Raw genomic sequence first — 144179 nt, forward strand, 5'->3', positions numbered from 1 at the left:
CAGTGACAATCCTCATATTTGGTGACGTTTCGGGAACACAAACGCCAGAGGAAAGGACATTTGTGGTGCCAAAATAAGAGGATTGTCACTGATGACTGACGCCCAGTTTATGTATGTATATATATATATATATATATATATATATATATATATATATATATATATATATATATATATATATAAACTACTCCCTTTCCTAGACTACAATGCAGATCTCAGGTTTAAGTTCTACTATTAGCAATTGACTAAAAGTAAAGTTCGGGCAAAAAAAAAAAATCAGCTCTGTTAAGCAAAACAAAACAAATAAAAAACTAATGAAAAGTACTAACTCATCTTGTAATTGGCAGTTAACAACTGTTATTTTGCACCTTGAAACGAGTTAGTCTGATGTTTGGGACTGTGAGTTATAAACTCAGTAACAGGCTGTCACTAGCACATACAATATCTCTGCTCATTACAATTTTCTAAAGAAACAACTCTTATTTCCGTTATTGCCAAAGAAATGATCTAAACACACCACTACTAGTTGGAAGCTGAGTCACAGCACGTAACGTTAAGAACGCCCAACCTCTTCCTTCAGACAAATCATGACTCGGCTGAACGTAGATTGATTTCCGGGAAACTTTGACATCATCACTCGGGTGTGACCTTGATTAGCTCATTTTGTATCAGTACAATTGGGGACACTGTCGGGTGACCGGGTCACTTCAAAACATAGAGCAAGTTAAAAAAATAAAAGTGTTGCCATTCAAAGTATCCAAATAATTTATTATTCAAAAAAATGAACATGAGAAACACCCATTTATAAAACTTACAGGGTGGGATTATTTTTTTTACAAAAGTATTTCCATGCTCTATTTGCGTGTATGGTTCTGCTATGTTGTAGCAATATTTTTTTCCCGTAGATGTTATAAAACGCTTTTTAACTCCGCCTGTTAAACAACCTCATTGAAAAATACGAACAGTGAGACAAGTATCCACCATGACTAAACTATGACTGTGTCCAGTTACAGAAATAAAAAAAAAGTGTTGCGTGAGGGCCTGCGCCCCAAGGCACAACAGTAAACCACCAGTCGCTGTTCCTGGTTGGCTACGTGGCATCACGTGTTGCACACTCAGACACGGCCTTCTGGGGGTTTCGCCTTCGTCAGCACAGTCCCGATCCCGCCTTCTGTGGCTGTAAAGGCTGAGCGGTTAAGATAGACACACAGCGTCGAGAGACGAGCAGCAGGGCGCCCGAGGAGTGTGGGGTTAAAGAGATCGAAGCAACATCGGCTGCGGATCCTAATCACCGATAACATTCTGTTGTTGTTTCGTTGATTGAACTTTGACTCTCATTACTGTTTCGCCAAAGGGATTATATAGGGCGACTTGTGATTTTTTACTTCGCGGACAAAGGGAGGACACTTCTAACACCGTCAGATTCTTGTTATTTGGTTTCCAACCGGTTCGCATACTGTTTTGAGTACAAAACATGTAAGTGTTATTGTCCATTAGCTTTATGTTTACGTATTTGGATATGTTATTCGTGACTCATATCGACAGTTGTTTTCAAAACAAGGTGTCAAAACATGGGGGTGCGTGCTAAAGCTTTGTTGTGTGAGCCAGGGCTGTTGTCTCCATGTACCGCATCTCTAGTGCTTTGCCAGTCTGCCTTGAAGCAGTCAGTTGGATGTGTTTTACACGGGACAGCCTTATATGGCAAAAGCCTCGGTCGAGGGAGGAGGAAGACCGTGCAGGTGGCGGGGGTGGGAAATAATAACATAAAAGCTAGAATTCGCTAAATGGTTGTCTCAGAAATCTGGAAGTAGTTCTGCCATGTTGTTCGCTATAACACCTCTAATAAAGAAGTATAGGGGATAAAGACTTACATAGGTATCTTCAAGGTTTATTCTAGGCCTTTAAGTATAAGGCTATAGGACAGTTAGTTGGTAGCTTACTACAATGACTCAGTGCTTTTTTAAAGGCCCAACTCATATATAATAAGACCTTAAAGAGAAACGGCGGAACTGTGGTAAATGTCATAAACCATATATGTAACACATTGGGCTTATGTAACTTGCTTATCTTTGTATTGTTTTCAGAAAGTATTATTTCTAAATTGCTTGTAGTTGTCCTCCTTTGCACTGGGCTTCCTGTCTCCATGGAGGAACAAGGTCTGCCTCCTTTGTCTCCAGCACACCACGTCCAGGCTCCTCCTCTTCTTTGTGTTGGAGGACAAATAATATTACTACAGGATACGTCCTGGTGATCAGGACATCGCTTCATACTTCAGTATAACTGTATTCCATTATTTAAATTACAAGGAAGATTTGTGATATGTGGCAATTGTTTGGAATTATTCACATCAGTGCTGAGGTTGTACGTCGGACTAATGGCAGCCTAAGAAATGAAACTGAGTGCTGATTGACCTATTAATAACCATATCGTTTAATGTTAAATGTCTCATGCTGGAAAAGTTGTAAAACAGTTGTCTATGGGTGTTGTAAAACATCTGGTTATTCTAAAAGCTACCATTTATGTGTTTTTGATTATATAAAAAAAACCCCAAAAAACTTACTACTGTGGATAGCTATCCAAGATGAACTAGCTACTTAAAAAAAAATATATTTTTAAATAAACTTGGCCTTTATTTTTGATTATGAGAGAATGTTTTTACAATATGGGGACCTCCTGTTGGTAGCGTATGCTGTGGCATCCTATGCTATGTAGGAGGTGTCATGCTCTGTGCTATAAATAGAAGCTGATTTCAGAAGCCCCTGTTGACTAGGTTTTGTATGTCTAAGCCTACAGATCAGCCTGTCACATTGCAGCATTGTGACAAGTGGAAGTTGATGTAACCAATCAGGTGATCTAAGCTGAGAAATACTAAAGCAAACCCGTTAATAGAAGCTATTTTTTCACCTAGGGACATGAAATTGACCAAATGTATGGAGAGTCTCTATAGCAGGGCTTGACAAACCCAGGGAGCCACTGGCTCCTAGAATTTTACCCCTGGCTCCTAACTTTTTGGGTTATTCTCCATATATCCATATACAAATCCAACTGTCTGGCTCCTAATTTTTGAAAATATTCGTCAAGCACTGCTCTATAGTCATTTTTATTAACTTTTCAAGTATTATAAGCGTGGCGATCGATTACGTTAATATAAAAAATACATGTATTTTATTGTTGAATAAAAGACAAGCATTACAAACTATTCTACCTTAATAACACTGACTTGTGAAGTTGTGAAAGATACTTGTTCACTGGTTTGCGACTGCATCATGTCTGCATGACTGGACCAATGGGCATTACAACGATCTACAGGAAATATTGAATCGTCATGAATTGATGTCCTAATTCCTCCAGTGTTATCTGGGCTTGATATATCAAGGAATTATGTTAATCAGTTTAGGAATATATATGCCAGTCCAATTTCTGCTGGACATTTAGAATTACTTTACATAACTTTATGACATATGGTTAGAAATTGGTATCTTGATGTTACTTATTAATGAGGTATGTAAAAACAGATCATTGTATTTTAAAAGGTGCGTTTTTTGTTGTTGGAATATGAGTTTATTGACAGCAAGCTCATATTCATATAATTCTATTGATTATTTTTTTTGTTTTTTTCTTCAGTGTTGGCACACAAGGATTATACTTTATAAAAGTGTCTTGTTTAAAAGGGCATTACAATTGAAAAATTACATGCTGTAATTTTGAAAACTAGTGACCCTACACCTCTGTTTAATTCCCTCAAAAGTGGTACAGGGACATTACTGTAAACTTGGTTTCACTTCAATGTATTTCTAATGACTAGTTATACTAGCAGCGGAGTGTGTAATTGTTTGTGTATAATCAACTTTTTTTTTTTTGGGCACCACAACCCATTAAAAATGGACTGAGCTTGCAGGGAAACCTAAACCTCCTTATGGTCGATAAACACATGCTTTCATATTTATTATTATTATTATTATTATTATTATTTATTAATTTATTTATTTTTGTATATCAAAGCCCAATACTTTAAGATAGAATAATTGAAAAGTAACATTTTATTATCTCCTCCCCACTCCCTTGCTGGTTATGTTTGCATAGCTTTTCTATAGCCAATACAGGGTGGGTTTGGTTTAAAGGACCAGTTCACTCAGGATAGCCAAATATGCAGCCTGAATAATAGTTACTGTAAAGAAAAAACTGGTTGCAAAAACTAACATAAAAATGAGAATATATATTTTTATTATCCTAAATGGCTGTACACAACGTTCCTGGGATGCCCTCATGTAAGGCCTTGGTAAAGAATACCATATAGCATCACACAGACGTATGCAAAATAATAATTAAGGCTTGTGATGTGCAACTCTATCTCTAAAATGCATGCACTGGAACAAAACGAATACAATCAATCGTTCCTAACTGCAGGTTTTGTAGCACTGCCAGAATCCCAACCTCTATGGCTCTTATGGCGCCCCCTTTGGGCCTTCACTGCTCACATGTATGCATTCTCACCCACACTGCAGCCATTGGTAATCTAGCAATCACAGACCAGCAGGCTCACTATCCGCGGATCACAACATCAAAGTTAAAAATTCTTGTGAGCACACTCCATTTTACACATACTATCTTAGACGTGCTTGCAACCTGCCTTGAAGGTTTTTTTTTACATGGAATGTTTTTAATACGTTAGAAATAAATTGTTAGCAATTTTAGTAGCTTGGTGAGCCTTCATATATTTTAATATGCATAGATAGTTCACCTCCCAAAAACTCAATTTAAATGATCTAGCTCCTGTTTTAATAGTTTAAAGGACCACCACTCAAGGCAGTAGAATTACACAATTAACAAGTGCATAATAAAAAGACAATTTAACACTTACTCTGAATTTCAAATAAATAGATTTTATTCTCCCATTTTCCTGCCCCTTGTTTCATGCGACAGGCATCAGCCATTCAGACTAGTATAGTGCTTGACGAATATGTTCAAAAATTAGGAGCCAATAAGAATATTTAGGAGCCAGGCATATTTTTTAGGAGCCAGACAGTTGGATTTGTATATAGATATATGGAGAATAACCCAAAAAGTTTGTAGCCAGGGGTAAAATTCTAGGAGCCGGTGGCTCCTGGGATTGTCGAGCCCTGGACTAGTATATTTATATCCTGTGAGCTTGTGCACATACTCAGTAGGATTTTGTTCCCAAAGAAGTGTGTATATAAAAAGACTGCGAAATCTGATAATGGAAATACATTGGAAAGTGTCTTAAAACTGCATGCTCTGTCTGAATCATAAAAAGTTCATTTTGACACGTGTTCTTTTAAGCATTTATATTTGATCAACTTTTCAGCTGTATTTTATTGGAAGGAGAACAAGAATTACCTTAACAATTAGTTTTATTAAACTAAAGAATAATATTGGCTTAATTTAACTAGTTTTAGTTAACTAAACAATAACAAATCATTTTTAATGCTTGCCCCTCCCTTCTCACCCTGTTCCACTCCAAACTATTTTGTATTCATTCAGCTTCTTGAAATTTAGTATGAGTTAATTCTGTGTACATAGTTTTGCAGGGGAGCAATGGCATTAAAGGACCAGTAAAGTAAAAATTAAACTTCCGTTTTTCAGAAAGAAGAATGTGTAATTTTTAACAATTTTTCAATTTACTTATCTAATTTGCTTCAATCTCTGGGTTCAGCTAGGCCCCCAGTAGAGCATTGCTCTCCTTCAACAAAGGATACCAACCGAAGAAAACAAATTGATCATACAATTTTCAGATTTACTTCTATCTGAGACCCAAAAGCTTTTTTCTTTCATGATTATTTCCCTTTAAGGTCTATTTGTCAACTCTGCATCTTTATGTTATAACATTTTTGCTGTGAAGAAGGGACATGTTATTTCTACAGACTCAAATCCACAGTTTTGAGAACTACAAAACCAATAATATGTGATATCTTTAAGATTGAAAAAATTGCTAAAAATTATATGACCTAAACCTCTGGGAGAGCATGACATTGTGAATGGAATTCATTTACCAAAAAATTAAAAATGTTAAAATTTAGGTGATGGAGCTTTTTATAAACAATTTAAAACACTCCAATAGGTAAAATGGATAATTCGGGACCTTCAGAGACCTAATCAGCATTGTTGTGAGACAAGTACCGCTGATTGGGGCAGCAGCAGTTTCAGCCGGTGACCCACAATTTTTTGTTCAGCACCTGGGCAGCAATTGCTTGATTGGTGTCTATCGCTTAAGTCATGGTAATGTTCACATGATGTGAACTTACCATTCTATCATGAGTGTAGCAACCAATCCCTGCAATACCTTAAAAGCTGCTGGAAGCAATCTGGATCGCTTCCAGAGCTTCAAACCCCAGAGGACGTGCCAGGCACGTCGTTAAGTGGTTAATACTCCTTGTTTTTATGCCACCCTTTGCCTTCTCTTTCTAATTAGAATATAAAACTCTTTGAAAGAGTGAGGCCCACTAATTCCATTTAGGCTTTTCATGATATTTCTATGGGAGGGGGGTAATAAAGGCCTCTTAAATTGTCAGAACCCTTAAAAATAGAACCAGATTAATTGTTACAAGCATTTGGCTAATAAAGTTTTAATAGTATATACACTGGCACCCCCATGGATTAAAGGGCCCTAAAGTCAAAATAAAGTTTCATGATTCTGATAATGCAGGCAATTTAAAAAAACTTTACAATATAATTACCAAAATGTGCACACTTTCATAGGTTCCAGCTCCTACTGAGCATGTGCAAAAGTGCACTGTATATACTTATATGCATTTTGTGATTGGCTATGACTGTCACATGAGACAGGGGGAGGAAAAACTGCATTAAAGGGACAGTATACACCAATTTTCATTTAAAGGGACAGTAAACCTCAAATGTTATATAATTCTGCACATAGTGCAGCATTATATAACATTATATTAGCCAAACTTTGTAAAACCTAATATTCCCTTTTAATTTTTAAAACATTTTTTTTTTTTTTTTTTTTTTTCTTTTGTGTTTCAGAGCATGCAATTTTCTAATTTACTCCTATTAGCAAATGTTAAATCTTTTGGTATCTTTATTTGAAAAGCAAGAATGTAAGTTTAGATGCCGGCCCATTTTTGGTGAACAGCCTGGGTTCTTGCTGATTGGTGGATAGATTTATCCACCAATAAGTGTTGTCCAGGGTACTGCACTTTCGTTTTCCAATAAAGATAGCAAAAGAACAACGAAAAATTGATAATAGGAGTAAATTTAGAAAGTTGCTTAAAATTGCATGCTCTATCTGAATAACGAAAAAGAAAATGTGTCAGAGTCCCTTTAACTGAAACACACACAGAAAGTGGTTTTGTAGCAAAAAACAGCAGGACCCCCCCTTCCTCTGCATATGGAAAGACTTTACACAAACAGGGGCAAGCTGGAGTAGGTATTAGGGCTGAGTAAGACTAGTCGACTAATCGATTAGCCGATCGGTCTCTCATTAGACTAGTACGGCATTAGTCGATTACTGATATATTAAATTTTGCTATACTTTGATACTCAAAAACTGCCGTAGCTTAAGCCTACTAACGATTGCGAATTTTCTCACTTGGCGGCAGTTATGACGACGTGTTATTACTAGGTTTTAAAAATAAATTTTTAAAAAAGAACAATTTTACAATTACATTAAAAATATTTCGCATTTAGTACCTATTTTCTTGCAAAAGGGGGTAATTTTGACTAGTCGATTTGTAAAAATATTAGTCATGTACACCCCTAGTAGGTATACATCAGTATTCTCCTACATCTTTGGGGCTTGGTTAGTAGTCTCAAGTCAGGGAAATGTTATTTAAAGGGACAGTCTACACTAAAATTGTTGTTTAAAAAGAGAGAGAATGCCTTTACTAAACATTCCACAGCTTTGCACAATCAACATTGATATATTAATATACTTTATTATATTTAAACCTCTAAATGTCTGCCTGTTTCTAAGCCACTATAAGACGGCCTCTTATTGCATGCTTTGTGTTTGCTTTTCATAACAGGAGACTGCTAGTTCATGTTGGCCATATCGATAACTGCGTTCTTGCACAAGGAGTTATTTAAGACTTAGCACAACACTATACTAAAGTCTATAGATAATTCATGTCATCAGGGGGCTGTCAGAAGATGCTTAGATATAAGGTAATCACAAAGGTAAAAAGTATATTAATGTAACCGTGCTGGTTATGCAAAACTGGGGATTGGGATAATAAAGGGATTATCTATCTTTTAAAATCGTAACAATTCTATTGTAGACTGTCCCTTTTTAAAAATAAGCAAAACTAAATTAAAAAATAAATAATAATAAAAAAAGCTGTATAAGCTATATAAATGAATCTACAAAACATTTAAGCAAAGAAAAATCTAGTGTATGTCCTTTTAACTTTGAAAGGTATACCTCGCTCATACAGCCGGTTAGGGATCGGAGCCCTGTTGTAAAGTGAAACAAGGCAGTTTTTGCTTTCTTTTCAATTGCCAGTGTGTTTAACAACGTTTAAACCAACATATATTAGGTGTACGATAGCTCTAAGTTTAGTTTAACACTAGCACGGTACAGTATTCAATAAAAACTGTACCTGTACATTGAGACACTGATTGCACTGCTGTAAACAGACCAAACTGGGCACAACAAAAGGGTGCCAGTTGCCAACCTCACAATGATTACAGTAACGTTTCAAAATTCTTGAAGGTTGAACTTCAGCTCTAAATTAGCGCTGTGCAGCAAGGTATACCTGTAAATGCGTTTGCATTGGCTTTTTATTGTGCCATGTGTCGGTTATTCAATTCCACTGTATTTAGTGTACTGAACAAATTAGTTATCCATCAGGAAAATAATCTTACAGCTAAATGGTAAATGACATTATTTTTTTTTATATTACAGGTAGCCCTCTGTTTACGCCTGGGTTAGGTTCCAGAAGGAATGATTGTAAATCGAAACTGTTGTAAATTGAAACCCAGTTTATAATGTAAGTCAATGGGAAGTGAGGGAGTTAGGTTCCAGGCCCCTCTCAAAATTGACATAACACCTACTACATTATTTTTAAAGCTTTGAAATGAAGACTTTAAATGCTAAACAGCATTATAAACCTAATAAAATAATCGCAACACAGAATATATAATTAAATTAAGTTAAATGAATAAAAACATTTGCTGAACAGCATTATAAACCTAATAAAATAATTGCACAACACAGGAAGATCTTGTTCCTTTAAAATCTGCTCGATAGTTCTGGTCTGGGTAAACTGATTAATTTCAGCTTGCTTGGATTGCATATCTTTGCTGCAACACAAGTGGACAGCTCCACCTACTGGCTATTTTAATCAATGCACTGCTTCTCAATGCTTTTCAATAGCAGTCACATGACTGAAAAAAGGTTGTTCTGAAATGGGCCACGTGTGTGTGTAATATAAAAAATATATATATATATATATATATATATATATTTTTTTTTTTTTTAAAACCTCTATGTATTCAGTACTATTTGTGCACCTATCTTCTTTACAATAACACCTTGCATGTTCAACATATTGGGTTACTAGCTAGCTGCTGTCAGCTAAAATATGGTTCTATGAAAAGAATTCATGACTTTTTTTTTTTTTTTTTGCCCATAAATTTTAAACAGATTTGTCGACCACCCCTGCTTTAGTTATGGTGGTGCTGCACACTGTTGTGTACTATTTTTAGCTGACTGTTTCTGTAAAAATGTGAAACCTGAGCATCCGATCTGTTGTGAGTGTGGATCCCAACATACAGCTAACACTGAAGCAATTTAAACTTCCTGCATTCTTGCTCCTCGGGCCGCAGCATGATGGAGACTGTTGTTCAGACATGGCCTAGCGGAGATGTATAGACTGCCCAGTGTGTCACTATGAAAATGAACATGGCAGTAAAAGGCTGCTGAACCTCATACAACTACTTCGTAGTGCGATTCCTCACCATCCCCTTGAGGCGGACACACAGCGAGCAGGGGAGATTGACCCAATTGTGCATGCACCAGTGAAAACCCCTGCCCAAGCCTCTGTTTTCTGCAAAGGGATTACAGTGTTAAAGGGACATTCCAGCCAAAATTGGAATCCACATGGATGTATTTTTGTAATATACATGAATTAGCCAGAAAAATGCCTCTTATAAAAGCTTTAGCTATTTAAAACGCTGGTGCATGGAGCATACTTAAATACTTTTGAAACACAGCACTTGCTCAGAGAGTACCACCTGGTAATGACTCAATTGCTTACATGATACAAGCCCCACTAGTGCTCTGAGCAGCTGCACTATTTAAAAAGCTGGTGCACTGAGAATATCTAGTTATGCTGCATATGCGGAGAAAAATGTTCACACTAAAACAGTGAGCACTTTTACTAGAAGCATTTCTATTCAAAGATTTTTTTGAAAGTTATCTGTGCATTTAAATTGACTGGAATGTCCCTTTTAATGTCTTAGCCCATGCTTGCATAGCATCTACAGTTACCAGCATGCCACAGATTTACAAATGGAGCTGCAGTGCTACATTAAAAAAATACATTGGTTGCTGGGCAGTATGGTGGTATAGAAATAAATGGTAATGCCAGGACCTACATTTTTGTCTTGTGCTCATAAGTTTATATACCCTGGCAGAATTTATGATTTCTTGGCCATTTTTCAGAGAATAGGAATAACACAAAAACTTTTCTTTCACTCATGGATAGTGTTTGGCTGAAGCCATTTATTATCGGTCAACTGTGTTTACTCTTTTTTTTAAATCATAATAACAGAAACTACCCAAATGACCCTGGTGATTTTGGCCTGATAACATGCACACAAGTTGACACAAAGGTGTTTGAATGGCTATTAAAGGTAACCATCCTCTGTAACTAGTGTGTGTGTATATATAAAAGGACAATGAGTTTCTGGACTTTTGACAGACCCTTGCATCTTTCATCCAGTGCTGCACTGACGATTCTGGATTCTGAGTCATGGGGAAAGCAAAAGAATTGTCAAAGGATCTCATGGAAAAGGTAGTTGAACTGTATAAAACAGGAAAGGGATATAAAAAGATAAGAATGCAAAACAGCATTGTTCAAACTCAAAGAAGTGGAAAATGAGCGGTTCTGTTGAAACCAAACCACGGTCAGGTAGACCAACTAAAATTTTAGCCACAACTGCCAGGAAAATTGTTCAGGTGAAATACAGGACATGTGGTGTGACTTTCAAGATGGTCTGCATGGTTGAGTCACGAGAAGAAAGCCATTACTACGCAAATGCCGCAAAGTATCCCGCTTACAATACGCCAAACAGCACAGAGACTAGCCACAACCATAAACGCTACATTTGGAGAGGAGTCGTCAAGGTCTATGATGAAAGGTACAGCATTCCTACTGTGAAACACGGAGGTGGATCGCTGATGTTTTGGGGATGTGTGAGCTACAAAGGCACAGGAAATTTGGTCAGAATTGATGGCAAGATGAATGCAGTACGTTATCAAACAGAATGCCTCTTTTTCTACTTTATTAGAGTTTGAACACTGCTGATTTGCATTTTCAATTCGTTGGATATCTTTTTGTATCCCTTTCCTGTTTTATGCAGTTCAACTACCTTTTTCCCCACAGATCCTTTGACAATTCTTTTTCTTTCCCCATAACTCATAATCCAGAAATGTCAGTGCAGCACTGGATGCAAGGGTCTGTCAGGAGTCCAGAAACTCTGTGTATGTGTGTGTGTGTATGTGTATGTGTGTGTGTATATATATATATATATATGTATATATATATATATATACCATTCAAACCCCTTTGTGTCAACTTGTGTGCATGTTATTATATTCAATCTACCGATGGTTCTGTCACTCGGTCAGCTAATAGTCATGTGAACCTTGTTTTACAGTTAAGTTGCCCCATTGTAGTGCTAATTTTTGGATGCTAGGCTCCTTTTTAAAGATGCTGCTTCTATGGCAATCACATGTCACCTAAAGGCGTGGAAGACACCTTGATTTCAAATGGTTAATCCTCTTTCATGTAAGAGGCATTGTGTGTTGTACGGCATTAGCCTACATATAACAGGCCCCCTTATTGGAAAGATTTAACTTCCTTCTCTTTCCAAACCGGGGCCTCATCTGTTTTATTGGCTGTTAGTGCTGACGCTTAAAGGGACAGTATACACTAATTTTCATATAACTGCATGTAATAGACACTACTATAAAGAATAAGATGCACAGATACTGATATAAAAATCCAGTATAAAACTGTTTAAAAACTTACTTAGAAGCTGTCAGTTTAGCTTTGTTGAAAAGGTAGCTGGAAAGCCCACTGCAAGTGGGAAATAAGACACTTTTCTGCCCTCCCCCTTCTTTTGCATATGAAAAGACCCCTTACACAAACAGGAGCAAGCTGGAGAAGGTATACATCAGTACTCACATAAAACTTTGGGGCTTGGTTAGGAGTCTGAAAATCTGAGCAATGTTATTTAAAAATAAGCAAAACTAAACATTTAAAAAAAAAAAAAAAAAACTTCATGGGCTATATAAATAGGTCATCTACAAAACATTTATGCAAAGAAAAAATGAGTGTATAATGTCCCTTTAACTGTGCTCACCCCAGTAGTTATTTATCTATATGGAACCCATGAACAAACGTTACATATTGTTGGCTATTCACAGCCAGACTGCAAGATAAGAGGTGGACTGCAGAGTCTTAAAAATCAACCTATATGCTTACCTAGGTTTAGCCTTTAACCTGCCACACTCGCTAGAAATTAGGTAATTTCGCTGCATCATATGTGAACAGGTGATCTCAGTAGAAAGTGTAGTACCCTGCGCTTTCAAATAACTGGTCCCTTGTTTCATGCACAAATGGGGGGGGAGACTTTATTATTGCACCACTGCAAACAACTAGCTGAACACATTTTGTTAAGATTGTCGAGAGACATGTAACTATCAATCAGCAGCTAGCTCCCAGTATACATTGCTGCTGTGGAGCTGTCTTTGACCTCTATTCTGTCCTTTTAATTGCTACTGCAGGTAATTGCTATAAGTGGCAAATTGGCATAAGACCCCTCGTTTGAATAGGCAGACTTTCTTGTTTCTGGTGCTATAAAGTGGAAGACTATAGTCTCCTTTCCTGGCTACAGTGTGGAGGGGTTGGGTGGTGACAAGATCCACATTGGTCAGCTGATCCCTGAGGGCACAATGTCACCCTCACCATTGAAGCAGTCAATGTTAATGTCCATTTAAAAAAAAAAGTCAAAGCTTCCTTGAAAAGGACTATGATGTTACTACTACCGATTTTTAATGTAAATTTAAAAGGACAGTCTAGTCAAAATTAAACTTGCATGATTAAGATAGGACATGCCATTTTAAACATTACAATTCACACATCAAATTTGCTTTGTTTTCTTCGTATTCTTAGTTGAAAGCTAAACCTAGGTAAACTCATATGCTAATTTGTAAGCCCTTGAGGGCTGCCTCTAATCTCAGTGCATTTGATCGTTTTTCCACAGCTAGAGGCGTTAGTTCATGTGTGCCATATAGATAACACTGTGCTCACTCCTGTGGAGTTGCTTATGAGGGGGCACTGATTAGCTAAAATGCAAGTCTGTCAAAAGAACTTAAGGGGGTTGATCTTGATAAAGCCCAAGGGAGGGCGAAACGCGTCGCTTGCATTTGTGACACTGTGACTTTGAAACAGCAAGGGATATTTCAGTACAGCCTGTACTGCAACTTTAAACCCGGGTTACCAGCATTTTTGAATATCCCAAGGTGAGGGATAACTTGTGCCCCACTATTGTATTGGATCATTAAACATACCTACAGCAGCCAAGTCTGCCTTCACAGAAAGTTCCCACCAGGACACAGCAATCAGCTGCTTTTCCTTTACGCTGCTGGAGCAGCGAGTAACACCCTGAGAGGAGCCGATGAGAAGCCTGTGACGTCAGACGCCGACTCACATGTGCAGAGGTTTGCACACTTCTATCTCCAGGAACGGCAGTTACTGCAGCCGCGGTCCAAGCCTTGACCGAAGGATTTCTTCCCCTCGGTAACACCCTCTGAACACTCTCTTGACTTACGGTACAGTAAACTGTATCTATTTGTGGTGCAAGCCGTTATTTTCTTTCCACTGTTCCAATATCGATATTCATTTGCATACGGCCACCTGCACTGTGTTGATACATATGAACTTGGTGCTTGTCTTTTAAGTTTTATTTTATGATATCACTGTTATGCCATATCTTTTAATTATCATTTTTATGCTATATCTTTTTTATGTCATAGATTATCAATTAGTATCTGCATTATTCATCATTTATAGGTTTTAACCTGTTTTTTCATCAGGATTTTTTCCCAGTTGTATTTACATTACAGGGAGACGTCCCTATTTTTAGTGTATATATTTGTGTATCTTATTCTATATGTTTATTAAATTTTCACTTCAATTCCTTATATGGTGTGTATACTTTCAGCTTGTTAGCGCACTTTCTCTATCTTGAAGCTTTGGCTTCGCTATTTGGTTATTAACTTGTATTTGATACATACAGAGATTGTATCTTTAGAGTAGTGTTTAGCAATACCTTCCTTTAGCGCGCACTAATCCACCCAATTTGATTTGTTTCTAATCTCAGTGCATTTGATAGTTTTTCCACAGCTAGAGGCGTTAGTTCATGTGTGCCATATAGATAACACTGTGCTCACTCCTGTGGAGTTGCTTATGAGGGGGCGATGATTAGCTAAAATGCAAGTCTGTCAAAAGAACTTAAGGGGGTTGTCTGCAGAGGCTTGGATACAAGGTAATTACAGAGTTAAAAAAGTATATTATGTGTGTGTTGGTTATGCAAACTGGGGAATGAGTAATAAAGGGATTCTATATTAAAATGCATAAATTGGCTTAAAGATTAATAAGTTTTAACCATATTGTATGTGTATATGTATATGTGTGTGTATATATATATATATATATATATATATATATATATATATATATATATATATATATATATATATATATATATATAGTGTGTGTGTGTGTATGTATATTATACACAAATGCACAGCTCAACTAGATAATGTGCTTACCATAATTTCCTTTTTAACTATGCATACCTTCTCTCCTCCCCCTTTTTTTTTTTTTGTGTGTATTTTTATATCTACAACTTATTTGGCTATGTTCCAGCTTCTAATTTTTTTCTTCTGGTCTCATTTACAGCATTAAGAAATGGCTCAGGAGACTAATCAGACTCCAGGACCTATGCTGTGCAGTACAGGATGTGGCTTTTATGGCAACCCTAGAACCAGTGGCATGTGCTCAGTGTGCTACAAAGAGCATCTTCAGCGGCAAAACAGTGGCAGAATCAGCCCAATGGGTAAGACAGTTTTATTTATCCATCCCCTAAAGCAGAGCTTTCCAAACTTTTCATGTTGGTGACACACTTTTTAGACCTACATCATTTTACGACACAGTAATTCAGTTGTACCGGCAAACAGGAGGTTAGCTAACTTGTTTTAAGAGATACAGGCACATACATAAATGATATAATAACAACATGTATTTACAAGTAACAGTATGTATGTGCAAGAATTAAAAAAAAGTTTAATAACACCAAAAGCTACTTACTATTTTAAGGGGGTGTATAAGGTTGATGGGATGAACAGTTTCTGAATATTTGGTGGAATATTAGATAAAGACACTCGCATTTGTAAGCTTCCACTTCCTATCCATATATCAAGAGCAGGAGCAGCAATGCACTACTGGGAGCTATCTGCAAAAAAAACCCCACTGACTTCAGCTCGGCATTTAAGCTGCTTCCCTGTTCCCTCAGAGCTCTGCAAGTCCGACTGACTACTGCTTGCGCTGCAAACACACTGCTGTCCCACTTACTGACTACACGTGCAGTCACAAGCCGATTGAGGAGTCCAAACGTGCAGTCAGGAACCAATGTGCCACCAATGGGAATAGTTTCAGTTCCCACTGAGCTGCACCAATAGGTTAAGATGATCTGCGACCCACTAGGTATCAATCGCATGTCAACCACGTAATATGCGTAGCAGGCAGGTGGAAAGTCGGAAACCAAAAAAAGAAATTAAAAAGAATTTTAAATTAAAAAAAAAATTGTGCTGAAGCAGAGATACACCTACACACTGCCGCCGACGCACTGTGTCCCGACACAGTTTGGAAAGCACTGCCCTAAAGTATACAATTCTGTCTTGTGAATAATTAATTGAAAATTTGTTTCATGTAACTGTCTGGAACCTTAGCATTAAAGGCCAAACTAGAAATGACGAAAGACCTACTTAGCTCTACTTTTGCATGCATCTTTTATTTATCCCACTAGATGCCTGTGTTTTGTAGAGGTGTGTGGTTTTTTTTTTTTAACATGGTACAAAAAAATTAAAATGTGTATATAAATATGCTCTTCAAATAATAAACTCCTGCAAGTAATCTAAACTACACTCAATATACATTGCAACTCAAGGGCCGCATGTGGCTCTGAGTACTCGTGTGTGTTTTTGTTTTCCTTAGGAAAAAGGTGAACTAAATATGGATGCTATTGGGACTTTTGGTGGGTGGGCAAACAAGGTGGGCACAACTCAAAAGAACATTGGGAAGAGAACAGCAGCCATAAACCAGGCCCTTTTCTAGTGTATGTTTTTAGAAAATATATAATTGTGTGCTTTAAGCCATACATTTTTATTCAGTCCTTCAGTTTTAGGGGGGGAAAAAAGTGCTTGAGTGCTGTAAACTAGTGTGGTTATCAACTGTATGTTGGGGCTTGTCAGATTTGTTTAAAAACTCTAATTTGACTCAAGTTGTAGATTTCATAGTGTATGTGGACAATAACTTGCAGAGCCAGACCTATGGCCTCTATAGCCCTTAATGTATGTCCTGCCTTGTGCCTGTGCAGCACCGCTTGTTGGGATTGCATCTGGGAAAAGAGAGATGATGAAAGTGCTGGTCCTGGCTGCCAAACAGACTGAAGGCAGACACGTATATGACAACTTGCAGTGCTCTCCATAAAAGCAAGGGAAAGTGGAGCAGCACCCTAGGAGGCCCAGACCTCCCTCTTAACCATCACTGCCTCCAGTGTGAGTTTGGCTGAAGCCTTATTTAAAATGTTTATATGAAATGTACAAACACCTTTATACCTTAAGCAGTTGGTCAGTCTGTGACGTGACCTGTCTCTGACTGCTGTGTGTAAGGACAAGGAGCAGCAGGTGGAGAGTGAGATTGGTGACATCTGAGGTAATGTGTAGGTACTACAGACAGATTACAGCTACAGAGTTATAACGTGAATGCATGTCACGGGAACATGCACTTACTAGAGACAGTGCAATGCGCACTAAGAATTCTATTCTATTAGGCAATACTAGTCTGGAACTTGTTGAAATTCTGCCTCCTAGATTTTGAACAAATCTGTCAAGCCCTGAGCTAGTTTTGTGTGCCTAAATCTATAGGTCCCGCTACTAGTTATTAAAGTGATGGTAAATACTAGCGTTTTTCAAACACTTGGATTTACTAGTGCTACAAATGAAGAGGGATTTCAGTAATAAAGTATAAAAAAAATAAAATTATAATGCTAAAAATTCCTTTATTTGCAGCAAATGTATACCGAGCTGAGCACCTCCAGTTGTCCACAGCAAAAAAGGTTTCTCCTCAATGAGGTGGTATTTCCACCTTCTTAGCAAATAGTGAGTTTAGCCAGTCAGCATAATGCCGATTGGCCAGCAAGGCTATTGGCTAAATGGTGGAAACATCATTGGAAAAGAATAGCATTTTGTCGTGGGTGGCTAGAACTTGGCATAAACTTGCTGCAAATAAAGGTACTTTGAAAATAAAGGTTTTTTTTTTTTTTTACACTTAATGACAAAGTCCACTTTATTTGTAGCACTGGTAAATCCTAGCGTTTTTTAAAACGCTGGGATTTACCCTTGTTTAAAAAAATTCTACTTTTTAGAAAGTTTCCAATTGAATATATCACTTTAGATTAGTGGATGAATGATTTTGGCAATTGTTTTAAATTTGTTTAATTACTTGATATGGATAAGTGGTACACCAACTAATACAGGCATATGATTCTTTGGATGCAAGAGTTCAAATCAACTTGCTGGTCTGTCACAGACCAAGAAAGTAATATTTTACCACCACGCATTTATGTACCACCTTGCCACCAACACCAGGAACCTTAATCGACGTAAAACCCAAAATGTATTTAATGATTCAGATAGAGCATACATTTTTAAACAACTTTACAATTGACATAAATTTTGCTTTATTCTCTTGGTATTTTTTGTTGAGAGGCAATGCATTATTGGAACACATCAGTAAACCAGACATGTGCAACAATCAGCAGCTTGCTCCCAGCTACTAAGTCTACCTAAGTATACTTTTTCACCAAGGATACCAAGAGAGCCAAACAAATTTAGATAATAGAAGAAAATTGGAAAGATGTTTAAAATATTGTATGATGTATCTAAATCATAATGGAAATATTTTGCAGTGCATGTCCCTTTTTTAATGGGGAGTCATTGGTTATCCCTAGCTGATATATTTGTAATCTAGCTTTGCCATCATCTATATAAAAACATCTTTATAAACCTAAATTGCTACTGTTTACAACGGGTCTCAACAAACCATGTAGCCAGTGGCTCCTAACCTTTTTATGTTATTCTCCACACGCAAACGCACGGACTCTTAATTTTTAAACCTATTGGTCAAGCACTAGTTTAGAATATCTGTAGCCCATAATGAAGTTAAATGTTAGGCAAAATATAATTTGTATGAACAGTGGGTTGACAAACACAAGTAAACATTTCAAAGCCTATAGTCTAGACTCTTCAGTCAGCTTGCACCCTAAATACATTTTTGGTTTATCTCAACATTCCCTGTTGCCTCTCTGAGAGGGGGCAGGGTTGAAAATCGCCCTCTTTATAATGAGAATAAACCTGTCCCTAAAACATGACTGAGATTATAAGACCTACAGGATCCTCTTGAATTGTGCTCTCGCTTATAGTTTAACTGCCAGGGTGCTTGTGACGTTTAGTATAAGAAGGTACAAATGCTAGCACTTGCTGGTCTTCCAAATGTGCAATTTTAGTCTTGTCACGTTTCAGGAACAAAACATCTGAGGAAGGGGAATTATCTCAAGAGGTCACAAGTATAAAACTACATTTGTTTGGAAGACTACTATAAATCTGGATATTAGAATAATGGGCTTATATCTGTATGTATTGTAAATTTCTAAAGGCCTGAACAACTTAGGAAGTGTAGCTGGCTTCTGTTGACCATGCTCATAATTGCAGTTTTTTAAAAAAACTTTTGACTGCAATATATGATCTTATAACTGGTTTCATGTCTGTAATGTGTTTTACTCTAGTAAAGCTTGTATGTAAATGGCCAAGAGTATTGTTCTTACAAAAATGATTTTCACTTTAAAATACCGTTTGCAGATGGATATATTCAACAGGTTGTACTCTCTCTCTAGATTTGAAGGGAAAGTAAACATAAAAATTTACATAATTCTGTAGAATTATGTAACATCCTAACAACCCCTTCAAAAACAAAAGGAGATTTTGTGATGATGAGCCATACTTACCTTCCGTTCCTTGCCAGCCTCTTATGATTCTTCCCCCCCCCCCCCCCCCCCCCCCAAAAGCACGTCACGGCCACACTGTCTAATCATGACCATTAGGAAATTATTTCATATAACTTTTATACATTTTAGTACCATCATAAAGAGATTATAGTTATTTAAAACAACAAATATTGCAGTACTGTACTATTTGCATTTTAGAACACAAATCCTACCAAAGACACTGGAAGATTGTGACTTTGACAGGGTGATTTTTTTTTTTTTTTTTTTTTGATTTTTTTTTTTATTATTATTTTTCCCCTCACAGTGATGCAGCATAACTGTTAAAAGCTAACATGAAAAGATCAACTGAACATCTCTATGTAAAAAGGAAAGTTATTTTACCTCTTTTTTTGTGAACGGTTATACTTCAGCTGCTGTACAAGTTTGGGGGGGGGGGGGTCATGCATTGGTTTGCTATGATCTCATGAGATTTTACTGAAGTTGTGTGAGATTTCATATTAAACTTCCTTAAACTGAATAGGAAATAACATGACTGTGCCTGCACATGCCAGATGCACACTCCCTTGCAAGTCCTGGGACTAGCATCCTGATTGACTGCTTAAAGTCTCTTTTAAAGTGGGTTATGTAATTTTGAGTTAAAATATCTTCATTTTTACATAGAAATGTTCAGGTTATATATTTTACATTAATTTTTTTTTTTTTTTTTTTTTCATGATTCAGAGCATACACTTTTAAACAACTTTTCAATGTTTCTGGTTATCCTTTGTTGTAGGGCAGGAATATAAGTTCAGGAGTATGCATGTTTGTAGTACTATATAGCAGCACTTTCTTCCAATGTACAAGAACACTAGATGGCAGCGCTATTTCCTGTCAAGCATTGCTCCAGGCATGTGCACGCTACCTATATAATATCTCTTCAACAAAGAATAACTCTAACAAAAAGCAGATTTGACAATGGAAGTAAAAATTGTATTCGCTATCTGAATCATGAGGGAAACATTTTGGTTTTCATGTCGTTTTTAAGGAACTATGTAATAGAGTTTACAATATTTAGGTTGATTAACAACTTTTGTCGTACAATGCCTCTTTGCATGGAGCTATACACATACTTCTAACAACTAGCTGAAAGACATTTTGTTCTTTATTTTCTCTTGTACAGGGGTTAAAAACCTAGTTTAACTCTCCCAGCAGGCTTGTTCTCATCAGTCCTGAACAGGTCTTGGGTGGTGATTAAGTAGGCCTTTAACCGCTTCGGGGTTGCTGTATGTTAGAATGCTCCTCAGTTGGAGTGTATGGTGAAACCAGTCATTTTAAAGGGATTAAACTTGATGCAAATAACGCATGTAATTTTTAAAAAAAAAAAAAATTATTTTTTTTTATTCTATTTTCAAATGTACTTTTTGTTCTCTTGGTATCAGTTGTTGAAAATATGTACATATCCCTCACTACTGGGATCTAACTGGTGATTGTTGCCTGTACACATTTGTCTCTTGTGATGTACTCGCTAGATTTGTACAGCTATTTCTCCCTGTAGTGCATTGCTGTTCCTTCAGCGGGTGTTAACAGAAGTAAATTGGAAAGTTGTTTTTAAAAATGTGTTCTGTATCATGAAAGAAAAAAAAAATTGGGTTTCATGTCCCTTTTTAAAATCATGATTGCTGGCAAAATGTATCTGATTTTAAAATTCACTATTGTGCATTTCTGTTTCCATTGGTTTTGAAATGCAGGCCTTTTGTGATCTAGTTCTTTATTGACCTTATTAAAATGTATGTATACAAACTATTGGTCTGGCTTTCAGGTTATGACCTTTTTGATTTGTGATAAAGTAACTATTTTATGACCTTTTTGATAAGAGCACTTGTTTTCAAACCTGTCCTTAGGCCACATTTTGAGGATATCTGAACTAGAGCACAGGTGAAATAATTGGCTGATTAGTAAACATGGTTATTTCACCTGCTCTCATCCAAGGTTATCCAGAAAACCTGGACTGTTGGGAGGCCTGAGGAAAGGTTTGAAAACCAGTGGATTAGAGTATTTCATGGAGTACTCTTGTTGTTTGAGAGCATAACTTGCAAATATTACCTCCCCCCCATAGTGTGATGTCTATTACGAATGTGGATGATATCACTAGAGTATTGCTCTTTATTTGATTTATAGTGGTTAATGCTTGTAATTTCTTCTTCCCTAGGCACAACTAGTGGTTCAAATAGTCCTTCAGCTGAATCTGCATCTGTACAGAGAGTAGAAACTGCTTTGAACATCTGTGACGCTGCTAGCTGCCCATCAGACAAATCAAGGTAAAAGTAAAACTGATCTGTATGAGAATGATTGTATGATTTCAAATATTCATGTGTGTCTACATGTTAAATATTTTAAAGGGGCATTCTAGTATAAAAAATGTTTTTGTGGTGTCGTGGTTTGTTGGTTTTTTTGTTTGGGGTTTGTGTGAGTTTGTTTTTAGCCCTTGCAAAGGGGTTAAAATAGTCAGCTGTAATCCAGTGACACTCCAGATGAGGAATTGGAGTACAACTGGCACGCTAATTTATTATAAGGAGACGCACTGGCTGCATCGACATCTGGAGCAGAATAGGGTGTTCTAGAAGTGCAACTATGACTGTTGTACATAAAATAAGGAAATTTGTTTAAATATGCAGTGCAGTAACAAAGTTGAGCATTTTATTTTACACTAGAATGCCCTTTTCTTTCATGTAATTGGCAAGAGTCCATGAGCTAGTGAGGTATGGGATATACAATCCTACCAGGAGGGGCAAAGTTTCCCAAACCTCAAAATGCCTATAAATACACCCCTGACCACACCCACAATTCAGTTTTACAAACTTTGCCTCCTATGGAGGTGGTGAAGTAAGTTTGTGCTAGATTTCTACATTGATATGCGCTTCTCAGCATTTATTTGAAGCCCGGAGTACAGTGAACGTCAGAGGGATGTGAAGGGAGTATCACCTATTGAATACAATGGTCATCCTAACGGGGATCTATTTCATAGGTTCTCTGTTATCGGTTGTAGAGATTCATCTCCTACCTCCCTTTTCAGATCGACGATATACTCTTACCATTACCTCTACTGATTCTCGTTTCAGTACTGGTGTGGCTATCTGCTATATGTGGATGAGTGTCTTTTGGTAAGTATGTTTCATTTATTTAAGACACTCAGCTATGGTTTGGCACTTTGTATATAAAGTTCTAAATATATGTTTATACTTATATTTGCCATGATTCAGGTTTATCAGTATATTTCCTTTTTTGCAGACCGTCAGTTTCATAATTTGGAAATGCAATAAAAAATTTACCTGAGGTTTTCAAATTGATTCTTTTTTCTAAATTGCGGGCTGTATTAGGCTCGCGTGAGCGAAAAAATGCTATAATTTGTTGCGTCATTCTTGGCGCGAGACTTTTTGGTGCTAGTATTAAGTTTGTTTAGGCAAATTCGTCATTTACGGCGTCTTATTTGGCGCCGAGTCTTTTCACAAGGTTGCGTCATCTATGGCGCTCATGTTTGTTGCAGACGTTTTTGTCGCAAAAAAATGTTTTCAGTTGTGGGCGTCATACTTGGCGCCAAACTGTGTCACTATTTAAGTTGTAAAAATATGAAAAAAGGTATCGGTGCGCAAGTCTTACCCCTGCATAAACACTACTCTGTTCCCAAAATACAGTGTAGAAAAGATATGATAGAAAAATGTGTTAATGCGCATAAACAGCACGGGGATGATTACAAATATTAATGGCATACTATGTATGAATATAAACTAAACCTTTCTAAATGGCTATGGATAATATCTTAAAGATAATGAGTAGCATACTATGTATGAATACAATGATTTTAACAAACCTTAAATGGGTATTAGAAACAACAAAGTGCTGCGTATCTATAATATAAATACAAGCTAGATGCAAATTAGTGATACGTTATATCAAAAGATAAAAAATGGCATACTATGTATGAATAATGTTCACTACGTTGAATAGGAAGCAGAGTTCCGCTATATCAATCGATAAAGACTTGGCATACTATGTATGAATATAATTGCACTATCCTTATTTTAAAACTGAAAATAAACTGAAACAATGTGCTAAAAAATATATGTAAATGGAGTTTCCAATAAAACACATATATAAAGACTAAAAATGGACGCGATGTAGCAGCTATATTGATACCATTTATTATTAGACATATACGGAGATAATATATATATATATATATATATATATATATATATATATATATATATATATATATATATATATATATATATATATATATCTATATATATATATATATATATATATCTATATCTATATATATATCTATATATATATATATATCTATATATATCTATATATATCTCTCTATCTTTGAAAAATTCTTCTTAGACCTATGCGTCTGAATTCAATAAACGTTTCCAATAAGAAAAGTGTTTGAGTTTGCGCGAAACAAACTTTCATTCCTGTTAAATGAAGTTAATGTAGGACTTTTGTGAGACTTTTTTTCTTTTTGGGCCCAGTTCTTTAAATATCGTGGTGAGCGTTATAATTCTTGGAATAACATGAAGGTCTGAATAATAGTGTTAAGTCTAACCACACTGCCGGGCTGATGCACTCTGGAGTGCTTACCTGTTCTCTGATCGTCACTTACTCTGGTAGCACTAATGTCTCTACAGCTTGCGGCTAGTTGGTGACATCACACGCTACGTCCGAAGTTTTGAATAAAGTAGATCCGTCCGATATCCTTGCTCCTTAACTCTGCGCAGAGTATTCAGCTTGTGGAAGTAGTCCCACTTGTATCCTTTGTAATCCTCCGTACCCGTTGGTATTGAAAACTTGAAATATCTTTTTTATTCTGTCTTTTGTTTCACCATCAACGCGTTTCGCCACTCTTGGTGGCTTTATCAAGATGGTTTGATTTTGATAAATTACTTCCTTTATAAATGCATTAGTAGATTTTCATTGGTTAGTGAAAGCCTCATTTTCAACTTCTCTTTATTTAAGGTGGAATTTGTATGTAACTCTTAAGGTGGAGTTCTCATTGTTACACATCTTCCTCATTGTCTATGTATACAAATGAATCAAAAATGGTACATATCTTTAAGGATGGAATAAATATTTATACATCTCTCTTACAACTTAAAAAACTTAAGTATTTAAAATATCAATTTTGGTTAATAAAAAAAAAAAAAAAATTATATATATATATATATATATATATATATATATATATATATATATATATATATTGTGTGTGTCTAAAATACAACGGTCCATATTTGGCATCTAACATTATTGGTATTGTATACTCAAAATTAGCCTAAAGCAATCGCTGGTCCTTTTTTCTATGCCAGGGGCCTATTTTGTTTGCATTTCTTTCCCATTCCTTAAACTGTCATATGTAGCACTTTGCTATTTCCAAACCACTTTTTTTTCAAAATTAGCGCTAGTTACATTGGAACAATATCTTTCAGGAATCCCTGAATATCCCTTGACATGTATATATATATTTTTTTTTTTTTTTAGAAGACATCCCAAAGTATTGATCTAGGCCCATTTTGGTATATTTCATGCCACCATTTCACTGTCAAATACAAAAAATCGTTCACTTTTTCACAATTTTTTTCACAAACTTTCGGTTTCTCACTGAAATTATTTACAATTGGCTTGTGCAATTATGTCCCAAATGGTTGTAAATGCTTCTCTGGGATCCCCTTTGTTCAGAAATAGCAGGATTATATGGTTTTGGCGTTGCTTTTTGATAATTAGAAGGCCTCTAAATGCCGCTGCGCATCACACGTTTATTATGGCTAGCAGTAAAGGGGTTAATTAGGTAGCTTGTAGGGAGTTTGCAGGGTTAATGTTAGCTTTAGTGTAGAGATCAGCTTCCCTCCCCCACCCCACAATAGTTCCCGCCATCTTAAGTACTGGCAGAAAGTCTGCCAGTACTAAAATAAAAGGTATATTTGTTTGTTTTTTTTGTTGTTGTTGTGTTTTAGCATATTTACAAATGCTGCTGTGTAGAATCCCCCCCTTAACCCCCAATCTCAGGGATCCCCCATCAAACAGTTCTCTAACCCTCCCCCTCTAGCCTAATGGGCACCATCTTGGGTACTGGCAGCTGTCTGCCAGTACCCAGTTTAGTAAAAAAAAAAAAAATATGCTTTCATTTTTTGCCCTTTTCTGTAGTGTAGCTATCCCCCTTCTAATTTTTTTTATTAAATTTTTCTGTAGTGCAGCGGTTCCCACCAAAAGATCCCCAAAGTTGATGAGGCCATCTCTACTCTTGCTAAGCGTACTACTATTCCTACGGAAGACAGTACTTCTTTTAAAGATCCTTTAGATAGGAAACTTGAATCTTACCTAAGGAAGGCTTATTTATGTTCAGGTCATCTTCTTAGGCCTGCTATTTCTTTGGCTGATGTTGCAGCTACGTCAACTTTTTGGTTGGAAACTTTAGCGCAACAAGTATCAGACTAGGGTTATACCGATACTAGTATCGGTGCCGATACCAAGTATTTGCATGAGTACTTGTACTCGTGCAAATGCACCGATACCTCCAATTCCTACCCATATGCCATCTTGTGGCGTTTTTCAAACTGTATGTTCCCATTCCATGTTAAGCTGGAGTGAAGACTTAACTAAAAATTGTTCACTTCTGTTCTGCCAATAAAAATTGCTTTTATTTGTATTATTTTACGTCAGAGCAGTGCTTTTAAAAGCTGCTATTTTACAGCTGGAAGCCTCTCATCTTGCACAATTATGCTCAAAATATACTGTACTCTGAGGAACACCCTTAGCCAGGGCTGGACTGGGAATAAAAAGCAGCCCTGGAAAAATATGAAGACCAGCCCTATTTTCTGTTTAGTCAGTAGAATACAAATGCCCCATTTTTCTCAAAGGGGATTACTGGGATACTCCTTCCCCAATATTTTCAGAATTAAATTATACGACTTTGTATTAAGTACAAGTGTCAGATTTATCTGTTATATAGGCACCCTACAACCCAATTGCATCCAGTAATCGCCCCTTTAAATTGTAGCTTTTCAGTCCCAGCTGCTGCAGCTGTTCTTTATTGTTGTTATTTATATATGTTGTTGTAATAATTTTATTTATAAACCTGTTCTATGAACTTTGTGACAACAAGCACATAAAACTGTTTTATTATTTCATAATGTCTTTTGAGATACAGTTCATAATTATAAAGAAGCGATCTTAAATCATCAGTCTGTATTGTGCTTGGTAAACTGTCATGAAATTAAAAAAGTATCGGTGAGTATTTGAAAAAAAGTATTGGTACTTGTACTCGGTCTTAAAAAATGGTATCGGTGCAACCCTATATCAGACCATAATATGTATAGCATTGTTAAGTAAATTCAACATGCTAATAATTTTGTTTGTGATGCCATTTTTTATATCATCAGAATTGATGTTAGATATATGTCTTTAGCTATTTTAGCTATAAGAGCTTTATGGCTTAAATCTTGGAATTCTGATATGACTTTTAAATCGACGTTGCTATCTTTCTTTCCAAGGTAATAAATTTATTTGGTTCTCAGTTGGATTCTATAATTTCAACTGTTACTGGGGAGAAGGGGGCTTATTTACCTCAGTATAAAAAAATCTAAGGGTAAATTTAAAGCTTCTAACCGTTTTCGTTCCTTTTGACAGAATAAGGAACAGAAATCTGATCCTTCCCCTAAGGAATCTGTTTCCAATTGGAAGCCTTCAGTCTGGAATAAATCCAAGCCATTTAAGAGATCTAAACCAGCCCCCAATTCTGCATGAAGGTGCGGCAGTCATTCCAGCCCACCTGGTAGGGGACAGACTAAAATTTTTCAAGGATGTTTGGATAAATTCAGTCCAAAATCATTGGATTCAGAACATTGTCTCCCAGGGGTACAGAATAGGTTTCAGAGTAAGACCGCCTGTGAGAAGTTTCTCTCACGCATTCCAGTGAACGCTGAGAAAGCACAAGCTTTCCTGAAGTGTGTTTCAGACCTGGAGTCTTCTGGGGTAATCGTGCCGGTTCCTTTTCAGGAACGGGGTCTGGGGTTTTATTCAAATCTGTTCATTGTCCCAAAGAAAGAAAATTCATTCAGACCAGTTCTGGATCTAAAAATCTTGAATCGTTATGTAAGAATACTAACATTCAAAATGGTGACTAAGGACTTTTCTGCCTTTTTGTTCAGCAAGGGCATTATATGTCCACAAGACTTACAGGATGCATATCTTCATATTCCGATTCATCCAGATCACTATCAGTTCCTGAGATTCTCTTTTCTAGACAAGCATTGCCAATTTGTTGCTCTTCCTTTTGGCCTAGCGACGGCTCCAAGGATCTTTTCTAAGGTTCTCTGTGCCCTTCTCTCTGTAATCAGAGAGCGGGTATTGCGACGTTTCCTTATTTGGGCGATATCTTGGTACTTGCTCAGTCTTTACGTTCTGCAGAATCTCACACAAATCAACTAGTGTTGTTTCTTCAAAGACATGGTTGGAGGAATCAATTTACCAAAAAGTTTTTTTTTGATTCCTCAGACAAGGGTAACCCTTTTTAGGTTTCCAGATAGATTCAGTGTCCATGACTTTGTCTCTAACAGACAAGAGACGTTTGAAGTTGGTTGCAGCCTGTCGGAACCTTCAGTCAGTCATTCCCTTCAGTAGCTTTGTGTAAGAAGGTTTTAGGTTTCATGACTGCAGCATCGGACGCGATCCCCTTTGCTCGTTTTCACATGAGACCTCTTCAACTTTTGTATGCTGAACCAATGGTGCAGTGATTATACAAGGATATCACAATTAATATCCTTAAATCCCAATCTTCGACTATCTTGACTTGGTGGTTAGATCACCATCGTATAGTTCAAGGGGCCTCTTTTGTTCTTCCAACCTGGACCGTGATCACAACAGATGCGAGTCTTTCAAGTTGGGGAGCTGTCTGGGGATCTCTGACAGCACAAGGTGTTTGGAAATCTCAAGAGGCGAGATTACCAATCTATTTTGGAACTCCGTGCGATTTTCAGGACTCTTCAGATTTGGCCTCTCTTGAAGAGTACCGCTCGTTCATTTGTTTTCAGACAGACAATATCACAACTGTGGCATATGTTAATCATCTGGGTGGGACTCACAGTCCCCAAGATATGAAAGAAGTATCTTGGATACTTGCCTGGGTTGAATCCAGCTCCTGTCTAATTCCTGCGGTCCATATCCCAGGTATAGACAATTGGGAAGCGGATTATCTCGGTCGTCAGACTTTACATCCGGGAGAGTGGTCTCTTAACCCAGATGTGTTTTTCAAATTGTTCAGATGTGGGGGCTTCTGGAAATAGATTTTATGGCTTCTCATCTAAACAAGAAACTTCACAGGTACCTATCCAGGTCCAGGGATCCTTAGGCGGAGACAGTGGATTCATTGACACTTGGAGTTATCAACCTGAAAATATATTTCTCCGCCTCTAGTTCTTCCAAGAGTAATTTCCAAAATCATAATGGGGCAATAGTTTGTGCTGCTGGTGGCTCCAGCATGGCCACACAGGTTTTGGTATGCGGATCTTGTTCGGATGTCCAGTTTCCAACCTTGGCCACTTCCGTTAAGACCAGACCTTCTAACTCAAGGTCCGTTTTTTTCCATCAGGATCTCAAATCATTAAATTTGAAGGTATGGAAATTGAACACTTAGTCATAGAGGTTTCTCTGACGCTCAGTAATTAAAGCTATGTTGCAGGCTCGTATATCTGTTTCTAGAAAAAATTATTGAGTTTGGAAAACCTACATTTCATGGTGTTCTCATAAATTCACTTGGCATTCTTTTAGAATTCCTAGAATTTTACAGTTTCTTCAGGATTGTTTTGATAAGGGTTTGTCTGCAAGTTCTTTGAAAGGACAAATTTCTGCTCTTTCTGTCTTTTTCCACAGAAAAATTGCTAAACTTCCTGATATTCATTGTTTTGTACAGGCGTTGGTCCGTATCAAGCCTGTCATTAAATCAATCTCTCCTCCCTGGGGTCTTAATTTGTTTTTAAAGACTTTACAGACTCCTCCTTTTGAGCCTATGCGTTATTTGGACATTAAATTGCTTTCTTGGAAAGTGTTGTTTCTTTTGGCCATCTCTTCTGCTAGAAGAATTTCTGAATTATCTGCTCTTTCTTGTGAGTCTCCTTTTCTGATTTTTCATCAGGATAAGGTGGTTTTGAGGACTTTATTTAAATTCTTACCTAAAGTTGTGAATTCCAACAATATTATTAGAGAAATTGTTGTCCCTTCCTTGTGTCCTTATCCTAAGATTTATTTGGAAAGATCTTTACATTCTTTGGATGTGGTGAGAGCTTTGAAATATTATGTTGAAGCTACTAAAGATTTCAGGAAGACTTCTAGTCTATTTGTTATATTTTCTGATTCCAGGAAAGGTCAGAAGGCTTCTGCTGTTTCCTTGGCTTCGTGGTTAAAGCTTTTGATTCATCACGTTTATTTGGAGTCGGGTAAATCCCCCGCCTCAGGATTACGGCTCATTTTACTAGGTCTGTTTCCACTTCCTGAGCTTTTAAGAATGAAGCTGCAGTTGATCAGATTTGCAAAGCAGCAACTTGGTCTTCTTTGCATACATTTACTAAATTCTATCATTTTGATTTTTCTTCAGATGCAGTTTTTGGTAGAAAATTCTTCAGGCAGCTGTTTCAGTTTGATTCTTCTGCTTTTTCATTTCATTTTTTTTTCTTTATAAGATTAAAACTTATGATTTGGGTTGTGGATTAATTTTTTTAAACGCGGAATTGGCTGTCTTATTTTTATTTTTTTATGCCTCCCTCTCTAGTGACTCTTGAGTGGAGTTCCACATCTTGGGTATTTGCTATCCCATATGTCACTAGCTCATGGACTCTTGCCAATTACATGAAAGAAAACATAAATTATGTAAGAATTTACCTGATAAATTCATTTCATATTGGCAAGAGTCCATGAGGCCCACCCTTTTTATGTTGGTTTTTTTCTATAAAGCACAATTATTCCAATTCCTTTGTTGATACTTTTTTTTACTCCTTTCTTTTTCACCCCACTACTTGGCTATTCGTTAAACTGAATTGTGGGTGTGGTGAGGGATGTATTTATAGGCATTTTGAGGTTTGGGCAACTTTGCCCCTCCTGGTAGGAATGTATATCCCATACGTCACTAGCTCATGGACTCTTACATAAATTGTTTTAATTCTGGCTTGCTTACATGTTGCTTTGATGCAAACCTTATTGTAAATACTCTACTTTTTAAGGCTTATATATGAGCTCTTTCTGAGGTAAAAAGCTAGCTACTCAACCTGGTAATCTGTTCCTTTAAAGGGACACTAAACTCAATTTTGTTTATTTTATGATTCAGATAGAGCATACAACATTTGAATTTACTCCTATTTATCAATTTTTATTTGTTCTCTTGCTAGCTTTATTTAAAAAGCAGGAATGTGATGCATAGGAGCTGGCCCATTTTTGGTTGAGAACCTGGGTTATGCTTGCTTTATTGGTGGGTAAATGTAAGCCTCCAACAAGCAAGGGCTATTCATTGTGCTGAACCTAAAATGGGCTGGCTGCTAAGATTTACATTCCTTCTTTTAAAATAAAGATAGCAAGAGAACGAAGAAAAATTGATAATAGAGCATGACATTTTAAACTACTTTCTAATTTACTCCTATCTGAATAATGGAAGAAACAAATTTGTGTTCATTGTCCCTTTTAATACTGGGTTTTGAAATGTTTGTTTCGATAACGCTATGCAGGCTAAGTCGGCTAGGTTTCTAAGATGCAGTTGAAATTATTACATTGTGGGCTTTAAATTTATTTTCCCCCAGGAGTTTACCTGTTACCCAGCAGATGACAGAAATGAGCATTTCAAGAGAAGACCATATAACCTCTCCAAAACTAGAAACTACAGAACCTGGTATGTATCTTCCAATGAATAGACTGAGCCGTAAAATTGCGCATTACTAAAATTCTTAATGGTTTTTGTATGTGTGTCTCTAGCTTGATTAACTTTTTATCTAAGCCTCTTTTGACAGCCGCCTGATCACATGGCTATTATCTATTGACTTGCATTTTAGCCAATTAGTACTATCCTGCACAACTCCAGACGTTAGAACAATGTTATCTATATGGCCCACTTGAACTAGCAGTTTCTTCTTTTTAAAAGTTAATTAAAAAAAAAAAGCATAAGAGGCTGTCTGTAGTAGCTTAGAAGTAGGCAAACATTGAGGTTTAAATGTTATAAAGTATATTAAAGGGACAGTCTACACCAGAATTGTTATTGTTTTAAAAGATAGATAATCCCTTGTTTACCCATTCCCTAGTTTTGCATAACCAACAGTTATATTTATATATGTTTTACCTCAGTGATTATCTTGTATCTAAGCCTCTGCAGACTGCCCCTTTATTTGTTCTTTTGACAGACTTGCAGTTTAGCCAATTAGTGATGGCTCCCAGGTAACTTCACGTGCACGAGCACAGTGTTATCTATATGAAAAACATGAACTAACACCCTCTAGTGGGGAAAAACCTGTTAAAATGCATTCTTAAGAGGCGGCCTTCAAGGTCGAAATCGGCATATGAACCTCCTAAGTTAAGCTTTCAACTAAGAATACCAAGAGAACAAATAAAAATTGGGCATAAAAGTAAATTGGAAAATTGTTTAAAATTACATGCCCTATCTGAATCATTAAAGTTTTTCTTGGACTAGACTGTCCCTTTTAATATAACAATGTTGGTTGTGCTAAGCTGGGGAATGGGTAGTAAAGGCAATATCTATCTTTTTAAACAATAACAATTTTGGTGTTGACTGTCCCTTTAATTGGTCGATTGATGAGGCCAGCATCATTAGAAAAATGTACTTTGTGGCCCCCCTGGAGTTTTTGGAGAAGGGAAAGTGTTTTGTTTCTCCAACATTGGTGTGTCCGGTCCACGGCGTCATCCTTACTTGTGGGAATATCTCTTCCCCAACAGGAAATGGCAAAGAGTCCCAGCAAAGCTGGCCATATAGTCCCTCCTAGGCTCCGCCCACCCCAGTCATTCTCTTTGCCGTTGCACAGGCAACATCTCCATGGAGATGGTTAAGAGTATGTGGTGTTTAGTTGGTTTTTTTTTTTTTATTCTACTATCAAGAGTTTGTTATTTTAAAATAGTGCTGGTATGTACTATTTACTCTGAAACAGAAAAAGATGAAGATTTCTGTTTGTGAGAGGAAGATGATTTTAGCAGACATTAACTAAAATCGATTGCTGTTTCCACATAGGACTGTTGAGATGAAGTAACTTCAGTTGGGGGAAACAGTTAGCAGACTTTTCTGCTTAAGGTATGACTAGCCATATTTATAACAAGACTGTGTAATGCTGGAAGGCTGTCATTTCCCCCTCATGGGGACCGGTAAGCCATTTTCTTAGTCTCAAACAGAATAAAGGGCTTAATATGGGCTATAAAACTGGTAGACACTTTTATGGGCTAAATCGATTACTTTTTTTGGACATTTTATACATGTTTATGCTGATAATTCACACTTTTAAACTTGGAACGTTTTTTAACGTCAGGCACTATGTTAGACACCTTTTCCAGTCAGGAAGGGCCTTCCCAGTTGTAGGCTGAGCCTCATTTTCGCGCCTTTACTGCGCAGTTGTTTTTGAGTGCAAGACATGCAGATGCATGTGTGAGGACCTGAGAGTAGTTGGAAAAGTTCCTAGAAGGCGTCATTTGGTATTGTATTCCCCTCTGGGCTTGGTAAAGTCACAGCAAAGGCTGTAGCTGGGACTGTATAGGGGTTAAATCTGTAACCGGCTCCGGTTTCGTTATTTTAAGGGTTAAAGCTCTGAAAATTGGTGTGCAATACTTTTAATGCTTTAAGACACTGTGGTGAAATGTTGGTAAATTTTGAACAATTCCTTCATATATTTTCACATTCAGTAATAAAGTGTGCTCTGTTTAAAATTTAAAGAGACAGTAACGGTTTTGTTTTAAAACGGTTTTTGTGCTTTATTGACAAGTTTAAGGCTGTTTAACATGTCTGTGCCTTCAGATAAGCTATGTTCTATATGTATGAAAGCCAATGTGTCTCCCCTCTTCAAAATTGTGTGATAATTGTGCCATAGCGTCCAAACAAAGTAAGGACAGTACTGCCACAAATAATGAAATTGCCCAAGATGATTCCTCAGATGAAGGGAGTAGACATGGTTCTACATCATCTCCTTCTGTGTCTACGCCAGTTTTGCCCACGCAGGAGGCCCCTAGTACTTCTAGCGCGCCAATGCTTATTACCATGCAACAATTGACGGCTGTAATGGATAACTCCATAGCAAATATTTTATCCAAAATGCCTGCATATCAGAGAAAGCGCGATTGCTCTGTTTTAAACACTGAAGAGCAGGAGGGCGCTGATGATAATTGTTCTGTCATACCCTCACACCAATCTGAAGGGGCCATGAGGGAGGTTTTGTCAGATGGGGAAATTTCAGATTCAGAAAAAAATTCTCAACAGGCTGAACCTGATGTTGTGACATTTAAATTAGAACATCTCCGCGCACTGCTTAAGGAGGTGTTATCTACTCTGGATGATTGTGACAACTTGGTCATTCCAGAAAAATTATGCAAGATGGACAAGTTCCTAGAGGTTCCGGTGCACCCCGACGCTTTTCCTATACCCAAGCGGGTGGCGGACATAGTGAATAAGGAGTGGGAGAAGCCCGGCATACCTTTTTGTTCCCCCTCCTATATTTAAGAAATTATTTCCTATGGTCGACCCCAGAAAGGACTTATGGCAGACAGTCCCTAAGGTCGAGGGGGCAGTTTCTACTCTAAACAAGCGCACTACTATTCCTATCGAAGATAGTTGTGCTTTCAAAGATCCTATGGATAAAAAATTGGAAGGTTTGCTTAAAAAGATTTTTGTACAGCAAGGTTACCTTCTACAACCCATTTCGTGCATTGTTCCTGTCACTACAGCAGCGTGGTTCTGGTTCGAGGAACTAGAAAAGTCGCTCAGTAGAGAGACTCCATATGAGGAGGTTATGGACAGAGTTCACGCACTTAAGTTGGCTAACTCTTTTATTTTAGATGCCGCTTTGCAATTAGCTAGATTAGCGGCGAAAAATTCAGGGTTTGCAATTGTGGCGCGCAGAGCGCTTTGGCTAAAGTCTTGGTCAGCGGATGTATCATCCAAGACAAAATTGCTTAACATCCCCTTCAAGGGTAAAACTCTCTTTGGACCAGAATTGAAAGAGATTATCTCAGACATCCCTGGGGGAAAGGGCCACGCCCTCCCACAAGATAGGCCTTTCAAGGCCAAGAATAAGTCTAATTTTTGTTCCTTTCGTAATTTCAGGAACGGACCGGCCTCTAATTCTGCATCCTCTAAGCAAGAGGGTAATGCCTCACAGTCCAAGCCAGCCTGGAAACCGATGCAAGGCTGGAACAAGGGTAAGCAGGCCAAGAAGCCTGCCGCTGCTAACAAAACAGCATGAAGGAGTAGCCCCCGATCCGGGACCGGATCTGGTGGGGGGCAGACTTTCTCTCTTTGCTCAGGCTTGGGCAAGAGATGTTCAGGATCCCTGGACGCTAGAAATAGTTTCTCAGGGTTATCTTCTGGAATTCAAGGAACTACCCCCAAGGGGAAGGTTCCACATGTCTCCCTTATCCTCAAACCAAATAAAGAGACAGGCGTTCTTACATTGTGTAGAAGACCTGCTAAATCCCAGGTGTGGAAAACTGGGAAGCGGATTATCTGAGTCGTCAGACATTCCATCCGGGGGAGTGGGAACTCCATCCGGAGATTTTTGCCCAGTTGACTCAATTATGGGGCATTCCAGACATGGATCTGATGGCGTCTCGTCAGAACTTCAAGGTTCCTTGCTACGGGTCCAGATCCAGGGATCCCAAGGCGACTCTAGTGGATGCACTAGTAGCGCCTTGGACCTTCAACCTAGCTTATGTGTTCCCACCGTTTCCTCTCATTCCCAGGCTGGTAGGCAGGATCAAACAGGAGAGGGTCTCGGTGATCTTGATAGCTCCTGCGTGGCCACACAGGACTTGGTATGCAGACCTGGTGAATATGTCATCGGTTCCACCATGGAAGCTACCTTTGAGACAGGACCTTCTTGTTCAGGGTCCATTCGAACATCCAAATCTGGTCTCCCTCCAGCTGACGGCTTGGAGATTGAACGCTTGATTCTATCAAAGCATGGGTTTTCAGATTCGGTGATTGATACTCTGGTTCAGGCCAGAAAACCGGTAACTAGAAAGATTTACCATAAAATATGGAAAATATATATCTGCTGGTGTGAATCCAAGGGATTCCCTTGGAATAAGGTAAAATTTCCTAAGATTCTTTCCTTTTTGCAAGAAGGTTTGGATAAAGGATTATCTGCGAGTTCTCTAAAGGGACAGATTTCTGCTTTATCTGTCTTACTACACAAACAACTGGCAGCTATGCCAGATGTTCAAGCATTTGTTCAGGCTCTGGTTAGGATCAAGCCTGTTTACAGACCTTTGACTCCTCCCTGGAGTTTAAATCTAGTTCTTTCAGTTCTTCAAGGGGTTCCGTTTGAACCTCTACATTCCATAGATATTAAGTTGTTATCTTGGAAAGTTTTGTTTTTTGGTTGCTATTTCTTCTGCTAGAAGAGTTTCAGAGTTATTTGCTCTGCAGTGTTCTCCGCCCTATCTGGTGTTCCATGCAGATAAGGTGGTTTTGCGTACTAAGCCTGGTTTCCTTCCAAAGGTTGTTTCTAACAAAAATATTAACCAGGAGATAGTTGTACCTTCTTTGTGTCCGAATCCAGTTTCAAAGAAGGAACGTTTGTTACACAATTTGGACGTAGTCCGTGCTCTAAAATTCTATTTAGAAGCTACAAAAGATTTCAGACAAACATCTTCTCTGTTTGTCGTCTATTCTGGTAAAAGGAGAGGTCAAAAAGCGACTTCTACCTCTTTCCTTTTGGCTTAAAAGCATCATCCGATTGGCTTACGAGACTGCCGGACGGCAGCCTCCTGAAAGAATCACAGCTCACTCCACTAGGGCTGTGGCTTCCACATGGGCCTTCAAGAACGAGGCTTCTGTTGATCAGATATGTAAGGCAGCGACTTGGTCTTCACTTCACACTTTTGCCAAATTTTACAAATTTGATACTTTTGCTTCTACGGAGGCTATTTTTGGGAGAGAGGTTTTGCAAGCCGTGGTGCCTTCCGTTTAGGTAACCTGATTTGCTCCCTCCCTTCATCCGTGTCTTAAAGCTTTGGTATTGGTTCCCACAAGTAAGGATGACGCCGTGGACCGGACACACCTATGTTGGAGAAAACTGAATTTATGCTTACCTGATAAATTACTTTCTCCAACGGTGTGTCCGGTCCACGGCCCGCCCTGGTTTTTTAATCAGGTCTGATGAATTATTTTCTCTAACTACAGTCACCACGGTATCATATGGTTTCTCCTATATTTTTCATCCTGTCCGTCGGTCGAATGACTGGGGTGGGCGGAGCCTAGGAGGGACTATATGGCCAGCTTTGCTGGGACTCTTTGCCATTTCCTGTTGGGGAAGAGATATTCCCACAAGTAAGGATGACGCCGTGGACCGGACACACCGTTGGAGAAAGTAATTTATCAGGTAAGCATAAATTCTGTTTTTATTTTGTGTGTGAAGTGAGGAAGAGCAGCTCTAATTGGGAGCTTTCTGTTGAATTATTCATTCGAGGATAGTGATAACTAACCACAGTGAGATGGGTAGTAAGAGCATTGTGAACATAATCCTAGTTCTATCATTAAGTGGTTCAATGTCTCTCTTAACGGTCATAAGATAGTGTACATTCATGGCTAAAGGTTGTCATTAATTTATTAATGACTAAAGGTATGTGGACACCTGACCCCATCACACTCGAGCTTGTTGGACAGCCCATTCCAAAATCAATTGCATTTAATATGCAGTTTCCATACATCCCCCTGTCTCACCTGAGAAGGCCACTGTCAACAAGATTTTAGAGTGTTAGGTGTAGGATTTTTGCAGATGTTGGGCCATGAAGGTCTGTCTCTCAATTGGTGTTCATCCCAGAGGTATTTTTTGGGGTTGACATCAGGGCTCTCTACAGGCCACTCAAATTCCTTCACCCCAAAATTACTCAAACCATGTATTCCATGCTGGAACAGGAAAGTAGCATCTCCAAACTGTTCTATGATGGGAAACACCCAATTGTCCAAAATGTTTTTGTACCTTATTACATTAAGATGACCTTTCACTGGAACTAAGGGTCTTAGTCTAAGCTCTTAAAAACAGCCACAGCAACTTTACAGTAGGCACTATGCACTCCAGTGGGTAACTTTCTCCTGGCATCCGCCACACCCAGTTTCTTGTGCCTGACTGCTAGATAGTGCAGAGTCCTTCACCAATCCAGAGAACATGTTTCCAGTATTCAGAGGTGGTGTGCTTTGCACCACTTAGCCAATGCTTGATAGGTAGGTAGGGGTGTGTCACATTAAAGTTTACTTTGCAAAAATTTATTTTTTCAGCATTTGGTGAGCAAAATAGCTCTTCAGTAAATATAATTGTTTCAATTTCACAGCTTCATTAACACGTTCTTTCTTCCCAAACTTTAGTTTTATAGCCTGTCATTATTGTATTAGAAAGCCCCTTTAATTTGAGTGAAATCCTAAAACAAACATTTTGTTTCTAACGCAAAAGTGGCAGCTTTTTGGTTGGGACACAAGTATGGGTTTGGGATGCGTGGTAGTTTTGTATGTGGGATTATTATTATAACTTCTAAATCTTCTTGTTTCTAAGCCCCTGCAGGTCACCTCTTATCTCAGTGCTTTTCACAGCCATACAATGCTAGCTCATGTGTGCCATTTAGATAACCTGCTAACTCCTGTGGAGTTTTGCAGGAACCAGCACTAATTGGCTTTTAAGCAAGTTTGTAAAAAGCACTGAGAAAAGGGGGCAGTATGTAGAGGCTTAGATACAAGGTAATCAACAGAGGTAAAAAACATATTAATATAACAGTGTCGGTTATGCAAAACTGGGTAATAACCACTTCACGCGGTTAGGATGGCATGGAATGTTCTACCTTATAAGGTGTCGGTCAGCCTCTCCCTTTTGATGGAACGCAAGATGGGACTGGGGCTTAGCAATGTATGCAGTCCCCCATTATCCAATCCCGGCCTTGAAATTACGTGATCACATCGATCGCATGATTTAAATTTTTCAGCAAGTGTTTTACAACATTGTTTTGATGGTTAACACTTGTGAAGAGGTTAAAGGGATTGTCCAACTTTTAAACAATCCTTTTTCAAGTAGACTCTCCCTTTTATTTGTTTCTGGAGATATCATACTTTTGTTTTCCTCCTATCTTAAAGGGCCATAATACCCATATGTTTAAACACTTGAAAGTGATGCAGCATAGCTGTAAAAAGCTGACTAGAAAATATCTCCTGAACATCTCTATATAAAAAAGAAAGATATTTTACCTCAAAAGTTCCTCTGTAGCCACATCCCATTGTAAAGGACTTCTAAGCAGCATTTTACTGTGTCTGTCCTAGGACAGCTTAGGGGATGAGCCTTGTGAACTCTCATATTTCACCAATCAGGTAAAGGAAGCTTACTATGAAATCTCATGAGTTAAGTCAAATCTCATGAGATCACAGTAAGAGTTCATGACCTCAGCGCTGCTGAGCTGAGGAGATTGTGAGGTAAAATATCTTAATTTTTACATAGAGATGCTCAGGTGATATTTTCCTGTCAGTTTTTTTTTTTTTTTTTTTTTTTTTAATTTTTATTGAGGTAACAAATTCAAATATAAACATACACTGTAAAACAGCATGGCAACATGCCTATGTGACAAACAATAATATTTAAGCATCCCATACAAGAGGCATGTCTTATACATATCAACCAGACTTTGGTTATAACTTATAAGGGAAATTGTCTAGCCATGTATAGTACCTCATTTTACTTTTATACATATTCATGTGGACAATTAACATACCAAACATATGTCGCAGTCCTTGGGCCTGGCATCAGTAAAAGAAAAAATGTCAAATAAGAATGGTTAGGCCTACAATTGTCCATATTTTCTATAACAGGGTATATAAAAAAGGATATGGCTCCGTCTTCACAGGTTGATGCATTAAAAGTAGGGATGCACCGATACCAAGTATTTGCATGAGTACTTGTACTCGTGGAAATGCACCGATACTTAAACCGATACCTCTACTTCATACCCATATGCTATCTTGTGGCGTTTTTTCAAACTGCATGTTCCCATTTCATTTTAAACTGGAGTGGAGACTAAACTAAAAAATGTTTACTACTGTTCTGACAATACAAATTGCTGTTATTTGTATTATTGTAGGAGAGATCACTGTACCTCACTGTACCTCGTTCAGACAAACCCCTGAAGTACTGGGCAGTTAATAAACAGATTTCCAGCTCTGGCTAAAATGGCCCAAAAATATCTTTCTGCCCCATGTAGTAGTGTGGAAAGTGAAAGACTGTTCAACTTAGAGTCGAACCTCCATACACATGTCAGATTGATGTTATATAACAGCCCTACAACCCAATTGCATCACCCCTTTAAATGTAATATTTTATTGTAATATTTTTTATTTATAAACATGTTTAGTGAACTTTTTTATTATTTCCTAATGTCTTTTGAATTACAGCCCTTTATAATTATAAATAAGGAATCTTAAATAATTAGTCTGTATTGTGCTTGGTAAACTGTCACATGACATTAAAAAAAAAAGTATCAGTAATTGGTATCAGCGAGTATTTGAAAACAAGTATCGGTACTTGTACTCAGTCATAAAAAAATGGTATCGGTGCAACCCTAATTAAAAGACATGCTAACATGGACACAACATAACAAAATAAATGCTAGTCATAAGACCTGGTTTTCGTAACCCATCTTTAAAAAGAAAGGCATAGGTCAACGTGTGTCCATAACATAAATAGTAACCAAGAAATATGATATTCTACGTAGTACGTAATAAGACAGCAGCGATAGGAGTATTCTACATACTATAATATTGGAAAAGTCCCTTTTCAAGGGAGGCAGGGCCACACTTGACCCTAAGATGTTCTATATAGACAGTATTGCGCTAGCAGCTTATAAGGCCCTACGTCTAACAGTAGTTATTACTCAAAGTTAGTGGCATACGTATATTTAGTAGACCCATGTTCAAGAGGATCAGGGCCCCTCCCGGACCATAGGTATTTTATATAGATAATATCGTGGTAGCCGCTTATATGTCCCTACATCTAACAGTAATTATCCCTCAAGGTAGCAAAATGTATATACCCTCCCAGATATGTAGGGTCGCTCTTAGGTGCCAAAGGGATCCAGTAACACTAATGGAGGCTTGTGTAATAACTAAACTAATCATGGTAAGATTCAGATCTATTTTGTAAAGGGTTAACCATTGCATTTAACCAACCTGGGGTAAAGAAATATGCACATCAGAACTTAACACACATGTAAAACATTTATACTATACATTCTTAAAATTAATACAGAGTCATCTGATTCAGTTGCTAGGAGAGGTCCATAGTAAGTGCAGTACTATAATGCTTCAACATACTAAAATAAGAGCCAGCGTCATGCAAGCTAAATGCTGTGTAGGGGGAGATAAGCTTTCTGCAATGCTTTGTCAATTATCTCTTATTGGCTAGAGAGCTAGCTAGGCAAAATCTATCTGTGGGGTGATATCAATCCCATATGTGACAATAGATTCTCCAGGCATACTGACAGAGATGTATTATACCGCATCCCACACATACACATTGTAGACTATTTATATTGTGTTTAACAGGCCTAAATAGATTGTCATTATAAAACCTATGTCTATATGCCGGGTCTGGGCATGCAATCTTGCTTTTCTGAAATACCATTCGCCCCCTGACTTAAGCAAACGGTGCTGCCGAGTAGGCAATAACAAGTGCAAACTGTAAGGATGACCTGCAGGGTACATACAATGGCGGTACCAAAGTGAATCCATTAACAAATAAACTGCCCCCACACATCTACATGCAGAGAGCCATCCATGTAAGCGGGATAAACGTCACAACAGCTGTAACCCAGCGTACTCAAGCTGGGTCAAGTATGGTGCAAAAATCCCTGTACTTATCCGATGCCTACTCGCTGGTGCAGAGAGGTCTTGCAAGTATGTCTGGGCAACTCCCGTAGGCCGCCACTCACAATTCCGGTTGAGGCTCTAGGCTCCTTGATATAATTGATCTGTCCGTTTAGTCCACTTACGAATGAAGAAGGGAGCCAACAGCTCAGGTAAGCCGTCCCTTCATTCTCCCTCTTCAGAGCCGCCAGGTCGGTAATATATTGATCAGAGGCAGTAAAGCTGCACATGAGGGAGCCGGCCGCTCTCCCCCGCACAGCTCCGTGAAACCAAATGTCGACAGCGCGGCAGCCCTCAGCATTGTCTAGCTGACACTGAGCCGTAGGGGATCCTCGGCCCCGTCCTGTGTAAGGCATGTATGTAGGAAGGTCGCACTTCTGCAGGCCAACTGCCTCACAAGCCTCTCCTATGCTATAGCTTCCCCAGCCTGCAGCCACTGCATCTCCCAGCAGGGCGGCTGCTCCGTGCCTGAACCAGTGTAGACAATTGGGGCAGGGGTTTTCTTAGTAGCTTGGAGTGGAACATCCCTTTTCTTTGACATATTGCGGCAGAGCTCTGTAAGGCCATCGAATCTGGCACATATTTTGTATTCAAAATCCTCCATGAGGGATTGGAAGATAGCGCACAGCTCCTCCATAGTAATATATATATATATATGTCAACGTTATCAGATTAACAGGTATGAATAGGTGCAGAGGCACAGTATTTACTTTGCTTAGCTTACCCTGGTATCCCAGGGGGGTGCTGAGTTCTCCTTCCTTGCAGGCCGCCAAGAGATCTCTGCGGTCCAGTCTGGGAGGCTGATTTTCTCACAATACAGGTATAGTCCAAACCAGCAAAGCGTTATGCACTTCATGGAGGTCAATTTTTTCTTCTGGATGGACTTGGAAATTCTTAATTACAAGGCGGATTGTAATTTTTTCCTTACAGAGCTCCCAGTTTAGCAGCCATCTTAGGCCATAGCCAGGACACGCCCCCCCCCTGTCAGCTTTTTACAGTTATACTGCATCAGTTTCAAGTTATTTAGCATATGAGTATTATGTCCCTTTAATATGAGGAGAGTCCACGGCTTCATTCCTTGTGGGATATACTGAACCTGGCCACCAGGAGGAGGCAGACATCCCAGCCAAAGGCTTAAATAACTCCCCCTCATCCCCCAGTCATTCTTTGCCTTTTGTCACAGGAGGTTGGCAGAGAAGCGTCAGAAGATAGAGTAGTTCCTTTATGGAGGGTAGTACTCTTTGAATTGGTACTGGAGTTTTAAGTAGTCTTGTCAGCCTCTCAGTGAGAGTATTGGCGAATGTTAGTCTGAAGATGCAGGGAGAGTCTTTCTGCAAACCCACCCAGACTCATATTAATAGCTCCTAAGCAATCAGTGTTGACGAGTTTCACTGCCTGCTTCTATCACTCAAGTCCATGTCAGAAGCAATGCTACAAGACTGTCAAACTTGAGAGGCTGTGTTTCTGTTCCACGGCATAGATTCCGGTAAGATTGTTTCATTATTCACATTTGATAACTCAAGAAGACAGGGTCACAGTGTGACTTCTTTTATCTGCATGGAATCGAGGGTTAATGTCTCAAACGGGATTATTGAACAGGAGGGATTAATCACATATATATTTTTAATATTTGGTTTATTCTTTGACATGTGTTACATGGGCTCAGGCAGGTGTTGGAATGTACAGACTTTACTTTCACTTTGGAGCGCTGCGCAGCCAGTTAAGCATGGTGCACCATGTGACCGGATGTGGTCACAGTGATTTTCTTCTTCCTGACTGTGTGGTGTCTGGAGACTAATCGGTTTCTCTCTTGGACCTGGGTCATAGGAGGTGGTGAGTGCTCTAGCCATTGGGGGTAAAAGGTGCCATTTATTTTTGTCTTTAGTCCTTTTTATAATCGCAAGCTATGGAGGACTGATACGTTAGAGGGTACTCCCTCTTTACCTAATGCTTATGCCTGTCTATATTGTGAGGTGGCCACGGTATACCCATCTGCTCAATTATGTTCCACATGCTTTGATAAAGTAATTTTATCAAAGAAAGATAATGTTTAGTACTACTGAGCCTTCGACCTCTGATGAGTCTCCATCCCGTGATGAGTGCATCCTACATTCATCTAATACACATGCAGTTTCTTGTAGCACTCCTATTCCACCATCTGGAGGGGCCATTTTACCGCCAGACTTTACTTAACAGTTAGACGGCAGTGTCTGTGGCCTTTAGTGTGTTACATCACACTGCTAAGCGAAAGGTTAAATATTGCTAGCCTTCCCAGTGGTCATCTACTAGCTTATTGGATTTATCTGGTACAAGATTATCCGATGATGAAGACGCCTCAGATACTTTAGAGGATGCTCTTTCTGGGTTGGAATCTGCTGCGTTGGAACTAAACTTTAGATTTAGGATTAAACACTTGCACTTTTTGCTAAAGGAGGTGTTGGCTACTTTAGAGGTTCCAGAACCTAAATTACCTGAGGAACCTTGCATTCCTAAAATAGATAAGGTCTACGAGGACAGGGTTGTACCACAGACTCTACCGGTTCCCGTAAAGATGGCGAACAATATTAAGAATGAATGGGAAAGACTCGGTTCTTCTTTTTCCCCTTCTTTTAAGAAATTGTTCCTGGTTCCGGACTCTGTTGGAGTTATGGGGTTCCGTTCCTAAGGTAGACGGTGCTATCTCCACACTTGCTAAACAAACTATTCGACTGAAGGATAGTTTGTCGTTCAAAGAGCCCATGGATAAGAAGCTAGAAACTCTATTAAGAAAAAAGTTTCAGCATACGGGATATTTGTTCCAACCAGCAGCGGCTGTTGTTGCGGGAGCGGCCACCTACTGGTGTGACTCTCTTTATCCGAGTTAATCGAGGTGGAGGGTCCTCTCAACCCGATCCAGGAAAAAGGGCCTTAAGGGTAGCTAATTCTTTTATTTGTGATGCAAATATGCATATTATTTGCCTGAACACCAAGGCTTCAAGTTTTTCTGTGCTAGCCCGTAGGGCACTCTGGCCGAAATCTTGTTCTGCGGATATGAATTAGAAGTCCAGACTTCTTTCCCTCCCAATCAAGGGAAAGATTATTTTTTCTCTTGTTAAGTGTATCCAGTCCACGGATCATCCATTACTTATGGAATATATTCTCCTTCCCAACAGGAAGCTGCAAGAGTCCACCCACAGCAAAGCTGCTATATAGCTCCTCCCCTAACTGCCATATTCAGTCATTCTCTTGCAAGCCTCAACATAGATAGGAGGTCGTGAGAGTCTGTGGTGCTTTCTACTTAGTTTATTCTTCAATCAAAAGTTTGTTATTTTTAAATGGCACCGGAGTGTGCTGTTTATCTCAGGCAGTATTTGGAAGAAGAATCTGCCTGCGTTTTTCTATGATCTTAGCAGACGTAACTAAGATCCATTTGCTGTTCTCACACATTCTGAGGAGTGAGGTACTTCAGAGGGGGAATGGTGTGCAGGTTTTCCTGCAGATAAGGTATGTGCAGTAAAATATTTTTCTAGGAATGGAATTGACTAAGAAAATACTGCTGATACCGAAGTAATGTAAGTAAAGCCTTAAATGCAGCGATAGCGACTGGTATCAGGCTTATTAATAGAGATACATACTCTTGTAAAAATGTGTTTTAAAACGTTTGCTGGCATGTTTAATCGTTTTTTAACATATGTTTGGTGATAAAACTTATTGGGGCCTAAGTTTTTTCCACATGGCTGGCTTAAATTTTGCATAGAAACAGTTTCCTGAGGCTTTCCACTGTTATAGTATAAAAGTTACAGTTGGTGCAGTTAAAATTACAAACAGTGACATTCAGCTTCCCTCAGCAGTCCCCTGCATGCTATAGGACATCTCTGAAGGGCTCAAAAGGGCTTCAAAAGTAGGAGCTGTTATGACTGTTTAAAACATATTTTTGTTAATCTGTTTTTTGTATTAAGGGGTTAATCATCCATTTGCAAGTGGGTGCAATGCTCTGCTAACTTGTTACATACACTGTAAAAATTTTGTTAGTTTAACTGCCTTTTTTCACTGTTATTTCAAATTTTGGCAAAATTTGTTTCTCTTAAAGGCACAGTAACGTTTTATATATTTGCTTGTTAACTTGATTTAAAGTGTTTTCCAAGCTTACTAGTCTCATTATTAGTCTGTTCTAACAAGTCTGACATAGAGGAAGCTCTGTGTTCATTATGTTTTAAAGCCATGGTGGAACCCCATCTTAGAATGTGTACCAGATGTACTGATTTCATGTTAAACAATAAAGATCATTTTTTGTCTTTAAAAACATTATCACCAGAGGATTCTGTCGTGGGGGTAGTTATGCCGACTAACTCTCCCCACGTGTCAGACCTTTTGACTCCCGCTTTAGGGACTCACGCTCAAATGGCGCCAAGTACATCAAGGGCACCCATAGCGTTTCTTTACCAGGGGATTCTGTCGAGGGGAAAGTTATGCCGACTAACTCTCCCCACGTGTCAGACCCTTCGACTCCCGCTTCAGGGACTCACGCTCAAATGGCGCCAAGTACATCAAGGGCGCCCATAGCGTTTATTTTACAAGACATGGCAAAGGTGGTGAATAATATTCTGGCAGCAGTATTAGTCAGACTACCTGAAATTAAAGGAAAGCAGTTAGCTCTGGGGGTAGATACAGAGCATACAGACGCTTTAAGAACCATGTATGATACTACCTCACAATATGCTTAGTCTGTGGGTGATTTTTTATTTTTTTTTTTGACTCAGGGAAGATGATTTAACCTGATTCTGATATTTCTACATTTAAAATTTATGCTTGAGAACCTCCACTTGTTGCTCAGGGAGGCTTTGGCTGCTCTGAATGAATGTGTACAATCGCAGGGCCAGAGAAATTGTGTAGACTGGATAAATAATATGCAGTGCCGGTGTGTACTGATGTTTTTCCAATACCTAAAGAGGTTTACTAAAAAATTTTTTAATAAGGAATGGGATAGACCAGGTGTGCCGTTCTCTTCCCCTCCTATTTTTTAGAAGAATGTTTTCTAAGTTACCACCACACAGGACTTCTGGCAGACAGTTCCTAAGGTGGAGAGAAGAGTTTCTACTCTAGCTAAGCGTACCACTACCTCTGACGAGGACAGTTGTGCTTTTTAGATCCAATGGATAAAAAATGTTTATTCAACAGGGTTTTATCCTGCAGCCCCTTGCATACATTGCTTCTGTCACTGCTGCTGCGGCGTTCTGGGTTGAGTCTCTTGATGAGGCTTTACAGTTAAGCGACTCCATTGGATGAATATATTTGACAAGCTTATGCTAGCCAATTCCTTTGTTTTCTGATGCCTTGTTCATTTGACTAGACTAACGGCTAAGAATTCTGTTTTTTACTATACTGGCGCGCAGAGCGCTATGGCTTATATCATGGTCAGCTGTCGTGACTTTAATAAATAAGCTACTTAACTTCCCTTCAAGGGGCAGACCCTATTCGGGCCTGGTTTGAAGGAGATTATTGCTTATATCACTGGAGGAAAAGGTCATGCCCTTCCTCAGGATAGGTCTAAATCAAGGGCAAAAAAAAAAAAAAAAAAAAAAAAAAAAAAAGTCTAATTTTCGTACCTTTTAAAAACTTCAGGGCAGGTGTGGCATCCTCTTCCTCTAAGGCAAAACAAGAGGGAATTTTTGCTCAGTCCAAGGCGGTCTGGAGACAATCGGACCTGGAACAAAGATAAGCAGGCCAAGGAGCCTGCTGCTGCCTCTAAGGCAGCATGAAGGAACGGACACCTATCCGGTAACGGATCCTATAGGGGGCAGACTTTCATTCTTTGCCCAGGCGTGGGCAAGAGATGCCCAGGATCCCTAGGCATTGGAATTTATATCCCAGAGATATCTTCTGGATTTCAAAGATTCCCCCCCAAAAAAAGGGGAGATTTCGCCTTTCACAATTATCTGCAAACCAGATAAAGAAGGAGGCATTATTACATTGTGTACGAGATCCATCCAGTTCCAAGAGAGGAACAGGGACAGAGTTTTTACTCAAATCTGTTTGTGGTTCCCAAGGAGAGGGAACCTTCAGACCTATTTTGGATCTAAAGATCTTAAACAAATTCCTCAGAATTCCGTCATTTAAGATGGAAACTATTCGTACCATCTTAACTATGATCCAGGAGAGTCAATAGAGGACTACAATGGATTTGAAGGATGCTTATCCTCACATTGTGATGCATAAAGATCACCATCGTTTTTCAGGTTTGCCTTTCTAGACAGGCATTACCAGTTTGTAGCTCTTTCCTTTGGGATATCTACAGCCCCAAGAATCTTTATGGAGGTTCTGGGGTCGCTTTGGCGGTCCTTAGACCGCGGGGCATAGAAGTGGCCCCTTATTTAGACGACATCCTGATACAGGCGTCAAACATCCAAATTGCCCAGTCTCATACGGACGTAGTACTGGCATTTCTGAGATCACATGGGTGGAAAGTGAACAAGGAAAGAGTTCTCTATCCCCAATCTCAAGGGTTTCCCTCCTAGGGACTCTGATAGATTCTGTAGAAATGAAAATTTACCTGACGGAGTCCAGGTTGTCAAAGTTTCTAAATTTCTGCCGTGTTTTTTTTTTTTCATCCCATCCGCGCCCTTCGGTGGCTCAGTACATGAATGAAATCGGCTTAATGGTAGCGGCAAGGGACATAGTACCGTTTGCACGTCTACATTTCAGACCGCTGCAACTATGCATGCTCAGTCAGAGGAACGGGGATTACACAGATTTGTCCCCCTGTTAAACCTGGACCAAGAGACCAGAGATTCTCTTCTCTGGTGACTATGTCGGGTCCATCTGTCCAAGGGTATGACCTTCCGCAGGTCAGATGGGACAATTGTTACAATAGATGCCAGCCTTTTAGGTTGGGATGCAGTCTGGAACTCCCTGAAGGCTCAGGGATAGTGGACTTAGGAGGAGACCCTCCTTCTAATAAATATTCTGGAACTGGGAGTGATATTCTATGCTCTTCAGACTTGGCCTCAGTTAGCAACTCTGAGGTACATCATACTCAGTCGGACAATATACACGACTGTGGCTTACATCAGCCATCAAGGGGGAACAGAAGTTCCCTAGCGATGTTAGAAGTCTTACAATAATTCACTGGACAGAGACTCACTCTTGTCTATCAGCTATCCATATCCCAGGTGTTGAGAACTGGGAGGTGGATTTTCTAAGTCGTCAGACTTTTCTTCCGGGGGAGTGGGATTTCCTCCGGAGGTCAAGACCAAGCAGGAGAGGGCTTTGGTGTTTTTGACAGCGCCTGCGTAGCCACGCAGGACCTGGTATGCAGATCTGGTGGACATGTCATCCTTTCCATCACGGTCTCTGCTTCAGAGACAGGTCCCTCTACCTCAGGGTCCTTTCAACCATCTAAATAGAATCAATCTGAGATGGACTGCCTGGAGACTGAACGCTTGATGTTATCAAAGCATGGCTTCTCCGAGTCAGTCATTGATACCTTAATACAGACATGAAAGCCTGTCTCTAGGAAAATTGAACATAGATATGGTGTAAATATCTGATTGTTATGAATCCAAGGGTTACTCATGGAGTAAAGTCTGGATTCCCAGGATATTATCTTTTCTCCAAGATGTTTTTGAGAAAAGGGTTGTCAGCTAATTCCTTAAAAGGGGACAGATTTTTACTCTGTCTATTTTTTTGCACAAGCGTCTGGCAGGTATTCTAGACGTTCAGGCATTTGGTCAGGCTTTAGTTAGATCCAAGCCTGTGTTTAAAACTGTTGCTCCGCCATGGAGCTTAAACCTGATTCTTAAGGTTCTTCAAGAAGTTCCGTTTGAACCTTTTTTGTTCCATAGATATCAATCTTTATCTTGGAAAGTTCCTTTTGGGTAGCTAATTCCTCGACTCGTAGAGTCTCCAAGTTATCTGTGTTACAATGTGATTCTCCTTATCTGGTCCTTCGTACGGATAAGGTAGTCCTGCGTACCAACCTGGGTTTTTTCCTAAGGTGGTATCTAACAAGTACATCACTCAAGAGATAGTTGTTCCATGCTTGTATCCTAATCCTTCCTCAAAGAAGGAACGTCTATTACACAATATTGGACGTGGTTTGTGCTTTAAAGTTTTACTTACAAGCTACTACAGTTTTCATCAAACGTTCACCTTGTTTGTTGTCTATTCTGGACAGAGGAGAGGTCAAAAGACTTCAGCAGCCTCTCTGTCTTTTTGGTTAAAAAGCATAATTCATTTAGCTTATGAGACTGCTGGACAGCAGCCTCCTGAAGGGATTACAGCTCATTCTACTAGAGCTGTGGTTTTCACTTGGGCCTTTTTTAAATGTGGCTTCTGTTGAACAGATTTACAAGACAGAGTCTTGGTCTGCGCTTCATACTTTTCAAATTTAACAAATTTGATACCTTGCTTCTTCGGAGGCTATTTTTGGGAGAAAGGGTTTTTTACAGGCAGTGGTAACTTCCGTTTAAGTACCTGCCTTGTCCCTCCCATCATCCGTGTACTTTAGCTTTGGTATTGGTATTCCATAAGTAATGGATGATCCGTGGACTGGATACACTTAACAAGAGAAAACATAATTTATGCTTACCTGATAAATTTATTTCTCTTGTAGTGTATCCAGTCCACGGCCCGCCCTGTCACTTTAAGGCAGGTAATTTTTTCATTTGAACTACAGTCACCACTGCACCCTATGGTTTTTCCTTTCTCTGCATGTTTTCGGTCGAATGACTGAATATGGCAGTTAGGGGAGGAGCTATATAGCAGCTTTGCTGTGGGTGGACTCTTGCAGCTTCCTGTTGGGAAGGAGAATATATTCCATAAGTAATGGATGATCCGTGGACTGGATACACTACAAGAGAAATAAATTTATCAGGTAAGCATAAATTATGTTTTTTTTTGTCCAGGCCTGGACTCCATCATATCCAGTTACTGGAGGCAAATGTGCCTTTTTACCGCAAGATAAGAACAAGCCTAAGGGACAAGGTTCTACTTTTCCTTCGGACAAGTCCCAACGTCAGCAGCCCTATGCTAAGCCAGAGCAGTCCAAGGGAACTTGGAAACCTCCTCAGCCCTGGAATAAATCCAAGCAGAAGAAGCCTGCAGTCAGTCGGCATTAAGGGGCAGCCACCGATCCGGTTTTGGATCTGTTAGGGGGCTGTCATCAACCAAGCCTCCAGACTAAAAAGAAAAAGAAAAGGTCTGGGAGGCATTCTGATTGAAAGCACTGTGCGGGGATTTGAACTTGTGGCTCTGTGCTAACTACCGTTTGCTTGTATGTTGAGCCACAGCCACTTCTAGCAGTTTAGGAGTTTCAAATGCAACTTAAAAGATCTGTGAAATGAGTACTTGTCTTACTTCTAATTACACCTGTGCAAAACACAGGTGCTCTCAATTCTGGATTTACTCAGAACCAATCCTGTACAAAACCTCCCTGTTTAAGGCTGGCTGTTAGGCTGCATATTGTCTTGACATTGTTTCTGTTTTGTCACAAGCCAGAACCGGTTTCCTGTACTTCAGTACATTTTTGGAGGAAGACTTCACCTTTGCACCTGTTTACAAGTTTGTTTCCTGCTTTGTGCAAATACTGCGCTTCAGTTTATTACCAGGACAAAGACTTAACCTTAAAAACAGGTAGCTGGTTTAAATGTAGTTTCCTGCTTTTGTGCTAATCCTGCACAACAAATAACAGTTATTACCAGGGGATAGACTTTCCTTTTTAAATCTGCATCTGTGCTTACTTGTTTGTTCCTTTCCACTCATGGCGTATGTGGACATAACATAGCTGAATAGTATATATTAAAAATACCCTGCAAATATTTGCTTAATCAAAGTATTTTGTTTTTTAAATAAATCTGATATCTTTTCAATCTATATGGCTTCTACTAATCTTCATTTAAAGCAACTGTTGCAGACAATGAGGCTCTCACAAAATATCCTGAGACAGAACATGACAGGAGCATACTGTCACTCTTCAAAAGCTTGGTTTGGGGACGTGCAAGACCCATGGGTGCTGGAGGTCATCGCTCAGGGATACAAGATAGGTTTCAAGTCTCATCCTCCCAGGGGCAGATTTCTCTTATCAAACCTGTCTTCAAGGTAAGAAAAGAGAGGCTTCTCTAGGGGGTGTGTGTGTGTGAGGGCTCTCTCCGCCCTGTGGGGTCATTGTACCGTTACCTTCAGCAGAGAGAGGTCTGGGATACTACTCAAACCTGTTTGAGGTCCAAAAGAATTCTGGACCTAAAGTATTTAAACAAATTCCTGTCTGTCCCCTCATTCAAGATGGAGACGATAGGGTCCATTCTTCCTTTAGTCCAGGAAGGACATTTTATGACAACGATAGACCTGAGGGATGCCTACCTTCACGTCCCAGTACACAAGGAACACTTCAAGTTCTTAAGATTTGCGTTCATAGACCAGCACTTCCAGTTCATTGCACTTCTGTTTGGTGTAGCTACTGCTCCAAGAGTTTTTATGAAGGTTCCAGGGGTTCTGCTCGCAGTGGCCAGAACCAGAGGGATTGCAGTGGTGCCGTACTTAGACGATATTTTGGTTCAATCACCGTCTGGCAGGGGACCATTCGAAAAAGCTGCTCTTTCTCTTCTTCGATCTCATGGATGGAAGATAAACTTAGAAAATAGTTCTTATTCCCAGTATCAGGGTGGAGTTCCTGGGTACGATAATAGATTCCATATCTTTGAGGATATTTCTTACAGACCAGAGACAATACAAGCTAACTTCCAATAGTCTTGTCCTCCAGATCTCCTTCAGGCCATCTGTGGCTCGGTGTATGGAGGTAATTGGAATCATGGTGTCCTAAATGAACATCATTCCTGTTGCCAGATTCCATCTCAGACCTCTTCAACTGTGCATGCAGTGGAACGGCAATCATTCAGATTTTTCTGGACAGCAGATCGAGAGAATTGCTCCCCTTGGGGCTCTGTCCAGATCACCTGTCCCAAGGGATGTCGTCCTTGAGACCATCCTGAGAGATTGTGACTACAGACGCAAATCTCTCAGGATGGGGAGCTGTTTGGGGTGCCAGAAAGGCACAGGGTCTGTGGACTTGAGAGGAATCCGTCCTCCAGATCAACATCTTGGAACTTCGAGTGATCTTCAATGCTCTGAAGGCTTAGCCCCTTCTGGGTTCAACCCAGTTTATCAGATTCCCATCGGACAACATAACCTTGGTGGCTTACATCAACCATCATGGGGAAACGAGAAGCTCCCTAGCAATGAGGGAAGTATCTCGGATTCTGGAGTGGGCGGCGACTCACAGCTGTTCGCTCTCAGCAATCCACATTCAGAGTGTGGACAACTGGAAAGCGGATTTTCTCAGCAGACAATCCTTTCATCCAGGGGAATGTTCTCTCCATCCCAAAGTATTTGCGGAGATATGCAACAGGTGGCGGACGCCAGAGAGAGATCTCATGGCGTCTCTCCTCCAATAACAAGCTATGGGTCGAGGACCAGGGATCCTCATGCAGAGCTAATAAATGCATTAGCAGTGCCTTGGAGGTTCAGTCTAATCTACCTTTTCCCACTGTTACCACTCCTCCGTGTAGTGGCCCGCATCAAACAGGAGCAGGCGTCGGTGATACTGATTGCTCCATCGTGGCTGCGAAGGATGTGGTTCGCTGATCTAGTAAGGATGTTATCTTCTCCATGGAGGTTACCTTGTTGCAGGGATCTGCTGATACAACGTACTTTTTTGTTCATCAAAATCTAGATTTCTCCAACATAGGTGTGTCCGGTCCACGGCGTCATCCTTACTTGTGGGATATTCTCTTCCCCAACAGGAAATGGCAAAAAATCCCAGCAAAGCTGGTCACATGATCCCTCCTAGGCTCCGCCCACCCCAGTCATTCTCTTTGCCGTTGCACAGGCAACATCTCCACGGAGATGGTTAAGAGTTTTTTGGTGTTTAAATGTAGTTTTTATTCTTCTATCAAGTGTTTGTTATTTTAAAATAGTGCTGGTATGTACTATTTACTCTGAAACAGAAAAGAGATGAAGATTTCTGTTTGTAAGAGGAAGATGATTTTAGCAGAAGTTACTAAAATCGATTGCTGTTTCCACACAGGACTGTTGAGATGAAGTAACTTCAGTTGGGGGAAACGGTTAGCAGACTTTTCTGCTTAAAGTATGACTGGCCATATTTCTAACAAGACCATGTAATGCTGGAAGGCTGTCATTTCCCCTCATGGGGACCGGTAAGCCATTTTCTTAGTTAAATAAAAGAATAAAAGGCTTCAAAAGGGCTTATAAAACTGGTAGACATTTTTCTGGGCTAAAACAATTGCTTTACTAGGCATATTATGCAGATTCTAACTATTAAGGGTTATTATAATCTTGGGGATTGTTTAGAAAAACGGCAGGCACTATGTTGGACACCTTTTTCAGATGGGGGCCTTTTCTAGTTATAGACAAAGCCTCATTTTCGCGCCACTAATGCGCAGTTGTTTTTGGAGAGCAAGGCATGCAGATGCATGTGTGAGGAGCTAAGAATCACTGAAAAAGCTTATAGAAGGCATCATTTGGTATCGTATTCCCCTCTGGGCTTGGTTGGGTCTCAGCAAAGCATATAGCTGGGACTGTATAGGGGTTAAATGTAAAAACGGCTCCGGTTCCTTTAATTTAAGGGTTAAAGCTCTGAAATTTGTGCAATACTTTTAATGCTTTAAGACACTGTGGTGAAATTTTGGTGAATTTTGAACAATTCCTTCATACTTTTTCACATATTCAGTAATAAAGTGTTTTCAGTTTGAAATTTAAAGTGACAGTAACGGTTTTATTTTAAAACGTTTTTTGTGCTTTGTTGACAAGTTTAAGCCTGTTTAACATGTCTGTACCATCAGATAAGCTATGTTCTATATGTATGAAAGCCAAGGTGTCTCCCCATTTAAATTTATGTGATAATTGTGCCATAGTGTCCAAACAAAGTAAGGACAGTAATGCCACAGATAATGATATTGCCCAAGATGATTCCTCAAATGAGGGGAGTAAACATACTACATCATCCCCTTCTGTGTCTACACCAGTTTTGCCCACACAAGAGGCCCCTAGTACATCTAGTGCGCCAATTCTTATTACCATGCAACAATTAACGGCTGTAATGGATAACTCTATAGCAAATATTTTATCCAAAATGCCTACTTATCAGAGAAAGCGCGATTGCTCTGTTTTAAACACTGAAGAGCAAGAGGACGCTGATGATAATTGTTCTGTCATACCCTCACACCAATCTGAAGGGGCCATGAGGGAGGTTTTGTCTGAGGGAGAAATTTCAGATTCAGGAAAGATTTCTCAACAAGCTGAACCTGATGTTGTGACATTTAAATTTAAATTAGAACATCTCCGCGCACTGCTTAAGGAGGTATTATCTACTCTGGATGATTGTGACAATTTAGTCATTCCAGAGAAGTTATGTAAGATGGACAAGTTCCTAGAGGTTCCGGTGCCCCCCGACGTTTTTCCTATACCCAAGCGGGTGGCGGACATAGTAAATAAAGAGTGGGAAAGGCCCGGCATACCTTTTTGTTCCCCCCCCTATATTTAAGAAATTATTTCCTATAGTCGACCCCAGAAAGGACTTATGGCAGACAGTCCCTAAGGTCGAGGGGGCGGTTTCTACTCTAAACAAACGCACTACTATTCCTATCGAAGATAGTTGTGCTTTCAAAGATCCTATGGATAAAAAATTAGAGGGTTTGCTTAAAAAGATTTTTGTTCGGCAAGGTTACCTTCTACAACCAATTTCATGCATTGTTCCTGTCACTACGGCAGCGTGTTTCTGGTTCGAGGAACTAGAAAAGTCGCTCAATAAAGAATCTTCGTATGAGGAGGTTATGGACAGAGTTCAAGCACTTAAATTGGCTAACTCTTTTATTTTAGATGCCGCTTTGCAATTAGCTAGATTAGCGGCGAAAAATTCAGGGTTTGCTATCGTGGCGCGCAGAGCGCTTTGGCTAAAGTCTTGGTCAGCGGATGTGTCTTCCAAGACAAAATTGCTTAACATTCCTTTCAAGGGTAAAACATTATTTGGACCTGATTTGAAAGAGATTATTTCAGACATCACTGGGGGAAAGGGCCACGCCCTCCCACAGGATAGGTCTTTTAAGGCTAAAAATAAGCCTAATTTTCGTCCCTTTCGCAGAAACGGACCAGCCTCTAATTCTACATCCTCTAAGCAAGAGGGTAATACTTCACAACCCAAACCAGCCTGGAAACCAATGCAAGGCTGGAACAAGGGTAAGCAGGCCAAGAAGCCTACCACTGCTACCAAAACAGCATGAAGGGATGGCCCCCGATCCGGGACCGGATCTGGTGGGGGGCAGACTTTCTCTCTTTGCTCAGGCTTGGGCAAGAGATGTTCAGGATCCTTGGGCGCTAGAAATAGTTTCTCAAGGTTATCTCCTGGAATTCAAGGAACTACCCCCAAGGGGAAGGTTCCACAGGTCTCAATTATCTTCAAACCAAATAAAAAGACAGGCATTCTTACATTGTGTAGAAGACCTGTTAAGAATGGGAGTGATTCATCCAGTTCCAATAAGAGAACAAGGGATGGGTTTTTATTCCAACCTGTTCATAGTTCCCAAAAAAGAGGGAACATTCAGACCAATTTTGGATCTCAAGATCCTAAACAAATTTCTCAAGGTTCCATCGTTCAAAATGGAAACTATTCGAACTATCCTACCTACTATCCAGGAAAATCAATTTATGACTACCGTGGATTTAAAGGATGCGTACCTACATATTCCTATCCACAAGGAACATCATCAGTTCCTAAGGTTCGCTTTTCTGGACAAGCATTACCAGTTTGTGGCACTTCCATTCGGATTAGCCACTGCTCCAAGGATTTTCACAAAGGTACTAGGGTCCCTCCTAGCGGTTCTAAGACCAAGGGGCATTGCAGTAGTACCTTACTTGGACGACATCCTGATTCAAACGTCGTCTCTGTCAAAAGCAAAGGCTCTTACGGACATCGTCCTAGCCTTTCTCAGATCTCACGGATGGAAGGTGAACAAAGAAAAAAGTTCTCTGTCCCCGTCAACAAGAGTTCCCTTCTTGGGAACAATAATAGATTCCTTAGAAATGAGGATTTTTCTGACAGAGGTCAGAAAATCAAAAATTCTAAGCTCTTGTCAAGTACTTCATTCTGTTCTTCGTCCTTCCATAGCGCAGTGCATGGAAGTAATAGGATTGATGGTTGCAGCAATGGACATAGTTCCTTTTGCACGAATTCATCTAAGACCATTACAACTGTGCATGCTCAGACAGTGGAATGGGGATTATACAGACTTGTCTCCGACGATTCAAGTAGATCAAAAGACCAGAGATTCACTCCGTTGGTGGCTGACCCTGGACAATCTGTCACAGGGAATGAGCTTCCGCAGACCAGAGTGGGTCATTGTCACGACCGACGCCAGCCTGATGGGCTGGGGCGCGGTCTGGGAACCCCTGAAAGCTCAGGGTCTATGGTCTCGGGAAGAATCTCTTCTCCCGATAAACATTCTGGAACTGAGAGCGATATTCAATGCTCTCAAAGCTTGGCCTCAACTAGCAAAGGCCAAATTCATAAGGTTTCAATCAGACAACATGACGACTGTTGCATATATCAATCATCAGGGGGAACAAGGAGTTCCCTGGCGATGGAAGAAGTGACCAAAATAATTCAATGGGCGGAGGATCACTCCTGCCACTTGTCTGCAATCCACATCCCAGGAGTGGAAAATTGGGAAGCGGTTTTTCTGAGTCGTCAGACATTCCATCCGGGGGAGTGGGAACTCCATCCGGAAATCTTTGCCCAAATAACTCAATTATGGGGCATTCCAGACATGGATCTGATGGCGTCTCGTCAGAACTTCAAGGTTCCTTGCTACGGGTCCAGATCCAGGGATCCAAAGGCGACTCTAGTAGATGCACTAGTAGCACCTTGGACCTTCAACCTAGCTTATGTATTCCCACCGTTTCCTCTTATTCCCAGGCTGGTAGCCAGGATCAATCGGGAGAGGGCTTCGGTGATCTTGATAGCTCCTGCGTGGCCACGCAGGACTTGGTATGCAGACCTGGTGAATATGTCATCGGCTCAACCATGGAAGCTACCTTTGAGACAGGACCTTCTTGTTCAAGGTCCATTCGAACATCCGAATCTGGTTTCCCTCCAGCTGACGGCTTGGAGATTGAACGCTTGATTTTATCAAAGCGTGGGTTTTCAGATTCTGTAATAGATACTCTGATTCAGGCTAGAAAGCCTGTAACTAGAAAAATTTACCATAAAATATGGAAAAAATATATCTGTTGGTGTGAATCCAAAGGATTGCCATGGAACAAGATAAAGATTCCTAAGATTCTATCCTTTCTACAAGAAGGTTTGGAGAAAGGATTATCTGCAAGTTCTCTTAAGGGACAGATTTCTGCTTTATCTGTCTTACTACACAAACGACTGGCAGCTATGCCAGATGTTCAAGCATTTGTTCAGGCTCTGGTTAGGATCAAGCCTGTTTATAGACCTTTGACTCCTCCCTGGAGTTTAAATCTAGTTCTTTCAGTTCTTCAAGGGGTTCCGTTTGAACCCTTACATTCCGTAGATATTAAGTTATTATCTTGGAAAGTTTTGTTTTTGGTTGCAATTTCTTCTGCTAGAAGAGTTTCTGAGTTATCTGCTCTGCAGTGTTCTCCGCCCTATCTGGTGTTCCATGCAGATAAGGTGGTTTTGCGTACTAAGCCTGGTTTTCTTCCGAAAGTTGTTTCCAACAAAAATATTAACCAGGAGATAGTTGTACCTTCTTTGTGTCCGAATCCAGTTTCAAAGAAGGAACGTTTGTTACACAATTTGGACGTAGTCCGTGCTCTAAAATTCTATTTAGAGGCTACCAAAGATTTCAGACAAACATCTTCCTTGTTTGTTGTTTATTCTGGTAAAAGGAGAGGTCAGAAAGCGACTTCTACCTCTCTTTCCTTTTGGCTTAAAATCATTATCCGATTGGCTTATGAGACTGCCGGACAGCAGCCTCCTGAAAGAATCACAGCTCACTCCACTAGGGCTGTGGCTTCCTCATGGGCCTTCAAGAACGAGGCTTCTGTTGACCAGATATGTAAGGCAGCGACTTGGTCTTCACTGCACACTTTTGCCAAATTTTACAAATTTGATACTTTTGCTTCTTCGGAGGCTATTTTTGGGAGAAAGGTTTTGCAAGCCGTGGTGCCTTCCATCTAGGTGACCTGATTTGCTCCCTCCCTTCATCCGTGTCCTAAAGCTTTGGTATTGGTTCCCACAAGTAAGGATGACGCCGTGGACCGGACACACCTATGTTGGAGAAAACAGAATTTATGCTTACCTGATAAATTACTTTCTCCAACGGTGTGTCCGGTCCACGGCCCGCCCTGGTTTTTTAATCGGGTCTGATGAATTATTTTCTCTAACTACAGTCACCACGGTATCATATGGTTTCTCCTATATATATATATTTCCTCCTGTCCGTCGGTCGAATGACTGGGGTGGGCGGAGCCTAGGAGGGATCATGTGACCAGCTTTGCTGGGACTCTTTGCCATTTCCTGTTGGGGAAGAGAATATCCCACAAGTAAGGATGACGCCGTGGACCGGACACACCGTTGGAGAAAGTAATTTATCAGGTAAGCATAAATTCTGTTTCTCTGAGGCTGACTGTGTGGAGATTGAACGCTTAGTCCTAGCCAAAAGAGGTTTTTCTGAGAGAGTTATTGATGCTCTCATTCAAGCCTGTACGCCGGTTACTTGTCGCATCTATCATAAGGTGTGGAGAACCTACCTATTCTGGTGTGAGGAGCGTGGATTTCCCTGGCAGAAGGTCAGGGTTTCCAGGATTCATTCTTTTCTCCAGGATGGTCTGGAGAAGGGCCTTTCATCTAGCTCTCCTAAGGGACAGATTTCGGCCATATCTATTTTTACTGCACAAGAGGCTCGCTGAGCTTCCAGACATCCAGTCCTTTAAGTCTCTGTCTAGAATCACCCCTGTTTTCTCCAACATAGGTGTGTCCGGTCCACGGCGTCATCCTTACTTGTGGGATATTCTCCTCCCCAACAGGAAATGGCAAAGAGCCCAGCAAAGCTGGTCACATGATCCCTCCCAGGCTCCGCCTACCCCAGTCATTCTCTTTGCCGTTGTACAGGCAACATCTCCACGGAGATGGCTTAGAGTTTTTTAGTGTTTAACTGTAGTTTTTATTATTCAATCAAGAGTTTGTTATTTTGAAATAGTGCTGGTATGTACTATTTACTCAGAAACAGAAAAGAGATGAAGATTTCTGTTTGTATGAGGAAAATGATTTTAGCAACCGTAACTAAAATCCATGGCTGTTCCACACAGGACTGTTGAGAGCTACTAACTTCAGTTGGGGGAACAGTATGCAGTCTCTTGCTGCTTGAGGTATGACACATTCTAACAAGACGATGTAATGCTGGAAGCTGTCATTTTCCCTATGGGATCCGGTAAGCCATGTTTATTACGATCATAAATAAGGGCTTCACAAGGGCTTATTAAGACTGTAGACTTTTCTGGGCTAAATCGATTCATTATTAACACATATTTAGCCTTGAGGAATCATTTTATCTGGGTATTTTGATATAAGAATATCGGCAGGCACTGTATTAGACACCTTATTCCTTAGGGGCTTTCCCAAAGCATAAGCAGAGCCTCATTTTCGCGCCGGTGTGGCGCACTTGTTTTTGAGAGGCATGGCATGCAGTCGCATGTGTGAGGAGCTCTGATACTTAGAAAAGACTTTCTGAAGGCGTCATTTGGTATCGTATTCCCCTTTGGGCTTGGTTGGGTCTCAGCAAAGCAGATACCAGGGACTGTAAAGGGGTTAAAGTTTAAAACGGCTCCGGTTCCGTTATTTTAAGGGTTAAAGCTTCCAAATTTGGTGTGCAATACTTTTAAGGCTTTAAGACACTGTGGTGAAAATTTGGTGAATTTTGTACAATTCCTTCATGTTTTTTCGCAATTGCAGTAATAAAGTGTGTTCAGTTTAAAATTTAAAGTGACAGTAACGGTTTTATTTTAAAACGTTTTTGTACTTTGTTATCAAGTTTATGCCTGTTTAACATGTCTGAACTACCAGATAGACTGTGTTCTGAATGTGGGGAAGCCAGAATTCCTATTCATTTAAATAAATGTGATTTATGTGATAATGACAATGATGCCCAAGATGATTCCTCAAGTGAGGGGAGTAAGCATGGTACTGCATCATTCCCTCCTTCGTCTACACGAGTCTTGCCCACTCAGGAGGCCCCTAGTACATCTAGCGCGCCAATACTCCTTACTATGCAACAATTAACGGCTGTAATGGATAATTCTGTCAAAAACATTTTAGCCCAAATGAACACTTGTCAGCGTAAGCGCGGCTGCTCTGTTTTAGATACTGAAGAGCATGGCAACGCTGATACTAATATCTCTGAAGGGCCCCTAACCCAGTCTGATGGGGCCAGGGAGGTTTTGTCTGAGGGAGAAATTACTGATTCAGGGAACATTTCTCAACAGGCTGAACCTGATGTGATTGCATTTAAATTTAAGTTGGAACATCTCCGCATTCTGCTTAAGGAGGTATTATCCACTCTGGATGATTGTGACAAGTTGGTCATCCCAGAGAAGCTATGTAAAATGGACAAGTTCCTAGAGGTGCCGGGGCTCCCAGAAGCTTTTCCTATACCCAAGCGGGTGGCGGACATTGTTAATAAAGAATGGGAAAGGCCCGGTATTCCTTTCGTCCCTCCCCCCATATTTAAAAAATTGTTTCCTTTGGTCGACCCCAGAAAGGACTTATGGCAGACAGTCCCCAAGGTCGAGGGAGCGGTTTCCACTTTAAACAAACGCACCACTATACCCATAGAGGATAGTTGTGCTTTCAAAGATCCTATGGATAAAAAATTAGAAGGTTTGCTTAAAAAGATGTTTGTTCAGCAGGGTTACCTTCTACAACCAATTGCATGCATTGTCCCTGTCGCTACAGCCGCATGTTTCTGGTTCGATGAGCTGATAAAGGCGGTCGATAGTGATTCTCCTCCTTATGAGGAGATTATGGACAGAATCAATGCTCTCAAATTGGCTAATTCTTTCACCCTAGACGCCACTTTGCAATTGGCTAGGTTAGCGGCTAAGAATTCTGGGTTTGCTATTGTGGCGCGCAGAGCGCTTTGGTTGAAATCTTGGTCGGCTGATGCGTCTTCCAAGAACAAGCTACTTAACATTCCTTTCAAGGGGAAAACGCTGTTTGGCCCTGACTTGAAAGAGATTATCTCTGATATCACTTGGGGTAAGGGCCACGCCCTTCCTCAGGATCGGCCTTTCAAGGCAAAAAATAAACCTAATTTTCGTCCCTTTCGTAGAAACGGACCAGCCCGAGGTACTACGTCCTCTAAGCAAGAGGGTAATACTTCTCAAGCCAAGCCAGCTTGGAGACCAATGCAAGGCTGGAACAAGGGAAAGCAGGCCAAGAAACCTGCCACTGCTACCAAGACTGCATGAAAGGTTGGCCCCCGATCCGGGACCGGATCTGGTGGGGGGCAGACTCTCTCTCTTCACTCAGGCTTGGGCAAGAGATGTTCTGGATCCTTGGGCGCTAGAAATAGTCTCCCAAGGTTATCTTCTGGAATTCAAGGGACTTCCCCCAAGGGGGAGGTTCCACAGGTCTCAGTTGTCTTCAGACCACATAAAAAGACAGGCATTCTTACATTGTGTAGAAGACCTGTTAAAAATGGGAGTGATTCATCCTGTTCCATTAAGAGAACAAGGGATGGGGTTCTACTCCAATCTGTTCATAGTTCCCAAAAAAGAGGGAACGTTCAGACCAATCTTAGATCTCAAGATCTTAAACAAGTTTCTCAAGGTTCCATCGTTCAAGATGGAAACCATTCGAACTATTCTTCCTTCCATCCAGGAAGGTCAATTCATGACCACGGTGGATTTAAAGGATGCGTATCTACATATTCCTATCCACAAGGAACATCATCGGTTCCTAAGGTTCGCATTCCTGGACAAGCATTACCAGTTCGTGGCGCTTCCTTTCGGATTAGCCACTGCTCCAAGGATTTTCACAAAGGTACTAGGGTCCCTTCTGGCTGTGCTAAGACCAAGGGGCATTGCTGTAGTACCTTACTTGGACGACATTCTGATTCAAGCGTCGTCCCTTCCTCAAGCAAAGGCTCACACGGACATCGTCCTGGCCTTTCTCAGATCTCACGGATGGAAAGTGAACGTGGAAAAGAGTTCTCTATCTCCGTCAACAAGGGTTCCCTTCTTGGGAACAATAATAGACTCCTTAGAAATGAGGATATTTCTGACAGAGGCCACAAAAACAAAGCTTCTAGACTCTTGTCGGATACTTCATTCCGTTCCTCTTCCTTCCATAGCTCAGTGCATGGAAGTGATCGGGTTGATGGTAGCGGCTATGGACATAGTTCCTTTTGCGCGCATTCATCTAAGACCATTACAACTGTGCATGCTCAGTCAGTGGAATGGGGATTATACAGACTTGTCTCCGAAGATACAAGTAAATCAGAGGACCAGAGACTCACTCCGTTGGTGGCTGTCCCTGGACAACCTGTCACAAGGGACGACATTCCGCAGACCAGAGTGGGTCATTGTCACGACCGACGCCAGTCTGATGGGCTGGGGCGCGGTCTGGGGATCCCTGAAAGCTCAGGGTCTTTGGTCTCGGGAAGAATCTCTTCTACCGATAAATATTCTGGAACTGAGAGCGATATTCAATGCTCTCAAGGCTTGGCCTCAGCTAGCGAGGGCCAAGTTCATACGGTTTCAATCAGACAACATGACAACTGTTGCGTACATCAACCATCAGGGGGGAACAAGGAGTTCCCTAGCGATGGAAGAAGTGACCAAAATCATTCTATGGGCGGAGTCTCACTCCTGCCACCTGTCCGCTATCCACATCCCAGGAGTGGAAAATTGGGAAGCGGATTTTCTGAGTCGTCAGACATTGCATCCGGGGGAGTGGGAACTCCATCCGGAAATCTTTGCCCAAGTCACTCAGCTGTGGGGCATTCCAGACATGGATCTGATGGCCTCTCGTCAGAACTTCAAAGTTCCTTGCTACGGGTCCAGATCCAGGGATCCCAAGGCGGCTCTAGTGGATGCACTAGTAGCACCTTGGACCTTCAAACTAGCTTATGTGTTCCCGCCGTTCCCTCTCATCCCCAGGCTGGTAGCCAGGATCAATCAGGAGAGGGCGTCGGTGATCTTGATAGCTCCTGCGTGGCCACGCAGGACTTGGTATGCAGATCTGGTGAATATGTCATCGGCTCCACCTTGGAAGCTACCTTTGAGACGAGACCTTCTTGTTCAGGGTCCGTTCGAACATCCGAACCTGGTTTCACTCCAGCTGACTGCTTGGAGATTGAATGCTTGATCTTATCGAAGCGAGGGTTCTCAGATTCTGTTATCGATACTCTTGTTCAGGCCAGAAAGCCTGTAACTAGAAAGATTTACCACAAAATTTGGAAAAAATATATCTGTTGGTGTGAATCTAAAGGATTCCCTTGGGACAAGGTTAAGATTCCTAAGATTCTATCCTTCCTTCAAGAAGGATTGGAAAAAGGATTATCTGCAAGTTCCCTGAAGGGACAGATTTCTGCCTTGTCTGTGTTACTTCACAAAAAGCTGGCAGCTGTGCCAGATGTTCAAGCCTTTGTTCAGGCTCTGGTTAGAATTAAGCCTGTTTACAAACCTTTGACTCCTCCTTGGAGTCTCAATTTAGTTCTTTCAGTTCTTCAGGGGGTTCCGTTTGAACCCTTACATTCCGTTGATATTAAGTTATTATCTTGGAAAGTTTTGTTTTTAGTTGCAATCTCTTCTGCTAGAAGAGTTTCAGAATTATCTGCTCTGCAGTGTTCTCCTCCTTATCTGGTGTTCCATGCAGATAAGGTGGTTTTACGTACTAAACCTGGTTTTCTTCCAAAAGTTGTTTCTAACAAAAACATTAACCAGGAGATTATCGTACCTTCTCTGTGTCCGAAACCAGTTTCAAAGAAGGAACGTTTGTTGCACAATTTGGATGTTGTTCGCGCTCTAAAATTCTATTTAGATGCTACAAAGGATTTTAGACAAACATCTTCCTTGTTTGTTGTTTATTCTGGTAAAAGGAGAGGTCAAAAAGCAACTTCTACCTCTCTCTCTTTTTGGATTAAAAGCATCATCAGATTGGCTTACGAGACTGCCGGACGGCAGCCTCCCGAAAGAATCACAGCTCATTCCACTAGGGCTGTGGCTTCCACATGGGCCTTCAAGAACGAGGCTTCTGTTGATCAGATATGTAGGGCAGCGACTTGGTCTTCACTGCACACTTTTACCAAATTTTACAAGTTTGATACTTTTGCTTCTTCTGAGGCTATTTTTGGGAGAAAGGTTTTGCAAGCCGTGGTGCCTTCCATTTAGGTGACCTGATTTGCTCCCTCCCTTCATCCGTGTCCTAAAGCTTTGGTATTGGTTCCCACAAGTAAGGATGACGCCGTGGACCGGACACACCTATGTTGGAGAAAACAGAATTTATGTTTACCTGATAAATTACTTTCTCCAACGGTGTGTCCGGTCCACGGCCCGCCCTGGTTTTTTTAATCAGGTCAGATAATTTATTTTCTTTAACTACAGTCACCACGGTACCATATGGTTTCTCCTATGCAAATATTCCTCCTTAACGTCGGTCGAATGACTGGGGTAGGCGGAGCCTGGGAGGGATCATGTGACCAGCTTTGCTGGGCTCTTTGCCATTTCCTGTTGGGGAGGAGAATATCCCACAAGTAAGGATGACGCCGTGGACCGGACACACCGTTGGAGAAAGTAATTTATCAGGTAAACATAAATTCTGTTTTTCGACCTGGCGCTCCTCCTTTGAGCTTAAGCCTTTGTTCTTAAGGTTTACAGAGGGCTCCTTTTGAGCCTATGCACGGCCTTGACATTAAATTATCTTGGAAGGTTCTCTCTTTACTGTCTATTGCCTTGGCACGCAGAGTATGTGAGATGGCTGCTTGCAATGTAAGCCCCCTTACCTAGTATTCCATGCTGATAAGGCTGTTCTTAGTACTGGGTTAGGTTTTCTTCCTAAGGTTGTTTCTGATCGCAAAATCAATCGGATTGTTGTTCCTTCCTTGTGTCCTTGTCCTTCTTCAATGGAGCGGTTATTTCATAATTGGGATGTGGTTTGGGCCTTGTAGTTCTATCTTCAAGCCACTAAGGAGTTTAGACAGACTTCCTCTTTGTTGTCTATTCTGGGAAGCTTTAGGGGCAGAAATCCTCGTCCACTTCCTTGCCATTTTGGTTAAGGAGCATTATTCGCTTAGCTTATAAAACAGCGGGGCATAAGCCTCCTCAGAGGATTAAGGCTCATTCTACTAGAGCAGTGGCTTCTTCTTGGGCCTTCAAGAATAAGGCATCTATGGAGAAGATTTGTAAGGCGGCTACCTCTGGTCCTCCTTACGTTTTTTTGCTTCGGCTGAAGCATCGTTTTGGAATGGCCCAGCCAGTGCCCAGACCTGAATCAAATAGAAAATATGTGGGGTAATCTGAAGAGGGCTGTGCACAGGAGATGCCCTCGCAATCTGACAGATTTGGAGTGTTTTTGCAAAGAAGAATCGGCAACTCTTGCCAAGTCAAAATGTGCCATGCTGATGGATTCATACCCAAAAAGACTAAGTGCTGTAATAAAATCAAAAGGTGCTTCAACAACGTTTAATGGTGTGCACACTTATGCAACCATATTTTATTTTTATATTTTTTCTTCCCTCTACCTAAAAGATTTCAGTTTGTTTTTCAATTGAGTTGTGCAGTTTATAGGTCACATTAAAGGTGGGAAAAGTTCTGAATTGATTTATCTTTCTCATTTTTTTTACATCACAGAAACCTGACATTTTAACAGGGGTGTGTAGACTTTTTATATCGTGTGTGTGTATGTATCGTATTGTTCCGCCTATAGGCCTCACTTTTTTCCCTTGATCTGTAGCTTTAAATTTGCAGTGCGGCCTATATGCGGGGCGCGGCCTATAATCGGGTGCTATTTAGCTATATCGTACATGCGCAGTATGGCCGAACTTCCGGTGCACCCTGTGGCCTTATGGGTAATGTAGTCCGCTGGAGTTGGGTGGTTTTGCGAGAGGGACGATAGTTGGTAGGTTTGGCAGGACACTCGTATGCATTAGCCACCGCTGTGAAGATGCAGTAATGCTGAGAACGGAGATATGAATGAGGAGGGAGGAAGTGGGCAGAGCACAAGGGACATGTTAGTCAGTTGCGATACTGATATGGTAAAGTGAGGTGTTAGTTTATATTCTTCAATCAACAGTTTATTATTTTTAAATGGTGCCGGTGTGTACTATTTTTTTCTCAGGGCTAGAGCTTCTGGCTTTCAGCAATGGAACTGGGGAGATTCTTGCTCTGTAATCATGCTCCCACATGGATTGCTGCCCTGCTGATGGTCTTAGCAAATATTATCTAAGACTTTTTGTCCCCACAGACGTGCTGGAGGTGAGGAAAGGGAACATCTTCATTGTGTGGGACAGTTTCTTACTGTGTTCAGCATTAAGGTTTGTACAGTCATTTATTTCTGGGGAGACTGAAGTATCTCCGAACAGACTGGCATTTATTCCCTGTACAGGGAAAGAATAATAATTTTGCATTACAGGTTATGTGCATAAGTATTCCCTTTTTTGGATAATCGGTAGCCTAATAAAGGGTTAACCAGGCGCTAATGTTTGTACCATGGGCTTGACGCTGGGAGATTATGGCAGGCGTAGCACAGTATTATATTTCACTGACATTGCTAGACTAGTGTGTGTTTATGTGAAGGGGCACATTGGTGATTGAGGTACTATTATAAAGACCGACATGTTTTATTTTCCATGCAGTGCTTGCTGTAACCGGGGACTTTAGTTGCGACCACGAGGGGCGGGGCTTGATTTTCGCACGCTCAGACTCGCCTTCTCTATCCAGATCCTGTCTTGGAGCAGCATGTATCTAGGCTCCGGAGTGGTCTAAGTCGCTTGTGCTTACAAACTTTATCCACGACTATTCAGTGTTTCATTTTGGGGACAGGTAGGCGACACAGCTCTAATTTAGACATAGAATTAAGCAATTTGTCAGTATAAATATTTATAAGTCTTGGGGGGTTTCAAAATTGATGCAGCTTAGTGCGGAGCAACAAACGCATATGCGGCTTTAATTTTTAAAGAAACAGTACACCCGTTTTCTAAAGCAACTTTCTTTTTTCTAAAGTATTTGCCTTTTTAAATTTCTTGGAATTTTAGAGAAACCGACCAATATTGCTATTGCTGGTTTGTTTGTCATGGCTGAACTTCTGGAAAGTACCTGTTCTATGTGTTTAGATGCCAATGTGGAACCCCCTATTACTTTTTGTCCCTCATGTACTGAGAGGGCTTTACAATGTAAAGAACAAATTTTCTTTAATGCAAGTCTAAGGATGCTTCTCAGTCTGAGAACCAGGGTATGCCGCAACTTTCTCCCCAAGCGTCACAACCTTTAACGCCCACCCAAGCGAAGCAGTGTAATTCAACCGCGTCCACTTCATTCACTCTGCAGGATATGGCTGCAGTTATGTCATCCACTCTTACAGAAGTTTTGTCTAAGTTGCCAGTGTTACAAGGCAAACGCAGCAGGACAGAAGCCAATGTGGTCCCTGCGACTTCTGATGCTTTGATGGCTATCTCCGATGTACCCTCCCAGGGCTCCGAAGTGGGGGGTAGGGAGACCCTGTCTGAGGGGGAACTGTCTGACTCAGGAAGTGTATTGCCCCAGACCGAGTTAGACGTCATGTCTTTCAGATTTAAACTTGAACACCTCCGTCTGTTGCGGGAGGTTTTGATGACTCTGGACGACTGTGACTCTATTGTGGTACCACCAGAGAAATTGTGTAAGATGGACATATACTTCCTTCTTATTCTGATGTTTTTCCGGTTCCTAACACAATTTCGGAAATTGTTATGCGGAAATGGGAAGGGCCGGGTATCCTGTTCTCCCCTTCCCCCTATTTTTAAGAAAATGTACCCTATAGCTGACGCCGTTCGGGACTCTTGGCAAACGATCCCTAAGGTGGAGGATGCTTTCTCTACCCTGGCTAAGCGTACGACTATCCCTATTGAGGACAGTTGTGCTTTCAAAGACCCTATGGATAAAAAGTTGGAGGGTCTTCTAAAGAAGCTATACGTTCATCAAGGGTTTCTACTGCAACCGATGGCCTGCATTGTACCAGTCACAACTGCGGCTGCCTTTTGGTTTGACGCCCTAGAAGAGTCTTAAGATGGAGACTTCTTTGGAAGAAATAATGGATAGAATTAAGGCCCTTAAGCTGGCTAATTCTTTGGTTACGGATTCCGCCTTTCAGATCGCCAAATTGGCGGCAAAGAATTCAGGATTTTCTATCTTAGCGCTCAGAGCTTTATGGTTAAAATCTTGGTCTGCGGATGTGTCCTCTAAATCCAAGCTTTTGGCTATTCCTTTCAAAGGAAAGACCCTGTTCGGACCTGACTTGAAAGAGATCATTTCCAATATTACGGGAGGTAAGGGTCACCTCCTGCCTCAGGATAAAGCATCTAAGCAAAGGGGTAGAGACAGTAATTTTCGTTCTTTTCAAAATTTCAAGGGAGTCCCCTCTTCCGCTAAACAGGAAGGGAATTTCTCCAACATAGGTGTGTCCGGTCCACGGCGTCATCCTTACTTGTGGGATATTCTCTTCCCCAACAGGAAATGGCAAAGAGCCCAGCAAAGCTGGTCACATGATCCCTCCTAGGCTCCGCCTTCCCCAGTCATTCTCTTTGCCGTTGTGCAGGCAACATCTCCACGGAGATGGCTTAGAGTTTTTTAGTGTTTAACTGTAGTTTTTATTATTCAATCAAGAGTTTGTTATTTTAAAATAGTGCTGGTATGTACTATTTACTCTGAAACAGAAAGGTGATGAAGATTTCTGTTTGTAAGAGGAAAATGATTTTAGCAACCGTTACTAAAATCGATGGCTGTTTACACACAGGACTGTTGAGAGGAATTAACTTCAGTTGGGGGAAACAGTGAGCAGACTTTTGCTGCTTGAGGTATGACACATTTCTAACAAGACGATGTAATGCTGGAAGCTGTCATTTTCCCTATGGGATCCGGTAAGCCATTTTTATTACATAAGAAAAAAAGGGCTTCACAAGGGCTTTTAAGACTGTAGACATTTTCTGGGCTAAAACGATTGATATATAAGCATATTTTAATACTTCATAGCTTTGAGGAATTATTTTATTCTTGGGAATTATGTAAAATAACCGGCAGGCACTGTATTGGACACCTTATCCTCTAGGGGCTTTCCCTAATCATAGGCAGAGCCTCATTTTCGCGCCTCTATTGCGCACTTGTTTTTGGGAAGCATGACATGCAGATGCATGTGTGAGGAGCTCTGATACACAGAAAAGACTTTCTGAAGGCGTCATTTGGTATCGTATTCCCCTTTGGGCTTGGTTGGGTCTCAGCAAAGCAGATACCAGGGACTGTAAAGGGGTTAAATATAAAAACAGCTCCGGTTCCGTTATTTTAAGAGTTAAAGCTTTCAAATTTGGTGTGCAATACTTTTAAGGCTTTAAGACACTGTGGTGAAATTTTGGTGAATTTTGAACAATTCCTTCATACTTTTTCACATTTGCAGTAATAAAGTGTGTTCAGTTTAAAATCTAAAGTGACAGTAACGGTTTTATTTTAAAACGTTTTTTGTACTTTGTTATCAAGTTTATGCCTGTTTAACATGTCTGAACTACCAGATAGACTGTGTTCTGTATGTGGGGAAGCCAAGGTTCCTTCTCATTTAAATAGATGTGATTTATGTGACACAAAATTTAGAGAAAATGATGCCCAAGATGATTCCTCAAGTGAGGGGAGTAAGCATGGTACTGCATCATCCCCTCCTTCGTCTACACCAGTCTTGCCCACACAGGAGGCCCCTAGTACATCTAGTGCGCCAATACTCCTTACTATGCAACAATTAACGGCTGTAATGGATAATTCTATCAAAAACATTTTAGCCAAAATGCCCACTTATCAGCGAAAGCGCGACTGCTCTGTTTTAGAAAATACTGAAGAGCATGAGGACGCTGATGATATTGGTTCTGAAGTGCCCCTACACCAGTCTGAGGGGGCCAGGGAGGTTTTGTCTGAGGGAGAAATTTCAGATTCAGGGAAAATTTCTCAACAAGCTGAACCTGATGTGATTACATTTAAATTTAAATTGGAACATCTCCGCGCCCTGCTTAAGGAGGTGTTATCTACTCTGGATGATTGTGAGAATTTGGTCATTCCAGAGAAATTATGTAAAATGGACAAGTTCCTAGAGGTCCCGGGGCCCCCGAAGCTTTTCCTATACCCAAGCGGGTGGCGGACATTGTAAATAAAGAATGGGAAAGGCCCGGCATACCTTTCGTCCCTCCCCCTATATTTAAGAAATTGTTTCCTATGGTCGACCCCAGAAAGGACTTATGGCAGACAGTCCCCAAGGTCGAGGGGGCGGTTTCTACTCTAAACAAACGCACCACTATACCTATAGAAGATAGTTGTGCTTTCAAAGATCCTATGGATAAAAAATTAGAGGGTTTGCTTAAAAAGATGTTTGTTCAGCAAGGTTACCTTCTACAACCAATTTCATGCATTGTTCCTGTCACTACAGCAGCGTGTTTCTGGTTCGATGAACTAGAAAAGGCGCTCAATAAAGATTCTTCTTATGAGGAGATTTTGGACAGAATTCATGCTCTCAAATTGGCTAACTCTTTCACCCTAGACGCCACTTTGCAATTGGCTAGATTAGCGGCGAAAAATTCTGGGTTTGCTATTGTGGCGCGCAGAGCGCTTTGGCTAAAATCTTGGTCAGCGGATGCGTCTTCCAAGAACAAATTGCTTAACATTCCTTTCAAGGGGAAAACGCTGTTTGGCCCTGACTTGAAAGAGATTATTTCTGATATCACTGGGGGCAAGGGCCACGCCCTTCCTCAGGATAGGTCTTTCAAGGCCAAAAATAAACCTAATTTTCGTCCCTTTCGCAGAAACGGACCAGCCCCAAGTGCTACGTCCTCTAAGCAAGAGGGTAATACTTCTCAAGCCAAGCCAGCCTGGAGGCCAATGCAAGGCTGGAACAAAGGAAAGCAGGCCAAGAAACCTGCCACTGCTACCAAGACAGCATGAGATGTTGGCCCCCGATCCGGGACCGGATCTGGTGGGGGGCAGACTCTCTCTCTTCGCTCAGGCTTGGGCAAGAGATGTTCTGGATCCTTGGGCGCTAGAAATAGTCTCCCAAGGTTATCTTCTGGAATTCAAGGGGCTTCCCCCAAGGGGGAGGTTCCACAGGTCTCAATTGTCTTCAGACCACATAAAAAAACAGGCATTCTTACATTGTGTAGAAGACCTGTTAAAAATGGGAGTGATTCATCCTGTTCCATTAGGAGAACAAGGGATGGGGTTCTACTCCAATCTGTTCGTGGTTCCCAAAAAAGAGGGAACATTCAGACCAATCTTAGATCTCAAGATCCTAAACAAGTTTCTCAAGGTTCCATCGTTCAAAATGGAAACCATTCGAACAATTCTTCCTTCCATCCAGGAAGGTCAATTCATGACCACGGTGGATTTAAAGGATGCGTATCTACATATTCCTATCCACAAGGAACATCATCGGTTCCTAAGGTTCGCATTTCTGGACAAGCATTACCAGTTTGTGGCACTTCCGTTCGGATTAGCCACTGCTCCAAGAATTTTCACAAAGGTACTAGGGTCCCTTCTAGCGGTGCTAAGACCAAGGGGCATTGCAGTAGTACCTTACTTGGACGACATTCTGATTCAAGCGTCGTCCCTTCCACAAGCAAAGGCTCACACGGACATTGTCCTGGCCTTTCTCAGATCTCACGGGTGGAAAGTGAACGTAGAAAAAAGTTCTCTATCTCCGTCAACAAGGGTTCCCTTCTTGGGAACAATAATAGACTCCTTAGAAATGAGGATTTTTCTGACAGAGGCCAGAAAATCAAAACTTCTAAACTCTTGTCAAATACTTCATTCTGTTCCTCTTCCTTCCATAGCGCAGTGCATGGAAGTAATAGGTTTGATGGTAGCGGCAAGGGACATAGTTCCTTTTGCGCGAATTCATCTAAGACCATTACAACTGTGCATGCTCAGTCAGTGGAATGGGGATTATACAGACTTGTCTCCGACGATACAAGTAGATCAGAGGACCAGAGATTCACTCCGTTGGTGGCTGTCCCTGGACAACCTGTCACAGGGGATGAGCTTCCGCAGACCAGAGTGGGTCATTGTCACGACCGACGCCAGTCTGGTGGGCTGGGGCGCGGTCTGGGGACCCCTGAAAGCTCAGGGTCTTTGGTCTCGGGAAGAATCTCTTCTCCCGATAAATATTCTGGAACTGAGAGCGATATTCAATGCTCTCAAGGCTTGGCCTCAGTTAGCAAAGGCCAAATTCATACGGTTTCAATCAGACAACATGACGACTGTTGCGTACATCAACCATCAGGGGGGAACAAGGAGTTCCCTGGCGATGGAAGAAGTGACCAAAATCATTCAATGGGCGGAGACTCACTCCTGCCACTTGTCTGCAATCCACATCCCAGGAGTGGAAAATTGGGAAGCGGATTTTCTGAGTCAGACATTTCATCCGGGGGAGTGGGAACTCCATCCGGAAATCTTTGCCCAAATTACTCAGTTGTGGGGCATTCCAGACATGGATCTGATGGCCTCTCGTCAGAACTTCAAGGTTCCTTGCTACGGGTCCAGATCCAGGGATCCCAAGGCGACTCTAGTAGATGCACTAGTAGCACCTTGGACCTTCAAACTAGCTTATGTATTCCCGCCGTTTCCTCTCATCCCCAGGCTGGTAGCCAGGATCAATCAGGAGAGGCCATCGGTGATCTTGATAGCTCCTGCGTGGCCACGCAGGACTTGGTATGCAGACCTGGTGAATATGTCATCGGCTCCACCATGGAAGCTACCTTTGAGACAGGACCTTCTTGTTCAAGGTCTGTTCGAACATCCGAATCTGGTCTCACTCCAACTGACTGCCTGGAGATTGAACGCTTGATCTTATCAAAGCGAGGGTTCTCAGATTCTGTCATTGATACTCTTGTTCAGGCCAGAAAGCCTGTAACTAGAAAAATCTACCACAAAATATGGAAAAAATATATCTGTTGGTGTGAATCTAAAGGATTCCCTTGGGACAAGATAAAAATTCCTAAGATTCTATCCTTTCTTCAAGAAGGTTTGGAGAAAGGATTATCTGCAAGTTCTTTGAAGGGACAGATTTCTGCCTTGTCTGTGTTACTTCACAAAAAGCTGGCAGCTGTGCCAGATGTTCAAGCCTTTGTTCAGGCTCTGGTTAGAATCAAGCCTGTTTACAAACCTTTGACTCCTCCTTGGAGTCTCAATTTAGTTCTTCAGGGGGTTCCGTTTGAACCCTTACATTCCGTTGATATTAAGTTATTATCTTGGAAAGTTTTGTTTTTGGTTGCAATTTCTTCTTCTAGAAGAGTTTCAGAATTATCTGCTCTGCAGTGTTCTACTCCTTATCTGGTGTTCCATGCAGATAAGGTGGTTTTGTGTACTAAACCTGGTTTTCTTCCGAAAGTTGTTTCTAACAAAAACATTAACCAGGAGATAGTCGTGCCTTCTTTGTGTCCGAATCCAGTTTCAAAGAAGGAACGTTTGTTGCACAATTTGGATGTAGTTCGTGCTTTAAAATTCTATCTAGATGCTACAAAGGATTTTAGACAAACATCTTCCTTGTTTGTTGTTTATTCTGGTAAAAGGAGAGGTCAAAAAGCAACTTCTACCTCTCTCTCCTTTTGGCTTAAAAGCATCATCAGATTGGCTTACGAGACTGCCGGACGGCAGCCTCCTGAAAGAATCACAGCTCATTCCACTAGGGCTGTGGCTTCCACATGGGCCTTCAAGAACGAGGCTTCTGTTGATCAGATATGTAAGGCAGCGACTTGGTCTTCACTGCACACTTTTACTAAATTTTACAAATTTGATACTTTTGCTTCTTCTGAGGCTATTTTTGGGAGAAAGGTTTTGCAAGCCGTGGTGCCTTCCATCTAGGTGACCTGATTTGCTCCCTCCCTTCATCCGTGTCCTAAAGCTTTGGTATTGGTTCCCACAAGTAAGGATGACGCCGTGGACCGGACACACCTATGTTGGAGAAAACAGAATTTATGCTTACCTGATAAATTACTTTCTCCAACGGTGTGTCCGGTCCACGGCCCGCCCTGGTTTTTTAATCAGGTCTGATAATTTATTTTCTTTAACTACAGTCACCACGGTATCATATGATTTCTCCTATGCAAATATTCCTCCTTTACGTCGGTCGAATGACTGGGGAAGGCGGAGCCTAGGAGGGATCATGTGACCAGCTTTGCTGGGCTCTTTGCCATTTCCTGTTGGGGAAGAGAATATCCCACAAGTAAGGATGACGCCGTGGACCGGACACACCGTTGGAGAAAGTAATTTATCAGGTAAGCATAAATTCTGTTTTTGCACATTCCAAGTCCACCTGGAGACCCAACCAGGCTTGGACCAAGGGTAAACAACCCAAGAAGCCAGCTGCTCCCAAATCCGCATGAAGGGGCAGCCCCCGATCCGGGACCGGATCTAGTGGGGGCAGACTTTCTCTCTTTGTCCAGGCTTGGATAAAAGAGGTTCAGGATCCCTGGACACTAGAAATCGTGTCTCAAGGGTATCAGTGGGAGTAATTTTGGGAGTAATTTCTCCCGTTCCAAAACAGGGGCAGGGGTTTTACTCGAATCTTTTTGTGGTTCCCAAAAAAGAGGGAACGTTCCGACCCATTTTAGATCTCAAGAGTCTGAACAAGTTTCTCACAGTTCCATCGTTCAAGATGGAGACTATTCGGACAATTGTTCCATTGATCCAGGAGGGTCAATATATGACTACTGTGGACTTAAAGGATGCATATCTTCATATTCCTATCCAGAGATCATCACCAGTTCCTAAGGTTTGCCTTTCTGGGCAAGCATTTTCAGTTTGTGGCCCCTCCTTTCGTCTGGCCACGGCACCCAGGATCTTCACAAAGGTTCTAGGGTCTCTGCTGGCGGTTCTCAGGCATCGGGGCATTGCAGTGGCGCCTTATCTGGACGATATTCTGATCCAGGCGCCGTCTTATCAGCTGACAGTCTCATACCGACATGGTCCTATCCTTTCTAAGGACTAACGGGTGGAAGGTGAATCTAGAAAAGAGTTCACTAATTCCACGGACAAGGGTTCCTTTCCTAGGAACTCTAATAGACTCTATATCCATGAAAACCACCTTGACGGAAGTCAGAAAGTTAAAGATTCTGAATACATGCCGATCCCTTCAGTCCAATCCTCGGCCATCAGTGGCTCAGTGCATGGAGGTAATTGGATTGATGGTGGCTGCAATGGACATCATTCTGTTTGCTCGTTTTCATCTCAGGCCTCTACAACTGAGCATGCTCATACAGTGGAATGGAGATTATGCAAACTTGTCTCCTCAGATCTGGATCAGGAGACAAGAGACTCTCTCTTTGATGGTTGTCGCAGGATCATCTGTCCCAAGGGATGTGCTTCCGCAGACCCTCATGGGGGATAGTGACAACGGACGCCAGTCTACTAAGATGGGGTGCAGTCTGGAATTCCCTGAAGACTCAGGGTGTGTGGAATCGGTCGGAGTCTCTCCTTCCAATCAATATTCTGGAATTGAGAGCAATATTCAATGCGCTTCAGGCTTGGCCTCAGTTGGCTTCGGCCAAATTCATTTGATTTCAGTCGGACAGCATCACGACTGTGGCTTACATCAATCATCAGGGAGGAACAAGGAGTTCCTTAGCGATGACAGAAGTATCCAAGATAATTCGGTGGGCGGAAGCTCACTCTTATCTGTCAGCAATCCACATCCCAGGAATGGACAACTGGGAAGCTCATTTTTTTTGAGCAGACAGACGTTTCATCCGGGGGAATGGGAACTCCATCCGGAGTTCTTTGCCACCCTGATTCTCAGATGGGGCAGGCCGAAGCTGAATCTCATGGCATCTCGTCAGAATGCCAAGCTCCCGAGATACGGATCCAGGTCAAGGGATCCTCAGGCCGAACTGATGCCTTGGCAGTGCCTGGTCGTTCAACCTAGCTTGTGTCTCCACAGTTTGCTCTCCTTCCCCGGGTGATTGCTCGGATCAAACAGGAGAGGGCTTCAGTGATTCTCAACGCTCCTGCGTGGCCTAGCTCGACTTGGTATGCCGATCTGGTAGACATGTCCTCTCTGCCACCGTGGAAGCTTCCATTGAGGCAGGACCTTCTCATTCAGGGACCCTTCCATCATCCGAATCTAATTTCTCTACAGCTGACTGCTTGGAGATTGAACGCTTGATTTTATCTAAGCGAGGGTTCTCTGATTCGGTCATTGATACTTTGATTCAGGCACGTAAGCCTGTTACTAGGAAATGTTACCATAAAATATGGCGTAAATATCTTTATTGGTGCGAATCCAAGGGCTACTCATGGAGTAAGATTAGGATTCCTAGGATTTTATCCTTTCTCCAAGAAGGATTAGAGAAAGGGTTGTCAGCGAGTTTCTTTAAAGGGACAGATTTCTGCTCTATCTATTTTGCTACGCAAATGTCTGGCAGATGTTCCGGATGTTCAATCTTTTTGTCAGGCCTGTGTTTAGACCAATTGCTCCTCCTTGGAGTTAGAATTTAATTCTTAATGTTCTTCAAGGGGTTCCGTTTGAACCTATGCATTCCATAGCTATTAAGTTATCTTGGAAAGTTTTATTTTTTGGTTGCTATTTCCTCTGTTCGCAGAGTTTCTGAGCTTTCGGCATTACAATGTGATTCTCCTTATCTTATTTTTCATTCTGATAAGGTAGTGTTGCTTACCAAACCTGGTTTTCTTCCTAAGGTTGTTTCTAACTAGAATATTAATCAGGAAATTGTTGTTCCTTCATTGTGCTCTAATCCTTCTTCTAAGAAGGAGCGCCTGTTACATAATTTGGACGTAGTCCGTGCCCTGAAGTTCTACTGGCAGGCAACTAAGGAATTTCGTCAATCATCTTTGTTTGTTGTCTTTTCTGGGAAACTTTAAAAATGATGCTTCTGTTGAACAGATTTGCAAGGCTGCAACTTGGTCGTCTCTTCACACTTTTTCCAAATTTTCCAAATTTGATAACTTTGCCTCGCCCGAGGCCATTTTTGGGAGAAAGGTCCTTCAAGCAGTGGTGCCTTCCGTTTAGGTTCCTGTCTTGTCCCTCCCTCCCTTTCATCCGTGTCCTATAGCTTTGGTATTGTATCCCATAAGTAAGGATGAAATCCGTGGACTAGTCATATCTTGTAAAAAAAAAAAAAAAGGAATTTTTATGCTTACCTGATAAATTTTGTTTATTTTACGATATGACGAGTCCACGGCCCACTCTGTCATTTTATAAGACAGGTCTTTATTTCTCTTGTTAAGTGTGTTCAGTCCACGGGTCATCCATTACTTATGGGATATATTCTCCTTCCCAACAGGAAGTTGCAAGAGGATCACCCAAGCAGAGCTGCTATATAGCTCCTCCCCTCACATGTCATATCCAGTCATTCTCTTGCAACCCTCAACAAAGAAGGAGGTCGCGAGAGGAGCTGGAGTTTTTACTTAACTATTCTTCAATCAAAAGTTTATTTTAAATGGCACCGGAGTGTGCTGTTTTTCTATCTCAGGCAGTATTTGGAAGAAGAAACTGCCTGCGTTTTTTTTTCTATGATCTTAGCAGGCGTAACTAAGATCCACTGGCTGTTCTCGACATTCTGAGGAGTGGGGTAACTTCAGAAACTGGGAATAGCATGCGGGGTCCTCCGCAAATGAGGTATGTGCAGTACATTATTTTCTGGGAATGGAATTGACTAAGAAAATACTGCTGTTACCGTATGATGTAAGTACAGCCTTAAATGCAGTAGTGGCGACTGGTATCAGGCTGATAAATGTATGCGCAGTCGAGTTATTTTCTAGGGACTAGAATTTGACTGAGAAAATACTGTTAAAACTGAAATAATACTTAAGCCTTATCTGCAGTGGTAGCGACTGGTAGCTGGCTTAGTGATAACTTTGCATGACATTGGAAAATGTTGTTTTTTAATAAAACGTTTACTGGCATGTTATTCGTTTTTGTGAGGTACTTTGGTGATAAATCTCTTTGGGCATGATTTTTTCCACATTGCTAACATATATTTTCTGCATGGAAACCGTTACATCAGGGCTCCCACCGTTTTAATAGGAGTGGGAGGGACCTTGTTTTAGCGCCTTGTTGCGCAGTTAGAATTCTATCACAGTCTTCCTGCTTCTTCCTCCTTGATCCAGGACGTCTCTAGAGAGCTCAGGGGTCTGCAAAATTCATTTTTGAGGTAGGTAATCAGTCACAGCAGATCTGTGACAGTGTGTTTGACTGTGATTAAAAGCGTTAAATCTTAATTGATATCCGTTTTATCCGTTTTGGGTATTGAGGGGTTAATCATCCTTTTGCTAATGGGTGCAATCCTCTGCTAATAATACACTTCTTGTTAAGAATTGTTTAATTATATCTGTATTTTTGAAGCGCTGCAGCGTTTTTATATTGCTTGTAAACTTATTGAAAGTGATTTCCAAGCTTGCTAGTTTCATTGCTAAATCTGTTGAAACATGTCTGATTCAGAGGAAACGGTTTGTTCATCATGTTCAAAAGCCAATGTGGAGCCCAATAGAACGATGTGTACCAATTGTATTGATATTGCTTTGAATAAAAGTCAATCTGTACCGATAGAGAAACTATCACCAGACAACGAGGGGGAAGTTATGCCGCCTAACTCTCCTCACGTGTCAGTACCTGCGTCTCCCGCTCGGGAGATGCGTAAGATTGAGGCGCCAAGTACATCAAAGCCCTTACAAATCACTTTACATGATATGGTTAATGTTATGAAAGAAGTATTATACAGTATGCCCGAATTAAGAGGCAAGCGTGATAGCTCTGGGTTAAGGACAGAGCGCGCTGATGACACGAGAGCCATGTCTGGTACTGCGTCACAATTTGCAGAACATGAGGACGGTGAGCTTCATTCTGTCGGTGACGGTTCTGATCGGGGGAGACCGTATTCAGAAATTAAATTTAAATTTAAGCTTGAGAACCTCCGCGTGTTACTAGGGGAGGTGTTAGCGGCTCTGAATGATTGCGACACGGTGGCAATCCCAGAGAAATTATGTAGGTTGGATAGATACTATACCAAAAAGGCTTACAGAAATTATTAGTAAGGAGTGGGATTGACCCGGTGTGCCTTTTTCCCCTCCTCCGATATTTAGAAAAATGTTCCCTATAGACGCCACCACACGAGACTTATGGCAGACGGTCCCTAAGGTGGAGGGAGCAGTTTCTACTTTAGCCAAGCGTACCACTATCCCGGTGGAGGATAGCTGTGCTTTCTCAGATCCAATGGATAAAAAATTAGAGGGTTACCTTAAGAAAATGTTTGTTCAACAAGGTTTTATATTGCAGCCTCTTGCATGCATTGCGCCTGTCACGGCTGCAGCGGCATTCTGGTTTGAGTCTCTGGAAGAGGCGATTCGCACAGCGCCATTGGATGAGGCTTTGAGCAAAGTTAGAACCCTTAAGCAAGCTAATGCGTTTGTTTCAGATGCCGTAGTACATTTAACCAAACTTACGGCTAAAAATTCCGGATTCGCCATGCAGAGCGCTCTGGCTTAAATCCTGGTCAGCGGATGTAACTTCCAAATCTAAGCTACTTAACATTCCTTTCAAAGGGCAGACCTTATTCAGGCCCGGCTTGAAGGAAATTATTGCTGACATTACGGGAGGTAAGGGCCACGCCCTTCCTCAGGACAGGGCCAAACCAAAGGCCAAACAGTCTAATTTTCGTGCCTTTCGTAACTTCAAGGCAGGAGCAGCATCAACTTCCTCCGCTCCAAAACAGGAAGGAACTACTGCTTGTTACAGACAGGGTTGGAAAAGCAACCAGTCATGGAAAAAGGGCAAGCAGGCCAGAAAACCTACTCCCGCCCCTAAGACAGCATGAAGACAGGGCCCCCTATCCGGAGACGGATTTAGTGGGCGGCAGACTTTCTCTCTTCGCCCAGGCTTGGGCAAGAGATGTGCAGGATCCCTGGATGTTGAAGATTATATCTCAGGGATACCTTCTGGATTTCAAAACCTCTCCTCCACAAGGGAGGTTCCATCTGTCGAGGTTATCAACAAACCTAGTAAAGAGAGAGGCATTTCTACAATGTGTACAAGACCTCTTAATTATGGGAGTGATCCACTCAGTTCCGCGATCGGAACAGGGACAAGGATTTTACTCAAATCTATTTGTGGTTCCCAAAAAAGAGGGAACTTTCAGACCAATCTTGGACTTAAAGATCTTAAACAAATTCCTAAGGGTACCATCGTTCAAGATGGAAACCATTCGAACCATCCTACCCATGATCCAAGAGGGTCAATATATGACCACAGTGGACTTAAAGGATGCTTACCTTCACATACCGATTCACAAAGATCATTATCGGTACCTAAGGTTTGCCTTTCTAGACAGGCATTACCAGTTTGTAGCTCTTCCCTTCGGGTTAGCCACGGCCCCGAGAATTTTTACGAAGGTTCTGGGCTCACTTCTGGCGGTACTAAGACCACGAGGCATAGCGGTGGCTCCGTACCTAGACGACATTCTGATACAAGCGTCAAGTTTTCAGAATGCAAAGTCTCATACAGAGATAGTTCTAGCATTTCTGAGGTCGCATGGGTGGAAAGTGAACGTGGAAAAGAGTTCTGTTACCACTCACAAGGGTTCCTTTTCTAGGGACTCTTATAGATTCTGTAGAGATGAAGATTTATCTGACGGAGTCCAGGTTATCAAAGATTCTCAATGCTTGCCGTGTCCTTCATTCCATTCCAAGCCCATCAGTAGCTCAGTGCATGGAGGTAATCGGCTTAATGGTCGCGGCAATGGACATAGTGCCATTTGCGCGCCTGCATCTCAGACCGCTGCAACTATGCATGCTCAGTCAATGGAACGGGGATTACTCAGATCTGTCCCCTTTGCTCAATCTGGACCAGGAGACCAGAGATTCTCTTCTCTGGTGGTTGTCACCGGTTCATCTGTCCAAAGGAATGACCTTTCGCAGACCAGATTGGACGATTGTAACAACGGATGCCAGCCTTCTTGGCTGGGGAGCAGTCTGGAATTCCCTGAAGGCTCAGGGATCGTGGACTCAGGAGGAGAAACTCCTTCCAATAAACATTCTAGAATTAAGAGCAATATTCAATGCTCTTCTAGCTTGGCCTCAGTTAGCAAAACTGAGGTTCATCAGATTTCAGTCGGAAAATATCACGACTGTTGCTTACATCAATCATCAAGGGGGAACCAGGAGTTCCCTAGCGATGTTGGAAGTCTCGAAGATAATTCGCTGGGCAGTCTCACTCTTGTCACCTGTCAGCGATTTACATCCCAGGCATGGAGAACTGGGAGGCGGAACTTCACCCGGAGATATTTGCTCAACTGATTCGTCGTTGGGGCAAACCGGATCTGGATCTCATGGCATCTCGCCAGAACGCGAAGCTTCCTTGTTACGGATCCAGGTCCAGGGACCCGGGAGCGGTGCTGGTAGATGCATTAGCAGCCCCTTGGGTTTTCAACATAGCTTATGTGTTTCCACCATTTCCGTTGCTACCTCGACTGATTGCCAGGATCAAACAGGAGAGGGCATAGGTAATTCTGATAGTGCCTGCATGGCCACGCAGGACCTGGTATGCAGACCTAGTGGGCATGTCGTCCTGTCCACCATGGTCTCTACCTCTGAGGCAGGACCTTCTAATTCAGGGTCCTTTCAACCATCCAAACCTAATTTCTATGAGGCTGACTGCCTGGAAATTGAACGCTTGATTCTATCAAAGCGTGGGTTTTCGGATTCGGTTATTGATACATTAATACAGGCTAGGAAACCTGTGACCAGAAAAATTTACCATAAGATATGGCGTAAATATTTATATTGGTGCGAATCCAAGAGTTACTCATGGAGTAAGGTTAGGATTCCTAGGATATTTGCTTTTCTACAAGAGGGTTTAGAAAAGGGTTTATCCGCTAGTTCGCTAAAGGGACAGATTTCCGCTCTGTCTATTCTTTTACACAAACGTCTGGCAGAGAATCCAGACGTCCAGGCTTTTTGTCAGGCTTTGGCTAGAATTAAGCCTGTGTTTAAAGCTGTTGCTCCTCCGTGGAGCTTTAACTTGGTTCTTAAAGTTCTTCAGGGTGTTCCGTTTGAACCCCTTCATTCCATTGATATTAAGCTTTTATCTTGGAAAGTTTTGTTTTTGATGGCTATTTCCTCGGCTCGAAGAGTCTCTGAGTTATCTGCCTTACATTGTGATTCTCCTTATCTGATCTTTCATTCAGACAAGGTAGTACTGTGTACTAAACCTGGGTTTTTAACTAAGGTTGTTTCTAACAGGAATATCAATCAAGAGATTGCTGTTCCATCATTATGTCCTAATCCTTCTTCAAAGAAGGAACGTCTTTTGCATAATCTAGACGTGGTCCGTGCTCTGAAGTTCTACTTACAGGCAACTAAAGATTTTAGACAAACTTCTTCTCTGTTTGTCGTTTACTCTGGACAGAGGAGAGGTCAAAAGGCTTCGGCTACCTCTCTCTCTTTTTGGCTTCGTAGCATAATACGTTTAGCCTATGAGACTGCTGGACAGCAGCCTCCTGAAAGAATTACAGCTCATTCCACTAGAGCTGTGGCTTCCACCTGGGCCTTTAAGAATGAGACCTCTGTTGAACAGATTTGCAAGGCTGCAACTTGGTCTTCACTTCATACTTTTTCCAAATTTTACAAATTTGACACTTTTGCTTCTTCTGAGGCTGGTTTTGGGAGAAAGGTTCTACAGGCAGTGGTTCCTTCTGTTTAATGTTCCTGCCCTGTCCCTCCCATCATCCGTGTACTTAGCTTTGGTATTGGTATCCCATAAGTAATGGATGACCCGTGGACTGAACACACCTAACAAGAGAAAACATAATTTATGCTTACCTGATAAATTTATTTCTCTTGTAGTGTGTTCAGTCCACGGCCCGTCCTGTCTTTTTAAGGCAGGTTCTAAATTTTAAAATTATAACTTCAGTCACCACTGCACTTTATAGTTTCTCCTTTCTCGTCTTGTTTCGGTCGAATGACTGGATATGACATGTGAGGGGAGGAGCTATATAGCAGCTCTGCTTGGGTGATCCTCTTGCAACTTCCTGTTGGGAAGGAGAATATATCTCATAAGTAATGGATGACCCGTGGACTGAACACACTACAAGAGAAATAAATTTATCAGGTAAGCATAAATTATGTTTTTTATTAAACTTCAGTCACCTCTACACCTTGGCTTTTCCTTTCTCTTCCTAACTTCGGTCGAATGACTGGAGTGTGAGGGAAGGGAGGAGCCTCTTTGCCTCCTCCTGCTGACCAGGAGGCGATATCCCATAAGTAAGGATGAAATCCGTGGACTCGTCATATCGTAAAAGAAACAAATTTATCAGGTAAGCATAAATTTCCTTTTTCTGGTAAGAAACAGTTTGTTTGTTTTTTCCCTCACATCATACCTGCTAAAATAAATAAATAAATTGCTTTAATACGATATGTTAAAATAAAACAAAGGAAAGATGCTGTACTCCTTAGTGCTGGTGATTTTCAAATGTGAAAAAAAAGCCTTTATTCAGTCATTAAAGCTGTGTAATGGCTGAATAAAGGTTTTTTTCACATTTGAAATTATGGTACTAAGGAGTGTAGCATCTTTCCTTTGTTATATTCTATACTCTTGAGAATGTGGTAAAGGATCCCCTGGGAGCTAGCACCCTGCATTGGCCCTCATTGCTTGCGCATTTGGGAATCCAGGTCTCAATCACTTGTAAACATTGCAGCTTGTGCAACTAATGTGCATATTTTCTTTAAAATTAAATTTCTTCAAAATGGCACCAAACTTTATGGGTGCGGCCTATATGCGGCACAATACGATGTGTGTGTATATGTATACATTTTCTTGTGCACAGTAGCAATAGTATACAAATTCTTCCTTTAATTTATGCCAAATCAGATTTTCAAAGGGTACAGTGTAGTTCACCTGCTGTTAAGCAATCTGTTCACAGCACAAATATACAGTACAGGTTGGCTTGAATATACAGGTAGTATAATTTATTTATTTTAAAAAGGATACATTTTGCTGTCCGTTTAAAGACAGAGTAAGCTTCCATTAGCTAATAGAAGTAAAACTTTGTTGTGCTTATTTTTTAAAAAAAAATAAAAACTGTAAAATACTGTTAAAATATGCTAATCTCCCATTCCCTAGAGAGGCTGATACTCAAATTCTATAACCAAAGTATGATGGCTTAGGACTAGCAGTAAATAAGTTTGAGCACTGCTCTTAATTGCAAATCATCAAGGAATAATGTATTCACCTGGATTTTAGAGAGGTTTGTCAGAGAAATGTGCAGAGTTCAGCAAATCTAGTAATTGTGAGTTAGAAGTTACAACATATTTATGTATGTAGATATGACTTTTTAATGAATTTTTTTTTTTTTTGTCTAAAATTATATTTATATATTTTTTTTAAAGTTGTGACCCAGCCAAGTCCATCTGTATCTCAGCCTAGTACTTCTCAGAATGAGGAAAAGGCCCCAGAATTGACAAAACCAAAGAAAAACAGATGTTTCATGTGCAGGAAGAAAATTGGACTTACAGGTAAGTGTGTGTTTTTTGTTTGTTTTTGTGTTTGTGTTTTTTTTTTTTAAATAAATTTAAAAAAATATATATATATAATTTCTAATGAATTTTTTATTTTTTTTTTTTTCCCTAAATCCCCCGTCTGGGGAAAAAAAGGTTTTGATTGTCGCTGTGGAAATCTGTTTTGTGGACTTCATCGTTATTCGGACAAGCACAACTGCCCTTATGACTACAAAGCTGAGGCTGCAGCAAAAATAAGGAAAGAAAATCCTGTTGTTGTTGCAGAGAAGATTCAGAGAATATAAAACCTATGATTTGTGAAGACTGACTTTTTTTTTTTTTATTTTTGTTCTGATTTTAAAATATCCTAGGGAAACATTTAAAAGCAGATGCATGTCCATTTTTTTTTCTTTCCTTTTTGATGTTATCCAGAGTTTTACTTTTTGTGATGTCTCCTCTTCTGTTTTTGAGTTTTAGGATGTTTGGGTGTTTGTTACAGAGAACTTTTGGTTGGAGAGATACAGCCCTTTCAAGCTTGTGTACCTGAACCCAGAGAGCTTGAACATATTAGTACTGGCCTATATATTTCATTTCAATGCATATCTTAGTAAAAGAATGTTTAGTATATGTGCCAAAAACAGGCTTAAAATCTGCATGTCTGCAACAGATGCTCATTTAGTATCTTGTATTGGATAACACGTTGGCATATGCAATGCACCTCATCCTGTATTTTTGTTGTGGGATTTTGTTTCTTCCTTTTGAACAAACTAATTTGGATGAAAATGAAACTTTGCATGGCACGATTTGAAGATGACTACTATGCAAGACAAAAGAAATTTCCTATGGTGGTGTTACATTGCATAAATTTTGTATACCTGATTTTCATTGACGTTCTCATACTTGTATGTATAATATATTGTTTTCCATTCTGGCTAATGTCTTGCAACTGACAGCCTTTAAAAGGGTGTCCACATTTTATATAAAAATTAAGGTATTAAAACATTCAAGCTATCTGCTAGGCTTTACCAATACATTTTTAAGTTAGCATGATAAAAGTGCAAGCCCATTAAATATTGGAGGCTAACGTACACAAAGTTACCTTTTTTTTTTTTTTTGTATTGTTTCGTGAGGCCTTACTAATATAATGTAATATTTGTGGCTTGTTAGTTGCAAATCCAACCTAGCGACACTCCCTTGTGATGGAGAATTAGGCACTTGTACAAATAATTGATGTCTGAATTTGTGATATTACTTGTATCTGTGCCAACAGCTAACATTCTCTGTCAAGCTTAGCCGTTTTAGTGACTGTCAGTCTTTGATACCACCCTTTTGTGCCTTTTGTCATTACAACATACTTAATACTCTACAAAGGTCTTCTGGTTTATGTGCAGTAATTGCTTATAGGTCATATTGCATTAAAGTAGTATGAGCAATCTCTTGCAGCAATCAGCAGTTTCAATTCTCAGGGGAAAGGGTTTTATTTCTAATTTTATTTGTTTTATTTTTCTTCTAAGGTAAACTAATATAGCTTATTAATGGAGGTTTTACAATGTGATTCACTTGCACAGTTTTGCATGGAAAACCATACGTTTGCTGCTGTTGATTTCTCCCCTTTTTAAATTATATGGGTTGTACTGGGAAACACGTTGAGGGCTGCTCAACTCCTCCTTTTTAATTGTATTTGGGTGTAGAACTGTAGTGTTCTTGGTTGTATTGCATGGGCTGCGTTATCTACAGCTATGTACTAAAACAACTCTAGAAAAGGCAGTATACTTCACTGATGCTTGTCTGAAGATCACTTCTGTGTTATAATGGAAGGTTTCTTGTGATTTTTTTTTTTTTTTTTTTTAATTTTAGGTAAGAAAGTACAATTTTTTTTTTAATTTTTTTTTTTTAGAGTAGTGTTGTGGTAATGCCTGTTATCATCTGTAAATAGTTAACTATGTTCACTCAGCCTCACTAAGATTTGTGTCATGTCCCTAGTTTATATTTCACTTTCCAAGCATCAGGATCTTTTGCTTCAAACTTTGTATTTCTGTTCTCAGTTATTAGATATGCAAATGTGTACAGATAGTTCATATTTATGTATTGCACATAATCATGCTACTCAGCATTTATGCTATATTGTATTATGTAAATAATAAAATTATGTACAGAGGACATGGCTTTCCAACTTGTGTTTCTTTTGTTTTTTTTAAGGAGGGTTGATTAAAATAGATAAATAACATTAATGTGTTCTCCCCAGAAAATTTTGCCAGCCGGGTGGTATTATGAAGTAGCTGGGTGGGGGCATATAATGTATATTTGATATATTAAACATATAGCAGAGCATATGGGCAGTCAACTGATTTAAATTAGTTTTGCATAACACACACCAGTGATTTAATTCCTTATTTGCTGCAGTCACGTATTGAGCCTCAATAATTGCCCCTCCCTTATCCCAGTGGGTACTAATAAATCTAACAATACTTCTAATGGCAGTGAGGGTCCACAAAACATTAATAACCTATGGAAAATACTTCATCTGGCCACCAGGAGGAGGCAAAGATACCCCAAACAGAACATTGAGAGATCCCTCCCACTTTCCTAACCTCCCAGTAGTTCTTTGCTTCATCGCATGGAGGTTGGCAAAGAGAGATGCTCTGCTGACTTGTAGCGTACTTCCTCAATATCGTCATTGGGCGTATAGCACCCTCTGGTCTAGAGCCGTCTATTGTGCTGCACAGTGTTTTGGCACGGGCTCACTTGTAAGTCTCCCTCCATACTGAGCGGCAACGTAGTGATGCTTGAAAGGGTCAGCATGCATGTAATCCCCCCCCTCCCTTATTTAGCGCTACCTACTCAGAGTATAGAGGTTTGTGCAGTGAGTGCACTCCTGTAATGGTGTGTATGCTTTGTAGTTCCTCTGTCACTCTCCTGCTTTCTCAGTTGGCAGCAGCACTTGTTGTTGGCTCTGTTTAACGACTTCCTGGTGTGGGTGGGGCAACGTCTGTATCGCGCAGTGTCATAGATTCTGGAAGTATGGGGACTTTTTTTTTTTTTTTTTTTTTTTTACTGTCCAGCTCTATATTTAATGGTATAACAGGGGGGACCTATAACATTTTATTTACAACACGCTATGCCTCCCAATTTATCATATTTGTGTCCTTGGCATGCCCATTTCATACTTCCTTCAGTGGGGTATACTGCTGCCTTTTGATATGCATGGTTCATCTAGCAGTCTTATAGTTTTGCAGGTGCAGTGCATTCTCCTGAGAGTCTCTCTAGTAAAAGGAACATCTTTCCATCTTAATGGGAGGAGAGTCCACTGTTTCATAAATTACTTGTGGGAAATAATAACCTGGCAACCAGGAGGAGGCAAAGACACCCAAACCAAAGGCTTAAATACCTCCCCTCATCCCCCCAGTCATTCTTTGCCTTTCGTCACAGGAGGTTGGCAGAGAAGTGTCTGGAGATTCGGAGTAGTCTCTTATGGAGGGTAGTACTCTTCACAAAGGGACTGGAGTTTTAAGTAGTCCTGTCAGCCTCTCAGTGAGAGCATGGGTGAAAGTTAGAGTCCGGCTATGCAGGGAGAGTCTTTCTGCGAAACCATCCTGACTCATATTAACAGCTCCTTAAGCAATCTGTGCTGACGAGTTTCGCTGCCTGCTTTCTGCTCTCAAGTCCGTGTCGGGAGCGTTGCTACTAACCTGTCACACTAGAAAGGCCGTGTTCCTGTTCCACGGCATAGATTCTGGTAGTATAGTTTAATTTTTTATACATGTATGAAAACGCTAGAAGACGTGGTCAGTGTGACTCCTATCTGTATAGAATCAAGGGTTAAAGGGACAGTAAAGTCAAAACTAAACTTTCATGATTCAGATAGGGCATGGAATTTTAAACAACTTTCCAATTTACTTTTATCATCAAATTTGCTTTGTTCCCTTGGTGGTATTTTTGAAAAGCTAAACCTAGCTAGGCTCAAACTGATTTTTAAACCGTTGAAAACCGTCTCTTAGCTCAGAGCATTTTGAAAGTTTTTCAGTTAGGCAGTGTTAGTTCACGTGTGTCATATAGATAACATATGTCATATAGATAACATTATGCTCACTCGCGTGAAATTATTTCAGTCTTCACTGATTGACTACACTGCATGTCTGTCAAAAGCACTTCGATAAGGAGGATGTCTACAGAGACTTAGATACAAGGTAATCACAAAGGTAAAAGTATATTAATATAACTGTTGGTTCTGCAAAAACGTGGAATGGGTAATAAAGGGATTGTTTATCTTTTTAAATAAGAAACTTTTTGGTGTAGACTGTCCCTTTAATATCTCCTGGGGGGGATTATTGAACAGGGGGGAATAATCTAATGTTTTTAACTTTATGCTGCTTTATGTGTGAGATGTTATGGGCTCATAGGCTGTTATGAAATATACAGGTTTCACTTCACTTTGAGAGCCATGCAGCTTACAAGCTTGGCGTGCTTTTTCTCTTAGCAGGGACGGTCCTGCATTGTGCACCATATGATTCTTTCCTAACCTGGTGTCTATCAGAGAGGAGTTCTAACTCTCTGTACTGTCTGGGTCATGGGAGGTGGAGAGTGCCCCAGCCATTGGGATATAAAGGTGTAGCTTTTTTTTTTAATAAAATATTTTGTTTCTATAGTTCTCCGGTTATTGCACTAGCGATGGAGGATTCTATTACTTAGAGGGCACTCCCTCTATTCTTAAAGAGTAATTCCTGTTTATATTGTGAGGAGGCCTTAGTACGTCTCCTCAATTATATTCCATATGCCTTGATGTGATATCAAACATGTTTGATACCACTGAGCCGACCACCTCTGAGGAGCTGTCGTCCAGTGAGGTGCGTACCCTACATGCTTATCTCTCTACACATGCAGTTTTCCGTTGCATTGCTGATCTTCCGTCTGGAGGGGGCCATTTTTTCACCAGACGTTACTGCGCAGCTCAGACAGCGGTGTCTGCAGCCTTTAAAGCTTTACCTCACCCTGCTAAGCGCAAGCGAAAGGTTACATATTGCACTCCTTCCCAGAGTACATCAGATAATTTTATTGGATTTAACTGATAGGGTTATCAGAGGATGAAGTTCTTTCTGAGATTTCAGAGTATGAACATTCTGGGTCGGAGTCTGCTTCCTCTAAACGGCTGCGGAGGAACCAGACTTTAGTTTTAGGAATTTGCGCTATCTTCTAAAGAGTGTTTTGGCAAATTCAGTGGTTCCAGAGGCCAAATTGCCTGAGGAACCTTTGATTCCGAAATTGGATAGAGTTTGAAGACAGGGTGGTACCTTATCCTCCCCTGCTCCTGTTAGATGGCGAATATTATTAAGAATGAATGGGACTGGATTGTTCCTCTCTTCTCCTTTTAACAAATCATTCCCGGTCCTGGACTCTAAATGGAGTTGTGAAGTTCCGTTTGACTCCTTATAAGATTGATCGGGCGGAGAGGTTCCCTCAATGTTACTCAGGAAAGATTTACGGCCTTGAGGGTTGCTAATTCTTTTATCTGTGATGTTATTAGGCCTAAATGCTAAGACTTCAGTTGTTAATATTCAGGCCCATCGGGCTCTGACTGAAGTCATGGTCTGTGGATATGACTTCTAAGTCTAGACTTCTTTCCCTCCCCTTTAGGGGAATGATTTTGTTTGGTCCTGACCTGGACTCCATTATCTCCATGGTCGCAGGGGGCAAGGGGCCCTTCTACCGCAAGAGAATATGAACGAGTCTAAGGGACAATTTTCGTTCTTTTTGTTTTGATAAAGTCCATGTCAGCAGTCCTCCACTAAGCCTGAGCAAACCAAGAGCTCTTGGAAGCCGGCTCAGTCCTGGAATAAATCCAAACAGAGCAAGAAGCCCGCCGAGTCTATCGGCATGAACGGGTGGTCCCCGGCCCTCTTTTGGATTGTGTCTCTCTTTTCAGTTGCTTGGTTCAGGGATGTGCAGGATCCATGGGTCCTGGAGGTCATAGCTCAGGATTGCAAGATGGGTTTCAAGTCTCCACTGACCAGAAGGGAGGGAAGCCTTTCTAGGGTGCATACGGGATCTGTCCTCCTTAGGGACTTTTATTGTCCCGGTACCTATCGTAGTGAAAGATTTGGGATACTATTCAAACCTTTTCGTGGTTCCAAAGAAGGAGGGAACTTCCGTCTGATTTTGACCTGTAGGGCTTAAACAAGTTTTTAAATGGCCCCTCGTTCAAGAGGAAGACTATTTGTCCATTCTTCCCCTCGTTCGAGAAGGGCAGTTCATGACCACAATAGATCTGAAGGATGCTCCCTTCACGTACCAATTCTCAAGGACCAGTTCCTAAGGTTTGCGTTCCTGGACCAGCACTTCCAGTTTATTGATCTTCTGTTTGGTCTTGCTGGTATAGTGGTGAGCATAGCTGCCTTCCAAGTAGTTTACCCGGGTTTAATTCCCAGCTAACGCCGCATTCTCCAAGAAGTTTTTCAGAGAGTGGACCATTCGGAATCTTTCCTCTGTCTTCTTGGATCCCATGGAGGGAAGAAATCTAGAGAGCCCTCTTGTATCAAGTACCAGGGTAGAATTCTCGGGTACTATAATAGTCTCTATGGACATGAGAACATTTCTAACAGACCAGAGACGTTGCTCGATATGTCTTGCCCTTCAGAGCTCTTTAAGGCCATCTGTGGCTCAGTGTATGGAGGTGATTGGTCTCATGGTGTCCAGCATGGACATAATTTCTTTTGCCAGGTTTCACCTCAGACTGTTGCAAGTGCGCATGCTGAAGCAGTTGAACGGCGATCATTCAGATCTGTCAACAGATTTCTCTGGACAACCGATTGAGAGATTTGCTCTCTTGGTGTTTGTTCGGATCCCTTGTAAAAGGAATGTCCGTCTCAAGACCATACTGGGTGATTGTGACTATGGTTGTGAGTCTGTCAGGATGGGGAGCTGTTTGGTGTGCCAGGAAGGCTCAGGGCCTTTATACTCAGGAGGGAAAGCTCCTTCCCAATCGCATTTGGTATCTTCGGACAATATACAATGCTCTGAAGGTTTGGCCTCTGCTGGGTTCGTCCCAGTTTATCAGTTTCCTATCAGATAATATATCTTTGGTGGCTTACATCAACCATCAGGGGGAACGAGTAGTTCCCTAGCTATGAGGGAAGTATCTTGGATTCTGGAGTGTGCAGAGTCCGGGTATGGACAATTGGGAAGTGTATTTTTTCAGCAGACAATACTTTAATCCGGGGGATTGGTCTCTCTATCCCGAATGACATTAAACTATTGTCTTGGAAGGTTCCCTTTCTACGGGCTATTGCTTCTGCACACAAAGTATCTGTGATTACTGCCTTGCAATGCACCCCGCCTTATCTGGCTTTCCATGCTGATAAGGTTATTCTTTGAACCAAGTTAGGTTTTCTTCCTAAGGTTGTCAATTTGCAACATCAATCAAGAGATTGTGGTTCCTTTCAATGTAATTCTGGAAGTGATTTGTGCCTTGAAGTCCTATCTTCAGGCCACGTAGGAATTTAGACTAACTTCCTTATCTTTTTGGCTGAGGAGGGTTCTCCGTTTCACATGACAGCGGGACATAAGCCTCCTCTGAGGATTACGGCTCATTCAACTAGAGCTGTGGCCTCTTCTTGGGCCTTTAAGAACAAGGCTTTTATGGAGCAGATTTGTAAGGCGGGTTACTTGGTCCTCTCTACATTCTTTTGCAACATTTTGCGACTGATGTTTTTGCTTCGGCGGAAGCAGTTTTTGGGAAAGGTTCTGCAGGCTGTGATGCCCTCAGTATAGGGTCCGCATCCTTTTACCCTCCTGTTTTCTTTATTCAGTGTACTCTAGAGCTTTGGGTATTTGTTCCCACAAGTAATGAATGAAGCAGTGGACTCTCCTCCCATTAAGATGGAAAACATAAATTATGCTTACCTGATAATTTCATTTCCATCTGTGGGAGGAGGGTCAACTGCTCCTGCCCGTTTCTTTAGGGAGCGGACCTAAATTTATTTTCTCTTGCAAGGTGTATCCAGTCCACGGATTCATCCTTTACTTGTGGGATATTCTCATTCCCTACAGGAAGTGGCAAAGAGCACACAGCAGAGCTGTCCATATAGCTCCCCCTCTAGCTCCACCCCCCAGTCATTCTCTTTGCCGGCTCTATGCACTAGGGTCTCTCTACTGGAGGGTAAAGTGAATGTGGTGTTAGAATTGTAGTTTTTATCATCTTCCGGTTTGTACTATTTACCTCTCTAGCAGAAAAGTGATGATTTCTGCTGAGAGGAAAATGATTTTAGCATGTTGTAACTAAAATCCACTGCTGTTCCCACACAGGACTGAGGAGTACCAGAAAACTTCAGTTGTGGGGAACGGTTTGCAGGGTAATCTGCAATGAGGTATGTTCAGTCATTTATTTCTAGACAAGACTGAGATAATGCTAGAAGACTGGCAAGATCCCCATGAGGGGAGGGTAAGCTATGTTCACAGACTTAGGAATTGAATGCTTACATAACAGGGCTAATTATGCTGGTTGACACTGATTCAGGGCAATCAATAGTTTATTTTAGAAAAATATCGTTTGTAGACACTTTGAAAGTCCTTTTGGGGTTCTTACTGGGGTTATTACCCACATGGCTGGTTTCTTCTGTTATGTGTGATCAGTCCACGGGTCATCATTACTTCTGGGATATAACTCCTCCCCAACAGGAAATGCAAGAGGATTCACCCAGCAGAGCTGCATATAGCTCCTCCCCTCCACGTCACTCCCAGTCATTCTCTTGCACCCAACGACTAGATAGGATGTGTGAGAGGACTATGGTGATTATACTTAGTTTTTATAACTTCAATCAAAAGTTTATTTTACAATAGCACCGGAGCGTGTTATTGCCTCTCTGGCAGAGTTTGAAGAAGAATCTACCAGAGTTTTTTACTATGATTTTAACCGGAGTAGTTAAGATCATATTGCTGTTTCTCGGCCATCTGAGGGAGGTAAAAGCTTCAGATCAGGGGACAGCGGGCAGATGAATCTGCATTGAGGTATGTAGCAGTTTTTATTTTCTGAATGGAATTGATGAGAAAATCCTGCCATACCGTTATGACATGTATGTATACTCTACACTTCAGTATTATGGGGATGGTACTTCACTGGAATTACTCTGTAAAAAGTACATTAAACCTTTTAATAGGTATTTATTATGTTAAACGTTTTTGCTGGAATGTAGAATCGTTTGCATTTTCTGAGGTACTGAGTGAATAAATGTTTGGGCATTATTTTTCCACTTGGCAGTTGCTTGTTTTAATTGTGACAGTTTCGTTTCTCTCTCACTGCTGGTGTGAGGGGGAGGGGCCGTTTTTGGCGCTCTTTGCTACGCATCAAAAATTTCCAGTCAGTTACTCTTGTATTTCCTGCATGATCCGGTTCATCTCTAACAGAACTCAGGGGTCTTCAAACTTCTTTGAAGGGAGGTAGATTCTCTCAGCAGAGCTGTGAGACTTATATATTGACTGTGATTAAAAACGTTGCTCTCTTATTTTTACGTTTCAATTTAATTATTGTTACTTTACTAATGGGAACAAACCTTTGCTAAAAGTTGTGTTGTTTTTAAGGATTGATGCTATAACAGTTTTTCAGTTCATTATTTCAACTGTCATTTAATCGTTTAGTGCTTCTTTGAGGCACAGTACGTTTTTATTAAATAAGATTGTAACCAAGTTGCAAGTTTTTTTGCTAGTGTGTTAAACATGTCTGATTCAGAGGAAGATACCTGTGTCATTTGTTCCAATGCCAAGGTGGAGCCCAATAGAAATTTATGTACTAACTGTATTGATGCTACTTTAAATAAAAGCCAATCTGTACAAATTGAACAAATTTCACCAAACAGCGAGGGGAGAGTTATGCCTACTAACTCGCCTCACGTGTCAGTACCTGCATCTCCCGCCCGGGAGGTGCGTGATATTGTGACGCCTAGTACATCTGGGCGGCCATTACAGATAACATTACAAGATATGGCTACTGTTATGACTGAAGTTTTGGCTAAATTACCAGAACTAAGGGGCAAGCGTGATCACTCTGGGGTGAGAACAGAGTGCGCTGATAATACTAGAGCCATGTCTGATACTGCGTCACAGCTTGCAGAGCATGAGGACGGAGAGCTTCATTCTGTGGGTGACGGTTCTGATCCAAACAGATTGGATTCAGATATTTCAAATTTTAAATTTAAATTAGAGAACCTCCGTGTATTACTAGGGGAGGTTTTAGCGGCTCTTAATGATTGTAACACTGTTGCAATACCAGAGAAATTGTGTAGGTTGGATAAATACTTTGCGGTACCGGCGAGTACTGACGTTTTTCCTATACCTAAGAGACTAACTGAAATTGTTACTAAGGAGTGGGATAGACCCGGTGTGCCGTTCTCACCCCCTCCAATATTTAGAAAGATGTTTCCAATAGACGCCACCACACGGGACTTATGGCAAACGGTCCCTAAGGTGGAGGGAGCAGTTTCTACTTTAGCTAAGCGTACCACTATCCCGGTGGAGGATAGCTGTGCTTTTTCAGATCCAATGGGTTACCTTAAGAAAATGTTTGTTCAACAAGGTTTTATATTGCAACCCCTTGCATGCATCGCGCCGATTACGGCTGCGGCAGCATTTTGGATGGAGTCTCTGGAAGAGAACCTTAGTTCAGCTACGCTGGACGACATTACGGACAGGCTTAGAGTCCTTAAACTAGCTAATTCATTCATTTCGGAGGCCGTAGTACATTTAACCAAACTTACGGCTAAGAACTCAGGATTCGCCATTCAGGCACGTAGGGCGCTGTGGCTAAAATCCTGGTCAGCTGATGTAACTTCTAAGTCCAAATTACTTAATATACCTTTCAAAGGGCAAACTTTATTTGGGCCCGGTTTGAAAGAAATTATCGCTGACATTACAGGAGGTAAGGGCCACGCCCTGCCTCAAGACAAAGCCAAAGCTAAGGCTAGACAGTCTAATTTTCGTCCCTTTCGGAATTTCAAAGCAGGAGCAGCACCAACTTCCACTGCACCAAAACAGGAAGGAGCCGTTGCTCGTTACAGACAAGGCTGGAAACCTAACCAGTCCTGGAACAAGGGCAAGCAGGCCAGGAAACCTGCTGCTGCCCCTAAGACAGCATGAATCGAGGGCCCCCGATCCGGGACCGGATCTAGTGGGGGGCAGACTCTCTCTCTTCGCCCAGGCTTGGGCAAGAGATGTTCAGGATCCCTGGGCGCTAGAGATCATATCTCAGGGATACCTTCTAGACTTCAAATTCTCTCCCCCAAGAGGGAGATTTCATCTGTCAAGGTTGTCAACAAACCAGATAAAGAAAGAAGCGTTTCTACGCTGTGTACAAGATCTGTTATTAATGGGAGTGATCCATCCGGTTCCGCGGTCGGAACAGGGACAAGGGTTTTACTCAAACCTGTTTGTGGTTCCCAAAAAAGAGGGAACTTTCAGGCCAATCTTGGATTTAAAGATCCTAAACAAATTCCTAAGAGTTCCATCGTTCAAAATGGAAACTATTCGGACAATCTTACCCATGATCCAAAAGGGTCAGTACATGACCACAGTGGATTTAAAGGATGCTTACCTTCACATACCGATTCACAAAGATCATTACCGGTATCTAAGGTTTGCCTTCTTAGACAGGCATTACCAGTTTGTAGCTCTTCCATTCGGATTGGCTACGGCTCCAAGAATCTTCACAAAGGTTCTGGGTGCCCTTCTGGCGGTACTAAGACCGCGAGGAATTTCGGTAGCTCCGTACCTAGACGACATTCTGATACAAGCTTCAAGCTTTCAAACTGCCAAGTCTCATACAGAGTTAGTTCTGGCATTTCTAAGGTCGCATGGATGGAAAGTGAACGAAAAGAAGAGTTCTCTCTTTCCTCTCACAAGAGTTCCATTCTTGGGGACTCTTATAGATTCTGTAGAAATGAAAATTTATCTGACAGAAGACAGATTAACAAAGCTTCTAAATGCATGCCGTGTCCTTCATTCCATTCAACTCCCGTCAGTAGCTCAATGCATGGAGGTGATCGGCTTAATGGTAGCAGCAATGGACATAGTACCCTTTGCACGTCTACATCTCAGACCGCTGCAATTGTGCATGCTGAGTCAGTGGAATGGGGATTACTCAGACTTGTCCCCTACTCTGAATCTGGATCAAGAGACCAGAAACTCTCTTCTATGGTGGCTTTCTCGGCCACATCTGTCCAGGGGGATGCCATTCAGCAGGCCGGACTGGACAATTGTAACAACAGACGCCAGCCTACTAGGTTGGGGCGCTGTCTGGAATTCTCTGAAGGCTCAGGGACAATGGAATCAGGAGGAAAGTCTCCTACCAATAAACATTCTGGAATTGAGAGCAGTTCTCAATGCCCTTCTGGCTTGGCCCCAGTTAAAAACTCGGGGGTTCATCAGGTTTCAGTCGGACAACATCACGACTGTAGCTTACATCAACCATCAAGGAGGGACAAGAAGCTCCCTAGCAATGATGGAAGTATCAAAGATAATTCGCTGGGCAGAGTCTCACTCTTGCCACCTGTCAGCAATCCACATCCCGGGAGTGGAGAACTGGGAGGCGGATTTCTTGAGTCGCCAGACTTTTCATCCGGGGGAGTGGGAACTTCATCCGGAGGTCTTTGCCCAAATACTTCGACGTTGGGGCAAACCAGAGATAGATCTCATGGCGTCTCGCCAGAACGCCAAACTTCCTCGCTACGGGTCCAGATCCAGGGACCCGGGAGCGGTTCTGATAGATGCTTTGACAGCACCTTGGAACTTCGGGATGGCTTATGTGTTTCCACCCTTCCCGCTGCTTCCTCGATTGATTGCCAAAATCAAACAGGAGAGAGCATCAGTGATTCTAATAGCGCCTGCATGGCCACGCAGGACTTGGTATGCAGATCTAGTGGACATGTCATCCTGTCCGCCTTGGTCTCTACCTCTAAGACAGGACCTTCTGATACAGGGTCCATTCAAACATCAAAATCTAACTTCTCTGATGCTGACTGCTTGGAAATTGAACGCTTGATTTTATCAAAACGTGGTTTTTCTGAGTCGGTTATTGATACCCTGATACAGGCTAGGAAGCCTGTTACCAGAAGGATTTACCATAAGATATGGCGTAAATACCTATACTGGTGCGAATCCAAAGGTTACTCCTGGAGTAAGGTTAGGATTCCTAGGATATTGTCCTTTCTACAGGAAGGTTTAGAAAAGGGTTTATCGGCTAGTTCATTAAAGGGACAGATCTCAGCTCTGTCCATCTTGTTGCACAGGCGTCTGTCAGAAAATCCAGACGTCCAGGCTTTTTGTCAGGCTTTAGCTAGAATCAAGCCTGTGTTTAAAACTGTTGCTCCGCCATGGAGTTTAAACCTTGTTCTTAACGTTCTACAAGGAGTTCCGTTTGAACCCCTTCATTCCATTGATATAAAGTTGTTATCTTGGAAAGTGTTATTTTTAATGGCTATTTCTTCGGCTCGGAGAGTCTCTGAGTTATCAGCTTTACATTGTGATTCTCCTTATTTGATTTTTCATTCAGATAAGGTAGTTCTGCGTACTAAACCTGGGTTCTTACCTAAGGTAGTCACTAACAGGAACATCAATCAAGAGATCGTGGTTCCTTCCCTGTGCCCGAATCCTTCTTCAAAGAAGGAACGTCTTCTACACAATCTGGATGTAGTTCGTGCCCTCAAGTTCTACTTGCAGGCAACTAAGGATTTTCGACAAACGTCTTCCCTGTTTGTCGTGTACTCTGGTCAGAGGAGAGGTCATAAGGCTTCGGCTACCTCTCTCTCCTTCTGGCTTCGTAGCATAATTCGTTTAGCCTATGAGACTGCTGGACAGCAGCCTCCTGAAAGAATTACAGCTCATTCTACTAGAGCTGTGGCTTCCATTTGGGCCTTTAAGAATGAGGCCTCTGTTGAACAGATTTGCAAGGCTGCAACTTGGTCTTCGCTTCATACTTTTTCCAAATTTTACAAATTTGACACTTTTGCTTCTTCGGAGGCTATTTTTGGGAGAAAGGTTCTTCAGGCAGTGGTTCCTTCTGTATAATGAGCCTGCCTATCCCTCCCGTCATCCGTGTACTTTTGCTTTGGTATTGGTATCCCAGAAGTAATGATGACCCGTGGACTGATCACACATAACAGAAGAAAACATAATTTATGCTTACCTGATAAATTCCTTTCTTCTGTTGTGTGATCAGTCCACGGCCCGCCCTGTTTTTTAAGGCAGGTAAATATTTTTTAAATTATACTCCAGTCACCACTTCACCCTTGGTTTCTCCTTTCTCGTTGATTCTTGGTCGAATGACTGGGAGTGACGTGGAGGGGAGGAGCTATATGCAGCTCTGCTGGGTGAATCCTCTTGCATTTCCTGTTGGGGAGGAGTTATATCCCAGAAGTAATGATGACCCGTGGACTGATCACACAACAGAAGAAAGGAATTTATCAGGTAAGCATAAATTATGTTTTTTATTCACTTAAGAGTGATTTACTAGGCCTCACAGCTCTGGAGTAGAGTGGGAGGGGCCTAATTTTGCGCCTCAGATGCGCAGTTAGAATTGCAGAGAAGTTCATGCTGCTTCACATGGAGGGGTCCTGCTGCTGTTTGAGGGCCTTATAGAAGCTATATTCCCCCAAATCTGATCCCTAAGGGCAGGTAGGGCCGTGGCAAGGTGTTGTACTTTTTTTAACCGGGTGTTGGCTTTAGGCTGCTCCGGTTTGGGCATTAAGGGGTTAATAGTTTTGAAACTTGTGGTGCAATCTTATTAAGACTTTAGGTACATACTGTGAAAATTTCAGGAGAATTGCTGCATTTTTCACTGTTTTGTAAAATTGTGTGATTTTTATCTCTTAAAGGCACAGTAACGTTTTTTTCAAATTGTGTTTTTTATTTGATTAAAGTGATTTCCAAGCCTGCTTGTGTATATTACTAGTCAATTAAACATGTCTGACACTAAGGAAAATACTTGTTCAATGTGTTTAGAAGCCATGGGGGAACCCCCTCTCAGAATGTGTCCCACTTGTACTGATATGTCTATACACTTTTAAGTTCATATTGTTGCACTTAAGAATGTGGCCCAAGATGATTCTCAGACTGAAGGTAACGAGGGTAGCCCGTCTGCCTCTCCCCAAGTGTCACAACCACTTACGCCCGCGCAAGCGACGCCTAGTGCGTCTAACCCTTTTACATTACAAGACTTAGCGGCAGTCATGGATAATTCTCCTACAGCCTTCTTATCTAAACTGCCCATGTTACCTGCAAAGCGTGATAGCTCCGTTTTAAGAACAGATTATGAGCATTCTGACGCTTTGGTAGCCGTATCCGATATTCCCTCACAACGCTCTGAAGTGGGAGCGAGGGATTTGATGTCTGAGGGAGAAGTGTCTGATTCAGGAAGGGTTCCTCCTCAGACAGATTCAGATACATTGGCTTTTACATTTAAACTAGAACACCTCCGCGTTTTGCTTAGGAAGGTATTAGCTACTCTAGATGACTGCGACCCTTTAGTGATCCCAGAGAAATTGTGTAAAATGGACAAGTACCTAGAGGTCCCTGTTTACACGGATACGTTTCCGGTCCCTAAGAGGATTGCGGATATCGTTACTAGGGAGTGGGATAGACCGTTTAGAACGTTATGAAACATTGTTTTGGAGAAAATATAGGTCAGTAGGTTTTAATTAATGTTTATTAACTTTAATATGTTAGTTGTTTAGCTTAAAAAGTATAACAGAAAGTAATCCTTTAAGAAAATTTTTGTTCAACAAGGTTTTATTCTCCAACCTATTGCCTGCATTATTCCTGTAACTACTGCAGCTGCTTTCTGGTTTGTGGCGCTGGAAGACTCGCTCCAGACGGAAACCTCATATGAGGAAATTATGGATAGAATTAAGGCTCTAAAGCTAGCTAATTCTTTTATCACTGACGCCGCTTTCCTAATAGCTAAGTTAGCAGCAAAAAAATCAGGTTTCGTCATTTTGGCGCGCAGGGCGCTATGGCTAAAGTTCTGGTCGGCCGATGTGTCGTCTAAATCCAAGCTTTTGAACATTCCTTTCAAAGGAAAGACCCTCTTCGGGCCTGAATTGAAAGAGATTATTTCAGATATCACCGGGGGAAAAGGCCATGCTCTCCCTCAGGACAAGCCCTTTAAGACAAAGAACAAAGCTAATTTCTCCAACATAGGTGTGTCCGGTCCACGGCGTCATCCTTACTTGTGGGATATTCTCCTCCCCAACAGGAAATGGCAAAGAGCCCAGCAAAGCTGGTCACATGATCCCTCCTAGGCTCCGCCTTCCCCAGTCATTCTCTTTGCCGTTGTACAGGCAACATCTCCACGGAGATGGCTTAGAGTTTTTTAGTGTTTAACTGTAGTTTTTATTATTCAATCAAGAGTTTGTTATTTTAAAATAGTGCTGGTATGTACTATTTACTCTGAAACAGAAAGAGATGAAGATTTCTGTTTGTAAGAGGAAAATGATTTTAGCAACCGTTACTAAAATCGATGGCTGTTTCCACACAGGACTGTTGAGAGGAATTAACTTCAGTTGGGGGAACAGTGAGCAGACTTTTGCTGCTTGAGGTATGACACATTCTAACAAGACGATGTAATGCTGGAAGCTGTCATTTTCCCTATGGGATCCGGTAAGCCATTTTTATTACAGAAAGAAAAAAAGGGCTTCACAAGGGCTTTTTAAGACTGTAGACATTTTCTGGGCTAAATCGATTTATATATAATCATATTTTATTCTCCATAGCCTTGAGGAATTATTTTAATCTTGGGAATTTTGTAAAATAACCGGCAGGCACTGTATTGGACACCTTATTCTCTAGGGGCTTTCCCTAATCATAGGCAGAGTCTCATTTTCGCGCCTGTATTGCGCACTTGTTTTTGAGAAGCATGACATGCAGATGCATGTGTGAGGAGCTCTGATACACAGAAAAGACTTTCTGAAGGCGTCATTTGGTATCGTATTCCCCTTTGGGCTTGGTTGGGTCTCAGCAAAGCAGATACCAGGGACTGTAAAGGGGTTAAATATAAAAACGGCTCCGGTTCCGTTATTATAAGGGTTAAAGCTTCCAAATTTGGTGTGCAATACTTTTAAGGCTTTAAGACACTGTGGTGAAATTTTGGTGAATTTTGAACAATTCCTTCATACTTTTTCGCAATTGCAGTAATAAAGTGTGTTCAGTTTAAAATTTAGAGTGACAGTAACGATTTATTTTAAAACGTTTTTTGTACTTTGTTATCAAGTTTTTGCCTGTTTAACATGTCTGAACTACCAGATAGACTGTGTTCTGAATGTGGGGAAGCCAAGGTTCCTTCTCATTTAAATAGATGTGATTTATGTGACACAAAATTTAGGGAAAATGATGCCCAAGATGATTCCTCAAGTGAGGGGAGTAAGCATGGTACTGCATCATCCCCTCCTTCGTCTACACCAGTCTTGCCCACACAGGAGGCCCCTAGTACATCTAGCGCGCCAATACTCCTTACTATGCAACAATTAACGGCTGTAATGGATAATTCTATCAAAAACATTTTAGCCAAAATGCCCACTTATCAGCGAAAGCGCGACTGCTCTGTTTTAGAAAATACTGAAGAGCATGAGGACGCTGATGATATTGGTTCTGAAGGGCCCCTACACCAGTCTGAGGGGGCCAGGGAGGTTTTGTCTGAGGGAGAAATTTCAGATTCAGGGAAAATTTCTCAACAAGCTGAACCTGATGTGATTACATTTAAATTTAAATTGGAACATCTCCGCGCTCTGCTTAAGGAGGTGTTATCCACTCTGGATGATTGTGAGAATTTGGTCATTCCAGAGAAACTATGTAAAATGGACAAGTTCCTAGAGGTCCCGGGGCCCCCCGAAGCTTTTCCTATACCCAAGCGGGTGGCGGACATTGTAAATAAAGAATGGGAAAGGCCCGGTATACCTTTCGTCCCTCCCCCCATATTTAAAAAATTGTTTCCTATGGTCGACCCCAGAAAGGACTTATGGCAGACAGTCCCCAAGGTCGAGGGGGCGGTTTCTACTCTAAACAAACGCACCACTATACCCATAGAAGATAGTTGTGCTTTCAAAGATCCTATGGATAAAAAATTAGAAGGTTTGCTTAAAAAGATGTTTGTTCAGCAAGGTTACCTTCTACAACCAATTTCATGCATTGTTCCTGTCACTACAGCCGCGTGTTTCTGGTTCGATGAGCTAGAAAAGGCGCTCAATAATAATTCTTCTTCTTATGAGGAGATTATGGACAGAATTCGTGCTCTCAAATTGGCTAATTCTTTCACCCTAGACGCCACTTTGCAATTGGCTAGGTTAGCGGCGAAAAATTCTGGTTTTGCTATTGTGGCGCGCAGAGCGCTTTGGTTAAAATCTTGGTCAGCGGATGCGTCTTCCAAGAACAAATTGCTTAACATTCCTTTCAAGGGGAAAACGCTGTTTGGCCCTGACTTGAAAGAGATTATCTCTGATATCACTGGGGGCAAGGGCCACGCCCTTCCTCAGGATAGGTCTTTCAAGGCCAAAAATAAACCTAATTTTCGTCCCTTTCGCAGAAACGGACCAGCCCCAAGTGCTACGTCCTCTAAGCGAGAGGGTAATACTTCTCAAGCCAAGCCAGCCTGGAGACCAATGCAAGGCTGGAACAAAGGAAAGCAGGCCAAGAAACCTGCCACTGCTACCAAGACAGCATGAGATGTTGGCCCCCGATCCGGGACCGGATCTGGTGGGGGGCAGACTCTCTCTCTTCGCTCAGGCTTGGGCAAGAGATGTTCTGGATCCTTGGGCACTAGAAATAGTCTCCCAAGGTTATCTTCTGGAATTCAACGGGCTTCCCCCAAGGGGGAGGTTCCACAGGTCTCAATTGTCTTCAGACCACATAAAAAAACAGGCATTCTTACATTGTGTAGAAGACCTGTTAAAAATGGGAGTGATTCATCCTGTTCCATTAGGAGAACAAGGGATGGGGTTCTACTCCAATCTGTTCGTAGTTCCCAAAAAAGAGGGAACATTCAGACCTATCTTAGATCTCAAGATCCTAAACAAGTTTCTCAAGGTTCCATCGTTCAAAATGGAAACCATTCGAACAATTCTTCCTTCCATCCAGGAAGGTCAATTCATGACCACGGTGGATTTAAAGGATGCGTATCTACATATTCCTATCCACAAGGAACATCATCGGTTCCTAAGGTTCGCATTCCTGGACAAGCATTACCAGTTTGTGGCACTTCCGTTCGGATTAGCCACTGCTCCAAGGATTTTCACAAAGGTACTAGGGTCCCTTCTAGCGGTGCTAAGACCAAGGGGCATTGCAGTAGTACCTTACTTGGACGACATTCTGATTCAAGCGTCGTCCCTTCCTCAAGCAAAGGCTCACACGGACATTGTCCTGGCCTTTCTCAGATCTCACGGGTGGAAAGTGAACGTAGAAAAAAGTTCTCTATCTCCGTCAACAAGGGTTCCCTTCTTGGGAACAATAATAGACTCCTTAGAAATGAGGATTTTTCTGACAGAAGCCAGAAAATCAAAACTTCTAAACTCTTGTCAAATACTTCATTCTGTTCCTCTTCCTTCCATAGCGCAGTGCATGGAAGTAATAGGTTTGATGGTAGCGGCAATGGACATAGTTCCTTTTGCGCGCATTCATCTAAGACCATTACAACTGTGCATGCTCAGTCAGTGGAATGGGGACTATACAGACTTGTCTCCGACGATACAAGTAAATCAGAGGACCAGAGATTCACTCCGTTGGTGGCTGTCCCTGGACAACCTGTCACAGGGGATGAGCTTCCGCAGACCAGAGTGGGTCATTGTCACGACCGACGCCAGTCTGGTGGGCTGGGGCGCGGTCTGGGGACCCCTGAAAGCTCAGGGTCTTTGGTCTCGGGAAGAATCTCTTCTACCGATAAATATTCTGGAACTGAGAGCGATACTCAATGCTCTCAAGGCTTGGCCTCAGCTAGCAAAGGCCAAGTTCATACGGTTTCAATCAGACAACATGACGACTGTTGCGTACATCAACCATCAGGGGGGAACAAGGAGTTCCCTGGCGATGGAAGAAGTGACCAAAATCATTCAATGGGCGGAGACTCACTCCTGACACTTGTCTGCAATCCACATCCCAGGAGTGGAAAATTGGGAAGCGGATTTTCTGAGTCGTCAGACATTTCATCCGGGGGAGTGGGAACTCCATCCGGAAATCTTTGCCCAAATTACTCAATTGTGGGGCATTCCAGACATGGATCTGATGGCCTCTCGTCAGAACTTCAAGGTTCCTTGTTACGGGTCCAGATCCAGGGATCCCAAGGCGACTCTAGTAGATGCACTAGTAGCTCCTTGGACCTTCAAACTAGCTTATGTATTCCCGCCGTTTCCTCTCATCCCCAGGCTGGTAGCCAGGCTCAATCAGGAGAGAGCATCGGTGATCTTGATAGCTCCTGCGTGGCCACGCAGGACTTGGTATGCAGACCTGGTGAATATGTCATCGGCTCCACCATGGAAACTACCTTTGAGACGAGACCTTCTTGTTCAAGGTCCGTTCGAACATCCGAATCTGGTCTCACTCCAACTGACTGCTTGGAGATTGAACGCTTGATCTTATCAAAGCGAGGGTTCTCAGATTCTGTCATTGATACTCTTGGTCAGGCCAGAAAGCCTGTAACTAGAAAAATTTACCACAAAATATGGAAAAAATATATCTGTTGGTGTGAATCTAAAGGATTCCCTTGGGACAAGGTAAAAATTCCTAAGATTCTATCCTTTCTTCAAGAAGGTTTGGAGAAAGGATTATCTGCTAGTTCCTTGAAGGGACAGATTTCTGCCTTGTCTGTGTTACTTCACAAAAAGCTGGCAGCTGTGCCAGATGTTCAAGCCTTTGTTCAGGCTCTGGTTAGAATCAAGCCTGTTTACAAACCTTTGACTCCTCCTTGGAGTCTCAATTTAGTTCTTTCAGTTCTTCAGGGGGTTCCGTTTGAACCCTTACATTCCGTTGATATTAAGTTATTATCTTGGAAAGTTTTGTTTTTGGTTGCAATTTCTTCTGCTAGAAGAGTTTCAGAATTATCTGCTCTGCAGTGTTCTCCTCCTTATCTGGTGTTCCATGCAGATAAGGTGGTTTTACGTACTAAATCTGGTTTTCTTCCGAAAGTTGTTTCTAACAAAAACATTAACCAGGAGATAGTCGTGCCTTCTTTGTGTCCGAATCCAGTTTCAAAGAAGGAACGTTTGTTGCACAATTTGGATGTTGTTCGTGCTCTAAAATTCTATTTAGATGCTACAAAGGATTTTAGACAAACATCTTCCTTGTTTGTTGTTTATTCTGGTAAAAGGAGAGGTCAAAAAGCAACTTCTACCTCTCTCTCTTTTTGGATTAAAAGCATCATCAGATTGGCTTATGAGACTGCCGGACGGCAGCCTCCTGAAAGAATCACAGCTCATTCCACTAGGGCTGTGGCTTCCACATGGGCCTTCAAGAACGAGGCTTCTGTTGATCAGATATGTAAGGCAGCGACTTGGTCTTCACTGCACACTTTTACTAAATTTTACAAGTTTGATACTTTTGCTTCTTCTGAGGCTATTTTTGGGAGAAAGGTTTTGCAAGCCGTGGTGCCTTCCATCTAGGTGACCTGATTTGCTCCCTCCCTTCATCCGTGTCCTAAAGCTTTGGTATTGGTTCCCACAAGTAAGGATGACGCCGTGGACCGGACCCACCTATGTTGGAGAAAACAGAATTTATGTTTACCTGATAAATTACTTTCTCCAACGGTGTGTCCGGTCCACGTCCCGCCCTGGTTTTTTAATCAGGTCTGATAATTTATTTTCTTTAACTACAGTCACCACGGTATCATATGGTTTCTCCTATGCAAATATTCCTCCTTTACGTCGGTCGAATGACTGGGGAAGGCGGAGCCTAGGAGGGATCATGTGACCAGCTTTGCTGGGCTCTTTGCCATTTCCTGTTGGGGAGGAGAATATTCCACAAGTAAGGATGACGCCGTGGACCGGACACACCGTTGGAGAAAGTAATTTATCAGGTAAACATAAATTCTGTTTTTCGTTCCTTTCGTAATTTCAGGAACGGCCCCGCTTCATCCTCTCCGGCTGCAAAGCAAGAGGGTAACGCTTCACAGCCCAAGGCAACCTGGAAACCTTACCAGGGCTGGAATAAGGATAAACAGGCCAAAAAGCCTGCAGCTGCCACCAAGACAGCATGAAGGGGTAGCCCCCAATCCGGGACCGGATCTAGTAGGGGGCAGACTCTCTTCGCTCAGGCCTGGGCAAGAGATGTACGCGATCCTTGGGCATTAGAGATTGTAGCCCAGGGATACCTTTTAGAATTCAAGAGCTCTCCTCCAAGGGGAAGGTTCCACATTTCTCGTCTGTCTACAGATCCGACAAAGAGGCATTTTTACGCTGTGTAGAAGATCTACATACAATGTGAGTGATCCACCCAGTTCCAATTGCAGAACAAGGACTGGGGTTTTACTCAAACCTGTTTGTGGTTCCCAAAAAAGAAGGAACTTTCAGACCAATCCTGGATCTCAAAATTCTAAACAAATTCCTCAGAGTTCCATCATTCAAGATGGAGACCACTCGGACAATCTTACCAATGATCCAGGAGGGTGAATATATGACTACCGTGGATCTAAAGGATGCATATCTGCATATTCCTATCCACAAAGATCATCACCAGTTTCTCAGGTTTGCCTTTCTGGACAAGCATTATCAGTTTGTGGCTCTTCCTTTCGGGTTGGCCACTGCTCCCAGAATTTTCACAAAGGTGCTAGGGTCCCTCCTGGCGGTTCTAAGACCGCGGGGCATAGCAGTGGCGCCTTACCTAGACGACATCTTAATTCAGGCGTCGACTTTCCAAAGAACCAAGTCTCACACGGAGATCGTATTGGCCTTTCTGAGGTTTCACGGGTGGAAGGTGAACGTCAAAAAGAGTTCTCTCTCCCCCCCTCACAAGAGTTCCATTCCTAGGAACACTGATAGACTCAGTAGAAATGAAAATATTTCTGATGGAGGTCAGAAAGTTAAAACTTAACTATTTGCCGAGCTCTTCATTCCATTCCTCGGCCATCTGTAGCTCAGTGAATGGAGACAATCGGACTAATGGTAGCGGCAATGGACATAGTCCCTTTTGCTCGGATACACCTCAGACCACTGCAACTATGCATGCTCAAACAGTGGAATGGGGATTATGCAGATTTGTCTCCTCAAATTCAGTTGGACCAGGAGACCAGAGATTCTCTTCTCTGGTGGTTGTCTCAGGATCACCTGTCTCAGGGAATATGTTTCCACAGGCCAGAGTGGATCATTGTAGCGACCAATGCCAGTCTATTGGGCTGGGGTGCGGTCTGGGACTCCCTGAAAGCTCAGGGCTTATGGTCTCGGGAAGAAACTCTTCTCCCGATAAACATTCTGGAACTGAGAGCGATATTCAACGCTCTTCAGGCATGGCCTCAACTAGCTGCGGCCAAATTCATCAGATTACAGTCGGACAATATCACGACTGTAGCTTACGTCAATCATCAGGGGGAACAAAGAGTTCCCTAGCCATGACGAAAGTAACCAAAATAATCAGGTGGGCGGAGGATCACTCCTGCCATCTCTCAGCAATTCACATCCCAGGAGTAGACAACTGGGAGGCGGATTTTCTAAGTCATCAGACTTTTCACCCGGGGGAGTGGGAACTCCACCCGGAGGTATTTGCCCAGCTGACTCAGCTTTGGGGCACTCCAGAGTTGGATTTGATGGCGTCCCGTCAGAACACCAAACTTCCTCTCTACGGGACCAGGTCCCGGGATTCCAAGGCGGTATTGATAGATGCTCTAGCAGCGCCTTGGTCCTTCAATCTGGCTTATTTTTTTCCACCGTTTCCTCTCCTCCCGCGTCTGGTTGCCAGAATCAAGCAGGAGAAGGCTTTGGTGATTCTGATAGCGCCTGCGTGGCCACGCAGGATTTGGTATGCAGACCTAGTGGACATGTCATCTGTTCCACCATGGACATTGCCAATGAGGCAGGATCTTCTGATACACGGTCCGTTCAAGCATCCAAATTTAGTTTCTCTACGTCTGACTGCTTGGAGATTGAACACTTAATTCTATCAAAGCGTGGGTTCTCTGAGTCAGTTATAGATACTCTGATTCAGGCTAGAAAGCCTGTCACCAGGAAAATCTACCATAAGATATGGCGGAAATATCTTTGTTGGTGTGAATCCAAGGGTTACTTATGGAGTAAGATTAGGATTCCCAGGATATTGTCCTTTCTCCAAGAAGGATTGGAGAAAGGATTGTCGGCTAGTTCCTTAAAAGGACAAATATCTGCTTTGTCTATCCTATTACACAAGCGTCTGGCAGAGGTACCAGACGTTCAAGCGTTTGCTCAGGCTTTAGTCAGAATCAAGCCTGTCTATAAACCCGTGGCTCCGCCATGGAGTTTGAATCTAGTTCTTTCAGTTCTTCAAGGGGTTCCGTTTGAACCTTTACATTCCATAGACATTAAGTTGTTATCTTGGAAAGTTTTGTTTTTGATAGCTATCTCTTCTGCTCGAAGAGTTTCAGAATTATCTGCCTTACAGTGTGATTCACCTTACCTGGTGTTCCACGCAGATAAGGTAGTTTTGCGTACCAAGCCTGGTTTTCTTCCTAAAGTTATTTCTAACAAGAATATTAACCAGGAAATAGTTGTTCCTTCTCTGTGTCCTAATCCATCTTCGAAGAAGGAACGTCTATTACACAATTTTGATGTAGTTTGTGCTTTAAAGTTCTATTTACAAGCAACTAAGGATTTCAGACAAACATCTTCCTTGTTTATCTATTCTGGTAAGAGGGGAGGTCAGAAAGCGACTGCTACCTCTCTTTCCTTTTGGCTGAAAAGCATCATCCGTTTGGCCTATGAGACTGCTGGCCAGCAGCCTCCTGAAAGAATTACTGCTCATTCTACCAGAGCAGTGGCTTCCACATGGGCTTTCAAAAATGAGGCTTCTGTTGAACAGATTTGTAAGGCAGCGACTTGGTCTTCACTGCACACTTTTGCCAAATTTTACAAATTCGATACTTTTGCTTCTTCGGAGGCTATTTTTGGGAGAAAGGTTTTGCAAGCAGTGGTGCCTTCCGTTTAAGGTACCTGTCTTGTTCCCTCCCTTCATCCGTGTCCTAAAGCTTTGGTATTGATATCCCACAAGTAAAAGATGAATCCGTGGACTGGATACACCTTGCAAGAGAAAACAGAATTTATGCTTACCTGATAAATTATTTCTCTTGCGGTGTATCCAGTCCACGGCCCGCCCTGGCATTTAAGTCAGGTAAAATTTTTTTGTTTAAACTACAGTCACCACTGCACCCTATGGTTTCTCCTTTTTCTTCCTAACCTTTGGTCGAATGACTGGGGGGTGGAGCTAGAGGGGGAGCTATATGGACAGCTCTGCTGTGTGCTCTCTTTGCCACTTCCTGTAGGGAATGAGAATATCCCACAAGTAAAGGATGAATCCGTGGACTGGATACACCGCAAGAGACAGTAATTTATCAGGTAAGCATAAATTCTGTTATTCTTCAGGCACCATTTATACCCTGATATTTCTCCTACTGTTCCTTGTTCCTTTGGCAAAATGGCTGGGGGATGAGGGGATTGGGAGAGGTATTTAAGCCTTTGGCTTGGGTGTCTTTGCCTCCCCCTGGTGGCCAGGTTCTTAATTCTCACAAGTAATGAATGAAGCAGTGGACTCTCCCACAGATAGAAATGAAATTATCAGGTAAGCATAATTTATGTTTTTTCTTTCTTTTATGGGATTTAAAATATTTTACATAATCTGAAAAGTTGTTAATGTATTACTGTTCTGCAATTTCCTGTAAGTGAATTTACAATGCCCTTTAGGCTCCTATAAAATTGCACAGCCATGGAATTCCTTGAGCTATTCTTGTTTATTTTGTTAATCAATAGATTTCCTACATGAGCGGTCTCCATTTTACACATACAGACCCCCATACACACACACCCACACCCACACCAAGACCCGACCCCCCCACACACACACATATATATACCCACACGCGTTATGGCATGGCACATTATTTTAAACAATAAAGCAAGCTATACAGCTTCTCTCTTAGAAATTTTACATGCACAAAAAAAAAAACTCACTAGGGCAGGTGAACTTGGCACATACCTCATTCAAGCCCTCTTGCTTGTCCACCTCTGCTGCTGCTCCTGACCGTCTCTGTTGACTACTCATGCTCAGTTTGCCACATAGTCTCACTGAGTGACACCACACTGGCTCCAGTGAAGTTGTGGCTCCCCTCTTAACTGCTCGCTTCAGAGTCCAGGCCAAACACAAGTCCCTGGTAAAACACTCCTTTACTCGCTTGCTCCTCTGCTGCCACACCCACAAACGGCTATGGCGCTAATTTTCTGATGCTGAACATGGGTTTATCTAGGGGCATGGGCCTGAGCTGCAGCTCCTCCTCCCCACAACATTACATTAATCCAGCCCACAGCTTTTAGTCATGTGGTGTCAGTGGCGGGCCAAATTTTAAATGGTTCATGGACTGGAAATGGCCTGCGGACCTGTACGTAGAGACGCCTGCAAATTATCAGTTGGATTTCTTTTACAAGATATGACGAGTCCACGAATTTCATCCTTACTTATGGGATTACCCCTCCTGGTCAGCAGGAGGAGGCAAAGAGCAACACAGCAGAGCTGTATATATATATAGCTCCTCCCTCCCCTCCCACCCCAGTCATTCTCTTTGCCTGTGTTAGTGATAGGAAGAGGTAAAGTGAGGTGTTAGTTTAGATTCTTCAATTAAGAAGTTTTTTATTTTAAAATGGTGCCAGTGAATACTATTTTTCTCAGGGAGAAATCATCAGTCAAAAACTTTCCAAGAGGAGTGGAGACATTTTATTTTCTGCCCTGATGTTGATGATCTTAGCAAACATTATCTAAGATCCTGCTGGTTCCCACAGAGCGGTTGAAGGTAGTGTAAACAAACATCTTCAGTGTGGAGAACCGTGTCATGCTGCAATCAACATTGAGGTATGTTCAGTCATTTGCTTCTGGGGAGACTAGATACAACAGAACAGGCTGACATTATTCCCTGTACTGGGGAGGGGTAATCAGTATGCACTATATAAATGGAAATGGTGTGCCTGGAATTCCCTTTTATTTTGATTACTTATCAGTGTTTGTGCAGTGACTATTGTGTTCACTTATGCTGTGTGTGCTGACGCTGGGAGATGCGATTTGCTTCCTAAGGGCTGTCGTTTTTTATATTCCTTATAACTGGCTTTGGGAGTGTGTGTATAAGAGGGGCACATGGCGTTTTTTTAGTTATTTGAGTTGGGAAACCAACATGTTTCTTCTTCCCATGCGGGTCTCAGTACGGCTCGAGTTGTGCCCACGGTGAGCGGGGCCTAGTTTTGCACGTTCAGCCGCGCAGTAATCATCCAGATCGGCAGCAGGGTCCTGGGCTCCGGTGTGGCCTAAGTCAGTTTGTGCACATAGGGGTACAAAGAGACTTGGGAGCGCTGCTCACAGAATATCAGTGTTGTCTGGGGGCAGGTAGGCGCTGCAGCAGGGCTGTGGCGAGGTGCAAGTGTCTGGAGTGTGATAAAAATTTGTATATAGAATAACTGAACAAACGGAGCAGTATTGTTAAGTTAGTTTGTGCACATAAGGGCACTGTTTATCGCTGCAAAAGTTGTTATACTGCTAGTAGAAAAATTGTTGTGCTTTTCTCTTGTTAAGTGTATCCAGTCCACGGATCATCCATTACTTATGGAATATATTCTCCTTCCCAACAGGAAGCTGCAAGAGTCCACCCACAGCAAAGCTGCTATATAGCTCCTCCCCTAACTGCCATATTCAGTCATTCTCTTGCAAGCCTCAACATAGATAGGAGGTCGTGAGAGTCTGTGGTGCTTTCTACTTAGTTTATTCTTCAATCAAAAGTTTGTTATTTTTAAATGGCACCGGAGTGTGCTGTTTATCTCAGGCAGTATTTGGAAGAAGAATCTATGATCTTAGCAGACGTAACTAAGATCCATTTGCTGTTCTCACACATTCTGAGGAATGAGGTACTTCAGAGGGGGAATGGCGTGCAGGTTTTCCTGCAGATAAGGTATGTGCAGTAAAATATTTTTCTAGGAATGGAATTGACTAAGAAAATACTGCTGATACCGAAGTAATGTAAGTAAAGCCTTAAATGCAGCGATAGCGACTGGTATCAGGCTTATTAATAGAGATACATACTCTTATAAAAATGTGTTTTAAAACGTTTGCTGGCATGTTTAATCTTTTTTTAACATATGTTTGGTGATAAAACTAAAGTTTTTTCCACATGGCTGGCTTAAATTTTGCATAGAAACAGTTAACTGAAGCTTCCCACTGTTGGCTGTGGCAGTTTGTTGTGTCTGTTTTTAAAAACGTCTATGTCGTTTTTTTTTGTTTTTTTTTATCTGTTTTTTGCATTAAGGGGTTAATCATCCATTTGCAAGTGGGTGCAATGCTCTGTTACCTTATTACATGTACTGTAAAAATTTCGTTTGTTTTACTGCCTTTTTTTCACTGTTTTTCAAATTTTGACAAAATTTGTTTCTCTTAAGGGCACAGTAACGTTTTATATATTTGCTTGTTAACTTGATTTAAAGTGTTTTCCAAGCTTACTAGTCTCATTATTAGTCTGTTCTAACATGTCTAACATAGAGGAAGCTCTGTGTTCATTATGTTTTAAAGCCATGGTGGAACCCCATCTTAGAATGTGTACCAGATGTACTGATTTCATGTTAAACAATAAAGATCATTTTTTGTCTTTAAAAACATTATCACCAGAGGATTCTGTCGTGGGGGTAGTTATGCCGACTAACTCTCCCCACGTGTCAGACCTTTTGACTCCCGCTTTAGGGACTCACGCTCAAATGGCGCCAAGTACATCAAGGGCACCCATAGCGTTTCTTTTACCAGGGGATTCTGTCGAGGGGAAAGTTATGCCGACTAACTCTCCCCACGTGTCAGACCCTTCGACTCCCGCTTCAGGGACTCACGCTCAAATGGCGCCAAGTACATCAAGGGCGCCCATAGCGTTTATTTTACAAGACATGGCAAAGGTGGTGAATAATATTCTGGCAGCAGTATTAGTCAGACTACCTGAAATTAAAGGAAAGCAGTTAGCTCTGGGGGTAGATACAGAGCATACAGACGCTTTAAGAACCATGTATGATACTACCTCATAATATGCTTAGTCTGTGGGTGTTTTTTTTTGACTCAGGGAAGATGATTTAACCTGATTCTGATATTTCTACATTTAAAATTTATGCTTGAGAACCTCCACTTGTTGCTCAGGGAGGCTTTGGCTGCTCTGAATGAATGTGTACAATCGCAGGGCCAGAGAAATTGTGTAGACTGGATAAATAATATGCAGTGCCGGTGTGTACTGATGTTTTTCCAATACCTAAAGAGGTTTACTAAAATTTTTTTTTAATAAGGAATGGGATAGACCAGGTGTGCCGTTCTCTTCCCCTCCTATTTTTTAGAAGAATGTTTTCTAATAGTTACCACCACACGGGACTTCTGGCAGACAGTTCCTAAGGTGGAGAGAAGAGTTTCTACTCTAGCTAAGCGTACTACTACCTCTGACGAGGACAGTTGTGCTTTTTAGATCCAATGGATAAAAAATGTTTATTCAACAGGGTTTTATCCTGCAGCCCCTTGCATACATTGCTTCTGTCACTGCTGCTGCGGCGTTCTGGGTTGAGTCTCTTGATGAGGCTTTACAGTTAAGCGACTCCATTGGATGAATATATTTGACAAGCTTATGCTAGCCAATTCCTTTGTTTTCTGATGCCTTGTTCATTTGACTAGACTAACGGCTAAGAATTCTGTTTTTTACTATACTGGCGCGCAGAGCGCTATGGCTTATATCATGGTCAGCTGTCGTGACTTTAATAAATAAGCTACTTAACTTCCCTTCAAGGGGCAGACCCTATTCGGGCCTGGTTTGAAGGAGATTATTGCTTATATCACTGGAGGAAAAGGTCATGCCCTTCCTCAGGATAGGTCCAAATCAAGGGCCAAAAAAAAAAGTCTAATTTTCGTGCCTTTTAAAAACTTCAGGGCAGGTGTGGCATCCTCTTCCTCTAAGGCAAAACAAGAGGGAATTTTTGCTCAGTCCAAGGCGGTCTGGAGACAATCGGACCTGGAACAAAGATAAGCAGGCCAAGGAGCCTGCTGCTGCCTCTAAGGCAGCATGAAGGAACGGACCCCTATCCGGTAACGGATCCTATAGGGGGCAGACTTTCATTCTTCGCCCAGGCGTGGGCAAGAGATGCCCAGGATCCCTAGGCATTGGAATTTATATCCCAGAGATATCTTCTGGATTTCAAAGATTCCCCCCCCAAAAAAGGGGAGATTTCGCCTTTCTCAATTATCTGCAAACCAGATAAAGAAGGAGGCATTCTTACATTGTGTACGAGATCCATCCAGTTCCAAGAGAGGAACAGGGACAGAGTTTTTACTCAAATCTGTTTGTGGTTCCCAAGGAGAGGGAACCTTCAGACCTATTTTGGATCTAAAGATCTTAAACAAATTCCTCAGAATTCCGTCATTTAAGATGGAAACTATTCGTACCATCTTAACTATGATCCAGGAGAGTCAATAGAGGACTACAATGGATTTGAAGGATGCTTATCCTCACATTGTAATGCATAAAGATCACCATCGTTTTTCAGGTTTGCCTTTCTAGACAGGCATTACCAGTTTGTAGCTCTTTCCTTTGGGATATCTACAGCCCCAAGAATCTTTATGGAGGTTCTGGGGTCGCTTTGGCGGTCCTTAGACCGCGGGGCATAGAAGTGGCCCCTTATTTAGACGACATCCTGATACAGGCGTCAAACATCCAAATTGCCCAGTCTCATACGGACGTAGTACTGGCATTTCTGAGATCACATGGGTGGAAAGTGAACAAGGAAAGAGTTCTCTATCCCCAATCTCAAGGGTTTCCCTCCTAGGGACTCTGATAGATTCTGTAGAAATGAAAATTTACCTGACGGAGTCCAGGTTGTCAAAGTTTCTAAATTTCTGCCGTGTTTTTTCATCCCATCCGCGCCCTTTGGTGGCTCAGTACATGAATGAAATCGGCTTAATGGTAGCGGCAAGGGACATAGTACCGTTTGCACGTCTACATTTCAGACCGCTGCAACTATGCATGCTCAGTCAGAGGAACGGGGATTACACAGATTTGTCCCCCTGTTAAACCTGGACCAAGAGACCAGAGATTCTCTTCTCTGGTGACTATGTCGGGTCCATCTGTCCAAGGGTATGACCTTCCGCAGGTCAGATGGGACAATTGTTACAATAGATGCCAGCCTTTTAGGTTGGGATGCAGTCTGGAACTCCCTGAAGGCTCAGGGATAGTGGACTTAGGAGGAGACCCTCCTTCTAATAAATATTCTGGAACTGGGAGTGATATTCCATGCTCTTCAGACTTGGCCTCTGTTAGCAACTCTGAGGTACATCATTCTCAGTCGGACAATATACACGACTGTGGCTTACATCAGCCATCAAGGGGGAACAGAAGTTCCCTAGCGATGTTAGAAGTCTTACAATAATTCACTGGACAGAGACTCACTCTTGTCTATCAGCTATCCATATCCCAGGTGTTGAGAACTGGGAGGTGGATTTTCTAAGTCGTCAGACTTTTCTTCCGGGGGAGTGGGATTTCCTCCGGAGGTCAAGACCAAGCAGGAGAGGGCTTTGGTGTTTTTGACAGCGCCTGCGTAGCCACGCAGGACCTGGTATGCAGATCTGGTGGACATGTCATCCTTTCCATCACGGTCTCTGCTTCTGAGACAGGTCCCTCTACCTCAGGGTCCTTTCAACCATCTAAATAGAATCAATCTGAGATGGACTGCCTGGAGACTGAACGCTTGATGTTATCAAAGCATGGCTTCTCCGAGTCAGTCATTGATACCTTAATACAGACATGAAAGCCTGTCTCTAGGAAAATTGAACATAGATATGGTGTAAATATCTGATTGTTATGAATCCAAGGGTTACTCATGGAGTAAAGTCTGGATTCCCAGGATATTATCTTTTCTCCAAGATGTTTTTGAGAAAAGGGTTGTCAGCTAATTCCTTAAAAGGGGACAGATTTTTACTCTGTCTATTTTTTTGCACAAGCGTCTGGCAGGTATTCTAGACGTTCAGGCATTTGGTCAGGCTTTGGTTAGATCCAAGCCTGTGTTTAAAACTGTTGCTCCACCATGGAGCTTAAACCTGATTCTTAAGGTTCTTCAAGAAGTTCCGTTTGAACCTTTTTTGTTCCATAGATATCAATCTTTATCTTGGAAAGTTCCTTTTGGGTAGCTAATTCCTCGACTCGTAGAGTCTCCAAGTTATCTGTGTTACAATGTGATTCTCCTTATCTGGTCCTTCGTACGGATAAGGTAGTCCTGCGTACCAACCTGGGTTTTTTCTTAAGATGGTATCTAACAAGTACATCACTCAAGAGATAGTTGTTCCATGCTTGTATCCTAATCCTTCCTCAAAGAAGGAACGTCTATTACACAATATTGGACGTGGTTTGTGCTTTAAAGTTTTACTTACAAGCTACTACAGTTTTCATCAAACGTTCACCTTGTTTGTTGTCTATTCTGGACAGAGGAGAGGTCAAAAGACTTCAGCAGCCTCTCTGTCTTTTTGGTTAAAAAGCATAATTCATTTAGCTTATGAGACTGCTGGACAGCAGCCTCCTGAAGGGATTACAGCTCATTCTACTAGAGCTGTGGTTTTCACTTGGGCCTTTTTTAAATGTGGCTTCTGTTGAACAGATTTACAAGACGGAGTCTTGGTCTGCGCTTCATACTTTTCAAATTTAACAAATTTGATACCTTGCTTCTTCGGAGGCTATTTTTGGGAGAAAGGGTTTTTTTACAGGCAGTGGTAACTTCCGTTTAAGTACCTGCCTTGTCCCTCCCATCATCCGTGTACTTTAGCTTTGGTATTGGTATTCCATAAGTAATGGATGATCCGTGGACTGGATACACTTAACAAGAGAAAACATAATTTATGCTTACCTGATAAATTTATTTCTCTTGTAGTGTATCCAGTCCACGGCCCGCCCTGTCACTTTAAGGCAGGTAATTTTTTCATTTGAACTACAGTCACCACTGCACCCTATGGTTTTTCCTTTCTCTGCATGTTTTCGGTCGAATGACTGAATATGGCAGTTAGGGGAGGAGCTATATAGCAGCTTTGCTGTGGGTGGACTCTTGCAGCTTCCTGTTGGGAAGGAGAATATATTCCATAAGTAATGGATGATCCGTGGACTGGATACACTACAAGAGAAATAAATTTATCAGGTAAGCATAAATTATGTTTTATTATTTAAAGGCGCAGTAGACTTTATTTCAAATATTTGACTATATGATTTGACTTCAAGGTTAAATATATCAAGTAAAGAACTTGTTAAAAAATTATTGCTATTGCTAGTCTGTTTAACATGTCTGAACTTCAGGAAAGTACCTGTTCTATGTGTTTAGATACCAATGTGGAACCCCTCTTACTTTTTGTCCCTCATGTACTGAAAGGGCCTTACAATGTAAAGAACAGATTTTCTTTAAGCAAGTATGTCTAAGGATGCTTCTCAGACTGATGAGAATCAGGGTATGCCGCTACTTTCTCCCCATTGTCACAACATTTAATGCCCACCCAAGCGATGCCGTGTTCTTAGACCGCGTCCACTTCATTTACTCTGCAGGATATGGCTGCATATATGTCATCTACCCTTACAGAGGTTTTATCTAAGTTGCCAGTGTTGCAGGGCAAACGCAGCAGGACAGAAGCCACTCTGATTCCTGCGACTTCTGATACTTTGATGGCTATTTCCGATGTACCCTCACAGGGATCTGATTTGGGGGGTAGGGAACTTCTGTCTGAGGGGGAACTTTCCGACTCGGGAAGTGTGTTACCTCAGACGGACTCAGACGTCAAGTCCTTCCGATTTAAGCTTGAACACCTCCGTCTGTTACTTTGGGAGGTTTTAGCGAATCTGGATGACTGTGACTTTATTGTGGTACCACCAGAGAAATTGTGTAAGATGGACAAATACTTAGAGGTGCCTGCTTACTCGGGTTTTCCGGTTCCTAAGAGAATCTCGGAAATTATTACGCGGGAATGGGAAAGACCGGGTATCCCGTTCTCACCTTCTACTAATTTTAAGAAAATGTATCCCATAGCTGACACTGTTCGGGACTCTTGGCAAACAGTCCCTAAGATGGAGGGAGCTATATCTACCCTGGCTAAGCGTACAACTATTCCTATTGAGGACAGTTGTGCTTTCAAAGATCCTATGGATAAAAAGTTGGAGGGTCTTCTGAAAAAGTTATTTATTCATCAGGGTTTTCTTTTACAACCGACGGCCTGTATTGTACCAGTTACAACTGCGGCGGCCTTTTGGTTTGACACCTTAGAAGAGTCTCTTAAGACTGAGACTCCTTTAGAGGAAATTTTAGATAGAATTAAGGCTCTTAAACTGGCTAATTATTTTTTTTTTGAAACAAAGATTTTTATTGAGGTAATTGCAAACAAATTACATATAGAATATAATCCTTCATACTCAAAAGTCATGTACAAAAATTCTAGAAACAGCCAAATTAAAGAATCGAGCCCATATGTAATACCTTCTCAAAAGTAAATATATCAATAGCCGTATCGAAACATATACAAATATAGTATCTCATGAAAATTTTGTACTTTACTCATGTAGGTACTATAATTCGGGAGAAAGAAACAATGGAGACAATACCTCATTTTAAGATTTTTAGTAAGGGGGGTATATCAATAGCTTCTATGTATAATCACACTTAAACATAGTATGGGAAGGTAAATATGGGGTCTGTGCCCCTAAGCTTAACCAGTAAGCTATATGATGGGGGAAATGGAGCGTACCATAGAACAGAAGACTTATAACAAGTATACTCTATTAAGATGGAGAATTTTAAAGCATATATATTAACACAGCGTATACATTTCAGATGGTGTTATATTTTATGAACACACCTAACTTTAATATCAGACTGTTATTTCCATGGACATTATTGAATAATGAAATGCTAAGGGACATTTGTCTACAACATCAAGGATACAAAGGGTTAAATGCACACTGACCTACAGTTACCAGCTTATCCAGTTCAGAGGTGACAAGGCAGAGATAAGTGGAAATCTGATGAACCACTGTATATAAACAATAGATCAAAAGGATACCACAGGATTCACTAAGACATTTTACAACCCAATATTTAGCATTTCAGCACAGATGGCCGTTTCATCACAGATGGTGTACAAGGCCCTGATTTTATCTCAGTTTCTATCACCAATAGCCTAAGGACGTCACATTCAACCCCCCTGATCTAATGATGTCATCTGGTCTCTGAAGAATTTATAGAGTGTGGGCTGGGCTGTGAGAAAGAATGAATGACTATATAAGTTAGTTGGCATTGTAGGCTAAGCAAGCTCTCTCTTCTCACTCACCTCTCCCCTTCCATCTCTCCCTCTCCCCTTTTCCAACTTCCCTTTCCTTTCCTTACATTAGTTAGCAACGTGTTTCTATGTAAATACTTATTTTCTGTCTAATAAAAGAAATAATTTCATCAAGCAGCGTCCTGATTTCCTAAGCTAAAGGTAATATTAGTGTGGAAATAGTAACTAAAAAGTTAGCAGATTCTACATTTGGCACCCCAGATGGGACGTGGATAAATCAATAATTCCACGTTGAACTACAGCTGAATTTGCTAAACTGAGGTGCGGGAGCTGCAAGAATTCTTTGTAAATAGAGGCCAGACCGGACCTATCTGTGTGGGAAGTGTGCAGATCTACAAGACACTGTGTAAATAGAAAGCTGCAAGTACCGTAAGTATATGTTTCTTTATGTTTATGTTATGTTCCTGTATGCTACAGAAAAGTAAATGTATTAATTGTTTCTTGCTGAATTAAGTTTACTAAAATCTGAAAACAAGAGAGTAACCAGACATCTCTGAGGGTAAAGTGTAATAGGCATAGTCCAGTTTTACATGCAGCTCAAAAGGAGATCCCTCTAGGTCTAGATTTTAGGCTAATAATGCAAAAAGTTTGTTGATGTTAGATGTGTACTTGTGAGTGTGTACATCTGTACTGTGTATAGTGTGTTGTGTGATCAGTGTGTACATCTGTACTGTGTATAGTGTGTTGTGTGATCAGTATGTACATCTGTACTGTGTATAGTTTGTTGTGTGATCAGTGTGTACATCTGTACTGTGTATAGTTTGTTGTGTGATCATTGTGTACATCTGTACTGTGTATAGTTTGTTGTGTGATCATTGTGTACATCTGTACTGTGTATAGTGTGTTGTGTGAATCTTGTGTGTGTATTGTTAGTAAGAATGGAACTGGTTGAGAAATACATTAAGAAATATGCCTCTGTCACATTTATTACATGCGCAGAAGATCCATTGACACGTCAGTTTTATAATGTAATTAAACAATGTGAAAAGCACAATAATGAACTAAGTAGAAAACTGTTTCAGAAAGACATAGAAAAAAGAGAACTAAGTAATTTACTAAGTATGTTTCTAAGAATAAAAGAGATTGCTGAACAGAAAGATTTGGAATGGAAGGCAGAAAGAACTGATATCATAGAACAGCTGGATAAACTTGGTCAATCTATTATGGCTGTTGCTAGTCACTCTGAAAAGAGATGTGTGTTACACTGAGTGAAGAGATAGACAAACTTACTAAACTGAATGCTGAGCTACAAGAGAGGCTTAATGAATGTGAAGTGAGGTGTGGCATGGGAGAACAATTAGTAACATGTATGGAATAAAAGGAAATGCGGAGAGAGAATGTTATTGCATCACTTAAGGCAGACTTATGGGAGTCTGAATCAAGGCTGTTAAATAAAGAACAATGTATCTTGTCTCTTAAAGCACAGGGGATACAAGACAAATGTAACCATTACAGGAGTAGTCTAGCACATGTTTGTCCTTTAGAAGTGGATGGTAATAAAGTCAAACTATAGAACTAGCTGGGCAAACCCTTAACATTCCTGACAGTCCTTTGTTAACGTTAAACCAAGTCCCCTCTATTCTAACTCCTCAAATAGAATGCAGACAAAGTAACCCTCAATTACAGACTAAAGTAAATAATCATAGTAACTCTGCCCCCCTTACAATACAAGACCGTAATAATTTGTGCCATATTTTAGGTCACTTTGATACCTCCACACCACCTGTAATCCTTTCTAATAAGTTAGAAGCTGTTATTACTCAGTATAATTTAGGCAACAGAGATGCCTGTGCTTGGCTTCGGGCCTGGTTGCCATCACAAGTAGCTGCACAGCTAAGGGCACCAGTAGGCACCCATAAAGGAGTGTCTCCTGATATTGATGCAAACTGGGGAAATTCAGGGGACAGATTAAAGGAATTACAGTATGTTATGTGTTGTCGTGATGCCAGAGGTACCAGTGCCATAGCAAATGCAATTTTAAAGGAAGGAGATGACCCGATTTTGTTTTGCACTGAGTACCTTGCACTGTATAAGATAACTTATGGCTGCCCTAACATGTCCCCAGATGATGCAGATTTTCTGTATTCTATGGCAAATAAATGCACATTAATTGACAGTAGTACAAGAATCACTCTTAGAAATACCAGCTCCTATACCAACTTTGTTAATATACTTAAAGACTGGTTTAAAGACTCAAAGCATAAGAATGCTACTCATAATAATATATCTATGCTAACTGAGAGTCAGGGAAAGCAGAGATTTTTGAGACGCTGTTTTAAATGTGGAAAGTTTGGGCACATCATGAGGGAATGTGTGACATCAATGAGAGATATCAGGGATAAAAATTACATTAGGAGGCAGAACAAAATATCATATTTAAGTAAGGAAGGAAAATACAGTGCTATATTTGAAGGTGAAAAGGAACAGAATATATCTTCTTTAACAAAGAAAGAAATAATAGAAGAACCTACTAGGGAGGAAACTTGCAAAGAGCCCCCATCTAAAAAAGACTCTCAGCAAAATTGCAAAGAGCCCTCATCCAAAAAAGAAGGGACAAATGTTCAATTTCAGATGCCTTACATAAACTGGCCATTTTGGGCACTGTTTAATTATACACAATTGGCAATGCATCTATTGATATTCAATTTAGCTCAGCCTGTGTATATTGCCAATTGATTGAAGAAATCTGTCTCTATTCTCTACATTCTATTACCCTGTATTCCATGTATAGTGATGGTAGAATTTTACTTTAGGCAAGTAGAGATTTATTTTGTTTCATTTATTTACTTTGTATATATGTCTATATTAATGCTATGTTTCTTTTTTTTAGGGCTATTACTTGAAGAGAAGTGAACTTTGTACAGTCTACTTCTAGAAATTAAGAATTTTGTAATTATTTATTTTTATTCACAGGTTGTTGCTATTCATGAATAAAATGTTTATAGTATAAAGAAATGCATTTCCCCCTTTTTCTTAAAGACCACGTGGTACTTTATGATGAGCTCATCAGTTACATAAATGTAATATAGTCACAATGAATTGTTTGCAAACAATTGATCATAACCAGTTTATTTTAAAAGTCATGGTTTCAAGTACTGTTTTATATGTCTATGTTATTTTGTTTGTGTTATTAATGTCATGAACTAACAATTCTGATTATTTACAGAAGCAACCTATACCATCACCCAAAGAAGCACAAATCATTTACTTTAGAGAAGACTAGATATTTTAAATTGGATAATTTAATGCAAAATCCAAATTTAGTAATTTAAGAACTCTGTTATATTTAAAGAGAACAGCAATATGTTTTGTATGGCGTACTGTTTTTATGTTGTGTTTGTTCTGTGTTGTCTCTGTTTTATATGTGTAAAATGGATTAATGTTATTTTTTGTAATATGGTTCCTTTTCTATCAAGGAACCAAACGGGGGATCCCTTCACTACCATTTTTGTATTTTTAAGGACATTTTTTATTCACTACCATTTTTGTATTTTTTTTTTTTTTTTTAATTCTTTTTATTGAAGTCACATAGAAAGGCAGTAAGGTTACAAGCATTGAATCACAATGTTGCATAAACATAAGAATATACAAGAATGCATAATTATACATATTCTAGATCTGTAGAGATGTTTGGATTGCATATACTTGCCAATGAAAAGTATTTAAAATTTTAAAGTGAGATAAATGCAAACAATAGTTGAGGAATACATTTCACAATGTGAAAATAAAAAATGGCCTTCATGTGCCTTCCTTAATTTTTTATAATATAACAGAATTAATTCCACTATATATAAGTAGTATAACTGAACAGAAAATATTGGGCTTAAAAACTTCAAGCTCAATTTGTAAGTAAGGCTTATCAATGTCGCGTGACAAGGTAGGAGAAATGAATTTAACATTATGGTAAGATTCAAAGATGCACATAGTTAATTATATAAGTTTCTAAACTAGATAAGGTGAAAAACTGATATCGCGTTGCAACACTGGAAAAGCCACTATGAAAAAAGTGGTTAGGATTGCGGTATAGTTGTCCATGTAACTACAAAAAAGGGGAGATAAGTTATGGTATTAACTAGATAAACCACGTAATTCACTCTTCTAAGAAAGAAGATATATTAAGGGGATGGGGGGGGGAGGTGGTAAGTCAAGTCAGGTAGGTAGTAAGTATGGGTCATGTTCCTTGCAGCTAAATAAACCATTATTGGACCAGACTATATAAGAAACTCAAGGTAGGAAAGAGCACAGTTTCCTTAAATTATTTTAAGTACAGCGGAAAAGGGGATAATGCCTAGTATGGATAGTGCAGGACCAGCCTGCTCGATAAGGCCTTAAAGGTAGTTTGAAGTGTCTGGGTTAATGTAAAAAAAAAAAAAAAAAAAAATTCTTCGTAACAAACATTTGCTAAGTAGGAAATAAGAGATGCCAAAGCCTCCAATGATATTAGTCTTGGACACCGACACCCCCTTATAAAGAGGTACATACATGCGAGTCAAAAGTAAAACAGATAATGCTGTTGTTCATGAATAAGCAGGTCTTGTATGCCTCATGTAAGTAAGTCACAGTGCTCACCCATCTATAACAGGGACATTCTAGGTAGAAAGTGTGGTAGTGCGACTACTTCTGTAGGTGCAGCAGGACTATCATGTGACATTCACTGACATAAAGCAGAGTGTGAAGGTACTTATATCTCAATAAGGGATCGTATTTTTCCTTTTCACTTAATGGAATCCCAGCAACTGGGCACGGGCCCTATGCCCAGCGCACATGATCCCTTATGGTTAAGGATTGTATATAGCCAAGGGGAAGGAAAATATAAGGGGTTACTAGAAGGCATATGTGTGCATAAATATAGAGACTCTGCTTCTGATAGAGCTCAAAAAGGCTAAGCACATTTGTAAGTGCACCCCCAGTTAGCAAAGAGATAATACACTTAAGCCATAGTATTGTTGTCCTTATATGCCAGCACAGTATAATTGAGTCAGTAAATGTGGGGAAGACAAAATCCTTGAGCTTTAAAGTATGAAAACTGAGCATTAGAAGGGTGTGTGTGTCTATTATGACTAAGCCACACCATCTAGATAACAGAATGAAAAGTTGAGAAGTACAGTGTACAGGCAAACATTTACCAATAGCCTATAATAGAGCAAACATCAGAATCTGTATAAACTAAACATATTGCAATATCTGTCCTTGACTCTCAGAGTGTGGGATAACTGAGTTTATAGCTTTCGGTGAGGAGGTCTCCTATGCGGCTCATGTGTAGATCTAAAGCAACACTGAAAGTTGCGACCATCCTGAATTAGTCTAGTAACAATAGATGCAGAAAACATAACTTCCCAAACAGAGCACTATGTAAAAGCCTATATATGGCTCGATCCCTTCAATAACATGGGAATTAACATATGTACAATGCAGGCGTCTAAAGGAGCAAATCCAAATGTCCATATTAACATTTAATCCCTCTGGGCAACTCACGGCCTAGGTGAGAGAAGGCGCCGTGGCGCAGCATACCCTAAGGGAAAGTTTTCTACCCTACTCCAGAGCGTTGTAGGATCCATGCGTGTGTATGATGGCGATGGCAGCGGCAGTGAAACCGCTGATCAGGTGTCAGTGAAGTAAGGTGAGAGCTAGTCCAGACTGTAATATCGTTCATCTTACCCTCCGGCGACAGGCTCCAGAAGTAAATACTAGTCACCGTAAGAGATGTGTGTTGCCAAGTTGTGCTGGTGCGCTCTAGCTTAACGGGCGTCAGGGAGGAGATGCGCACATCAGCTGGGGATATTAGATGTCCCGACATGGGTGATTTGCCCGCGGTGTTTCTGGTCAGGTGCGCCTCTGCCAACCCACACTCCGCTGCCACATCTTCAGAGGATAAGGAGCACCGAGGTCTCAAAACGCCATCTCCCTGCAGGGCAATTGTATAGATGGGCGTGCAGCTAGCATGGTCTTCAGGATTGGTAACTACTTGCTGGGGCGCCAAAATGAGTGGGCGCTCAAACAAACTGCAACACTCATGTAGAAAGGTGTGGATCTCCTCCATAATTTGCTCCGCGGCCTGCATAGCTGTAGTTAGAGGGAGGCTTAGGGCTTTAGGAGGTTATTGCAGTGATTGTCCCAAGATGGCCGACTTCAGGGCTTCTTGTCAGCACTAAGTACTTCAGGAACGTGTGTTACTGTGAAAATGGCAGAGTTCACGCCAAAATTAGGTGCACAAATTGTTAAGCTGAGCAGGCCATATTATAAATTACATATTTGAGCTGGTGTAATCTTTGGAATCAGTTTTTATATGTTTCTTAGCCGGAGCTGCTGAAATGTGCGACTGCTCTGCTTCCTAGTTGGCTCCGCCCCCCTACCATTTTTGTATTTTTAAGGACATTTTTTATTCACTACCATTTTTGTATTTTTAAGGACATTTTTTATTCACTACCATTTTTGTATTTTAAGGACATTTTTTTTTATTCACTACCATTTTTGTATTTTAAAGCACGTTTTTTTTTGTTTTTTTTAATTTATTTATTTTTTATCACAATAGGTAACATTTTTTTAAATGCTTCCGTATTAGTTTTTTTTAAAATTCTGTTTCGCCACACTGGGCAATGTTTTCCAGTAATATTTTTCATAAGCCAAAGAGTATAACATTGTCCATTATAGGTCTCTAAGTGCTGACCAGTAGATTATAAGACTGTGTGCATGCCTTGAAGCAGGTAATGATACTGTGATTTAATGTTAAAGAAAGTAATATAAATGTTATGTTAAAGAAAGTAATATAAATGTTTGCTAAGCTATATGCTACATTTTGTTTATGACCTCAGATAGCAGGCATTTTGTATTAATAAATTATAATCTGTCACAAATGTATAACATTCAAATCTCACAAGATGCCAGAAAATAATTTGCAAAGTTTGAGCACTACTCCTAGTAGTAGTCATAAAGATTGTGCGTGATATGTAACAATTCATTTGTATCATATGTATAATTATTCTGAAAATGCTGATGATTTTATATACATCTCAGATTATTGTTAATTCTAACAGGGTAAAATATATATTGTATTTGCAAAATTGATTTAATCATCATATTCATAATGTGATTGTTAGAATGTGCTACACATTGTAAGGGGATGGTATTTTAGTATTTATTTAGAGTATGGATGTGAATGAATGGTTTTATTTCAGGTTGCCCCACTCACAGAAGAAACTATAAAGCGAGCAGTACAACGTCATGATCATAAGTGATTTAATGATCAAAGAGGGGAATGTTGTATTTTATGAACACACCTAACTTTAATATCAGACTGTTATTTCCATGGACATTATTGAATAATGAAATGCTAAGGGACATTTGTCTACAACATCAAGGATACAAAGGGTTAAATGCACACTGACCTACAGTTACCAGCTTATCCAGTTCAGAGGTGACAAGGCAGAGATAAGTGGAAATCTGATGAACCACTGTATATAAACAATAGATCAAAAGGATACCACAGGATTCACTAAGACATTTTACAACCCAATATTTAGCATTTCAGCACAGATGGCCGTTTCATCACAGATGGTGTACAAGGCCCTGATTTTATCTTAGTTCCTATCACCAATAGCCTAAGGACGTCACATTCAACCCCCCTGATCTAATGATGTCATCTGGTCTCTGAAGAATTTATAGAGTGTGGGCTGGGCTGTGAGAAAGAATGAATGACTATACAGGGAGTGCAGAATTATTAGGCAAGTTGTATTTTTGAGGATTAATTTTATTATTGAACAACAACCATGTTCTCAATGAACCCAAAAAACTCATTAATATCAAAGCTGAATATTTTTGGAAGTAGTTTTTAGTTTGTTTTTAGTTTTAGCAATTTTAGGGGGATATCTGTGTGTGCAGGTGACTATTACTGTGCATAATTATTAGGCAACTTAACAAAAAACAAATATATTTATAATTATTTATTTTTACCAGTGAAACCAATATAACATCTCAACATTCACAAATATACATTTCTGACATTCAAAAACAAAACAAAAACAAATCAGTGACCAATATAGCCACCTTTCTTTGCAAGGACACTCAAAAGCCTGCCATCCATGGATTCTGTCAGTGTTTTGATCTGTTCACCATCAACATTGCATGCAGCAGCAACCACAGCCTCCCAGACACTGTTCAGAGAGGTGTACTGTTTTCCCTCCTTGTAAATCTCACATTTGATGATGGACCGTAGGTTCTCAATGGGGTTCAGATCAGGTGAACAAGGAGGCCATGTCATTAGATTTTCTTCTTTTATACCCTTTCTTGCCAGCCACGCTGTGGAGTACTTGGATGCGTGTGATGGAGCATTGTCCTGCATGAAAATCATGTTTTTCTTGAAGGATGCAGACTTCTTCCTGTACCACTGCTTGAAGAAGGTGTCTTCCAGAAACTGGCTGTAGGACTGGGAGTTGAGCTTGACTCCATCCTCAACTCGAAAAGGCCCCACAAGCTCATCTTTGATGATACCAGCCCAAACCAGTACTCCACCTCCACCTTGCTGGCGTCTGAGTCGGACTGGAGCTCTCTGCCCTTTACCAATCCAGCCACGGGCCCATCCATCTGGCCCATCAAGACTCACTCTCATTTCATCAGTCCATAAAACCTTAGAAAAATCAGTCTTGACATATTTCTTGGCCCAGACTTGACGTTTCAGCTTGTTCAGTGGAGGTCGTCTTTCAGCCTTTCTTACCTTGGCCATGTCTCTGAGTATTGCACACCTTGTGCTTTTGGGCACTCCAGTGATGTTGCAGCTCTGAAATATGGCCAAACTGGTGGCAAGTGGCATCTTGGCAGCTGCACGCTTGACTTTTCTCAGTTCATGGGCAGTTATTTTGCGCCTTGGTTTTTCCACATGCTTCTTGCGACCCTGTTGACTATTTTGAATGAAACGCTTGATTGTTCGATGATCACGCTTCAGAAGCTTTCCAATTTTAAGAGCGCTGCATCCCTCTGCAAGATATCTCACTATTTTTTACTTTTCTGAGCCTGTCAAGTCCTTCTTTTGACCGATTTTGCCAAAGGAAAGGAAGTTGCCTAATAATTATGCACACCTGATATAGGGTGTTGATGTCATTAGACCACAGCCCTTCTCATTACAGAGATGCACATCACCTAATATGCTTAATTGGTAGTAGGCTTTCGAGCCTATACAGCTTGGAGTAAGACAACATGCATAAAGAGGATGATGTGGTCAAAATACTCATTTGCCTAATAATTCTGCACTCCCTGTATAAGTTAGTTGCCATTGTAGGCTAAGCAAGCTCTCTCTTCTCACTCACCTCTCCCCTTCTATCTCTCCCTCTCCCCTTTTCCAACTTCCCTTTCCTTCCCTTACATTAGTTAGCAACGTGTTTCTATGTAAATACTTATTTTCTGTCTAATAAAAGAAATAATTTCATCAAGCAGCGTCCTGATTTCCTAAGCTAAAGGTAATATTAGTGTGGAAATAGTAACTAAATGTGCCCATGCGCGAAACGCGTAAGATTGGAGTTCACCTTGTATCCAGAAAGCCTACCTTGCAATAAAACTTTTTCCTGACACCTGGGCTCAGCTCTCCTTCTTCCTCATTTTGTAACTAAAAAGTTAGCAGATTCTACAGATGGCTACCAGCATATGTCTAGTATCAGAAAAGTTAGGATAAACAGTTTAACTAAGGTTCAGAACTATAAACATCCAATATACACATAGCAGAATAAACCTAGCTATAAGGTGGGAATTAGCTGTAAGAAGTCGTACATACCTGGACTTAATGATGGAACTACACTGTCATTGTAGTGTAGATACCTGACAAAATGAAAGCAGCAATTTTCTATATCAGGCTCCCCTGCTCCGGCAGCAGGCAGAGGAGTCCTCAATTAACTATATTTTCCCGCCTCAGGCGAGTATATGGTGGGCCTAGAGTATCCAGGGAAATATTGATATCTATAGGCAGCATCTAACCTCCAGATAATTTAGTACACATGCTGAAATTTTTGTGCTTTATGAATACTTATCATTGGGAGAATTAAGAGACGTAGCAAAAGGAAAATATAGACACATATATGATGCTTATCTAAAGTTAACCCTTCAGTGTGACCAAAGCTTCAATGAACAAAAAAAAACACACATCAGGTCATGAACAGTAATATAGAAATCAAAAACAATTAAAAATGACCGTGGAAGTTATATGTGTAAAACGATATATGTGCATGTACTCAGGTAACTATAAGTATTTGTAGCATTCCTAGCTAGAAGGGTTATAGGTGTTATATATGTAAGAATAAATGAACCAATTCTGTATTAAACATTAATCTATTTCCAAAAGTAGTTAGGCTAAAACTGTATATAACAACAACTGGGCTATTAGATTAGTCCTATCTTTAGGGAACATATAGTATGCTAGGTCTCACACTGCAAACATGAAACACAAAAAAAAGAGATTAACCAGAACCTTAGGTTCATAACATTACTATCTATAAAGAATGCTGCGTAGTGAGAGATCATAGGAATCAGTCCTGGGGCATAGAGGAAGTCCAAATAGCAGGGAATAAATTGGCTTACGATACTTTCCCCTTTCCTTAGTTCCATCTAAAACTTAGTACTTATCCAACGCCAGATGGCCAAGGTAGGTGGTTTCTCAGAATAGCATCACTGAATCTTGCCAGATATTGTCCCCCGGGTATTGCCTTTGTCACTGGCTTAAGGTGTCCCTTAATCATACGTTCCCCAGGAGTCAGGCTTTTCCCCTTGGAGATGTAGGTTACCCCATGTAGAGTTTGACCTGTATTAAATAGGATACTTAGGCTCTTTGTCATACCCATTGTTGTTCCGGCATCAGTCCTAATAGTTTGACTTGCTGCTTCCATGGGACTTGTGCTCCTCCATAAGTCGTGGGAACCAGGTGATAGACGCTGGGGCCCCAAAGCATCATCACATTTGTAATCATCTATGGAGGTAGGAACAGAAGTGTGTTGCTCTGATGGGTCTATTTCAGCTGATAGGAACGCCATCTGTATCGCATGTACACACTTATCACTATAATCCTCTATGAGACAACTTATTTCCTTAATGAGAAATGTCACGGAAGCCATATTGCGACTTGTTAACAATTAATGTGATTGAGGGAAATAGAATAGGGTATAGCAGCAGCCTTAGGAACATATATGATCGGCCTTGCCCAGAATGGCGATGAACACACAATCTGCGCTGCTCAGTTTTCCGGCGTTTAGGTCTGATAAAATGCGGCCTAAGTGAAGTGGTCTAAGATTTCTCAAGGTCTCCTTGCCGTTTCATCGACATAGTGGGCTTACCCATCTGGCGTCCCACTAGTACTGCTATCCTCTGTATATGTTCCGATTATACTTGCAGGGATAGTTTCACTGCCGATGATGCACTGGCAAGTCTCCTCTAGGGTATAAGATGGCCGCTCTCAGATTTCCACAGCACAAAGTGGCAGAGACCTAAAGGTTTCTTATATCTCTCCCACGTCGCAGAACACCTTTGTTGCAGTATATAGATGCTAAAGGTTGTCACTGATGATGACTATTCTTTAGGTACAGTTTTAGGCAAAACTGAGCGGTCGAATATTAAGATTTACATGCTATTTTGCCGGAGCTACAGTACCATGCAACCGCTCAGTTTCAGAGCTTGCTCCGCCTCCCCCGGCTAATTCTTTTATTACGGATGCCGCCTTTCAGATTGCCAAATTGGTGGCTAAGAATGCGGGATTTGCCATTTTAGCCCATAGAGCGTTATGGTTAAAATCTTGGTCTGCTGATGTGTGATCTAAGTCAAAGCTTTTGGCTATTCCTTTCAAAGGAAAGACCCTATTCGGGCCTGACTTGAAGGAAATCATTTCTGACATTACGGGAGGTAAGGGTCATCTCCTACCTCAGGATAAAGCAGCTAAACTGAGGGGTAAACAGAATAATTTTCGTTCCTTTTGGAATTTCAAAGGAGTCCTCTCTCCTCCTTCCGCTAAACAGGAAGGGAATTTTGCTCAGGCCAAATCCGTCTGGAGACCCAACCAGGCTTGGAACAAAGGTAAACAACCCAAGACGCCCTCTGTTCCTCCCAAGACATCATGAAGGGGCGGCCCCCGATCCGGGACCGGATCTAGTAGGGGGCAGACTTACTCTCTTTACCCAGGCTTGGATAAGAGATGTTCAGGACCCCTGGACACTGGAAATCGTGTCCCAAGGGTATCAACTGGAATTCAGAAATTCTCTCCCAAGGGGTAGGTTTCTTCTTTCACGATTGTCTGTAGACCAGATAAAAAAGAGAGGCGTTCTTACATTGTGTAAAAGACCTCTCTACTATGGGAGTTATTCATCCTGTTCCAATACAGGGACAGGGGCAGGGGTTTTACTCAAATCTTTTTGTGGTTCCCAAAAAAGAGGGCACGTTTCGACCCATTTTAGATCTCAAAAGTCTAAACAAGTTTCTCAGAGTCCCATATTTCAATATGGAGACTATTCAGACAATTCTGCCATTGATCCAGGAGGGTCAATATATGACTACCGTGGACTTGAAGGATGCATATCTTCATATTCCTATCCACAAGGATCATCACCAGTTCCTAAGGTTTGCCTTCCTGGACAAGCATTTTTAGTTTGTGGCTCTTCCCTTCGGGTTGGCCACAGCACCCAGGATCTTCATGAAGGTTCTAGGGTCTCTTCTGGCAGTTCTCAGGCCGCGGGGCATTGCAGTGGCGCCTTATCTGGACGATATTCTGATCCAGGCGTCGTCTTACCAACTGACAAAATCTCATACAGACATGGTTCTGTCCTTTATGAGGACTCACGGCTGGAAGGTGAATCTAGAAAAGAGTTCACTAATTCCACAGACAAGGGTTCCTTTCTTGGGAACTCTAATAGATTCTATATCCATGAAAATTTTCTTGACGGAAGTCATAAAGTTAAAGATTCTGAATGCATGCCGAGCCCTTCAGTCCATTCCTCGACCATCAGGGGTTCAGTGCATGGAGGTGATTGGATTGATGGTGGCGTTTGCTCGCTTTCATCTCAGACCACTACAACTGTGCATGCTCAGGCAGTGGAATGGAGATTATGCAAATTTCTCTCCTCAGATAAATCTGGATCAGGAGACAAGAGACTCTCTTCTTTGGTGGTTGTCGCTGGATCATCTGTCCCAAGGGACGTGCTTCTGCAGACCCTCTTGGGTGATAGTGACAACGGACGCCAGTCTCCTAGGCTGGGGTGCAGTCTGGAATTCCTTGAAGGTTCAGGGGGTATGGACGCATCGGAGTCTCTTCTTCCAATCAATATTCTGGAATTGAGAGCAATATTCAGCGCGCTTCAGGCTTGGCCTCAGTTGGCTTCGGCAAAATTCATTTGATTTCAGTCGGACAACATCACAACTGTGGCTTACATCAATCATCAGGGAGGAACAAGGAGTTCCTTAGCGATGACAGAAGTATCCAAGATAATTCGGTGGGCGGAAGCTCACTCTTGTCATCTGTCAGCAATCCACATCCCAGGAGTGGACAACTGGGAAGCAGACTTTTTGAGCAGACAGATGTTTCATCCGGGGGAATGGGAACTCTATCCAGAGGTCTTTGCCACTCTGATCCTCAAATGGGGCAGACCAGAGTTGGATCTTATGGCAACCCGTCAGAATGCCAAACTCCCGAGATACAGATCTAGGTCTAGGGATCCTCAGGCCGAACTGATAGATGCCTTGGCAGTGCCTTGGTCGTTCAGCCTAGCTTATGTGTTTCCACCGTTTGCTCTCCTTCCCCGGGTGATTGCTCGGATCAAACAGGAGAGAGCTTCGGTAATTCTCATCGCTCCTGCGTGGCCTTGCAGGACTTGGTATGCCGAACTAGTGGACATGTCCTCTCTGCCACCGTGGAAGCTTCCATTGAGGCAGGACCTTCTCATTCAGGGATCCTTCCATCATCCGAATCTGGTTTCTCTGTAGCTGACTGCTTGGAGATTGAACGCTTGATTTTATCTAAGCGGGGGTTCTCTGATTCGGTCATTGATACTTTGATTCAGGCACATAAGCCTGTCACTAGAAAGATCTACCATAAGATATGGTGTAAATATCTTTATTGGTGCGAATCCAAGGGATACTCATGGAGTAGAGTTAGGATTCCTAGGATTTTATCTTTTCTCCAAGAAGGATTGGAGAAAGGGTTGTCAGTAAGTTCCTTAAAGGGACAAATTTCTGCTTTGTCAGTTTTGCTACACAAGCGACTGGCAGATATTCCAGACGTTCAGTCTTTTTGTCAGGCTTTGACTAGTATCAAGCCTGTGTTCAGACCAATTGCTCCACCCTGGAGTTTGAATTTAGTTCTTAATGTTCTTCAAGGGGTTCCGTTTGAACCCATGCATTCCATAGATATTAAGTTGTTATCTTGGAAGGTTTTATTTTTGGTTGCTATTTCTTCTGCTCACAGAGTTTCTGAGCTTTCAGCTTTACAATGTGACTCTCCTTATCTTATTTTCCATTCTGATAAGGTGGTTGTGACGAACCAAGGTTATCCAACCCTGCGCCAGTCACTTATTTGGTACAGAAAGGGTTATCAGACCCCTTTTTCTGTCACCAATAGGTCACAATCTAGCCACACTAGGCAAGCTTGTGATTCAGTTTAGTGGGTGCAAGGGTTAACCACACTCCCTAGTCTGTACTAGACGCAAGAGAAATGCCCTAAACTCCCTTTTAATGCCACCCACACTAAACCAACAATCCTATAACTCCAATACTGCCACAACTTAAGATTTATTAAAGGGAAAAGCCTAAGAAAAAACCCAGACTTTACACATTAACCCTCTAAATACAATTTAGCAGTAAATAACCTAAATTATACAGTACTAATATTCCAGTCTCTTTCAGTAACGTGGTTCAATTATTAGACAAAGGCCAAACTTAATAAAGGAATTATTTATTATGCCAAAAATATTATGCACAATGCATTATTAATAAAAAGTTGTTACAAATAAAATTACACACGCAACTGCCAATTAGCCTGGTTCCAATTGAGGCACAACCAGTTGATAGCTCCACATCCTTCTCCTGTTCACCCGGTTACGACGCTTCTGCGAGGGCTGCCTAACATCCGGCTCACCTCTTGGAGGAGCCTGGAGGTCACCTCTCTAGAGGACTTCTACTTAAGCGGCAATCTGCTCTCATCCCAAGACATGATTGCTAGATTTGACATTCCACGCCAACTGGAGTTTGACTTCTTGCGGCTAAGATCCCTTATGAAAGCGTGAGGATTCCTGACCGACAAAATCAGGACATCCACCTTCTGGGAGATTAGGTGGAGAGCGGGCCTGCAACTGTACAAGCCTCTCACTGCCCACTACAAATCCCTCTTAGGGCCTCCTACCCTTATAAAAACAAGGCATATGATTTCTTGGGAGACTGAATTGAGACTTTCCTACACGGCTCTTGACTGGTCCAAGGCAATACAGATCACTAAATCTGCACTCCATTGTGCTACAATGTACAAACTTTATTTTAAGATCATTACCAGATGGCACTTAGTGCCGACCAAGCTTCGGACTCTGTATCCTGGGCACTCACCCCTATGCTGGAGAGAGTGTGGAGAAATAGGCACCCCACTCCATGTGTGGTGGTCATGTGGCAGATTCCGACCGCTGTGGTCTAAAATCTGTTTGACCTGTACGGCATTGGACCTTCCGATCCCAGATACACCGGGCCTGGCCCTCCTACATATTGGAGTAAAAAAGATACCGACACATAAGAGGCATTTTCTTATTTACCTGTTGACTTCGGTCAAAATGCTCATAGCCAGGAACTGGAAGAAACAGCAGCCTCCAAGGTGGCATGCTGTTGTCGACTACCTACAATACATTAAATCTATGGAAGACTATGTTTCTCGGATGAGAAACCAGTCAGGTACCTTTAGCCTTATCTGGGAACCCTGGGAGACTTACCTGAGACCGACTCCATAATATGATCCTCCCCCCCGGACACTGGTAACCCGCTTCTAACCATACTGCCCCCCTGCTCCTGAGGATGCACCTCACTGTGACTACCTCGAGGTGCTCCTCATCTATGGATGGGGTTCTTCCCCCCCCCGATGATATCCCTCCTCCCCCCCTTAGTACCCCCCCTTCCCATGGATATATGGGTGTTTGAGCCTAACAGCATTGCTCCTATACATATTTATTACATACACCTCTTGTTTAGCTTGACTGTCAGATCTATTAAATATGGCATCTCTTGCCGTATATTGTCTAATTTACAAAAACTAAATATTACTCCACAATAACCAATACATAACAAATGAAATATGCAAGTATGTACCAGGTAAAGGTTAAAATGTTATTAATGACTTCCACCCCATGTACATTGACCTTCTTTGAATGTCATCTATCTCCTAGTCCGTCATGTGTACTACTGCCACCAACTATGTAAAGAGAAAAGTGTGCTGTTATGTGGTTACCGTATTGTATTTATCAATAAAAATTAATCTAAAAAAAAAAAAATTACACACGCAAACAGTGTTTTAAAATAAAAAGGAGAAAAACAGAATTGAATACTTTCCTAGCTTCAAGCTCTGTGCGTATCAAAGGGAGCTTCCCCTTGGGGTGAGAACACCATTGCCAGACAAATTGCACATAGCAGTTTTGGCAGCAGGATGCCCTCTTTTTAAAATTGACACTCTAATTGCTCTACCTAACTTATTGAATATATTGCAGGGCCCCTCCCATGCAGCCTGTAGCTGGTTCTTCCTCATGGGTGTTAGTCCTAGAACATTTTGCCCCATCTCATATACTCCCTCTATGGCAGTAAACTCCTGCAACTGTTTTTGTGCAAATAGGGCATCTTTGGGTTTTGCAGGTACCTCACCCAATAAGGCTTGCATCTTATCCCTGAATAACACATCATCCCTTGTTACAGAGGTGCCTGTGAAACCTAGGGTCTTGCTACCTATGATGTGCTCTCTGAACATATTGTGTGCTGTCAGTTGCTGCTTAACTACCATAGGATCTTGCCCTCCCACTGGAGTAGAATTCCTGTACTCCTGCACTCTGTTATGGATGGTAGGGGGTTGACTAACTCCCCCCCCTCATCTTCACTGTGGGTCCCAGCTGCTGAGCCTGCACGCTTACCACTGTATTTGCTGACTGGCACTGTGGGGCTGTGTAAATACACTTCTCTGTACTCCCCCCCCTGTGCCGGCAGTCTGTGTCAGTCTCTGTCCCCTAGTCTGTGCAGTCTGTGTATAGGTCACAGCTGAGTTTACTGGGGTCTCTGTCACCCACAATCTTTCACACTCACTCTGGGGGTCCCTCAAAGAGTATCCTGTACCCTACTCCCCCACACACTCTGAAATCTGTGGCTCTGCTGCTTCTGTCACAGAGTGGGCTAGCTTGCCCCCCTGCTCTCTCTCACAGTCAGCCTGCCACTTTGCGTCCTCACACAAAATCTGGGACCCTTCTGACACTGGTGCAGACAAGCACACATCTTCCTTCTGCCCTTTATCCCAAATATTGTGTCTTTTCACAGGGAACAGAATTGTCCCTGGCAGAGACTGGCACACATCATCCAGCGGCCCAGTCACCCAGTCATTCTCTCCCCCGTCAATCTCACCTCCTTCTATAGAATCCACTGATTCAATCACAGACAGACACGCACCCCTCATCTGCCTCCTATCACAAACAGTTTCTCCCTGTACCGTTAAACTTGGTTCAGGCACAGACAGACCCACACAGTCTATCTGCCTTTCTCCCCCATCAGTTTCTCCTCTTACAGGTTCACCTCTCAGCACAGACAACCCCAGTTCAGGAACAGCACTGCGCACACATGCACTCTGTCCTCCCTCCTGGTCATAATGTCTCTGAGCATTTTTACACACAGCCCTTTCCACATAAGGGTCTGCAACTAATGTCACTAGGTCACGTGTAGCATTGTCAGGCACATAAAGAGATAACAATCTACCCAAATCAGTACCCAGTAAAACATCATTAGGAATATTTTCAGATACCCCCAAATTTCTTAAACCTCTCCCCACTCCCCAATCAAGATATACACATGCCATAGGCACTGCAAGTTTCATTCCCCCAATCCCTTTAACTGCTGGAGTCTTTCCAGGGATAATGTTCTTAGAGTTCACTAGCTTTGGACGCACCATAGTCACTTCTGCACCCGTGTCCCTCAGCCCCAAAGTTACCTTGTCTCCAGCAGTCACAGGTTGCAAGTTCTCATGGTTGTTTTCCTCTGGACAGGTAACAAACAAAACAGATGCTGGTACTTCTGAGGGATTACCCCCTCCAGCTGATTGCTCCAAGTTTATCCTCTCTGGGCAAGTGGAGCTGATGTGGCCCACTTTGTTGCAAGCAAAACATCTGTGGGTATCCCCCTGCCAGATGCAGCACTCGCCCCTCCTTTCCCAGAGGGAGCAGACACACTAGATAAAGGCACAGCAGGTTTTGTGAAGGGGGGTCGTGCAGCAGCTCCATTCCAGGTGGATCCCCCCTTAGAAAAGGTTTTCTCCCATTCCCTGGTGACCTGTTGGCTGTGTAAAAATCAGCCAGCTCACCAGCTTCCAATGCTGTTATGGGCTTCCGATCCAAAACCCATTCTTGAACTCCGGCTGGGCACAGCTGCATAAATTGCTCCTTCACAATCAAATCTTCCAGCTCCTCCATAGTGGCAACATTTAATCCTCTGACCTACTGTTTAAAGGCTGTCATCAAGTTCCCAACAGCTGCAGTATAGCTCTCTGACAAACCTTTCTGCAGAGAACGGAATTTCTTCCTGTACACCTCAGGTGTAAGATTATACCTCCTCTGTAGTGCAGCTTTAATGGAATCATAGTCCTGATCAAACTCTGTGGGTAGTTCAGCAAATGCGTCCAGTGCAGGACCTTTCAGGCCAGAGGTAAGGTACTTGGCCCACTGCTCCCTTGGCAACTGGAACTGTCTTCAAACTTTCTCAAAGCTACGCAGGAATACATCCACATCTCCATCTTTCTCCAGAGTGGGAAAATTCTCTGCACACACTCGGGGAGCAGGTGGGTCTCCAGGTTCACTAACAACAGGTGAGACCATCCCTCTCTCCAACCATGCAAGCTGTAGCTGATACTCTCTCTCCGCCTGCCATTCAGCAGCCTGTCTTTCAGCAGCCTGTCTATCAGCTGCCAGAGATGCCTGTCGTTCAGCAGCCTGTCTTTCATAAAACTTTGTAATCAGTTCCATGCGCAAACTTGCATCCACTGAGCCATATGTTTAAGAACAGTTTGCAAATAACAGTCCAAGGGATCCCCAGATCCTGATGAATCACTGCCCACAGCTGCAGACATCTCTCCTGAGACCTCAACTGGTGTGATTTGGCTGTTATCATATTCAACAAGAGCTTGTATTAGTAAATCTTTGTTCTTTGAACGTGTTGGAATATCACACTCCTGGCATAGGAGCATCAGTGTCTCTTTAGATTGCTGCTCATATGATTGCATAGCAAAAATAAAATAGAAAAGAAAAACAGAGCATAGGGAAGGGGACTGTTTGCAATGTGTGACTATATAATGCACTGAATTTTAGCCTTTGGAAATTGTAAGAAACAATTTCTTTTAGTACCGGGATTTTCACACTAGCAAATCCACACGCACTAAAATCTAATAATAAAAAAATTATCACACCGCTGCCCACCAATTTGTGACGAACCAAGGTTATCCAACCCTGCGCCAGTCACTTATTTGGTACAGAAATGGTTATCAGCCCCCTTTTTCTGTCACCAATAGGTCACAATCTAGCCACACCAGGCAAGCTTGTGACTCAGTTTAGTGGGTGCAAAGGTTAACCACACTCCCTAGTCTGTACTAGATGTAAGAGAAATGCCCTAAACTCCCTTTTAATGCCACCCACACTAAACCAACAATCCTATAACTCCAATACAGCCACAAATTAAAATTTATTAAAGGGAAAATCCTAAGAAAAAACCCAGACTTTACACATTAACCCTCTAAATACAATTTAGCAGAAAATAACCTAAATTATATAGTTCTAATATTCCAGTCTCTTTCAGTAACATGGTTCAATTATTAGACAAAGGCCAAACTTAATAAAGGAATTATTTATTATGCCAAAAATATTATGCACAATGCATTATTAATAAAAAGTTGTTACAAATAAAATTACACACTCAAACAGTGTTTTAAAATAAAAAGGAGAAAAACAGAATTGAATACTTTCCTAGCTTCAAGCTCTGTGCCCGCGGCTGGCATGAAAATGATGGCTCCTTACTTCTGTAATTTTATTTTATTGTTAAAACATAAAATTCTTATACCATTTTCCAGAGATCAAGTTGCCTGACCACACCCTCCTGGGCGGGCTAAGAAAACCCCCCTGTCTTTATAACCTTCAATAGACTAATTTCTTGCCTGAAATTATACAATCCATTATAAGTTCTGCTAGGTAACTCAATTTCTATATTTACATATCTAGAACCTTTTAGTTTCATTGGGAGAATCGGTTTGATATCAAATATGAAATAGGTTGTCATATTTACCTTCATTTAAGGTTATAATAGTTTTAAGCACATTTATACATAACCCATGTCCCTTTATTGACCTCCTCAGGAGATGTGCTGGGGGGCCCTGTTTTACATCATGCCCTTCTGCTGACAGCTTAGGCCATAAAAGTCTGTCCTGTTTACACTGCCAAGCATTTATGATGCTCCTGGCACTTCAAAGAAGACACAAACACAATTTTTCTTGAAAAACAAATAACTGTTTTGAGTTCAAGCTACACAAAGTTAACTCCTTAGCAGCCAAATCCTGAGATATTCGTGACAGTGGTTTTACGTACGAAACCTGGTTTCCTTCCTAAGGTTGTTTCTAATAAGAATATTAATCAGGAAATTGTTGTTCCTTCATTGTGTCCTAATCCTTCTTCTAAGAAGGAGCGTCTGTTGCATAACTTGGACGTGGTCCATGCCCTGAAGTTTTACTTGCAGGCAACTAAGGAATTTCGTTAATCATCTTTATTATTTGTTTTTTCTGGAAAATGTAGGTTCCAGAAAGCTACGGCTACCTCTCTTTCCTTTTGGCTGAAGATTATCATCCGTCTGGCATATGAGACTGCTGGACAGCAGCCTCCTGAAAGAATTACGGCTCATTCCACTAGGGCTGTGGCTTCTTCATGGGCATTTAAAAATGAAACTTCTGTTGCACAGATTTGCAAGGCTGCAACTTGGCCGTCTCTTCACACTTTTTCCAAATTTTCCAAAATTTATACTTTTGCTTCATCTGAGGCTGTTTTTGGGAGAAAGGTTCTTCAAGCAGTGGTGCCTTCCGTTTAGGTTCCCTGTCTTGTCCTTCCCTTTCATCCGTGTCCTATAGCTTTGCTATTGTATCCCATAAGTAAGAATGAAATCCGTGGACTAGTCATATCTTGTAAAAGAAAAGGAAATTTATGCTTACTTGATAAATTTATTTCTTTTACGATATGACAAGTCCACGGCCCACCCTCTCATTTTCTTAGTCAGGTATTTACTTATTTTTATTAAACTTCCGTCACCTCTGCACCTTTGGCTTTTCCTTTCTCTTCCTAACTTTGGTCGAATGACTGGAGTGGGAGGGAAGGGAGGAGCTATATATACAGCTCTGCTGTGGTGCTCTTTGCCTCCTCCTGCTGACCAGGAGGCATAATCCAATAAGTAAGGATGAAATCCGTGGACTCGTCATATCGTAAAAGAAATACATTTATCAGGTAAGCATAAATTTCCTTTTTTTGCTATTTTTCAATGGGGAAAAAAATGGAATCATATAAATGGCAACCTTTCGAACATTACTGTAAAGGATGTTTAACAGTATGACTACCTGCATCTATGCTATTTGGTCCTAGTGACAGCCCTTCGTTTTTATTAAGGTAAAAAAAAGAATCAAATGAAGAAACTGCATCCCAATACTATTTTTTGTTTTTATTCCTTTTCATTCATATGAAGAGGTTATTTCCCCTATCCTCATAAACTAACCAGAAGTTCAGTCTAAGGTCTTAATAATTTTCCCAGTATATAATACTAAAGTATATACAGACCTCCCTTTAGAATAATTATCCCCATCCGATGAATGGTCAGGAGGCATAATCCCCCTATTCTTGTCATTTTTGGAGCTAATGTTTTCATAACTATATTATATTGATCTCTTTATTACTGTCTAGCAGTCTGGATTTACTAAAATCTTTATCGTGAATACTGTATGAACAGATAATAGTTATACATTAACAGACAGGTCATAATTAGAATGACCTATCCACACTTCAAATTATGTATAAGATTTATACCTATAGAACCCTTATATAAAATTGATATCTAGGTCCTATTATTTTCTAATAGGACTATACACAAGACACAAATACTACATCATAGGCTCACGGGAAGAGATTTATCTACAATACCAGGTGGAGGATTACAGTTACATATTTCATAAGAAGGATTAATGATCTATTTTAAAACGTTTTTATTCAGTACCACAATTACTAATATCCAATGAAGTATACTAATTAATCAATAGCAACAAGAGCCACAATATACCTATTCCGTTTTGTTCCCAATATAATAGATGTGCACTGATTACTATACCAGACACATGTTTACCCCCTCATAGGTCTGTTCCGGTTTTGACGAAATATACCGACTTCCGGTTTTCGTCAACTTCCGGTTTCGTCAACATCCGGTTTCCATCAACTTCCGGTTTAGCGGCGGAACCGGATATCCGGTTTTCAGCGTAACAAGGTAACTAACAATGTTACAGGCATTAAGATACATATTCAGCCTTACAGAAATACTCATATATGATGGCACTATAAGTTGACCACTACTATAATATGGCAAGATGGGCCAAACAAATTATTTTAATATCGTAAAGGGGTATAGCTAATCCCATTAACACCAAATATTCCCCACATCCGGTTGAATTCTACTTCCGGTTCAAAAGGTCATTTTTTGGCACAATTAGGGCAACTTTGGCGCAATTTTTTAATCCAAACAGGTATATAACAAGCTTTCTCACCAACCATATATCAGTCTTGAAAAAGGCCCTATTGGTGGGCCGAAACGCGTTGGCATATATGGTGAGTTTTATTCCTATAATTGCAAGCATATTTTAAACAATACTGCTCTATGTTGTATTTTTTCTTTTTTCACAGGGATTGGATTTTCTATATTTTTTTCACAGGATTTGTTTTTTGGTTTTTTGTTTTTTATATATTTTTATGAAGCCTATTTTTTATGAAGT

General features: G+C 41.3%; 1 protein-coding gene across 2 annotated transcripts; it reads left to right on the top strand.

The window, feature by feature from the left end:
* Window positions 1-1170: 1170 nt before the first annotated feature.
* On the top strand, window positions 1171-87574 carry ZFAND5 (zinc finger AN1-type containing 5). Of its 2 annotated transcripts, XM_053702504.1 has the most exons (7): window positions 1171-1476; window positions 8882-8966; window positions 15171-15327; window positions 21743-21851; window positions 31380-31468; window positions 85307-85432; window positions 85571-87574. In XM_053702504.1, exons 3-7 carry the CDS (start codon window positions 15180-15182, stop codon window positions 85717-85719), a joined length of 621 nt encoding a protein of 206 aa, XP_053558479.1. In that variant the 5' UTR covers window positions 1171-1476; window positions 8882-8966; window positions 15171-15179; the 3' UTR covers window positions 85720-87574. The 2 variants fall into 2 exon arrangements, with proteins under 2 accessions (XP_053558479.1, XP_053558478.1); XM_053702503.1 differs by lacking the exon at window positions 8882-8966 and having other exon boundaries at window positions 1173-1476.
* Window positions 87575-144179: the final 56605 nt, after the last annotated feature.

This window comes from Bombina bombina, chromosome 2, assembly GCF_027579735.1.
Source record: "Bombina bombina isolate aBomBom1 chromosome 2, aBomBom1.pri, whole genome shotgun sequence".
Lineage (NCBI taxonomy): Eukaryota > Metazoa > Chordata > Amphibia > Anura > Bombinatoridae > Bombina > Bombina bombina.

What these genes read in the sequence shown, in the direction of transcription:
- ZFAND5 (XM_053702504.1), top strand. Translation starts at nt 15,180, where the DNA reads ATGGCTCAGGAGACTAATCAGACTCCAGGACCTATGCTGTGCAGTACA. An exon ending in TGGCAGAATCAGCCCAATGG is followed by an intron (nt 15,328 to 21,742) that starts GTAAGACAGTTT and finishes CTTCTTCCCTAG; the next exon opens with GCACAACTAGTGGTTCAAAT. An exon ending in GAAGAAAATTGGACTTACAG is followed by an intron (nt 85,433 to 85,570) that starts GTAAGTGTGTGT and finishes GGGGAAAAAAAG; the next exon opens with GTTTTGATTGTCGCTGTGGA.